Source organism: Myotis daubentonii, chromosome 2, assembly GCF_963259705.1.
Source record: "Myotis daubentonii chromosome 2, mMyoDau2.1, whole genome shotgun sequence".
Taxonomy (NCBI): Eukaryota; Metazoa; Chordata; class Mammalia; order Chiroptera; family Vespertilionidae; genus Myotis; species Myotis daubentonii.
In genome coordinates, this window is record NC_081841.1 from 1,544,905 (window position 1) to 1,669,198 (window position 124,294).

The 124,294-nt window shown below is 65.3% G+C and overlaps 2 protein-coding genes across 7 annotated transcripts; one reads left to right on the forward strand and one right to left on the reverse strand.

The window, feature by feature from the left end:
• The first annotated feature begins 738 nt into the window (after positions 1–738).
• On the forward strand, positions 739–45,930 carry CERK (ceramide kinase). The gene is made up of 18 exons (XM_059680866.1): positions 739–1,150; positions 3,181–3,423; positions 6,751–6,845; positions 10,262–10,384; positions 14,153–14,253; positions 17,366–17,934; positions 27,182–27,295; positions 30,025–30,147; positions 32,195–32,320; positions 33,570–33,633; positions 34,673–34,818; positions 37,440–37,514; positions 38,384–38,536; positions 39,360–39,465; positions 40,056–40,132; positions 40,666–40,871; positions 42,592–42,800; positions 45,027–45,930. Exons 1-18 carry the CDS (start codon positions 739–741, stop codon positions 45,079–45,081), a joined length of 2,997 nt encoding a protein of 998 aa, XP_059536849.1. The 3' UTR covers positions 45,082–45,930.
• Positions 45,931–49,010: 3,080 nt separating this feature from the next.
• Positions 49,011–104,249, reverse strand: GRAMD4 (GRAM domain containing 4). 6 transcript variants are annotated; one of them, XR_009451079.1, is made up of 20 exons: positions 102,843–102,975; positions 74,643–74,847; positions 72,267–72,387; positions 62,696–62,816; positions 61,958–62,019; positions 60,043–60,220; positions 59,911–59,936; positions 59,534–59,625; positions 58,899–58,990; positions 57,587–57,635; positions 56,427–56,498; positions 56,009–56,052; positions 55,817–55,926; positions 55,200–55,357; positions 53,789–53,933; positions 52,841–52,934; positions 52,212–52,296; positions 51,535–51,603; positions 49,603–51,101; positions 49,011–49,554 (listed from the first exon to the last, which is right to left on the reverse strand). XR_009451079.1 is itself a non-coding variant. In XM_059681377.1 (19 exons), exons 1-19 carry the CDS (start codon positions 104,051–104,053, stop codon positions 50,997–50,999), a joined length of 1,857 nt encoding a protein of 618 aa, XP_059537360.1. In that variant the 5' UTR covers positions 104,054–104,249; the 3' UTR covers positions 49,011–50,996. The 6 variants fall into 6 exon arrangements, 5 of the variants coding, with proteins under 5 accessions (XP_059537360.1, XP_059537358.1, XP_059537357.1 ...); XM_059681377.1 differs by lacking the exon at positions 102,843–102,975 and adding an exon at positions 104,025–104,249 and having other exon boundaries at positions 49,011–51,101; XM_059681375.1 differs by having other exon boundaries at positions 49,011–51,101; positions 53,789–53,927.
• Between the last annotated feature and the right edge of the window lie 20,045 nt (positions 104,250–124,294).

A 124,294-nucleotide genomic window follows, 5' to 3' on the forward strand; every position in this document is an offset into this window, starting at 1 on the left:
GGGATGTGGTCACAGCCCGAGGCCCACACATGCCCTCCTCAGAGGTCCCTCAGCCTCGGGGGCCGCAGACACGGTGATGGGAGCAGGTGCCGGAGGACGGCGGTGGCGGGAGGGGCCTCGGCCGGCAGGACAGGCGTGGAGCACATCTGCCCGCGCGGGGTGCCCCTCAGGGCTCCAGCCTCGACCGCCAGCGGGGAACCACGGCCACGAGCCCTCAGGCGTGGCTGGTCCTCGCCCAGCTCCTGGGTGACCTGCAGTGACCGTGAACTGTGTGGAGTCACGGACCCGAAGGCCGGCCCTGTCCCGGGGACCGAGCCCCGGCACAGCCGCTGGGATGTGACCCGAGGGCACCACCCGAGGGACGGCCGGCCCCCCATCAGCGCCCCGGGCGCGGATGGCAGGGTGCAGGCTGGACGGGGCGGACGGGAGCCTCAGGGGCAGCCCTGGGCAGCGCCTCCTGGCCGCTGCTGGTGCCTCCCCGTCGCCTCCTAGAGCAGGCTCAGCCTTCAGCTCTGTCCTCGCCGCCCAGGGCCCTCTCCGTCTCCCACGGGCGCCACGGCTCCTGTCCCTCAGCCCACAGCCACCCTGGTGACTGGATCCTTCCCAGACCTGGGGCTGGGGGCGGCCCTCCCTGCGGTGCTCACCGCCACCGCCAGGGGGCGCGCGGGGCAGCGGGAGGCGGCTGCCAGGTCAGCCACAGGGAAGTCGGGGACCCCAGGCTGCCTGGGGTGCGGGTCCATGCGAACGCACCTGTGTTTGAGCGAGACGCCTGGACAGAAGCCCGGGAGCCTGCGGGAGCCGGGCAGTGCCGCCTGCCCCGAGCGACCCAGGTCTACAGGCCCAGCAGCTGCCCTGCGCCCGGGCATAGGGCAGCCCGGACCCCCCGCCTTGAAGGTCAAGCAGTGCGGGGAGAGTGGCAGAGCCCAGGCAGCCCAGGCAGGGAGAGGTCTCTGCCAGGGCCCACGGTGCCAATGCCAGGCCCCCGCCGACCGCCGGCGGGCAGCGCCCGTGGGGCTCCGACGCTGCCTGCAGGGCCCCCCAACCCCACAGCCCCCCAACATCTGGGCTGGGATTTGCGAGTCCCAGCAGCAGACTGTGTGCTCACCAGCTCCCACTCTTGCCCCCACCACTCTGCCTGCAGGGGCTTCCGGTAGGCGACCACCTCCCCCCCACCCCGCCGCCTTCCCTGGCTCCTGGGTCGGAGCAGGCTGGGCACGCTCTGCAGCTGGGCTGGATGGAAGGGACCGGAAAGAAGTGGAGACGAGAGAGCTAGGGCCCCCTGTCCCGGCCCCAAGGCCTGGAACCCGGCACCTGTCCTGGGCCTCAGCCCAGCTCACTGCCCGGAGGACAAGCGGCCGCAGCAGGAGTTGCTGTCAGAGGGGGGGCTCCGCTCCCCACGGGCCACACGGGCATCAGGCCCAGGCGTGTCCCACAGAGAAGGGGCCCGGAGGGAGGGGAGGCAGCCTGGGCACGTCCGACCCTCAGGGCCTCACCGTCCACCTGTAACACCACCCGGGCCCTGGCCTGGCCCAGCGTGTTCTCTCCCCCGGGGCCTCCGGGGGCAGCGGGAGGGAGGGCCAGGCTCCTGTGCCCAGAGCAGGCTGTGCGTCCTGCGTGCACGCTGCAGACAAAACCCCTCACGCCCTCCTCCTCCCCCAGTGAGGACAGGCCGGAGCAGCCTGACCGGAGTCCCCGCGGGAATGGACGGGAGGAGGACATTTAGGAAGCGCCTGGGCCAGGCTGTCCCTGCCTCCACGCTGGGGGCAGGTCAGGCTGGGCCTGCGGGCAGCCTGGACCAGGCGACCCAGGGAGCCGCAGGCTGCAGGCTGTAGGCTGTCGCCGCCTGGAGCGGGGTGTAGTGTCAGCCCTTCCGCTGTGTCTCACTGGGGTCTTAGGGTCGAGGCAGAGAGGAGGGGGCAGGAGGGAAGGGGGAGGAAGAAGGGAGAGAGGAGGCGGGAGGACGGGGGAGGGGAGAGGGGGAGGAGGAGGGAGGGGGATGGAGGAGGCCTTCTCTTCTTTCAAGCCCAGATGAGCTGCTGACAGACTGCCTTCAGCCCGGGCTCGTTCCTGAAGCTCTCTGCGGCCTTGGCCCTGGGCCCTGGGCTCTGCCTGGGAGGATCCTGGGCGCCCGCCAAGGCCAGGGGCACTGCGCACCTGCTGCCCCCCTCCCCGCCCCGCCCCACCCGCCTCCTCTTTCCTCGGTCACTCCTGTCAGCCGCTGACCCCAGACGCCCCTTCACGGCTGCCCTCGGCCACACCCGGCGTCCGACCAGCCGGCAGCCTGCGGGGGCACAGTGCGGGCCTCGGGCTGCAAGAGGCGCTGAGTCATCACCCACAGGCCGCTGAGCAGGCATCTGGGGCTCGGGGAGCGTCTAGGACTGAAGGGTTCGGAGAAATCAGAAAAAGGAACTGGACGCTGTTTCCCTAGAGCCCGGTGCCGCGGCCCTAGCACCCTCCATGCTGGGCCCAGGACCCACAGCGGGGGCTCCCACAGCCTCTCTCCCCGCCCCGCCTGCACCCCCTGAGTCACGGGCATCGCCTCGCCCTGTAAGCCTGGGGCAATGCCGGGTGCAGCCAGACAGTTGGCCGGGGTCAGGTGGTCCCACTCGGTGTCACCTGGGCTCTGCACAGCCCCTCTCTGGGCCTCCCCCTCCCCGTCCCGTGTGCCCCACAGGCTCCCCCAGAGCTCAGAGCGGTGGCGTGGTGCCAGGCTTGGTGCCTGGTCTCGCCCAGGCATCCACTGGTCAGCCGGCCCCCAGGGAGGCGCAGTGAGCAGGTGGCCCAGGCCCAGGTGCAGCGAGGTGCAGGGCCTGGACCGGGCCTGGTGGACTCCGGGCGGGACAGCACCGAGCAGACCCACCACGTGTCTCTGGCACCGCAAGGACCACCTGTGCCCAGACCCCCTGGGGAGTTGGGAGCTGCGGCTCAGCCCCCGCCCAGTTCCTGAATCAGGGTCTGTGGGCTGTGCCTCCCCGCCTTCCTTGCTCTCGCCCTCGGCCAGCGGACAAGCAGGAGGGAGCGGGGGCAGGGCACCCTCTCAGCGCCTCCCACCGGGAGGCACTCGGCTGTGGAATTTTCCACGGCCCTCCAGGTCAGCCTGCGGGAGGCTGGCAGCGGGCTGGCCCCGCTCTGGCTCCCGGCAGCCACTCGTTGGCACTGCCTGTTCTGCTTGTGCCTCAGGCCTGAATGGGGCCACCCACCGGGGTCACTTGAAGCGAGCCCGCTGCCCAGCGCCGTGCCCAGAGAGGCTGCGAGACCGGGGGCGGGACCCCGAGGCGACCGCCGCTCGAAACGGAACGATCTGCCAGGCCGGGGACTTCAGATGCCAAGCTGGTCCCGGGCCGGCAGGAGGGCTGGTCACCGGGGCAGACAAGGCGATCCTGGGGGGCCTGCTCTGGGGCCAGCTCCTGGCTGAGCTGGCTGGTGGGAGAAAGGTGTGGCCTGTCCGTGCCGTGGCCTCTCCGTGCCATGGCCTCTCCGTGCGTGGCCTCTCCGTGAGTGGCCTCTCCGTGCCGTGGCCTGATCATGCCGTGGCCTCTCCGTGCGTGGCCTCTCCGTGCCGTGGTGCCAGACTGCGGTGCACGGTGGCAGCCCTACCTCCACGCCCACCAGCAGTGCCGGGCTCCGGCTGCCCACACCCACGCCACCGCTTCTCTCCCCGTGTTTTATGGTGGCGTCCGACTGGGAGTGAGGCGGCATTTTATTGTGGATTTGGCTTGCGTCTCCCTAAGAACTGATGTGCTGAGTGTCTTTTCATGCGCTTGTAAATCTTGGGGAAACGTCTCACAGGCCGGAAGCATAAAACAGTGTCGTGCGCGCTGCCTGGGTTCCCCGCCGGCTGTCGGGTCTCAGGCCTGCTTGTGAGTGTGGCCTTGTGAAGGCAGAGCTCCCCCTGACGCCGTGGACTCCGGACGGAGCCGGAGCTGTCGGGCATTGAGCCAACAGCCGCCCCGTGCTGCTGCCCCTCCCGACCAGGGCAGACATCACCCACCACCACGGAGCTGGGAGACAGGGGCAGGCGTCACCCACCCGCCACGGAGCTGGGAGACAGGGGCAGGCGTCACCCACCAGCCAACCACGGAGCTGGGAGACCCAGAGAGGAAGCCACTGGGCCCCCGGGCAGTTGGGTGGGGTGTCTACCCCAGGAGTTCACTCACAAAGAGAAGGGAAAGGAAAGGCCGGACCTAGGTTTGCAGGGGCGGAGTGGACGTCTGCCCTGGGGCAGTGGCCCCCGAGAGGGTGGGCTCATTGTACCCAAGGGGGACACAGAGGTGATGATGGGGGTTTGGGGGCCTCGAAATAGCACCCCTCCCACGTTCAGAGCCACGCGAAACACAAAGGGCAGATGTCAAATTGTCAGCTTCACTGCCGACGACACGAGGGTGGCCCGCCAGGAAGTGAGCCTCATGCCCCCAGGTGGCTGGATCAGGAAGACAGGGGAGCCCGGCTGGTATGCTCAGTGGTTAGAGTGGCGTACTGCTTCGTGCTACAACACGGGTGATTCTCGAACACATGATGCTCAAAGAAAAGTCAGATCTGTGTGACTCCGTCTACACGAAACACCCACCACAGGCAAAGTCACAGGCAGGGGTCGGTTAGGCGTTGCCTAGGCTGAGGGGATGGTGGGGTGGCTGCTAAGGTGTGAGGTTTCTTTATGGCGATGACATGTTCTCACAGTGATCACGGTAAACGCGCTAGCCCGGCGCTGCGTGCTCTAAGCGAGGGGAGGGTGTGGCGTGTGGACGACACCTCAGTACAGCGATGGTTAGAAAGCGAAGCCAGGGCTCTGGGCCTCGGCTGCCTGATCCTTGGCCAAGCCCAGACGCTCCTGGACCCCTGGCCCCGCCCAGGACTGGCCCGCGTGGTGACTGCGGCCCGTTCCCCAGGCGCTCGGCCCCCGGACTTGGAGCCTGGCTCTGGGCTGACCCCACGGCTCCCGTCTGGTGGGTCCCAGCCGAGCCCGCCTACATGTGGTGCGTTCACGTTCATTATCTTCTCCTTGAAGTTCTAGGAAGTTGTCCTTTGTGATTCTGTGCCGGTGCTGTTTGGGGCACTTACACACACACACACACACACACACACACACACACGCACGCAGGCACACACACAAACATACACACGCATACGCACACACACAAACATACACACACGCACACGGCATGGACACACACACGGCACACATACACACACAGGCACGCACGCATAACACACACAACGCACATGCGCGCGCACACATGCACGTGCGTGCACACACACGTACATACGCGCACACACATGCACACACGCGCGCGCACACACACACACACGGCTGCTGCGTGTTTTCCAGTCCCTGACCTTGGAGAACGACCTTGGCAGCCCAGCTGAACCGCATGAGGTTTGTTTTCCCGCCGGGGTCTAGTCCAGCTCTCCACGAGGGGCCGATGTTTAAGAGCACAAGGTTCCCCACATGCAGATGTGGGTTTCTTTATTGTTTTGCTTTTTGTTTTTGGTTAATTCTCAACCAAGGATATTTTTTTCATTGATTTTTTTTTTAGAGAGAGAGTGGAAGGGAGGGGGGCAAACAGAGGGAGGGGGGAGAGAGCAGGAGAGAGAAAGAGAGAGAGAGAGACGGGGCGGGGGAGAAGGGGGGAGGGAGGGAGAGGGAGAGAGAGGGGGAGAAAGAAACATTGATGTGAGACACATCAATTGGTTGCCTCCACGTGCTCCCGACAGGGACCAGGGATCGAAGCTGCAACCCAGGTAAGTGCCCTTGACCGGGAATTGAACCTGAGACCCTTCAGTGCACAGGCCAGCGCTCTAACCACTGAGAACACCAGCCAGGACCAAATGTGGGTTTCTGGCTTCTGTTAGAGTCTCCAACTGTCTGACAAGGGTCCAAGATTCTGCGTGGAGCTGAGGGGCTGGTCACCTTTGGACAGGCAGGTGCCAGCTGGTCTGCCCCAGGCCCCACCAGGCCCTACTACTGCCCCAGTCAGTGTCTCTGTATACAACCCTTGACTTAAACTCCACTTTGTCGCCAGTGAATATTGTCCCATTGACTTCCCTGCTTGCATTGTCCTCATCCACTCGCTCAGCGAATATTGACAGGAGACCTACGCTTTGCCAGGCCCTGTATTGGCTCCGGGGACACAAAAATGAAAAAACAAGGCCTCCCAGACCTCCCAGCCCTGGCGCCTCTCAGCCAATTCACAGCCTCAGGCCCAGCTTTCACTCCAGCAGCTGCACCCGCTGCCTCAGCAGTCTCTCTGCCCCCGCCCCCTTTGCTTTAACACCAGGCACCTGACATCTGCAAGACTGGAATTAACACCCTGTAGAGGGTGTGGGGGGGCGGGGGGAGGATGAACCTGGGGTGGCCAACCCTGAGGCTCATCCCACAGAGCTGGGGGTCCCGCAGGTGGCGCCCCAGCCACAGGAGGCCTGGCCTGCTCCTCGACTGACCAGGCTCTCAGGCCCCGGCTCCTGCCCCCAGGCCGCTCCCCCAGGACACCGCCTGCTGGAAAGCCGTGGCCTTAATCCAGGGGTGGGCAAACTTTTTGACTCGAGGGCCACAATGGGTTCTTAAACTGGACCAGAGGGCCGGAAAAAAGGCATGGATGGAGTGTTTGTGTGAACTAATATAAATTCAAAGTAAACATCATTACATAAAAGGGTACGGTCTTTTTGTTTTTTAGTTTTATTCATTTCAAACGGGCCGGATCCAGCGGGCCGTAGTTTGCCCACGGCTGCCTTAGGCTCTGCTTTCGCTTCCAGATACATCTGTGGCCGTGGGCGTGCGGGGAGGCAGCCGTCTGGGGAAGCACCTCCGAGACGTGATGGCGAAGAGGATGACGGGCAGGATCCGGCAGGTGTCCCCTCCCGCCGGGTCGCAGGCGGCAGGGCAGGCGGGCACCTGTGTCAGCGTACAACCACTCAAACCTGTAACGCATTTTGTGAGTTTATTTGAGCCAAACTGTCGACAATTGCCGGGAAGCAGAACCTCAGCGGGTTGGGATAGTGCTCCGGAGAAGGGCGGGTTGCATCCGTATTTATACGTTGCCGTCAAAGGAGGGACGCAGGTGGCACAGGAGACGCACTGGTGATAGAGCAGAGAGGTGGGAGCCAGCAAAGCGGGGAACCCCTGGGATTAAAGAAAAAGTAAAATGGGGAGACGCGCCTCTTTTACTCGGGTGGGTGCAGGGTAGTTAACAGTCAACAATAACATGATAACAGTAACAATGAAGGGATCTGTGGTCTCTGTGCTGGCGCCCAGCACATTACGCTGTGCCCCGAGGGCTCCAGAAAAAGAGAAGCTACCAGTCACCCAGACATGTCAAGGGCATGTTCTCATAGAGGCAAAAAGACAGACAGGCTCACTGAAGGTAAAGGTTGGCCTTGGCAGGGAAGATACCGGCCGAGGAGGTGACCACCCGCCGTCACTGCTTTAGTTACAGTTTAATGTCAGGCCATCCTTGGTGGTGACCTTAGGTCTCTGAGTCTGCAGGACCGCCACGCAGGCCGCCCCTGAGCTGTCAGGTCAGCACGTGGCCCCTCCGGTGCACAGAAGGGTTATTGATCGGGGAGGCACCAACCGAGAGGATGGGGGACCTAGTGATGCCTCGAATTCACGTTAAGAAAGCGCAGAATTCAGGCTTCTTTTCTGTGAAGGGAAGGGGAGGTGGGAGGGGCAAGAGGCGACTGACCCCAGACCTCTGGGCGCCAGAGGGGTTCGAGGAAGACTGTGCTTAGTCCGTTGACCCTCCTTGATGTGAGTCCGGCACAAGGTTCCTGCAAATCTTTGATCAATAATGCGTAGGTTCCCTCATCCGCTGGGAGAGGCGCTTCCTGGCAAGGGGCTGCTTTTGTGAAACTCCAGGGGCAAGGAGGGAACTCTAGGGATTAGAATGCCGATAGGTAAGAAGGGGTCCGCCTGCAGGGAGCATATGGACAGAGGGGTCACTTCCCTCTGTGGCAGCGCCCTGATCACCCAGCCCCCACGGGAGCCGGGAGTACACGCACGTGTGGTACAAACGCGGGATCCTGCGTGAAGCCCTGCCCTTGGGCCAGTGAGCCCTAAGCCAGCACAGGAACACCCAGGACAGCCTGGTGTAAACACGTTAGAAAAACAAAGGGCCCCCCCCCACCCCCGCGAGTGATTGGGGGGCGGCGAGTGATCAGGGGCGGGAGCAGAAACTGGAGTGACGGGAGAGCCGGCCAATAGGAGTCCAGGGTGGAAAACATGTTTGGGGAAGTGCAAAGGGGCTGAGGTGACAGGAGTCTTGGCTGCTGCAGAGCCGGGAGCAGGAGGAGGGAGGCTGGCGGGAAGGGCCCTGGGCGGGGGCCGGGGGGGTGCAGGGGGGGCGGGGCGGGGGGGCGGACTTGGATGGAACCTGGTTTTCCACTTTAACAGAATCCCTCCGGGGAGGGAGGCAGGAAGGCCCGCTGGTTCTGGGAGTTTGGTTGGGAGGCCTCTTCCTTCCTGGGGTGTGGAGTGACCCTCCTGACAGCCCAGGCCGATCAGGCTGGACATGCAGCGCAAGATGTGCGTTTTCCTCAGCCTGGTCGTCGGAGACGGTGCTGGCACCTTCCCCGGGGTGGGCAGCTGGAGTGGGCGAGGAGGGGCCACACGCCAAGCCCGGCTCGCTCAGGGGAGGCCTCTGGCGGCCGACCGCACTCAGACCGAGCAACCAACCGCACCGGATGGTCGGAAACGAAAGCTTTCTCGCTAGAAGCGAGCTGTGCGGGGAGCCGTGTCCTGGCCCCGTACCTTCCCTGACGGAGGCCAGTCTTTCGTGGACGGAGCCTGTCGGTGGCCTTTTGGCATCTGGGACCCCCAGGCCTTTGGAATGCGGGGTCGTTCCCTCTTTCCTCAGGCCCCAGCCCAGACCACCAGCCCCCTCCGTGTTCTTGTCATCCGGTTCGTTGTTCACTGCGAACTGCCCTGCGCCCACCACACCCACGCGGGAGAGAAGTCTGTGTCCATCCCTTCACTCTCCGTCCAGTCCCACAGGTTCCCCGCTGTGCTTGCTCCCGCCTCCCTACGCTGTCACCAGTGGATTTCCTGTCACCCCCTTGACTGTCATGTATAAAATAAGGTGCAAAACTGTCACCCTCTAGAGCAGGGGTCTCAACCTTCCTAATGCCGCGAAATACAGTTCCTCACGTGGTGGTGACCCCCAACCATAACATTATCTTCGTTGCTACTTCATCACTGTCATGTTGCTACTGTTATGAATCGTCATGTAAATATCTGATCTGCAGGATGTATTTTCATGGTTACAAATTGAACATGATTAAAGCGTAGTGATTAATCACAAAAACAATATGTAATGATATATGTGTTTTCCGATGGTCTTAGGCAGGGGTCCTCAAACTTTTTAAACAGGGGCCCAGTTCACTGTCCCTCAGACCGTTGAAGGGCCGGACTATAGTTTAAAAAAAAAAAACTATGAGCAAATTCCTATGCACACTGCACATATCTTATTTTGAAGTAAAAAAACCAAAACGGGAACAAATACAATATTTGTATTTGCATGTGGCCCGCGGGCCGTAGTTTGAGGACCCCTGGTCTTAGGCGACCCCTGTGAAAGGGTCGTTCGACCCCCAAAGGGGTCGCGACCCACAGGTTGAGAACCGCTGGTGTAGAGGATTATCCCAATCCCTTGAGATTTTGCTTCCCAGCAATTGTTGACAGTTGGGCTCAAATAAACGCAAAAAAAAAAAATTCTCTATGGATTTGGACGCTTCTCACGTTGACGTTGGGGAGAAATGACGCGCATGGGTGGGAGGGGGCGGGAACAGGATGTGGGGGAACCAGCTAGTGTTGCATGAACATGAATCACGCTCTGTGAACGGGGTGGTTATTCTGATGAAGGAAGGCACATTCCACCCCGGCTGCAGCTGACCCGGGGGGCGGCCCTTCCTCCCCGTGAGGAGCTGCCTGTTGTCAAGGGAAGATGAACAAAGATTAGTTACAGGAACCAGGGTCGCCAGCCCTTCGAGGTCCCCGGCCCTTTGTGCTACCGGCAGGCCTCTGCAGACCTCCAGCCGGCTCACCTGGTCATTGACCCCCTTTGGCCATTTCCCCATGAAGGCCCAGCCCTTGCATGTCACTCAGCCCTTTGAAGACCCCTAGCCCCTTTGCATATCTGTAAACTGCCCTTTTGCCTGCTTTCCTTTGTACTTACACCTATACTAGAGGCCCGGTGCACGGATTCGTGCACCGACGGGGTCCCTCGGCCTGGCCTGCGCCCTCTCGCAATCCGGGACCCCTCGGGGGATGTAGTACTGCACGAAGCGGCAGGCAGCCGGGGAGGAGCCCGGGCCGGGCGCCATGCAGCTCCTGCTCATCCCGGCCCCGCTGCGCCTGCCGCCGCCACTTGGTGGCGCTGCCGTGGAGGCGGGAGAGGCTCGTGCCACCGCAGCTGTGCTTGCCAGCCATGAGCCCGGTGTCTGGTGCCCATCGGTCAGCTGAGCGGCACTCCCGCTATAAAAGCGCACTGACCACCAGGGGACAGCTCCTGTGCTGAGTGTCTGCGCCCTGGTGGTCAGTGCATGTCATAGCGACCAGTCGACCGGTCCTCCGGTTGCTTAGGCTTTTATATATGTAGACTAGAGGCTCGAAATTCGGGTCCCTCGGCCTGGCTGGCGATCAGAGCCAATAGGGGCCTTCTGGCTGCCGGCCGGGACCTTCCTTTGTTCCGCACCAGCCCCCTGGTGGTCAGCGCACGTCATAGTGAGCAATCGAACTCCCGGTCTCCAGGTCAAACTCCCAAGGGGACACTTTGTATATCAGCCCTTTGTAATATAGATAAGCAGCCGGCGTACGATGGGCTGCAGAGCAGACTTCCGTGGATGCCCTGCTGCTCTCCCGTGCTGCCAGCAACGTTAGAATAAGCGCTCAGGTGTGACTCAACCCTGTCTCTGCTCAATTGGCTCAAGTAGTGACAGGCAGCGCGGACCCACTGTGTGTGGTTGCACGGGGACAGCTTCCTCCTCTCAACCCCACGGTGCACAAAGCCCGGGGGCCAGGGCCTCAGAGAAAGGGCTTCACAGGCTCCGGCTTCTCCTTTTGTTTGGTTGTTGGAGGTCTTACTGTCCCCTCCCCTGCAGACAAGGAAGCCTGCCTGTGAACACAGTGTCCGGCTCAGAGAGAGCAGGGCTCGCCTCTCCCCCCTCACCCTCCACCCCCTGCAGCAGACAGGCCTCAGAGCCTCTAGCCCATCTTCTGTAAAATGGGCACAGCCAGCGTGTTCCCAGGGAAGGCTGTGAGCGGCCCCGACCGACACAGAGCAGGGCGTGGGTCACGGAGGGCGTGGGGGCCGGGCAGGGGCCCCCGATTCCCTGCTTCCAGTTCTGCAAACTGTGACATGCCTTCTCCTGCGAGGACGGTAGCTTCTGCCTCGGGGCACCCACTCACCCCGCCCACAGGGCACCCAGTTCTTCCGGATGGAAACCTAACCCCCTTTTCCCAGGAGGCCTCCCGACCCTGGTCCCGGCCGGACCCTCTGCCGGGAGCTCTCAGAGCCAAGGCCCGGCCTGGGACTCCCTGTGCCCTGTGAGCTCTGCGGGGTCCTCGTCTGTCAGCCTCTGCGCGCGGGTGGGGCCCTCCCTGCCTGGCCTGGCACACGGGAGGGCCCCGTGGACGTGAGTTGCAGGACTGGCTGCATTCCTGTACTTCTCCGAGGCCGCTGCCCCTCTCTGGCCTCAGTTTCCCCATCTGTACGGGGGTGGAGCGAGCTGCTCCAGGTTCCGGGATCTCCCTGCCCCAAGTCCAAGTTCCCGCCCCGTCTCCCCCGCTGGCTCTCATGCTCTGTCCACACGTCTCCATTGTCCTGTATCGTCCTTGGAGTCTCCCCGCCTGTCCCCCCACGCAGGGTCCTCGGCCACCATCACGCCCAGCCGCCCGCTCAGCGTGGCTGGTGTCTGCCCCCAGGAGTGGACTTCGTGAATCGCTCGGATCGGCCTGTTTCCACCGACCTCCTCCCCTCCTCTTTGTATTTTCCTCTTTGGACTCGGTGTGACATCCCTTGTTTATGTTGCAAAACCTGTGAGCTGGACACCGACTGTCCTTCCTCGGGGTGTCTCCCCCGGGGGCGGCTGCTTGCACTGGGGCCTGTGGGAAGCAGGGTTTCTCCCCAGCAGCCCCTCCCTTGCCCCCGCATCCCCACGCACGCCTGACGCCCCTTAACCCAAGTCGCCGTGCCCCTCCCTGTCCCCCGCTGAGTCGGGCCACCTGGCTCCTGGGCCTTTGCCATGTCGCTCTCTGTTTTTATGGACTTTCCTTATAAAAAGGCAAATAAACAGGCTGGGCGAGCTGCCTTATCGGTCTGAACATCGCAGTTTACGGCCCTGCGAGTCCCATTCCCTTGCTCGGGCCATAGATGTGCGGCCGGGGGTGCGGCGGGGGTGCAGCCGAGCTAGACGCCAAGTCGCTTCCTCTCGGTGTTGGAGCCGGGTCGGGCCCAGCATCAGTCCGTGGTGGGGGTCCACGGCGTGGGCCACACAGAGGACGCCAGGAAGCCAAGGGGAGCCACGAGCCCAGCGTGCCGAGAGGAGCCACCTTCTTTGTTCAGAGGATTAATATCCCCCATTTCGCCCCACCTCCCCCCCCCCCCCCCCCGCCCCGGCCGTGGCCACGCCCACTCCGGCCAGTGACCTCTGTTCCCAGGTGTAGCTGACAGCAGGCACCTTCCCGTCTCCCGGCTTCACTGGGCGTCTGTCTGTCTTCACGCTGTGGTTCCCTCCCCCAGTGTTTTGCAGGGAACATGCCTGTAATGTCTGGCCTTCCCTTCGCTCCTGTCCTATTATTAATAACTGGAAGCCCAGCACGCGAAATCACGCGGCCCCGCCCACCCGTGAGCGCCCCGCCCACCTGCGCCGGTCTTTGGTCGTTAGGGCCACCGGCCTTTTATAATCTAGATTAGCTCATTATAAGGGCATCACACCCAACCAGGGGTACAAAGGCCTCTCGAAACTAGGGCTGGGCACAGGTGTTGCCAGGATGGGGGCCTCCCCAGCACCCCTCCCCTGACTCCTGAGGCTGGACCTTGCAGCAGCTCCCAGCCCCTACAGGAGTCAGACCACACTGCACTCCAAGCGGACCCTGTGCTGAGACCCGGGGAGGCACCCACAGCCCGCCCACCCGCCTGAGCTCTCCCTGCCCCTAAGGAGGCCCGCGCTCTGGTCTCCCACCCACCCCACTGCCCAGCCTCCTCCAGTTGCACGGGGGCCAAGGGGTGTCCCTCCCACCGGGAGCCGCCCCAGAGTTCACCCAACCGAACCGGCCTTTTCCCGGAGCACCTGCCTCTAGGCCAGCCCCCCAGGGAGGCAGGCGGGCCTGGTCCCCGCAGGAGGAAACCGGAATGCTGCCCACAGGTGGCCAGGTGGTGGGAGGGACCTCAAGTCCGCAGCCCTGCGCTCACCTCCAGGTCACCGTGACCCGGTCCCTAGGCTCCCCAGGACTGTCCGCCCCTGAGAGCATCACCTTGAGGATGGAGGAGGGTTGGTGCCGAGTACAGGGACAGGCATCCTGGCAGGGGCCTGGCAGGGGCCTGGCAGGGGCCCAACGGCCTGGGAGCCCAAGGGGGCCAGACCCAACCCCAACATGGCCTTTGGGGCCCTCCCCTTGGTGTGCTCCCCGCGGCTCCCGGGTGTGCCCGGAGCCCAGGTCCCTGGCCGCTTTGGGGGTTGTTTTCGGCTGCCCCGCCTCACGGACTGCGCCCCGAGGGCCGCCTCCACTCCAGCGGGGCCTGGCCCTCCCCAGGCGGGCAGGTGCGGCCTCTGACCTCCGGGAGTTGAGTCTGGGTGGGGGCAAGAGCAGGTCAGGCAGGACAGTCCTGCGTGTCCTGGAGGGTGGAACAGACCGGCCCTGCCCCAGTGCCCCGGGCAGTGCCTGCTGCGGGCGCAGGCCACAGCTCACACGGCTTCTGTTCTCATACTCCAGACTCCCCCACCAGTGCGGCCTGGGAGCACCCCCATCCAGTGACCTCTCTGTGTGAATTCTGTAGGTCAGGCTCCTCCCCTGGCCTCAGTCTTCCCGTCTGTAAGTGGGCAGACGCTCCCAGGCCCCGCGATGATCGTCCGGGTCACGGGTGCCACGGAGGGATGAGCGTTTTGTCAACCAGCAGCTCACGCTCCACGCTTGGGCCCCTGTGGGCCCAGATGTTTCTTCCAGGCAGCCAGCCTTGTTGCGCCGCAGCTGGACGGCTCCTCCTCCAGGGTGGAGGGCAGGGTGGAGGGCGGAGGGGGCATGCCTGGCAGCCTACGCGGCGGCTGGTGCGGTGTCCTCCTGCCCCACCCAGATGTTTGGGCATCAGGTCCTGTGGCTGCCTGACAGGGAGGATGTCTGGTCTATGCAGACAGCAGTCACCGTAAACCAGGCCAGGGCCTCCTGGGACAGAGGCCACGGAGGGGATGGTGCTGGCAGGTGCGGCGGGTGCCTGGCCCCGGTGGTGGCCAGGGCTCTGGGCAGGCGGGGCCAGCAGGTCTGGCATGGATGACCCAGGGGGTGTTGGGTGGCAATGCCGTGCGCCTAGGCAGGACCTCAGGGCCCAGGCAGCCAGTGTGCGAGGTCACCTGGCGATGCTGTGGGTGTTGCCTGGCGGGGCAGGATGTCTGGCTTCGACCAGCTGCCCAGACGTGGGCCGCAGCCCAGGCCCGCAGACCGGACAGGGACAGGTGGCCGCGGGCGGGTGTCAGGCTGATTGACGGAGGCTCCTGGCTGCGGGCTGAGCCCAGGCTCTCCGGCCCAGCTGGCAGCCCGGTCACCTCCACCGTGACAGGTGGGCGGGCACAGTCTGTAGCCCTGCACGTGGCAGCCGGGCGGGGAGCCCCGCGGGGTGGTGCCCACACTGTGGGCTGCCGAGCGCTCAGTGGGGGAGGGGAGGCTGAGGGGGCTTTCCCCGACAGGCATGTGGGAGGGGCCCTGTGCCAGGCAGAGGTGGGCCAGGGGGCGGGGACGCTGTCAGGGGAACTGGGTCGCGGGGCCTTTGAAGGCTGGTGTGGACGGATCTGGGAGCCTAGCCAGCCAGCTCCGGGCGCCGCAGGTCCGGCAGCGCCTCGGGCAAAGCTGCCTCCGTGGCCCAGGGCTGTGCTGAGCCCCGGCCTGGCCCCTGCCCAGCCCTCTCCCCATCAGCTTAACTGCAGGAATTGCATCTTCCAAACGCCTGGCCTCGTGCGGGACCTTCTCCCCGGGGGTCTTGTCTTGCGTGGGCCAGGCCCCTCCCGACTGAGCCCAGAATTACCCCCCGCCCCCCAGGGTGGACGGCCACCGTGTTACTTTGCTGGGGTGGCAAATACCACAGCCTGCGTGGCTCGACGGTCAGAAACGGTTTCCTCTCGGTTCCAGCTCCCGGAGGCTGGAGGCCCGAGGTCAGGGCCGGCAGGTCGGTTTCCGCTGAGGCCGCTTCTCTTCGCACGGCTCCCTCTGTGCTCGGGCGCCCTGGCCCTGCACGCCCCGAGTTCCTCGTGTAAGGACCCAGTCCAGTCGGATGGGGACCCACCCCACGACCTCGCTTTATTGTCACCACCTCTCTGAAGGCCTGGTCTCCAAATACAGTCACATTCTGAGGGCCCGGGGGTGAGGGTTTCAACAGGTGGATTTTAGGGGAAGCAACTCAGCCCATAAGAGCACTGAGAACCCGGGCCTGGCCTCTGAGCTGGGAGTGAGGAGGGTGAGGGTCCCGCCTCAGGCCCCCGGGCACCCCGGTGTTTTATCTCTCAGGCCCCCGGCTCGGACTCCAGGACTCCAGGGGCGGTAGCGGGCCTCCACTGAAGAACCCAGCGGGGGCTAGGAGCCCGGCCAGGGAGGCCGCAGAGGCCGGGGCAGGGAGGCGGGCGTCCCGGGCCCCTGCCCACCGCCCCTCCCTGCCATTGTCCTTCCCACGCAGCTCTGGCTTCCGGATACGTTTCCCGTCCACATTTCTGGAGCCGCGGAGCAGCAGCGTGGGAGGGAGGAGGCCGGCGGGCAGACCAGGCCCGCCTTGCCCAGGGGCGGGGCTGGGACGCACATCCTACCTTCTGCCCGGTGGCCGCCCTGCTCTGTGCTCCCAGCACCCGCCTGGAGCTGGGCCGGGCTCCCGGGGAAGCGTGAATCACTGGGTGCTGGCAGGATCAGACCCGTGCGGGTGGCTACGTGGTGCCAGGCACAGGCGGCCAGGATGTGGGCTCGCCCTCTGCTGGGCAGGCTCCCGTGGGAGGCACCCAGGGGACGCTGGGCTGAGAGCTGACAGGAGGCAGGTGGCTGGGGCCTTTGGAGCCAGACCTCTGCCACCTCTTCGCCCTGTGCCTTTAAGGCACGTTGCCTTCTCTCAGTGCAGCTTCCTCATTGATCAATCTGGGGCAGGTGCCCTGTGCGGACGGTGCCAGGGCTGCTCTTGGCACCAGGGCTCCAGGGGAAGACGAGTCGTGCCTCCTCGAGCCGAGGCGGGCAGACCTGCTCCCAGGGCAGCGATGGCTCAGTGGGGGGGTCAGGGAAGAACCCCGCGAAGAGGGGAGGGTTGAATCTGGGCTCAGACCAGCAGCTCCCTCTCCTGGGCCTGGTCCGGAGGGGAGGGCTTCGCTGCCTCACCCTCCCACCCCCCAGCGTCCCAGGAGAGAGGCCTCCTCCTCCAGCCGGCCTTCCCTGCCGGCAGCCTGCAGGCCCCCTTGGCTCTGGTGGCTCCCAGGGGCTCACACGCCCGCGTCCCCCTCGCAGGCTGGCCACAAGCACCCGGCCAGGGGCTGTGGGACCCCGGCTGCTCTCCGCAGCCCCAGCCTGGAGGGCCTCTGAGCCAGCCTCCTCGGGGGGCTCTGCCCTCAGCCTGGGTGCGCAGGCACCTGGGACCCCGGACCCAGGAGGAGGGGACCCGCAGCACCTGCCTCCCCAGGTGGCCTCAGGGTGGGCCACAAGCCAGGGAGAGGGTGGCCACGTCCACCTGGTCTCACAGGGCCCCCTCCCCCCCAGGCCGCCCGCCCTGCCTCCCAGCTTATTTCCCTGGACCGCAGGCCCGCCCAGCCCGGCAAGGAAGGGGTCCGAGAAGGGACCTGGGGCCCAAGCCACATGCCGCCCGGGGTGGCTGCACCCGGATGGCGTGGGCCCCTGCCACCCACTCCCAGGGCCGGGCCACTGGGCCCAGGCCTCCCCGCCCCACGGTGCCCGGGCGGCATTTCTTCGCGGGGACCCGCTGTCATCAGGACCTGCCCGGAGGGGGGGACCCGCTGTCATCAGGGCCTGCCTGGAGGGGGGGGGGAACCCGCTGTCATCAGGACCTGCCCGGAGGGGGGGAACCCCCTGTCATCAGGACCTGCCGGGAGGGGGGGACCCGCTGTCATCAGGACCTGCCCGGAGGGGGGGGGGGGACCCGCTGTCATCAGGACCTGCCCGGAGGGGGGTACCCGCTGTCATCAGGACCTGCCCGGAGGGGGGGAACCCCTGTCATCGGGACCTGCCGGGGGCGCTACTGAGCTCCCCGGCGGCCGGCCGCAGGAGGGACCCAGCCACCAGCCGCCAGCGGGGCGCCGCTCCCCAGCTCGGCCTCCGGACGCACCCGCCCCGCGCAAACCCGCCGGACCCGCTCCCTCCTCGGCCCCCACCGACCCCCTCGCACCCCACGCCCGGCCCCGCGGCTCCCCTCGCCCCGCCCGCCCCTCGGCCCCTCCTCGGCCCGCGGCCGGCGTACGGGGTGACGCAACGCCGCGCCCGCCCCGCCCGCCCCGCGCCGCCGCCGCCGCCGGCCGGGCTCCAGGGGCCGCTAACGGTCCCGCGCCCCTCGGCGTCCGCCCGCCCGTCGCCCCCCGCCCCCCGCCCCCCGCCCGGCCGAGGCGGCGCCCGCGGGGCCGGCGCGATGGGGGCGGCCGAGCCGCTGCGCTCGGTGCTGTGGGTGAAGCGGCAGCGCTGCGCCGTCAGCCTGGACCCCGCGCGGGCGCTGCTGCGCTGGTGGCCCAGCCCGGGGCCCGGAGCCGCCGTCCCCGGCGCGGGTGAGTGTCCGCGGGCCCGGGGGGCGGGGGGCGGGGGGCCGTGGGGGAAGGGAACGTGGGGCGGGGAGCGAAGGGGCCGGGAGGAGGGGCGCGGAGGGGGCGCTGGGCGCGGAGACCCATTCGCTCCGGACGGAGGGACCAGGGGGCGGAGGGACGGAGGGACCAGGGGGCGGAGGGACGGAGGGACGGAGGGACCAGGGGCGGGCAGGCGTGCGGGAAGGCGGCCGGAGGGTGCGGTCCTGGAGGCCGAGGGGAGGGGTCCCGGCCCCATCCCCCCTGGGGCGGCCCGCAGGGAGCCGAAGGGCACCGTGGGGACCAGTGTGATGAGCCACCCGAGGGGCGCCCGCAGCCCCAGGTGTGTCAAGGTCACCCCGGGGCAGATGCTCCTCTGAAAGGAACCCCGAGCCTGGGAGGCGGCCTCCGCGGGCAGGGGCTGGTTCTGGGGAAAAGCCAAGGGCGGCTGGGGACCCGCTGCCCGATCGAGGGGGTGGGGCTCGCGGGGGTCTGGCCGGCCACGTGGCCTCCGCGGGCCTCCCTGTTGAGGTGTAATTCAGAGAAGAAAGGAGAGGATGCGGGCCGGGAGGACGCCGGGAGGACGCCGGGTGGACGTGGACAAGGACAGGGCGCCCTGAGCTGAGCACTGAGATGTCATTTGATCCCGGGAAGGCGGGGCTTGCAGGAGACCAGGTGTGGACAGTGAGAAGGGGGTGGCCAGGTGGCGAGTGTGAGCAGGTGTGAGCGTGTCCCCAAGCTGCTGTTGGAGGCCTGCGGGGCAGGGCGGGGCAGGTCCCAGCCTGCGGAGAGGACAGACGAAGGGGCGCACGGGCATGTATGTGTGAGGAAGAGAGCCCCGCAGGGGGGCAGGTCACCGGGGCACAGGGGGTCCCTGCAGCCCTCGCTTCCCTCGCAGCATTGACCAGAGACCTGGAGAGACCAGAGCGCTTTGGGGAGAGATGCTCCAGGCAGGAGGAACAGCGAGTGCAAAGGCCCTGAGGCCAGCCAGGAGGCCAGCATGGATGGGGGGGAGGGAGGGATGGGGGAGCTGGGGGAGGGGGCCCGGGCCTTGTACTGGCACGGCTGAGGTGGGACTTGGCCTTTTACGGTGAGTGCCATGGAAGTCCCGGATGCCTCCTCCGGTCTCACCTTCATTCTTCAAGGCCCTGTGGCCCCTGTGGTGAGAGTGGACAGAGCAGGGTCAGGCGGCTGCTGGCCTGGTCCGGCTGGAGCAAGGGTAGCAGGGCTGGGTCTGCACCGTCTGGGTTTGTGGCCAACTGAAGTCACTGGGGGAGGAGCAGGGATTTATGGTTTCGGTGACTGGGTTGGGGGGTGGGGGTCAGAATTGGGGATGCCTTTTCCACACCTTGGGGCAGTAGGGGGCGCTGCGGCGGGTGCTGCGGGCGCTTTCTGACATCGAGGCTGTGGGGTCTGCAGGCGGGGCAGAGTTGGAATGTCGGTCAACCAAGGGCAAGGGTGGCCTTAGGCCCTGACCACCGTTTGGTTTCTGGCCTTGGAGTCACCAGAAGCCTGTGGCTGGGTGTCCGAGCGTCTGCTCCTGTAGGGTCGCTCCGGCGTCCCCCCTGGGAGCGATGTCACAGTCTGCCTCCTGGCGGCCCCGCCAGGGCCCTCCGTCTGATTCCTGCTCTGTGAAGCCCAGGCGAGCGGAGCCGGGCCGGCTCCCGTGGCTCTGGGCTTGAGGATGACCAGGCACCGCCTGCATCGTCCTGTTTGAGGGGTCCCTCCAGTGCCCGCCATGAGCGGCCCCTGCAAACAGCCCGCTCTGCTTTGCAAATGAAGGGACTGAGTCACGGAGACTTTAAGTCGCTGGCCCAGCCGGTGGCTGGAGCTGGAGGCTTGGTGGGTCCCAGTCCGGCTGCTGTGCTTGTGAGCAGCCGGCGGCGTGGCCACCCCCAGCCTGAGGGGCCCCCCTTCCCTGCGGGATGCTCCCTGCCTCTTGCCGCGTTGGCACCTCCGCAGGCTGCTATTATGGCTCCGGGTCAGCAGAGCCGGCTTGGTGCGGCCGCTTGCATTTGCAGGCTGCCCACTCCGCAGCGGACGCAGTCCTCCCAGGGGGACCCGCTGCTCCTCTTGTGAGCATTTTGGTGCGAGTGCACCCCAGCTTCCTGATGGGACCCCCTTCCTGGGAGGCTGGGCCTCCTGACCTCCTCCAGGGAACGGCCTGTGCTCATCCACTCTGCTCTCCACCGCGGTGGGGGAACACAGCTGCCAGCTCTGTGGGTTTCCTCATAACCGCACCCCCAAAAGGCCCCAGGCCCCCGGGCAGGAGGGCAGACACACACTGGACACTGGGTTCCGGGAGCAGAGTGCGCGCCCAGCTGGACGGACGGTGGCCCGGTGGGGACGTGGGGATGGAGGCTGTGCAAAAACAGGTTCTAGGAGGGCCCCGGAGGCCAGGCTGGGGGCCACCATGCAGCTCCGCGCACGGGCGGGGGCAGGGTGAATTGAGACCCCCTTCTCCTGTTCTCAGAGGAGAAAGCTGGAAGCCCGACCTGATGGCCCCCAGGCGCAGGCTGTGCCGAGGGAGCGGCTCTGGGTGCAGGCGCGCTCGTCCTCTGGCCGCTGCGCTGGGAGCGAGAGTCCAGGAGCAGACGGAACCGGGGGCCGGCCCTCCTGCACCCCGTGAGGCCGCTGCGAGGAAGCTGGGAGCCAGCATGTGCTCCCTGGCGGAAGTGGGGTGACTGCAAACAGGAAACCTGGCAAAGCGGTTGAACTTGAAACAGACTGAAACTGTGTCTGGGTTACACCCCTGGCAGTAAACGCACTCAGACTCCGAGTGGGGTCTCTTAGGGCTGGGAGCCGTGTGTGTGTGTGTGTGTGTGTGTGTGTGTGTGTGTGTGTTGGGGGGGGCATGGGCACTGCCCTGGCTCCGCCTGGGACGCCCCAGCAGGTGGCCAGCTCCTCGGGCAGGTTGTGGCTGTGTATAAAGTGTGTCCCCAGACGTGGGCAGCCGCAGAGCCCCGAGGGACGGCCAGGCTGGTGGGTTCCTGAGCTGCGTCCTGTCCTCCCGTGCTGTCCCTTCAGGCTCTGGCCTCGGGTCTCGTCAGGTCACATGACTTAGCAGCTGGCGGAGAAAGTGCCATTGTCCTGAGATTGCTCCAAGGTGAACTGCCATTTGTTGTTCTAAAATAGGTCAGCGGCACTGTCTTAAAGGGCCAGCCAGCAAAGCGTTCAGGGTTGTGGGTCACCGTTTCTCAGCTCTGCTGTTTTAGCAGGAAAAGGAGCTGCGGGCCGCGGGCCAATGAAGGTGTGCGGCTGCGCGCCAATAAAGCTTTATCGATGCGAGCAGGCGGCGGGCGGGAGCCAGCCTGACCCTCCGCGCAATCCCTGCTGCTGAGAGGAGTGACCGTGGGATGTGCAAGCAGCGTGTCCTCGCGGCTAAAACTCCTCTGACCTTCCCAACACCCAGTGCGTCTGGGAAAGCGCCGCCGCCGTTGGGGGCGCTCACTTGGTTCTGACCCCCCGCCACGTGCCCGGGGCCGCGAGGGCAGAGGGATCCTGTGGGCACAGCGTGTGCATGGCAGGCTGCCCCAGGGTGTCTCTCTAGTCTAACCAGTTGCACACAGACCTGCCCGCGGGGTCAGTGACTCCAGGACCAGAGGAGGGCCCGGGCCGGTGCCGAGGTTGGTCGGAGCATCATCCTGGACACCCAGAGGTGGGAGGTTCCTGGTGTCGACGTGTGTCACCGTAAAAACTCTCAAACCCGTAAGGAATTGTTGTGAGTGTATTGAGCCAAACTGTCGACAATTGCCGGGAAGCGGAACCTCGCGGGTCGAGATGCTGCTCCACAGAAGGGCATTTCTCATCCGCGTTTATACGTTGCAATCGAAGGAGGGACGCAGGTGGGCCACAGGAAATCCACTGGTGATAGACTAGAGGGGCGGGAGCAAGCAAAGCCGGGAAACCCCTGGGATTGGATGAAAAGTAAAATGATGGACACATGCTGAGGTGGGTGCGGGAACAATTAACGTGATAATCTGTGGTCTCTGTCCTGGCGCCCAGCCATTAGGCTGTGCCCCGAGGGGTCCAGAAAAGGGGAAGTTACCAGTCACCCAGACATGCCAAGGGCATGTTCTCATAGAGGCAAAAAGACAGACAGGCTCTTGGCAGGGAAGATACCGGCCGAGGAGGTGACCACCCGCCGTCACTGCTTTAGTTACAGTTTAGTGTCACCTGACACCGCCCTGTCCTGCAGCCAGTGGACCAGCAGGTGATTCCTAATTTCAAGCTCTTCACCGAGCACCTGTTCCGCCCCTGCCTTGAGGTGACGGAGAGCACAAACCTCCCCCTTCGCGAGTTCTGGAAGGACCGCTATTACATTGTGACATGCCTCAGAATTACCGACATGGCCTGGCGGGTGTTACAGAGAGGACCTGGACTTCTGCGTGGAGGAAGCTGTGGCCTGAGGTAGCGTCTGAAACGGAGTTCGGAAGACTCGACCCCGAAGCGGCAGCGGCGGAGGAGACTGTATCCCTCGGCAGGTCCCCGGGCCTGGACGTGGGTGGCGGTGACACCAACGAGCTCATCGAGGAGCACTCCGGGGCACTGACAGCGCAGGAGCTAAAGGAGCTGCAGACGCAGCAGCACACAGGGGTTTTGCAGGAAATAGATGACACGGAGGAGGAGGAGGAGGTTATCTCTGTAAGTGAGATAAAGGAAATGTTGGGAATGTGGGAGAAACTTTCAGACTTTATTCAAAAGAAACACCCAGAAAAAATTGCAACTGGGCGTGCGATGGAGCTATTCAATGACACTTGCCTAACTCCTTTCAGAAATATCCTGAAAGGGAGGATGAAGCAGATCTCATTGGACAGGTTTTTATCGAAAACGCCTGTAGATGAAAGTGATGAAAGCATGACGGAAAGGGCAACAATCAGCAAATAAGATTCAGTTATTCAGTTCAGCCTTTCTCCTCCAACTCCATCGGCATCTTTAAGTTGTTTGATTTCCAAGGTAAATGCTGTACATTAAACTTAATAAAATAAGTGTATTGCACTAAAAAAAAAAAAAAAGTTTAATGTCAGACCATCCCTGTGGTGACTTTAAGTCTCTGAGTCTGTAAGACCGCCACGCAGGCCTCCCCTGAGCTGTCAGGTCAGCACGTGGCCCCTCCCGTCCACAGGGCCCAGGTGGCAGGTTGGTCTCCGATGGTTGGAGGGGCCCCAGGACACGTGCGGGTCGCCCCACATTGTCTCATCTTCCCCCACGGCGGGCCGCCCCTGGGACCTGGGTGCTGGCTCGGGTGGCAGTGCAGCTCCCAAGGCCCCTCTGTGCCCCCCGCTGTTCTGCACGGGCGGCCGGGGGGAGTCGGTGCACACAGTCAAGGCCCTCCGGCCGCGCTGTGGCCCCACAGGCCGCGCTGTGGCCCCTCCGGCCGCGCTGTGACCCTATTGGCCCCTCCGGCCGCACTGTGGCCCCTCCGGCCGCGCTGTGACCCTATGGGTCCCTCCGGCCGCACTGTGGCCCCTCCGGCCGCGCTGTGGCCCCTCCGGCCGCGCTGTGACCCTATTGGCCTCTCCGGCCGCGCTGTGACCCTATTGGCCCCTCCGGCTGCGCTGTGGCCTCTCCGGCCGCGCTGTGGCCCCTCCGGCCGCGCCGTGACCCTATTGGCCCCTCCGGCCGCACTGTGGCCCCTCCGGCCGCCCTCTGGGATGGGTTTCCGGGTGCTGTTGTCTGCCTTCACCCGCTGTTCCGGATCGCAGGCTGCCCTGCGGTCACAGCTGGAGAGAGGAGGGAAGGGAAATGCGGGGACTCCCGCTCCACCCTGCGCCTCCCCCTCGGGCTGCTCTGGCCCGGCCTCTGCTGTTTGCTGCTGGAGCCCTCGGTTAATATCCGATCAGCGGAGGGGTGAGTGGTCCGCTCCCCCGCTTCCCCGCCACGTCCCCCCACGGGAGCTGGGGTCTTCGTGCTGCGTCTGTTTATGCTGACGCCCCAGCTGCAGCGCTCCGTGCTGCCTGGAGTCCTCACCTCACCTTGGATGATCCTAGTGTCACCCCCACTTCAGAGATGGGCCTTTGGGGCTCATGGTGGCACGTTCTAGCTCTGGGACAGCGAGACCCTGGGGCTCGCCCCGTCGAGGGTACGGGTGTGGGGTCATGTCTGTAGACCCCACGGGCCTTTCATAGCCGGCGGCGAGGGGGGAGCAGGACGCAGCCGGTCCCCAGCCCCAGCCTCTGAGGCTCACACAGGCCCCGCCGTCCAGACCTCGGGCCCTGGGATGGGGATGCTGGCACAGGGTGGCACGCGGTGTGGGGAGTGGGAGGCAGACGGGGTGTCCGCTGTGGCAGTGCGTGTGCCCTGGAGCTGGCTCTGTGGGTGCAGGGTCCGCAGTACAGGGTTCATGTGGCCCCTGAACCCTCAGACTGCGGGCCCAGAGGAGCCCGGCTCTGCCCCGCCCTCCAGAACCTCCCGTTCACAGGAAAAGCCTGGGTCTGGATCTGCCTGGGAGTGGACCTGGGCAGGGGCAGGGTGCTGGGCGGGCACCGGCCCAGACCTGCGTGAGGAGTGGGGGATGGGGGGGTGGGGGTGGGGAAGAAGCCGCGGCCACGGAAGGATCCGGCAGAGCGTGTCGGGCCCACATGGTGTCTCTGGGCCTCAGTGGGTGCACACACGCCTGGGGGTGGTCTGAGGGGCCGGGCAGGGAGGGAGTCAGAGGCTCTGGGGTTGCTGGGCAGTGAGCCCGCAGGCAGAGCGGTCTTGCCCAGGCTGGGGGTGCGGGGGAGGGGGAGGGGGGAGTAGGACAGATAGGGTTAGGTTCAGACGGTGGGTGCGAGGCCCTCGTGGTGTATACCAGGGCTGGCCCGTGTACTCGGGACCTCGGGGCAGGAGAGCACGGGTAACACCACAGCGGTGCCGCCTCCCACCGGGGCCCCAGCACCGGCCTTCCCTGGCTTGGAATTTTCTGCATCTCAGTTGCAGGCTTGATCCCTGGCCCCCATCAGGGCATGTGCTGAAGGCAACCAATCGATGTGTCTCTCTCAGATTGATGTATCTCCCCCCCCACCCGCTCTGCCCTCCCCTCCGCTCTCTCTAAAAAAAATCAATGGAAAAACCCTCAGGTGAGGATGAGGAAACCGGGGAGGGGTTGCTAAGCACATTGGTCCCATGAGGCCGTGGTTGTCACTCGGGCACGTTGCCCTGGGAGACACTGGCCAGCGTCTGGCCGAGGTGCCCGGGGTGCGGGCAGCCCTGTCTGGGGAGGCACCACGGGCTCTGCAGGCCCCAGTGTGCTCTTCCTTCAGGTGCCGTCCATTCCAGGAGATACTCACTCAGACGTTCCCTTAACAGAGGGCAGCAGTTGCTACTTTATACAGAGAAAGGCGACTCTGGGAGCCGTGACCAGTGCTCCGTCCACAGATGGGCCGTGATCAGCCCGGGACCAGCCCCGGGACCAGGCGGCGCTGACTGGGATCCCGGGCGCCATTCCACGTGGCTGAGGTGGCGAGTGTGGGCTCAGCAAGGGCACGGCAGGTGTTGTGGGTCCTGGCCTCGTGGCAGGGTCGCTGCTGCAGCCATGCCCGGGGACTGACGGACGGCCCGTGCTGGGACTGACGGACAGCTGTGCCCGGGGACTGACGGACGGCCCGTGCTGGGACTGACGGACAGCTGTGCCCGGGGACTGACGGACGGCCCGTGCTGGGACTGATGGACAGCTGTGCCCAGGGACTGACGGACGGCTGTGCTGGGGACTTACGGACAGCTGTGCCCGGGGACTGATGGACAGCTGTGCCCAGGGACTGACGGACAGCCCATTCCGGGGACTGATGGACAGCTGTGCCCGGGGACTGACAGACGGCTGTGCCTGGGGACTGACGGACGGCCCGTGCCGGGGACTGACGGACGGCTGTGCCCAGGGACTGACGGACAGCCCATTCCGGGGACTGACGGACAGCTGTGCCCGGGGACTGACGGACGGCTGTGCCCGGGGACTGACGGACGGCCCGTGCCGGGGACCCGTCTGTGTGGAGGGCGTTCTGTCCTGCTTGCTGCTGGCATCGCCTTGGCCTCCCCCAGGGTCAGTCTGGTCTGGGAGGGAACCTTCCAGGCGGTGCCGTGGCCTCTCGTCTCCTCGCCGCTCGCCCACAGACCTTCCCTTTCTTATCCAGCCTCGGGCAGTGCAAACTGCAAGCAGCCGCGGTGCTGGGGGGAAATGGCGGTGCCCACGCGCCCACCGCTGGCGTCTCCCATGCGCCCACTGATCCGTGGTCCCGGTTGGCATGAGCTGGGTGCACACGACAGGGACCACGGGGGTCTCGCCAGCACATGCAGGTGGCCCGTGAGGGCGAGTCGTCCGTCCTCAGGGCACAGGGTGGCCTCGCTGCTGTCCCCCTGGCCTGACCTGAGGGAGGCCCGCATCCTGTGTGACCTTGGGGTTCTGGCGGGGAGCCCTCCTCGGGCCGCCTCACCCGGGCCTCACCTGGAGGCGGCTGCAGTCCTGTGATCACAGCTGTCAAACCGCCCAGACAGCTCGGGCCGCCTCCTCCTGGGCTCCCCAGAGGATAGAAGGGCTGGGGCTCTCGCCGCCTCGGTCCAGCCAAGTCTCCCCGTCTCCCGCCGACGCTGATGGGACCAACCCCCTGCTCCGCCGTGGCCTCTGCCTCGGCGTGGCCCCGGGTCTGGCTGTCCGGCCGGGCTGTGCTGTGTGCCTCGGCCCCACCGGGGTTTCTGAGCCGCTGAGGACGCACTCCCCCGGGTTCTCCACTGTCTCGCCCCAGAGGGCGGGCCGTGGCGGCCGGACGGCAGCCCCTGCAGCTCGAGGGGCTGAGCGGGTCCTGGGAGTCTCCTCCTGCTTTTGGTGACTGTTGGGTGAAACGCGCCATCTCCTGGTGACGCCGAGCTCCCCGAACTTACTGAGCTCTGAGTTTAAATTACATGTGGCTTTTCCTCTGGCCTTTGGGTTTCTGAAGACGTGAAAGCAGCCAGCTGGTGCGGCTCAGTGGTTGAGGGTTGACCTGTGAACCAGGAGGTCAGGGTTCGATTCCCATCAGGGCACAGGCCCGGGTTGCGGGCTCGATCCCCAGTAGGGGGCGTGCAGGGCGCAGCCGATCATGATTCTCTCTCATCATGGATGTTTCTATCTCCCCCTTTCTCTTCCTCTCTGAAACCAATTAAAGTGTGTGTATATATTTTTTAAAAGAATAGGGGAGCAGTCGGTCCCGCACCGTGGAGCCGGGCCTCCTGTGTCCGTGCGCTGGGCGAGTCGCCCTGACGCGCGGCCGCGGTGTCGTTGCAGGCGCCTGCTCCGTGCCCGTGGCGGAGATCATCGCCGTGGAGGAGACGGAGGGTCACGGGAAGCCCCAGGGCAGCGGGAAGTGGCAGAAGATGGAGCCGCCCTTCGCTTTCACAGGTAACGGAGCCGCGCGGCCTCCCGCCCAGCGTCTCTCCAGCTCAGCGTCTCCTCGTTTTCTGCACACGGGCGCCCCGTGTCCTTCCCCGCCACCCGGCTCCGCTCATGTTCTGGTGTTGAGCACCTTTCCTTTCCTTTCCCGTTTTACCTGGTGAGGAGGCCGAGGAAGAGGGTTTCCCTGGTGGGTGTGGGGGTCCCCACTAGTCCGCGGGGACAAGCTCCGGGGCGTGTGGGGGCTCCGGGCTGCAGTGGGCAAGGCCGCCGTCCTGCGGGACCTCGCGGGGAGGGGTGGGGGTGCGGGCGGGAACGAGCACTCGTGTCCCCGCAGTGCACTGCGTGAGGAGGGCCCGTGGGGAGGGCTGGGGGTGCGGGCGGGAACCAGCGCTCCTGTCCCCGCAGTGCACTGTGTGAGGAGGTTCCATGGGGAGGGGGTGTGGGCAGGAACCAGTGCTCCTGTCCCCGCAGTGCACTGTGTGAGGAGGGCCCGTGGGGTGGGGGTGGGGGTGCGGGCGGGAACCAGCGCTCCTGTCCCCGCAGTGCACTGCGTGAGGAAGGCCCGTGGGGAGGGGGTGCGGGCAGGAACCAGTGCTCCTGTCCCTGCAGTGCACTGTGTGAGGAGGGCCCGTGGGGAGGGGGTGTGGGCAGGAACCAGTGCTCCTGTCCCCGCAGTGCACTGTGTGAGGAGGGCCCGTGGGGAGGGGGTGCGGGCAGGAAACAGTGCTCCTGTCCCCACAGTGCACTGCGTGAGGAGGGTCCGTGGGGAGGGGGTGCGGGCAGGAACCAGTGCTCCTGTCCCTGCAGTGCACTGTGTGAGGAGGGCCCGTGGGGAGGGGGTGCGGGCAGGAACCAGTGCTCCTGTCCCCGCAGTGCACTGCGTGAGGAGGGTCCATGGGGAGGGGGTGGGGGTGCGGGCAGGAACCAGTGCTCCTGTCCCCGCAGTGCACTGCGTGAGGAGGGCCCGTGGGGTGGGGGTGCGGGCGGGAACCAGTGCTCCTGTCCCTGCAGTGCACTGTGTGAGGAGGGCCCGTGGGGAGGGGGTGCGGGCAGGAACCAGTGCTCCTGTCCCCGCAGTGCACTGCGTGAGGAGGGTTCATGGGGAGGGGGTGGGGGTGCGGGCAGGAACCAGTGCTCCTGTCCCCGCAGTGCACTGCGTGAGGAGGGCCCGTGGGGTGGGGGTGCGGGCGGGAACCAGCGCTCCTGTCCCCGCAGTGCACTGTGTGAGGAGGGCCCGTGGGGAGGGGGTGCGGGCAGGAACCAGTGCTCCTGTCCCTGCAGTGCACTGTGTGAGGAGGGCCCGTGGGGAGGGGGTGCGGGCAGGAACCAGTGCTCCTGTCCCTGCAGTGCACTGTGTGAGGAGGGCCCGTGGGGAGGGGGTGCGGGCAGGAACCAGTGCTCCTGTCCCCGCAGTGCACTGCGTGAGGAGGGTCCATGGGGAGGGGGTGGGGGTGCGGGCAGGAACCAGTGCTCCTGTCCCCGCAGTGCACTGCGTGAGGAGGGCCCGTGGGGTGGGGGTGCGGGCGGGAACCAGTGCTCCTGTCCCTGCAGTGCACTGTGTGAGGAGGGCCCGTGGGGAGGGGGTGCGGGCAGGAACCAGTGCTCCTGTCCCCGCAGTGCACTGCGTGAGGAGGGTCCATGGGGAGGGGGTGGGGGTGCGGGCAGGAACCAGTGCTCCTGTCCCCGCAGTGCACTGCGTGAGGAGGGCCCGTGGGGTGGGGGTGCGGGCGGGAACCAGCGCTCCTGTCCCCGCAGTGCACTGTGTGAGGAGGGCCCGTGGGGTGGGGGTGCGGGCGGGAACCAGCGCTCCTGTCCCCGCAGTGCACTGTGTGAGGAGGGGGGGGTGCGGGCGGGAACCAGCGCTCCTGTCCCCGCAGTGCACTGCGTGAGGAGGGTCCGTGGGGAGGGGGTGTGGGCAGGAACCAGTGCTCCTGTCCCTGCAGTGCACTGTGTGAGGAAGGCCCGTGGGGAGGGGGTGCGGGCAGGAACCAGCGCTCCTGTCCCTGCAGTGCACTGTGTGAGGAGGGCCCGTGGGGAGGGGGTGCGGGCGGGAACCAGTGCTCCTGTCCCCGCAGTGCACTGTGTGAGGAAGGCCCGTGGGGAGGGGGTGCGGGCAGGAACCAGTGCTCCTGTCCCTGCAGTGCACTGTGTGAGGAAGGCCCGTGGGGTGGGGGTGCGGGCGGGAACCAGTGCTCCTGTCCCCACAGTGCACTGTGTGAGGAGGGCCCGTGGGGAGGGGGTGCGGGCAGGAACCAGCGCTCCTGTCCCTGCAGTGCACTGTGTGAGGAGGGCCCGTGGGGAGGGGGTGCGGGCAGGAACCAGCGCTCCTGTCCCCGCAGTGCACTGTGTGAGGAGGGCCCGTGGGGAGGGGGTGTGGGCAGGAAACAGTGCTCCTGTCCCCGCAGTGCACTGTGTGAGGAGGGCCCGTGGGGAGGGGGTGCGGGCGGGAACCAGTGCTCCTGTCCCCACAGTGCACTGTGTGAGGAGGGCCCGTGGGGAGGGGGTGCGGGCAGGAACCAGCGCTCCTGTCCCTGCAGTGCACTGTGTGAGGAGGGCCCGTGGGGAGGAGGTGCGGGCAGGAACCAGCGCTCCTGTCCCCGCAGTGCACTGTGTGAGGAGGGCCCGTGGGGAGGGGGTGCGGGCAGGAACCAGCGCTCCTGTCCCCGCAGTGCACTGTGTGAGGAGGGCCCGTGGGGAGGGGGTGCGGGCAGGAACCAGTGCTCCTGTCCCTGCAGTGCACTGCGTGAGGAGGGCCCGGCGCCGCCGCTGGAAGTGCGAGCAGGTGACGTTCTGCGGTGCCGACGAGCAGCTGTGCCACCTGTGGCTGCAGACGCTGCGGGAGCAGCTGGACAAGCTGAGTACGTACGGCCTGCGCGTGTGTTTTGTTGTTATTGTTACTTCTGTTCATCTTCTCCTGGGGACATCTTTCCCGTTGACTTTAGAGAGTGGAAGGGAGGGAGCGAGGGGCAGAGAGAGACATGGGTGGGCTGCCTCCTGCATGCACCCTGACCCGGCCAGGGCTCGAACCTGCCACCCAGGTAATGCAGCCTCTGTATTTAGAGAAAGACCAAGTGGCTGTGGTACCTGCCTGCACAAACGTGTGTGTACACGTATGAGATCATGTATGTGTGTGTGTGTGGAGGTGTGCCTACATGTGTGCGGCATGTGCACGTGTGAGTGTGTGCGTGCATGCGTGTGCTGCCGTGACCTCTGCTTCCCTCCTCCTCTCTCAGCCCCTGTAGCCGAGCTGGAGGTGAGGCACTGCTGAGCTTTTAAGCCTTTTCTAGTTGGAGGAGCAGCTGGGTGTGTGCCCGCAGCACCGGCTCTGCCTGCGGGTTCGGCTCCGTGTTGGGGACGTGCATCCCCGCCCTGGTGTGAGCCGGGGATCGCCCTGGTGTGAGCCGGGGGTCGCCCTGGTGTGAGCAGGGGGTCGCCCTGGTGTGAGCCGGAGGTCGCCCTGGTGTGAGCCGGAGGCCGCCCTGGTGTGAGCCGGGGGTCGCCCTGGTGTGAGCTGGAGGTCGCCCTGGCAGCCACGGGCCTCCGTGGTGTGATGCGTGTTCCTTCATCCGGTAGACAGTGACGGTCACTGGGGCAGCTCCCGTGTGGCTCTCACACGCATCCCAGCGCGTGTCTTCAGCTGAGCACGTGCGCACTTCCCTTGGGCGCCTGCCTGGGACTGGGATTGCTGGGCCGGACGGGGTGCATGTGTCCGGCCTCAGTGGGCACGGCCCGCCTGTCCCACAGTGGGGGTCCCGGAGGCTCCCTTCAGGGAACCGCCGAGTTCTGGCTGCCCCATTTCGACCGCGCCCCGAACATTTCAGCCTTTCTGGTGGGTGTAGTTTGCATTCCCTGACGCTGGCGAAGGAGGAACACGCCTCTGGGGGGCCACCCCGAAGCCCTCCGTGAGGTGTCTGTTCAGCTTCGGGTCCATCTTTCTGTGGGGCCGTCTTTCTCACTGACGTGCGGACGCCCCGTCCGTGCTGTGGGTCGGGAGCTCTTCCCGGACTTGGACGCACAGGTACCTTCTCCCATCGAGGGCTTGTATTTCACTGCCTTCACTCCATTTTTTTAAAAAATATATATATTTTTATTGGTTTCAGAGAGGAAGGGAGAGGGAGAGAGAGAGAGAGAGAAATACCAAAGATGGGAGAGAATCATTGACCAGCTGCTTCTTGCACGCCCCCGACTGTGCCCTTGACTAGCATCGAACCCTTCAGTCCGCAGGCCGACGCTCTGTCCACTGAGCCACACCGGCCAGGGCTTCTCTCTGTTCTCTTGATGGTGAACAGTCTTAACTGTGGCCTGGTCCCAGTGATCTTTTCTCAGACGCCGTGGCTGGGCTGTGTCCCGTTAGGGCCTCTTTGCGCTGAGGCCATGGGGGCCTCCTCGTCTCTAAGCGTGAGACCCATGACCCCCGGAGCTGACCTCCCACGTGGTGCGAGGTCCCGTCCTTTGGGTGTAGACACCGGCCTGACACCCCCTCCCCCGTCTGCGGGAAAGACTGTCCTCCCGGCTCTGTGCTGTGGCCCTTGTGTGTAGCTCGTGTGTAGCTTGTGTGTAGCTCGTGTGTAGCTCGTGTGTAGACGTTGAATGGAGTTTTGCGTTCGCCTCCCGCCCATGGCTTTGCTGAACTCACTCACTAAGGAGCCGTTTGACGACGTCCCCGCCGGCGGTGCAAACTCAGTTCTGTCTCCCGCCTCCGGCCTCGTGCCTCTTCCCGCTTCTCCTCCGCGTGGGCCTCGTCGGGCTGTCGCTGTCCTCTCCGCACGGACAGGAAGCCCCCAGCGCCGCCCTGACCTGTCAGCACCGTGCCCGAGGCTCCACGCGGAATCCCAACCCCTGCGCCTCCGTTCGCTCAGCGCGCACCCTGACCCGCGCACCCTGACCCCACGCTCTGCCTTGCAGCCTGCAGACCGAAGCGCCTGCTGGTGTTCATCAACCCGTTCGGAGGGAAGGGCCAGGGCCTGCGGATCTACGAGCGGAAGGTGGCGCCGCTGTTCGCGCTGGCCGCCATCTCCACCGAGGTCATCGGTAAGGCGGGAGCTGCGCGGCCGGGAGGCAGGGACCCGTTCGGATGTGGGCAGACGGAGATTTTTAAAAAATTGATGTCAGAGAGGAAGGGAGAGGGAGAGAGAGAGACATCAATAAGGAGAGAGAATCATGGATCGGCTGCATCTGCACGCCCCACACTGGGGATCCAGCCTGCAACCTGGGCCTGTGCCCCGACCGGGAATCGAACCCAGGACCCTTCAGCCACAGACCGATGCTCTAGCCACCGAGCCACACCGGCCGGGGCTCCTGTGAGATTTTAAACAAAATAGAATGTGGGTGGTTGTTCTCCCCCCACACACAAATCAGAAGGAGAAGACGACGATAAAGAACGTTGCGTTTCTAGCCAAGCCCTGCAACCCGCTCTCAAGAAGTGACTCTATGAAGATAAACGGATGAAGATCGCGGACAGAATTTCTTGCAAGAAAGCGATGCCGTTTTAGAAATAACATCACCAATAAGCGACATTGTGGGGAGCGAGTGCCACGCCACGTTGCTGACTCCGCGTTCCCTGAGCCGCTCTGGGTCCGGGGGCCCGGGAGGCGGGCGCTGTGAGCGGCCCGTGTAAACCTGTCCACAGGCCCCTGGCGAGGGGCCGCTGCGGTCCCGGCCTCCACCGGGAGGGTTTGCCCGGAGCGCCCGTTCCAAGTCCCTCCGAGGAAGACGGTGCCCGTTGCACGTTTTCTAGCAGCAAAACGTGGAAAACACTCGCTGTCCCCACGCGGGAAGCAGGCAGACCTGGTGACCCGGCAGGACGGGCATGTGGTCCTCACACGTGGGCGTGGCACACGGCGCCGGACGGGGAACGCGAGGGTCTGATGCGGGAGGGGAGGGGGTGCGGGCTGTGCGCGCAGCACAATCTCACGGCGTTGGTTCCTCACGCGGGGCGTCCGGGCTCTGGGCTGCTGCTGTGTTCTCTGCATCTTGGCTTTTCTAAGACTTTCAGAGTAACTTGGATAACAAGGAAGAACTATAAAGGAGGAGAGTGGATTCTTTCCCAACATCCGGTGTCCGCTGGCAATTACACGCCCGAAAGTGGTGTCTCCCGGGGCCGTGTCCCCCGAGGGCCGTGCTCCGTGGCGGGCGGTCTCCTCGGAGAGGGACGGTGGTGCTGTGGGAGCAGGGTGGCTGGCGGGGGCCTCCTGGGGATCACATCCTCGTTCTGACAGGACGGGCTGCTGCCTTTGGCTGTGGGGGGCCCACAGGTCTGATGTCATGTGTTTCTCCGCAGTCACGGAGCGAGCCAACCACGCCAAGGAGGCCTTGTATGAGATGAGCGTGGACAGCTACGACGGGTGAGTGCGCCGCTCGCTTCCTGCGGGCCGTGAGAAGCGTGTGCTCGCGTCCCCCCGCTGCCTGGGTTCGGTTCGCGCCCTTTCCGCACGCTTTTCCCGGCTGAAAGTGAGCGTGCTTCTCGTGGAAAGTGAGCCGAGGGCCCTGCAGAGCCCGCGTCTGTGACCCGGGGAGACCACCAGCTAGATGTGCGCTTCCCTCGTGGCCTTACCACCTACATGGGCGTGTGTGAACACACGTCACAGGCATGACCACACTGCCTTCATGGTGTGAATGCATGTTACAGGCATGACCACACTGCCTACATGGTGTGAACACATGTCACAGGCATGACCACACTGCCTTCATGGTGTGAATGCATGTTACAGGCATGACCACACTGCCTACATGGTGTGAATGCACGTTACAGGCATGACCACACTGCCTTCATGGTGTGAATGCATGTTACAGGCACGACCACACTGCCTACATGGTGTGAACGCATGTTACAAGCATGACCATACTGCCTACATGGTGTGAACGCATGTTACAAGCATGACCACACTGCCTGCATGATGTGAATGCACGTTACAGGCATGGCCATACTGCCTACATGATGTGAATGCATGTTACAGGCATGAGCATACTGCCCACATGATGTGAATGCATATTACAGGCATGACCACACTGCCTACATGATGTGAATGCATGTTACAGGCATGAGCATACTGCCCACATGATGTGGATGTGTGTTACAGGCATGAGCATCCTACCCACATGATGTGAGTGCATGTTACAGGCATGACCATACTGCCTGCATAATGTGAATGCATGTTACAGGCATGAGCATACTGCCCACATGATGTGTGAATGCATGTTACAGGCATGAGCATACTACCCACATAGGCCTGTGTGAGCGTGGCGGGCCACCCGGTTGTCCCAGGAATCGGGCCTGTGTTGCTCAGGGACAGGCTGCCCCCGCAGGAGCGCCAGGAGGAGCCTTGGAGGGGGGGGTGGGGGGCGGCCGTGCAGGGCCCTGACGAGCCCATGTTGTCCCTGCAGGGTCGTCTGCGTTGGCGGGGACGGCATGTTCAGCGAGGTCCTGCACGGGCTGATCGGCAGGACGCAGAGGATGGCCGGCGTGGACCAGAACGAGCCCCGGGCGGCGCTGGTGCCCTGCCCGCTGCGCATCGGCATCATCCCCGCAGGTAGGACCCGGCCGCCCTCCCGCGCCCAGTGCCCACGCCCACGCCACTCGGCGCCTGTGACACAGAGCGGTTAACTCCCAGCAGAGTCTTTTCAGAACACGGGGCCTGGCCGGTAGCTCAGGTGGTTAGAGCGCCTTCCGGATGCACCAGGTGAGGGTGCGATCACCTGTCAGGGCGCAGGTGGGACCCAGTGGAAGCAGGAAGCGCGGAACAGCAGACTCACGTTCCCCTCTCCCTCCCTCCCCCGCCCCCTTCACATCAGTGAGACCAGCCCTCCCAGTGGCTCAGTGGATAGAGCGTCGCCCGACTGAAGGGCCCAGTCAGATTCCGGTCGAAGGCACGTACCTCAGTTGCAGGCTCGTTCCCCTGCCCTGGGCGGAAGGCGACCGATCGGCATGTCTCTCTCGTCAGTGTCTCTCCCCTCCCTTCCACGCTCTCTAGAAATCTTTGGGGAAAATATCCTCGATAAGGATTAACAAAAAAAATGTTTTTTTAAATGTGGGTTTTTTTCTTCAGCAAAATACCCCTGAACCTATCAGAAACCCAGTTTACCCGCCTTGCTCGCTGCGAAGGACTCGATGTGGGGCGGGGGGTGCGTGTCCCCGTCCAGGGCCGGCCCGGCGAGCCCTCTGCGTCGTCTCTGGAACCCACTGCCTGTGGCTCCGCGCTGCCCCCGCTTTCGGCCGGCGGCTGGCGGCTGCTCCTACTGTGCGAACTGGGACGGGGGACACGTGGGCCCGTCCAGCCCAGCCCCGGGGGCCAGGCCTGCGCCACTGACCGGGGGGCCTCCCCGCCCGGCCACGCCTCCCACGAGAGGGAGCCCCGCTGAGATGGGCGGAAGGGCCTGTGTGTCGTGGGGTGAAGGGTGGTGTCCCGTGGTCCGGGGTTCCTGCTTTTCCCCAGAACAGAGCCCTCCTTGAAGATCCTTAGGGGACTTCCTACCCCCACCCCATTAATGTATTTTTATTGATTTCAGAGGAAGGGAGAGGGAGAGGGAGACGCGAAGTCTGAGCCCACAACCCGGGCATGCGCCCTGACCGGAATCGAACTCGGGACCCTTCAGTCCGCAGGCCCACGCTCCGCCCACTGAGCCGCACCTGCTGGGGCCCAGCTTCCTTATAATGGCTGCTTGATGTGAGCCGTTAGAGGCGAGGCAGCCCCAGAAATGTGGGGGGCCTTCAAGGTTTGGGGTCCTACGACCTGGGGCAGCGGAGAAAGCAGCGCCCGCCCGGCCATTTCATCTGACGAAGGAGGGAGGGCGGTCTGACGGGTTCCGTTGCGAAGGACGTTGGTGAAGGAAGCCAGCAGTGCAGCGGGCACGTGAGGGGGGCACGCGGCTCTGAGGACTTCCGGAAAGTTCCAGGGACGGCGGGACCCCACCTTGGGGCCTGGCTGCAGCAGGCTCAGCGGCTCCTTCCAGGCTGGTCGTCTCGGGCCTGTTGTGCTTGTTGTCTGGGCCCCTTGGTGTAACGAGGAGTGCGTGGGAGGCCGTCGGACCCCGTGCTGTGGCTCAGGGTGACGTTTTGAGAGTCAGTCACTCCTGTCGTCTTAAACGGCCGTTTAAAAACTTTTATTTTTTGGCTCATTTTTTGAATCAGCTGTCACTCCAGTCAAGATTGACAAAAACACGTACATGTTATGACGTAGGCGCCTGTGTGTGTGAGTGGCCGTCAGAGCCAGGGTAGCCGAGACGCAATGATTAAGACCCTCCGCTCCGGTCTCCCGCGGGACAGGCTCTGTGCCACCCGGGACCATGGGAGCCGCAGCTGCTGCTGGGACGGGGCTGGCAGGCCTCCCCCACGTCACTGGCGGCGAGAGACCTGTCGGGGCTCAGGGCCACCAGCCAGGACGTCCGTGCCTGCTGACCTGGGGCCACCCTGGCCGGCGTGGTCGGCGGCCGTGCTGTGCGATGGCAGATCCCGCCACATGGCTTATTCGTGGGGAACCCCGACTAGGGCTCCCAGCTCCTCAGCCGTCTCCTGAGATCCCGGCTGCCCAGCCCCGTCCCAAGCCGAGTCCGCTGGGCGTGGGGCTCAGGACTCGGGCATGAACTGTGCCCGGGGCTCCCTGCCCACACAGCCGAGAGCGCGACCTGGATTCTGACCCAGTTCAGAAGCAGGACACACCGGGAGGACCGGGCGTCCCTGCCACGCCCTCGGGGCCCGGGCACAGCTGGTGCTCTGAGGTCACCCCAGTACAGACCTCGGCACTCGCAGGGCTCGGCCAGGGCACGCGGAGGGGCCGGCGTGCGCCTCTGTGAGCGTGGCGCCTGCCTCGGGGTGCCCACCTCCCCGGCTCCCCTGTGACCTTGGCCAGCCGCCGCCCGCGCGGTCTGTGCACTTGCCCGGGGGCGGGGACCCAGCGGGCAGGGCACTGAGCTGCTGGGCCGGCTGCCGCAGGCGTTTCTCGGGGCTTCTCTCCCGCTGAGGAGCTCGGTGGTGTTGCAAGGCCACTCGGCATTTCTGAGAGCTCATCTCTGTCCCAGCATTCACTTTGTGGGTAAAGCGTATCGCTCCTTATGTACTCGGGGGCCCTGGAGGAAAAGGAGGCGCCACGCACTTAGCCATGAACTTAGTTTTCTAAAATCTTTGTGTGTTAAGGGCCTGCTTTTCCCTTCTTAGGGTCCACAGATTGTGTGTGTTACTCCACCGTCGGCATCAACGACCCAAAGACCTCGGCCCTGCACATCATCGTGGGTAGGTCCCGCCCAGCCCATGGACTGTGAGCAGCCCACGCTGGTGGGGGCTTGCGAGCCTCCCTACCCTCCGTGCCTGGCCATCTGCCAGCAGGGCTCTGTCCCTGAGGCTCCCCTCCACTGCCATCTGGCCCCATCTTCCCACACCGCCAGGGGGTCCTGCAAAGCACAGACCCTGCTCAGAACCCTTCCAGAGCCTTGGGGGGCCAGCACCCCGTGACCTGGCGGCTCTCCTCCTCGGTGTCCATGCGCTGGCCGGGCTGCCCCTCTATCTCAGGCTCTGTCCCAGGCTCTGCCCCAGGCTCTGTCCCAGGCTCTGCCCCAGGCTCTGCCCCAGGCTCTGCCCCAGGCTCTGTCCCAGGCTCTGCCCCAGGCTCTATCCCAGGCTCGGCTGGGGCCCTGCACTTGGCTTTCCCTCCACTCAGGGCCCAGCCCCTCGTCGCCGGGCGGGCCTTCCCGGAAGTTCCCTGGCCGCCCGCCCCTGTCCTGTCCTGTGTGCCCGCCTCGCGGCCCCTCCGGAGGGACCCCTGTGCTGCGTGCGGGTCAGGGGCCGAGAGGCGGGAGTGGCTGCGACCGCTCAGACGTGTGACTGCGCATTCTAAGGCGTGGTGCCTCTCCGCCGGCAAACCCCCCGTCCGCCGGGAACCCCGAGCGAGCTGCGTGCGCATGTCCTTGCTCGTCCCCACGCAGCAGCTCTCCGCTGTCATGTGCCTCGGGCAGGGCACCCACAGGACAGATGTCGCAGCGACGCCCTCTGCGTCGTCTGCATCTTAGTCTCGTCTCCTGAGAGCTTGCCTGGCGCCCGGGAAGGCGGGGAGGGGACAGGCTGGCGGCCGATGGAGGGCGCGGCCCCACCGTCCTCTCTCGCAGGGGACTCGCTGCCCATGGACGTGTCCTCTGTGCACCACCACGGCGCGCTGCTGCGCTACTCGGTGTCGCTGCTGGGCTACGGCTTCTACGGGGACATCGTCAAGGACAGCGAGAAGAAGCGCTGGATGGGGCTCATCAGATACGACTTCTCAGGTAACGGAGTGGCACGTCGGTGCCCTTGTCGGCACGGCGCTCCGAGAGGCGGGCGCCCTGAAACGAACAAACCCAGGCAGGCTCCCCGGTAGCTACAGACCCGGGCGCCCTGAAACCGCCCTCCTCTTATCTGCTCACGGAGCTGGGGCCACAGGAACCACGGTCACTCCCAGGCTACACGGAGCTGATGGTCTGTGTGGCTCGGGCCCCACTGCCCATGCCCTGCGGGGCGGCCTCCTCCAGACGCTGCTCAGATCCGTGCCGTGTGCTCGGGGTGGCGTGTGGGGGCCCAGCCAGCTCAGGCGGCTGCGCCCGGCCTCGGCGTGCTGCGGGCACAGGCGCTTTGCCAGAGCGGCCCTGGGTGGCATTGTCGCCCTGGTCTTCTTCGTCCCGAGTGCTGACAAGGCGCCAAAATTGCCGGGATGAGTTGGGGGCCAGGCCTGGGGCTGTGGGGGCAACACTGACAGCCTGGGAGGAGCAGAGGGACCCGGTGGGCTGCCCTGAACGTGGCTCAGCCACGCAGACATCCGGCTTCAGAGGCGCCCGCACCACCGCAAACCCCGGGCAGGACCAGCGGCGCACACAGCCCTGGCGGCCAGGCGCCCAGCGTGGCAGCTGTCACACAGGTCACACTCGGTCACGCTGGCCCTGCACCTCCGACGGGCCGCCCTCAATCGCCGGTGCTGGCCGAGCCTGTCCCTGGGGGCTCCCCCGGAAGGCCTCCAGGGGGACCCGCTCCCCGAGGCCCACCCTGACGATCACAGTGTTGGGAGGTGTGTCGGGCGCTGACCGTGGCTGCTCTCCTCCCTCGCGCCCGCCCCAGGCCTGAAGACCTTCCTGTCGCATCACTGCTACGAGGGCACCGTGTCCTTCCTCCCGGCGCAGCACACGGTGGGGTCTCCGCGGGACGGGAAGCCCTGCCGGGCCGGGTGAGTGCTCGCTGCGGGCCGGCCGGGCTCAGGCCGGGGGAGGCGGGGCGTCCGCTCCCGCTGGGAGTGACAGGCTGGTTCCCAGATGTGGGCCCGACGCTGGGTTTATGCTTTTGGTTCACGCGCGCCCTGACCAGAGGGTATCTCGTTACCCCTCCCGCCGGGTCCTATGCCCCGGGTGTTTTAAAGTAAATCTCGTTTTGAGAATTCAAGTTAGTATGCTGAAGAAGTGGGTTTTTTTAATCCTCACCTGAGGATATTCTTCCGTTGATTTTCTTAGAGTGGAAGAGAGAGGGAAAGAGAGAGAGAAACATCGATGTGAGAGAAACACTGATTGGTTGCCTCCTGCATGAGCCAGGGCCTGGGCTGGGGGAGCCTGCAACTGAGGTCCGTGCCCTTGACCGGAATCGAACCTGGGACCCTTTGGCCGACGCGCTGTCCACTGAGCAACACCGGCCGGGGCCAAAGAAGCCTTTTTAACTGAGCCTTGGACACCGCACCCCCCGCCGCGCGGGGAAGAACTGAGAGGCTGTGGGCACCACGCAGGTGCCCACTGCCCTGGCGGAAGCGAGCGGCCTCTTGTGTTCCAGGTGCTTCGTCTGCAGGCAGAGCAAGCAGCAGCTGGAGGAGGAGCAGAAGCGGTCGCTGTATGGCCTGGAGGGCTCGGGTACGTCGGGCGGCTCTGTCTTCTCGGGACACTTCCTGAGAAGTTCTCCCCCCCCCCCCCCCCGCACCACCACCCCCTCTCCCCCGTGCCGTCCGCTTCCTGTCACTCCGGCAGCTGCACGGGCTGCGGGCCAGGCCCCAGGGAAGAGAGGTTAGGAGCCGCTGGGCATCGCCGTGGCTGGCGCGCCTGGTCTTGGCCCCCGGAGTGGGCCCGCGGTGTCTCTGAGGGCTCGTGGGGACGTCTCGGGACAGAAGTGGGCGCGGCCCTGGCGGAGCGTTGAGTCGTGTGGGCTGCACAGTCACCGGCTGTTACCCTTGATCTCAATCGTGAGAAGATGTGGCTCGTCCTCGGCTCCCAGGCCAGAGTCCGAGGGCGGCCAGGTCAGGGCCCCGGGGGAGGGCCAGGAAGTGTCCCGGCGAGCACATGGCCTCCGTGGCGGTTTCCTTAGTGTCCACGCCAGACGTGGGCGCGTGGCCCGTCCTGGGCGTGGCCCGGATGGACCCTGAGCGTGGCCCCTGCTCCCTCTGCTGCAGAGGAGGTGGAGGAGTGGAAGGTCATCTGTGGGAAGTTCCTGGCCATCAACGCCGCCAACATGTCCTGCGCTTGTCCCCGGAGTCCCCGGGGCCTGTCCCCGGCTGCCCACCTGGGAGACGGGTCTTCTGACCTGATCCTCATCCGCAAATGCTCCCGGTTCAACTTCCTGCGGTTCCTCGTCCGGCACACCAACCAGGGCGACCAGGTGAGTGCGAGCGCGCCTCGGCCTGGGCGGGTCCTACTCGGTGCAGAGCTGGCTCCAGGGGCCCTGGGTGGGCCCTACTCAGTGCAGAGCTGGCTCCAGGGGCCCTGGGTGGGCCCTACTCGGTGCAGAGCTGGCTCCAGGGGCCCTGGGTGGGTCCTACTCGGTGCAGAGCTGGCTCCATGGGCCCCTGGGTGGGTCCCACTCGGTGCAGAGCTGGCTCCATGGGTCCCGGGCGGGTCCTACCCGGTGCAGAGCTGGCTCCATGGGCCCCGGGCGGGTCCTACCCGGTGCAGAGCTGGCTCCATGGGCCCCGGTGGGTCCTACCCGGTGCAGAGCTGGCTCCATGGGCCCCGGTGGGTCCTACCCGGTGCAGAGCTGGCTCCACGGGCCCTGGGCGGGTCCTACTCGGTGCAGAGCTGGCTCCACGGGCCCTGGGCGGGTCCTACTCGGTGCAGAGCTGGCTCCACGGGCCCTGGGCGGGTCCTACTCGGTGCAGAGCTGCTCCACGGGCCCTGGGCGGGTCCTACTCGGTGCAGAGCTGGCTCCAGGGGCCCTGGGCGGGTCCTACTCGGTGCAGAGCTGGCTCCATGGGCCCCTGGGCGGGTCCCACTCGGTGCAGAGCTGGCTCCATGGGTCCTGGGCGGGTCCTACTCGGTGCAGAGCTGCCTCCTGCAGACCGCTGGGCGGGTCCTAGTCAGGGTTCCTTCCGCGTGAACCCGTCACTGAGCTCGCTGGAAAGAAGGCCGATTTGTTTGTGTTTCGCCCCTTTCACTCTGTCACAGTGACTCCTGGTAAACCTCACTGAAAAGCACAAACTCTGAGCACAGAGACGAGGAGACGGGAACGTCTGTGTCATCCCGTCTCTGCTTCCTATTTAAACAGAACAAAGTGACCCACTGACATCTGTGTGGCCCTGCGGGTGGCTCACAGGCACCATTCGGCTCCTGAGCCGGGGCCGGGACACCCCCACTCCCCCCCCCCCCCACGCCGTGGCCCTGCCCGGCCACTGCCGTCCGTGCAGTTAGGACAGGGAGACCCCGAGCCTGCCTGGAACATGCAGAGAGCGGGCCAGTCATTTGCTTTTTTTTGGTTAATCTTCACCCGAGGATGTTTTCCCATTGATTTGTAGAGAGAGTGGAAGAGAGAGGGAAAGGCAGAGAGAAACATGGAGAGAGAAACACACAGACTGGTTGCCTCCTGCACAAGCCCCGACCAGGGACTGGGCCGGGAGGAGCCTGCAATCAAGGTACGTGCCCTTGATCGGAATTGAACCCGGGACCCTTAAGGTCCACAGGCTGACGCTCTATCCACTGAGCCACACCAGCCAGGGCGCAATTTGCTTTTTATTTTTTTAAACTTCAGTTATACTAGTGAAAATACTCCAATAGTGCCTTTCTGAGGCTCTTTAACTAGTTCTTGTGAAAAAGATAAAAGAATTCCACCAGGCCCTGCTCGGAGCTCCCGGGTTCGACAGGCGGTCATCGTGGCGGCCACGGCGGGTCCCGGGGCTCAGGGGTGAGCTAGGTGCCTGGAAAGGCAGGGCCCAGACTCCTGTCCACCTCAAGCCGCCCGCTCCCTGGGCAGCACGGCCGGCAGCACTAGCAGGGCCGCATCCTGGAGGGCGAGCGCACGCGGAGGGCAGGAGCTCGCTGGCCAGGGCCACCCCTCCCCCCCCCCGCCCCTCCCCGCACAGTGACGCAGGAGCACCCTCTCTTGCCAGTTCGACTTCACTTTCGTGGAAGTTTATCGCATCAAGAAGTTCCAGTTCGTGTCGAAGCAGGTGGAGGACGAGGACAGCGACCTGGGCGAGCGGGGGAAGCAGGGGCTGCGCCAGATCTGCAGCCAGCACCCCTCCTGCTGCTGCAGCGCGGCCAGCAGCTCCTGGAACTGCGACGGGGAGGTGCTGAGCGGCTCCGCCGTGGACGTCAGGTGGGTGAGCGGCCGTCACCATCGCCGTCACCGAGGGGGCCGGGGTGCCACGCTGCCGGGGCTCGCGGCCTTGAGCTGGGCGTCCTGCCCCTCGGAGCCCCGCCCGGAGCGCGAGTGGCCCAGGCGCCTACGCTGCCAGGTGTCCCACGCCCTGTGGGTGCCGCAGTCTTAACCCTGGGGACACCCCAGGTGTCCATCCATCACTGTCATGGGCCTTTGAAGCCCCTCGATTTAAAAAAGTATATTTTATTGATGTCAGAGAGGAAGGGAGAGGCAGCGAGGGAGAAACATCCATGATGAGAGAGAACTCTGGATCGGCCGCCTCCTGCACTCCTGCCACCCTGAATTGTGTGACGACCAGGCAGGCAGGCGCCCTGACCGGGAATCGAGCTGTGACCTCCTGGTTCATAGGTCGATGCTCAACTGTGAGCCACCCCGGCCGGGCGAGCCCCCCCCCCCCATGTTACCCTTTCTCTCCCGCACCCGCACGCCCGCGCTCTCGCTTCTCACTCTGCGAATGGCCTTCAGGGCGCTTTCTGAGCCCTGGGCTCACGGTGTCCACCGGAGGCGCCGCGCGGCCTCAGGGGCAGCCACTGTACGGGGAGGAGAGCCAGGCGGCCGGTGTACGGGGAGGAGAGCCAGGCGGCCACTGTACGGGGAGGAGAGCCAGGCGGCCGGTGTACGGGGAGGAGAGCCAGGCGGCCACTGTACGGGGAGGAGAGCCAGGCGGCCGGTGTACGGGGAGGAGAGCCAGGCGGCCACTGTACGGGGAGGAGAGCCAGGCGGCCACTGTACGGGGAGGAGAGCCAGGCGGCCACTGTACGGGGAGGAGAGCCTGCGGCCACTGTACGGGGAGGAGAGCCAGGCGGCCACTGTACGGGGAGGAGAGCCTGCGGCCACTGTACGGGGAGGAGAGCCAGGCGGCCACTGTACGGGGAGGAGAGCCAGGCGGCCACTGTACGGGGAGGAGAGCCTGCGGCCACTGTACGGGGAGGAGAGCCAGGCGGCCACTGTACGGGGAGGAGAGCCAGGCGGCCACTGTACGGGGAGGAGAGCCAGGCGGCCACTGTACGGGGAGGAGAGCCAGGCGGCCACTGTACGGGGAGGAGAGCCTGCGGCCACTGTACGGGGAGGAGAGCCAGGCGGCCGGTGTACGGGGAGGAGAGCCAGGCGGCCACTGTACGGGGAGGAGAGCCTGCGGCCACTGTACGGGGAGGAGAGCCAGGCGGCCACTGTACGGGGAGGAGAGCCAGGCGGCCACTGTACGGGGAGGAGAGCCAGGCGGCCACTGTACGGGGAGGAGAGCCAGGCGGCCACTGTATGGGGAGGAGAGCCAGGCGGCCACTGTACGGGGAGGAGAGCCAGGCGGCCGGTGTACGGGGAGGAGAGCCTGCGGCCACTGTACGGGGAGGAGAGCCAGGCGGCCGGTGTACGGGGAGGAGAGCCTGCGGCCACTGTACGGGGAGGAGAGCCAGGCGGCCGGTGTACGGGGAGGAGAGCCTGCGGCCACTGTACGGGGAGGAGAGCCAGGCGGCCGGTGTACGGGGAGGAGAGCCTGCGGCCACTGTACGGGGAGGAGAGCCAGGCGGCCGGTGTACGGGGAGGAGAGCCAGGCGGCCGGTGTACGGGGAGGAGAGCCAGGCGGCCGGTGTACGGGGAGGAGAGCCAGGCGGCCACTGTACGGGGAGGAGAGCCAGGCGGCCGGTGTACGGGGAGGAGAGCCAGGCGGCCGGTGTACGGGGAGGAGAGCCAGGCGGCCACTGTACGGGGAGGAGAGCCAGGCGGCCGGTGTACGGGGAGGAGAGCCAGGCGGCCACTGTACGGGGAGGAGAGCCAGGCGGCCGGTGTACGGGGAGGAGAGCCAGGCGGCCACTGTACGGGGAGGAGAGCCAGGCGGCCACTGTACGGGGAGGAGAGCCAGGCGGCCACTGTACGGGGAGGAGAGCCTGCGGCCACTGTACGGGGAGGAGAGCCAGGCGGCCGGTGTACGGGGAGGAGAGCCAGGCGGCCACTGTACGGGGAGGAGAGCCAGGCGGCCGGTGTACGGGGAGGAGAGCCTGCGGCCACTGTACGGGGAGGAGAGCCAGGCGGCCGGTGTCTGCGGCCTCCCTGTGGGCAGCTGCCGCTTTCCCACGGGGGTCCCTGCCGCCCCGACGGGACCCGCTGTCCGGGGGGAGCCGGCGTCTCGGGCAGGAGCCGGCCGGGTCAGCGCGGCCTGTCTTGCAGGGTGCACTGCCAGCTGGTCCAGCTCTTCGCACGCGGCATCGAGGACGGCCCGTAGGGAACCTGCGGCCGAGGCCCCATCGCGTCGCCGCCGCCTCGCTGCGCGTGGAAGCGTGAAAATGGGGAGAACGCAACCGACCGATGACGTGGCTACGTACATGCAGACTTAGAAGTTTATTTTTGATAGTTAAATCTCGGTTTTAGAAACAATACCTTTTGTCCACGGTTCTGTGGGCGCATCGGGCATTTCAGTTCCACGTGACTCTCTGGGTGGCATCTCACTAACGACCCTCCCCCAGCCTCGCTGTGGACTGGGCGCCGGCTTCTGAGACTTCATCCGCGCTGACGGCCGACTTAAAGACGGCCCGTTAGTGGCTCTGGTTCAGTCGCTTTACAGACAGCGTCGCAGGAGAGCCCTCCGTCGATGCCACCCGTCTGGACAGGAGGCGCCGCCATCACGCCGACCAGCTTTGCGAGACTTGCCTGGAGTTGTTCGTGGTCCCGTTCCAAACGCCGTGGGCTCCCGCCCCCGTCCCACTGGAGCTCGCCGTCCGGCACATTCCTGCTCCTCCGGCTGTGCCCCGCAGGCGCCGCGCGCGGGGGCCACGCTAGCGAGGCACGTGGAGTAGTCGCGCTCTCCCCGCAGCCTCAGCCTGGCCCGCCGTCCTCGGTCCCGGACCATCGCCGGCGGCCCTGGGCCCGCGGAGCCCTGCTGTGTAGTTAGAAACACCGATGCTTGCAGCCAGGAGGCGCCCTTTGTGACGTGTTAGCTTCAGACCCCGTGGGCGGGGGGCTTGGGGGGGCCCCACATTCCAGGGGCGCTTGGTGCCGCCTCCCGTCTGGGTTTGTTCTTTTCTGACCTTCCCTTTCATTTCTACATATTTATTGACCGTTTTGTCCTTTTAAACCAGAGGAGTCATTAGGTGTCTTCATGGTTGGTGCTCGAGTTTGCCGCGGCCACAGCCCCGGACTGACCCCCGGGGCCCGGTCTGTGCCGTGGCCTTGTGGTCTGCGCTCGGCTTGGGGACAGCCAGGGTGCCTGTGCCCCGGCTCTGTCTAAAGACAGGAAGGTGTGGCAGAGCTCTGGCCTGGACGGGGAAGGCTGGGCGTCCGGACGGCTCGGCGTGGGCTCTCACTCGGGCCCAGTGGCTCAGCGCGTGGCAGACAGCGGCGTCCTGAGTCCACGTGCCGGGGCGTGTGATGTGTGATGTGCATGTGAATCTCCTGTTCATCCTCCCTCCCCCAGCCCCCCGTCAGGCAAGAGCAGCTGTAACAGTGTTTTTTTTTGTGTTTTTTTTTCAAATAGACCGCGTTTAAGGCAATTGGATTGATGGTTGGTGGGTGGAGGAGGTTTGGGCATAAAGAACTGACAACACGCTGGCGCTTCTGTCCTGCCTGTTGTTCCTGGGAAAAAGCCAGAGACGCGGGACTAGCGGCTCCGTGTGGGGCGGTGGCCGCACCCACAGGGCCCGGTATCTCCGGCGGCGAAGCGCTCCTGAGGGTCCCCCCGCGGGACCCCTGCTGGGCCGCCCGCCTCGACGTCCCGTGGACTCCGCTGCTCACAGCCGTCACCGCCCTGGTCAGCGCTCCAGCCCCCAGGCGGCCCAGAGTCTGCGCCCAGGCCCGGCCTGAGAGGGAGCACGATGTCCAACAAGACGCCAGCCGCCCCGTGGCTCCCGGCTGCACGCTGACCTCCAACTGCAGACCTGGGAGCCCCTGGGGATGGCGCGACTGAACCCTGAGGCGCCCGGATCGGCTCACAGGACGGGAGTACCGCTCAGACACCCCACGCCGGGGCCTGGCCTCCGCGAAGGCTGGACGGAGCGACACAACCCGGCACGTGGGGACTCGGAGGAAAGAGCAGAGCTGCTGGTGACGTGACCCCAGGAGCTGCAGGGCCGGCCGGCCGCGCCCCCGGCTCCGCAGCGGAGACGAGACCGCCTGTGCCGCTGGCTGACCCATCGCTGCGGAGCGCCTGCCCCGACGGGCGCGACCCTGTCCTCCGGTCCTGTGGCCGGGAGGGGTGGCTCGGCGTCCGCTCTAGTCTTGCTGGTTTCAAGATTAGAAAGTGGCCGTGTGCTCTGATGTGTTGAGACGACGGTAATAAAGTGACTGGCAGAAGGCGGCTGTTGTGAAATTCATGGTGCATGGTGCAGGCGCGTGCAGGGGGCCCGACTCAGAACAGAACCATTTTCACTGATTTCATGTCCCGTGTTCCTGTCGGCCCCCACGTGCCCCCCTCTCCCCTCCCAGGTGACCCTTCTGAGCTGCAGCCAGGGCCATGGCCCCTGCGGGCGCCTGCGGGCCTCCACCCCCAGATCAAAGATGCCAGGACGACGGGTGAGGTGCCTGGTTTAGTTCCCCGGACCCTGGCGCCCCGCGGAAGGCAGGGCTCGGCTCCCACGGGCACAGCCCACCCCCAACCCGGAGCCCCACAGCCGCCCCGACGCGAATGCACTTTCATTAGCAAAAGCCCATCTCACGTCTCGCCAGCCGGGGAGGTCCAAGTTCAGGTGCTGAACGACGGTTCCCACTGAGCACGTGTGGCTTCCGCGCCACCGACAAGTCAACCCTATGCTGAGCCATCGCAGGTCAGGGCACAGGTTGAACTCCGCGGTGCAGGGGGCCGGGCCGCCAGCTCACCTCGTTTCTACCTGCTTATGTTTATTTTTAATGCGGCTCATTTTAAACAGTGACCAGGCACGTGTGCTCTTTGTGGATGGATTAGGCTCGGCTCACGCTCTGTGGGGCCTGGAGCCCCCCTTGCCTCCAGGGAGCGGGTGACCCGTGTGAAGGGGTCCGTGTCCGCTCCCCACGGAAGGCCAAGTGGGGGGGCCGACGTCAGGAGGCGGTGGGTGTGCTGCCAAGAGGGGCGGGGAGGGCGAGGGCGGGGAGCAGGAGCTGTGGGTTGGGGGTCAGGAAGTTTAATTTTGTGAGAAAACCAGACTCTGGTGTCTGGTCAGGAGAGTCGCCCGGGGCGGGGCCGGCTCCCCAGGGACGGGGTCTGGGTGCAGCTGCGTCCCAGCCCCGGGACAGCACGCAGGACAGATGTGCAAGGTGCAGGCCGCCCGCCATGAGGCGGAGCCAGCCCACAGGGCCCGCTTCCCCAGCGCTGGCGCCTCCTGAGCGAGCTGGGCAGGCATCTGCCTCGGGCTGGGGTGCGGGAGGCTGGCCCCTGGGTGCGCCCAGCACAGCTGCTTCAGGGCCGGCGGGCTCCGGTCCGGGCCTTCGTCGAACCAGCGTAAGCCGGGCTGGTCCGTACCGCGGTCCAAGGCACCGATGAAAGTGCCGGCCGGCAAAGGAAGCCGTCACCCCGAATCCCCGTCTCTGGCCGGCTGCACCGAGCGCCACGGGGACCCCTCCCCCCAGCCCAGACCTTGGGGGAGGCTGCAAGTAGCACCTGGTCCCAGAGGTGCCCGCGGCCCCCAGAAGGCATCTCTGGGGGGGCCAGGACCTGCACCCCAAGGCGCTTTGTCTCCCCATAACCCTTGGTGATGGCACCCCTGCCCGCCGCCACCAGTGCCAGGATGTGCAAACGCCTCCCTGCGAGCCACCGTCCTGCCTGTGGCTTCCCGAGCCCGGTCCCAGCCTCCTGCTGGACACGGCCCGCCACACCGCCCCTCCTCATCACCCCCTCCCCACCGCCCCTCCTCATCACACCCTTCCCACCGCCCCTCCTCATCACACCCTCCCCACCGCCCCTCCTCATCACACCCTTCCCACCTCATCACCCCCTCCCCACCACCCCTCATTGTTGCCCCCTCTCCCCCGCCCCTCATCGCCCCCTCCCCACCGCCCCTCCCCATCGCCCCCTCCCCACCGCCCCCTCCCCACCGCCCCCTCCCCACCGCCCCCTCCTCATCACCCCTTCCCCACCGCCCTCTCCCCCTTGCCCTCCCCCCAAGGGCCTCGTGCCGAAACCCCCCACCGCCCCCCAGCCCACCGGGGACAGTAGCCGCCGCCTGCCCGTAGTGCACGGGCCCCGCCTTAGCACAAAGCATTTCAGGTTTATTTAAATAAAAATTATAATTTATACAAGACTTCTTTAAACAAGGTCTCTTAAAAAATGTTACAGAGGGGTTTCATCGGTGCCTCGTACAGTACAATCCTTTCGTGAACAAAGTTGCACGTCGCGATATTTACAAACAGATAGAGGAGCTCCAGACCAGAAAGGTCAGCGTCCCCCTCGTCCAGGGATGAGTCGTAGAAATTAAACGCCTCCCAGGTTTACATTCAGTGAAGCCACAGGTCCCCGGGCGGGAGGGAGCCCGGGGCCTGCACAGGTCTGCGCTCTGCCCGCCGCCAGCCCACAGTGCAACTCGGGGACCCCACCCTGTACCCCAGCACCCCTCTGCCCTCCATGGGGGGGCTGGGCTGCCACACCCTGTCACGTGGTGAGTTTTCATCTCCCTTTCTTCTCAGAAGGGACTCCAACACCACCACCCCTGCAGGAGCGCGGAGCCCTCGCCCGCTGCAGGCCACCCCCCCCTCCCGACCGCAGGGCCCCCCCAGCCGGGGACAGTCCTCCCTGCTGGCCAAGAGGCACGCGCTGACCCATGGCCCCCTGGGGGCCACCCACGGCCAGCCCGGGGCAGCTCAGGCCCACGACGCCTCGCTGTGGACGCCACACGGGAAGCCCTCGGCGGTGCGCCCCTGGGTGTCCCCGAGGCTCAGCCCTCGAGAGCGGTCCACCCGCGACCACCGTGGGAGCAAAGCCAGGGTTCAGACGGTCCTGCCTTCACTTTCCAGTACCTGTGCCCGAGCCGGTGGGCGCTGCGGGCCCCGGCCTCACCGCGGGGGCGGCGTGTGCTTGTCTGGCTGGCGGGGCACCCCCAGTGCTCCAGGGCCCAGGAGCGATGCTACCAACCTCTCACCCAAACCAGCAAATGAGGATCGGAGCAAAGGTAAAAATCACATCTGAAAAATGATACAAAAATAAGAACAGCTTGCTCTCTGTAAAAAATAGAATCTGTTTCTTCAAAAAACGACAATCTCACCGACACCCAAGGGACTCGGGACGGGTGGAGCTGGAGTAATCCGTGTGGGACGTGCGCTGACCCCCGGGGGCCGTGTGACCCGCCCACTCCCACAGCGTGTTTTTGCAGCGGCCACAGGCCTATGGGGACACCGGGCTGGCGTCCAGGGCTGTCCCAGAATGCACTGAGCCTGGCCACCTCCACCAGGGCTGTGGTGTCCTCGGCAGGGTGGGCCCAGACCAGCGGGGAGGGCGGGGCTCGCTCCCATCCGTGCTCGCGTGGGTGTGCGTGTGGGCGCAGGACACAGCCAGGAACACTCGGACGCCAGGGGAGCAACTGCCCGGCCCACACCTCTAGGCTCTGCTCACGGTCACTTCCCCAAGTGTCTGCACGGCTGGGCCCACCACGGGCCTGGGCCACGCCTGTGCCCCCGCAGCCCCAGGCCCCTCCTCACCGGCCAGGAGGCTCATGGAGGCCCACGCCGGCCACGCAGGCGCCCACCTTCATCAGCCCCCTGGGCCTCCCAAGAGCAAAGTGTTAGGAAATGTGCTTCCAGCTCACAGCCTCCACCCCCACGTCGGGCGCGGACACAGGCCCTCGCGGCGCCCACACTAGCCCATGGCGCTCTGGGGCCACGCGGCAGGGGCCCGCCGTGTCATCGCCGTCCTGCAGCTGTGGCTTTGGTGGGAGCGCCCGGTCACGGAGCCGCTGCGGGCCGTGCCGGCCCTGCCCGGGGGACAGAGGAGCCGCTGTGCTTGGCGGACGGGACAGCGCGTCCTGTGTGTCTTCCTCCCGCGGCCTCGGAGGACCCTGCCCTGTGCCCGCAGTCGGGGACCTGCCTGGCCCGCCGGCGGCTGGCACCGTCCGAGCGCCCCCGCCCCCACGCGGGGTCTGTGAACGCAGGTCCGCACGACAGAAGCCGCAGGTCCAGGGTTATTGCCAAAGGTCAGGAGGGCGCCCGATGGTTCCCCTGTCAGTCACGCCCGTGCCCGGAGCGCTAGCTGTCGCTGCCCGAGGCTGCGCCCGCCGTGATCTTCAGGTACTGGCTGAAGATGGTATCGAAGGCCTCGTCCCTGTGCACCATGGCGCCGAACACCAGCGGCTGCGGGGGAAGCTGGCACTGAGCGGGGGGCCGGCTGGCAGGGCCTGGGGGGCCGGGCACGGGGACCCACGTGGGGTCTGGGGGCTCCCCTTGCCCAGAGGCCAGACTTCAGAGAAACGGAGCAAGAGGCAGGGGATGGGCCCCAGCACAACCCCCCGCCCCCCTTCCGCCCTCCCCAGGAACTGTGCTGGGTCATCCCTGCGGGCCTCAGCCTCCTGGCCACAAACTCAATGCAGCAGAGGTTCCTGTGGCCAGGAGGGAGGGAGGGAGGGAGGGAGGGAGGAGGGGGGGAGGGAGGGAGGAGGGAGGGGGGGAGAGGGGAGGAGGGAGGAGGGAGGAGGGGGGGGCAGGCTTCACAGGCCCCTGCCCAGCTGGAGCCTGGAGGTCAGTGGCTCTGCACTGGCCCCGGGGCCCCCGCCTGCCCAGCTCTTACCTTCTGGGTTGATGGCGTTGTCACGGCGATCCCCATGCCCGACCCCGGGAGGACAGAGAGGACCTTGTACTGGAAGACCAGCAGGAGGTCACCACAGGCCTCTCCCGGGGGACGGGGCCGTGCCGCCTCCCCAAACCCAGGGCCTGCTCCGTGGGGCCACGGGCCTGGCCTCCCAGCCACAGGGACAAAGACCGAGTCTGTGCCAGGAGCTGGCGGGCCCTGCCCCCGACGAGTGTGTGCGCCCCCCACCTCCCTGCGCCCACTCCATGTGACCACACGTGGGGAAACCGGCTAGAAAATGCCAGAGGAGGGGCAGCTGTCGGCTCTCACCTAAACCTGCCCTGAGGGGTGTGTGCGGGGGTGAGGGGGCTGCTCAGGGGCGAGGGGCTCAGGCCCTGCCCGCCTGGCCCACCTCGCGGTGCTGTCTCCCCATCTGTGTGAGGACGCCAGGCGCAACCCCAAGGGGGAAGGGGGCGAGGCCGGGTGCAGGGACACAGACAGGAGCTGAGGGCGCAGCACGGAGGCCTCGGGGGCGCTGACTGGGCAGGAGCTGCACCCGCTGCCGTCTCCAGGTGGCACCTGCCTCCTTGGACAGGAGTTCCAGGAACACGCGCCGGCCTGGCGCCCCTGTGCGTCCCCCGAGGGGGCGGGGAGGACGGCCCGCAGAGGGCACCCACCTTCTGGATGTCGGTGATGTCCGCCAGCCGGATGACCTTGTTCCTCTTGGAGGAGCCGGACTTGGAGCTCTCGAAGCACAAGTAGCTGCGGGGACAGAGAGCGAAGCCGGCGCTGACCCGGGGCCGCCGGCCGCCACCACCCCCAGGGGCACGGAGGGCGACCCGAACCGAGCCCTCTCACCGGCCAGGTGCCCGGCCTCTGACAAAGACTTTACATTTAGAAAGAGCCTCATAGCGTTAAAGACTAAAGGCCGTGGCTCAGCACCGAACCTGAGATTCGTCCCCAAGTTGTTAAAACTCCGGGTCGCCAACCTGCTCGGCACAGGAGCGCCCGGGGTCTGGTGGGGCCCCCTGGCAGCTCCCTCAGCGAGGGGCAGAGGGAAGCCGGGCCCGGGCCGCTGCCGAGTGTGGGGGCCGGCTGGCCAGGGCCCCGGCTGACAGCCCCGCCGTGGGCGGGCTCCCACCTCCCACACAGGACGGAGGCGGCCTGGGGATAAGCTCTCTGCAGCCTCCTCCAGGGGAACACGGCCAGGCCGTCCTGGTGCTGCGCCGGGGGAACACCGGGGGTGGGAGGGGGGCCGACACTGTCCCCGCAGTGACCCGTCCCCCGTGGGCCTGGCGCCACTCACTTCTCCGTCACGTACAGCACCCCGTTCCGGATGTAGTCCGTGGGCATCTTCCGGTCTCTGTTGATCAGGCAGCAGCGCCAGCCGTTCTCACACACTGAGGGGCACACGGACCGCGGTTCGCACCAAAACGCCCCCGCGGGACCCACAGCTACGGGTGCCCCACCTCCACGCCATCCACGCGGGGTGTGCGCTGAGAGTCCTTCCCCACGTGAGTACGCAGGGGGTTTGTTTTTTTAAAGGAAAAGAGCCGGCCAGCGTGGCTCAGTGGTTGAGCATCGACCCATGAACCAGGAGGTCACAGTCGGGGCACGTGCCCGGGTTGTGGGCTCCATCCCCAGTGTGGGGCGTGCAGGAGGCAGCCAATCAGCGGTTCTCTTATTGTTGACATTTCTCTCTCTCCCTCTCCCTCACCCTTCCTCTCTGAAATCAATAAACATTTTTTTTTTAAAGGAAAGGCGCTGGTTAAACAGCTAAATAAGCAAAATGAAACAGAGGCTCAGAGGCCCAGGTTCATGGTCAAGGTCAGCAGGACGAGGGTTCAGTCAATACTGACACCCTCCCAGGTCCCCTTTCCCAGTGGGGTCGCACCACCGATGCCAGACATGCGAGGAGCCCAGTCCCCCAAGCAGCCAGCAGTTTAGGGGTTTTATGGGAGACCATCCTGGGGGGCGGACAGGGATCTGGGCCTCCATATCAGATGGGCATGGCCTGCGCCAGGGAGCTGCCAGCAGTGCCCACCCTGTGGGACGTGGCTCGCAGCCGGCCCTGCCCAATTCCCGCTGGGCAACCGTTTACCGCACAGGGACCCCCGGCACTGGGCCTGGGCCGGGCCACCGGCTCCTCCCCCTGCGGCCCAGGAAGTCTGCATACGAGGGGGCAGCCCTCCATCGCCCCCCCCAGGGCGGGGCCCCCCACCGGCCAGCTGGTCCCGGCTCAGGGCGCACACACCCGCCAGCGGCCGCTCGTTTTCCGTCAGGTTGAAGATCTCGTGGAAATTGCCCTTCTTGGTGCTGTGGAGGCGCCCGGCGTCCTCGTCCCGGCCCAGGCCCGCGGGCGCACTGGCCACGTAGCTCCGCGCGGACGTCGTCTGCAGCTGCCAAGGGCACCGCCCCGTCAGCCATGCCCGCGCGGAGGGAGACAGGGCGGCACAGCCTCCCCCCGGCAGCTGCACACACAGTCCCGCTTCCCCTGGCGACGTCCACACCCCGGACGCCCCCAGGAGCCTGCACCCCGCACACGGCCCCTGAGCCACGCGGGGCTGGGGGAGGGGAGAGCTGGGCGCCGGGGCAGCTCAGGTGCAGTTTCAGACCCAGAGCTGGTGGCGGACAGGCCAGCGAAGCAACGTTAAACGTCAGTCACGACACAGCAACGCACAGCACCAGCCACAGCGGGGCTTCCACACGGACCCTACCTTGTCGTGCCCTGACAGCTGGCCCGGAGGAGACAAGACACACGTGTGACCGCGACAAGAGAGAAACGGGTCCACATGACACGAGGCCACACACAGCTCAGCAAGCTGCAAGCGCAGACCGGCCGTGCGACCGCGGCGGCCGCCTTCCACCCAGAGGCTACACCCTGCTCCCTGACTGTCCCTGAGCGTGGCCAGCGCGAGGAGGGGATCCTGATCCCCAACAGGGTCCCACAGGTCACCCCCCGGGCCCCCCATGCTGTCAGGGAGCTGGGCTGCCTGTCTCTGTGCCTCTCCTGAGTCCACCTCCGTCTGTGCCTAGAGCCCAGCCGCTGCCACACGCCTGCTGGCTACACACCCCACTGGTGAGCTCAGGCTCCCCACAAGCCTTCCTGTCCCAGAACTGGGGAGCACGGGCACCCCCTGACCCAGAGCTTTCCTCCCACCCACAGAAGCATCAACAGGTCACGGAACACCCTCTCCTCAGAGCTCACGCACACACACGACTCTGCAAGTCAGTGTCCCCTCCTCCAGGAAGGCCTCCTAGACCTGCCTGGGAGTTCTGCTAGGCCCAGAACCCCCTTGTCGGAGACCCCGAGGGCAGCAGTAGGCTGGCTCGGGACACAGTGTCGATGCCCAGGTGGCTTTGCACTGTGACTGAAAACAGGGACCAAGGAGGGCCCATCAGGTGCGGCCGGCCTTGCTGCCCGAGCCTCAGAGCTGGGGACAGCGCAACCTGCCACCCACCCAGAGCGGTCACTGCCAGGGCACCCTCCTCCCAAGGCCCCAGGCTCTCTGTAGCCATGACAACAGCCGGTCCTGGGCCTGGGGGCCGCCTGGCTCGGTAGGTCCCGCCTTCGACACAGCAGGGCCCGGGGAGCGGGAAGGACATGGGCCCAGCGACCACGCGTGAACGCAGGACGGCGGGCTCTGGCCCGGCCGGGCGCTCACCCTGCGGGACACGGCGGCGGCGCTGGAGCGCTCCTTGAGCTGCGGGTCGGTGGGCAGGCTCTTCCAGATGATGTAGGGGGTGTCGTACTTGGCTCGCAGCCGCGGGCAGCGTTTGAAGACGAAATCGATGAGGAAAAACTTGATCCCGGCATAGAGTCCTGCGAGGAGAACACAGCCCTTCACCCAGGACCCGCCACGGCGCCGCCTGCTCGGCATGGCGGTCCGCACCCCGTGGGGTCTGGCACGGTGCCCCCGGGAAGGGACGGGAGGAAAAGGCATGGTGACCCCGGCTAAGGGAGCGGCCACTTTCCTGTTTCTGCGAACCCAGTGGTGGCTCAGGACAAACAATAAAACTGCCCCCGCACCACACGTCCCCGTGCCCGTCCCCGAGGGTGACGTGAAGGTGAACTCCGGGGGACCGTCCCCAGCTGCCCTCTGATGCGGGCGGTTCTCACGGCGGGGGCTCCCCCAGGTGAGGGGGCTCGGGTGCTGCCCGGGTGCCAGGGACAGCAATGAAACTGCACAGCCCCCACCACCCCCAAGGCCTGGCCATCACCGACCCTGGCCACCCCCCTCCCGGCCCCCACCCCCCGCCACACCCGCCCGCGCCTGCTCACCCACGGCGAGCCCCACCAGGCGGTAGGGGAAGAAGCAGGAGGCCAGGAAGGCGGCCCACAGCGCGACGTACAGCTTCTGCGTGATCTCGGGCTGCACCCACATGAACAGGCTGCAAGGGAGACGGGGTCAGCCGGGCGCGGGTGGCGCCGGGCGCGGGTGGCGCCGGGCGCGGCGGGCGGGGCGGGACTTACTTCTTGATCTTCTCCAGGATGTCGGCCATCTTCCCGAACAGGTTCTGCGTGAGGAAGCGACTGTGGTTGGGACAGATTCGGGGCCGTGGGTCCCACAGCAGGTTCCCAGGCCGCCCCCCGAGACCACAGCCGGGGCCACAGCCTGCGGTCCCGCCCCGCCATCCAGGCTGAGCGCGGGCTGGCGGCCGGCTTGACTGGTGGGTTAACGCGGTGTCAGACCCGTCCTGCGTCCCTCCCAGAAGCCCCTGGCCGGGGGGGGGGGCTCCAGCCACCAGGTGCACCCTCAGTCCCAATGGGTGATGCCCCCACCGGGGCTGCCGGGGGTGGGGAGGGACCCCGTCAGGCCAACGGCAGGTCAGCTGAGCCGGAGGAGCCAGGGCAGACCTGGCGCTGGCCCCGGGCCGGCAGGAGCGCTCACCTGGGCCTTCTGGGCGACGTCCAGCACCAGCTGGAACTTCTCGGACACCGTCAGGTCCTCCTTCGGCGGCTCCTGGGCCACAGGGAAAGGAACGGCCGCCGAGGTTAACGCTCAGAGATGTCACTTACAAACCACACGAGGCCTCCCGCCTGGGGTCAGGCCCTCTGCTGCCCCCACTCAGCCCAGGGACGACGTCCCGGGGGACCTGGCCTCAGGGGCCAGCTTGGGGCACCCCCCTTGGCGCCTGAGAGGGCAGGAGGGCAGGCAATGGACACCCCCGTAGCCGGCGGGGCCGAGGCTCCCAATAACGGCTCCATTCGAAGGTGCATCTGAAACCATGCAGTGCCCCCAACTCACTTTACAGGCAGGGAAACTGAGGCAGAGGGGGCCGGACTCACCCTGCTTGTCTAAGTTCTTTCGACAAAACCCTCCAGAGGGACCCGGGCCTGCCCCAGACATCCTCTCTGACCTAAGGGAACCCTGCAGGCACCACCACAATCAGCACCCCTACTGCGTGCTCCATGCACACAGTAGGTGCTCAAACATCTGCTGAGGTCCATGGAAGCACTGAGGGCTCCCTCCTGCCCACACCAGTGGTTCTGCCCCAGGGGCTAGAGTCCCCTCTAGAGCGAGGGCAACATGTCTTTTCTGCCTGAGCCACACTGCAAACGGGGGGCTCTGAGGCCACTCGGTCCCCGACACAGCCACAGCAGCCACAGCGCGGGTGAGTGAGTGGCATGGCTGCGCCAACAGAACAGTATTCACAGGGCAGTTTGGAGGCGAGATGCCTAAGGAGCTTTTGCGAACGGGGCTGACCCTGCTCAACACATTGCTGGCCCAGCCCACTGTCCCCTCCCTGCCCAGGAGGCTGTGGGGGGCTACAGAGGCCCCCTTCGCTGCTCCCCGCCCCCCGATGTTCCATCCCAGCTGGGAAGGGTCAGTAGAACAGGCTGGGCAGGGCAACCTCTTCGGGAGCAGGCGAGCCTGGGCCTGCAGGGCACCGGGCACCAGCGGTCACGCGGTCAGGGTGCAGCTGCCCCGGGACCGGGCGCCTCCGGCCTCTGCCGGGCAGGCGGGGCTCCGGGCGGGCACCCATCGCTGCACCCGGCCTCGGGCGCCCTGCAGGGGACCCAGGGCGAGGCCCTCACCCCGGGACTTACCACCACTTCGGACACCTCGGGCACGATGCTCCACTGGATCCGCCAGCCCCTGGTGGGTGGGGACAGCGCACACGGTCACAGGGCGTCTCAGCGCCTCCCCCCCCAGTGCCCAGGGGCAGGAGCACCCCAGCCCTGGGCAGAGGGGCTGCGGGAGCCCCGCCTCTCACCTCCCCTGGGGCCCGCCTGGGGGACACATATAAAAGCCCCAGAGGTGATGGGACAAGAAACCTTTCAACACAAGTGGGTGAGGGCCCCGCCCTCATGGCTCACTGGTTGAGTGTCGACCTACGAACCAGGAGGTCAGGGTTCGATTCCCGGTCAGGGCACATGCAGGCTCAATCCCCAGTGTGGGGCATACAGGAGGCAGCCGGTCAATGATTCCCTCATCATTGATGTCTCTCTCCCTCTCTCCCCATCTCCCTTCCTCTCTGAAATGAATAAAATATATTTTTTTAAAAAAGGAAATGTGGGCGAGGCCGCTGCGAGGTCTGCCGCTGAGGGTGTCTGGCCTGGAGGGCGGCCCCCACCAGCACTGACTGAGGCGGCGCCTGGGAGAATGTGGGGTGAGCATGCTGAGCCGTGGGCCCAGTGCGGAGCGTGGGGCTCTCAGGCCCATGGAATTGGGGTTCACTGTGCTGGGGCAACTGTGAGTTCAGACAGGCCTGGTAGCATGGGACTGGCTCCCACAAAGCCCCCTAGAGAGCCCCCCACGGCCTTGCTCGGGGCTCAGAGACAGGAAGAGGAGACACGCAGACCAGGCGCTCAGGCGCTCGCTGGGGATCCGCCCGTCCCACATGCGGCAGGGCCTGCCCGGACACGGGGCCTTCGCAGCTCCGTGCCCCCCCTTTGTCCCTGAGATTTGGGGGAGCTTTCTTGCCCAACACAGAGGGGCTAGAGCCGCCTGCAGCCGGCGCCATGGCCGCCCCAGGACAGCGGGAGGCCCGGAGCCCACAGAGGACCCACCACGCAGTGCGCAGGCAGAGCCGGCGGGAGAGGACCCACAAGGCCAGAGCGCGGGCAGAGCCGGTGGCGGGAGAGGACCCACAAGGCCAGAGCGCGGGCAGGGCCGGCAGGGGAGGACCCAGAAGGCCAGAGCGCGGGCAGAGCCGGCGGGAGAGGACCCACAAGGCCAGAGCGCGGGCAGGGCCGGCAGGGGAGGACCCACAAGGCCAGAGTGCGGGCAGAGCGGGGGGGAGAGGACCCACGAGGCAGTGCGCGGGCAGAGCCCGCGGGGCTGTCAGGTGTGCATGACACGATGTGTGTGACACGGGGGACAGCCCAGCCCGTGCACACAACAAACCAGCTCACCCACCTGGCTATGAGGTAATTGAGGGACAGCCTCAGAATTGCCAGGAACAAGAACATGGGGATGGCCCAGCCGTGCCACACGGCGTTCATGTAGACCTGCGGGAGGAGGGCAGGAGGGCGGGCGACGGTCAGGGGCCCGGCAGGCAGGCCACATCCCCTCCCCCCTCCCCCTGCCGGCGGACGGCCCTGGGGCCCAGGGGATGCAGGCCTGCGGGTGGGGCAGCCACCAAAGACACGGCCCCTCGCAGAGGCAGCCCCTCAGCGCTGGGCCCCTCTGCCCTCCCCCAGGAGTGGTGCTCACAGGCCCGGCTCGGCCCAGGTCAACGCGTGCTTGCCCGGAGCCCTCCCAGGCCCCGGCACCCAGGGGAGGGACCCCAGACCCCACAGGCAGACAAGGCCACTGCCGTCTCCTCTGCCCACCGGGAAGCAGAGCGGAGCACAGCAGGTCCTTTGCAGGAGGCTCCGCGAGCGGCCGTGGGACACACCTTCCCTGATCCTCCCAGCCACCCTGCCGGGCGGCATCACCATGCCCACTTCACGGGTGGGCAAACCGAGGCTGAGCTGTCCCCGCGCTGCCCCCGCACAGCTGGGTCCCATGGAAGACCCGGGAGGGCGCCCCCGTCCGCGAGGAGCACTCACGGTGAAGGCGATGGCGGACGTGTAGACGGAGTGCCAGTCGGACAAGGCAGACAGGTTCTTCACGAAGCTGGTGACCGGCTTGGCGCCGCGCTCTGGGGACGGAGACGGCCCAGTCAGGCCAACGCTGGCCGGCCTCGCGGTGCTGCCTGGTGTCCCGTGGGGAAGCACCAGCCGTCTGCCCGCCGCCCCCACGCCTGGACTCGGGGCAGGAGAGGGGCTGGGGCTCGTTCTGCATCCCCGGGCCCTGGCAGGTGTCTGGGAAGGTGCCCGAGGGACAGACAGCGGGTGGGCCCGGGACACGCTCCCCACAGCTGGAGGACAAGGCTGGGGAGCGAGTGCCTGGCGAGACGGCAGAGCCCCCGGTGGCCGGCACTTACTCAGCCGCCGCATGTTCTCAGTCAGCCTGAAAGACAGGGAGGGAGGGGTGAGGGCCCACGGGCGGCACAGTGTCCGGAAACCCGCAGCCGTGGGCAGCCCCACCGCAGGCTGCGCCCGCCGCCGAGGCCCACCTGCGGGCGCTGAGGGGCTCCTCCGTCTCCACCGCACTCTCCTCGGGCTGGAACCGGAAGTCCTCCACGTACTCCCCGAACTTCTCGTAGAACCACTTCTGCACGCGGGGGCACAGCCCCTGGCCCCGCCGGTCTGCGGGCACAGGCGGGCGTCCGGTGAGGCTCGGGGCCAGGGGGCCTGTGGGGCGGGGGCTCGAGGAAGCCCCAGGGCGGATGCAGGTCCACACCAGGCTATGAAGGGCTCAGCCCCCCAAAACAGAGCCAGACCCGCTCCCGCCACAAAGTGCACGCCAGCCCACACGGGCCCCGGCTCGTGGAGGCCGCCCCCGGGCCAGGCGTGGTCCAGGCAGCTCGCAGCCCACATGGGTCTACATCCAGCCTGCCTCCTCCTTACTGGGCACACGGGTCTGTCCGGGAGCTGGCTGGGCGGGCTCACTCCCCGGGACCGCGCGCCCCAGCCAGTGGGCGTGTCGGGGACTGGCCTGTGGGGGGCGGGGTGTGCAGGGAACTAGTGGGCTCTGAGCACCCAGGGCCAAGGGCTTGGAAGCCACCCCACCAGCCTCAGAAACCCGGCCGGACTGCAGGATGCAAGCTCTGCACCAGCTGTCCCTTCAGGAGGCAGGTCTCGGGGCCGCCTGCAGGGGGCAGTGTCCGCCACCGCAAGAGGGAACAGGGAGGAGGTGGTCACGTCCTGTGGCTCCAGGGTGAGGGTGGGAGGGTTCTGCAGCGACCACCCCGGCACAGAGGGGGGTGCGGGCCTGGGGTGCTCACGGGACAGGGTGAGAGGCAGGGGCAGCCTTGTTCTCTAAAGCAGCTGGGACCGCACACACCAAGGGACACGGGTGTTTGAAATGCAGGTAACAGCCACGTGCCATGGGATGTTCTTTTGAGTTTTCAAAACTCAAAACATTAAAAATGTAGAAGCAGATGGGCTGGAGTCCCTACCCCCAGAGACAGGTCAGGCCCCCCAACACACACACACACACACACACACACACACACAGCACCTGTCCCCGCCCACCTCATGCTGGGGCTGTACTTGGTGGGGTCCCCCCCCCGGGTCCCCCCTCCCGCACCCCTCCCCCGCTCCAGTGGCCAAGCTATCACAATGGACTCGGCCTCGGGCCTGGATGGGAGGCCGGAGCCAGGGGCCCACGGAACTGGGGCCTTGCACCTTACACTTCTCTGGCACGGCCCACGCCCACAGGAGGGGTTCCTGGGGCCCCCTGTGCTCCTGGCCTGGAACCTGGGCTGCCGGCCGCGGAGCCCGAGAACACAAGGGGACCAGGGTCCTAAGGACATGCAGCCAGTCCTGCACCGAGGACCGGAGAGGAGCAGCCCAGCTGACCCGGGCAGGGAGGGGCGGGACCCCGCTGTGGACTAAGCTCAGCCTCGGCCAGGCGCCTGCCCTGAGAGAGGCCTCTTCTCCCCCCGCCCCCCCGGGCCTCAGTTTCCTCATCTGTATAGTGGGTGGTGTGTCACCCTAACCCTCCCAGTAACTCTCTGTGCTCCACCAGGCCAGGCTAGGCTTCCGGTGAACGGCCAGCCTGTGGGAGCGGGCTCTGGGTCTAGGGTCCCGGGTCCGAGTTCCAGGGGCCAGGGCCCACCACGGAGGCCCCTTGACAGCCAGAGGGAAACCCCGTGTCCTCCCACACCACCCTCCGCCGGGTGAGTTAGAAAGTGTGAAGTGCGCCGTGCACAACGGACATGCGCTGTGGCGGGAAGAAAAGGGCGAGAGTGGGTCTGAGTCCCGACCCCAGGAGCCGGGGCGGGGGGGGAGGGGCTGCAACGACTCACCGACTCGCAGTGAGACTCGAACCCAGTTCCGATGGAGGGGACCCGGCACGAGCACGTGGGCCCCGGGACAGGATCGCCCCCCAGCGCCAGCCCCCAGCCGGGAGCCCGCGGGACTCACCTGCTCCGTTAGCGACCGGGGCCTGGTTCCTCGGAGGCTGCTGAGCCGCCTGCTCCTCGGTCCTTGAAGAGGAAGAAGGGGTGAGGCCTCCATTGTCCAGACCTGGCGGGCGCCGGAGCCGGGCTGTCCCGCTCAGAGGGGACACGTGGGCGGCCCAGCGCCAGCGGAGCTGCCCCAGCAGGCGCGCCTTTTGTTCGTTAGGGGCCGGATAAGCAGGTGCAGGCTCAGTCTTTCCTTCCTGTTCGTTCTCACACTTTGCTTCCTTGTTCGCTGCTGAGCTCAGAATCGGCAGCTCTCACTGCTGGCTCACTGGCCGCTGTACGGACACCGACACCGGATGCCCAAGCACCAGGCGAGGCCGTGAGGCCGGTGCCAGCCACCTGCCTGGCTTCCTGTCCCTGCCGCCCAGCCACACCCCACCTGAGCGGTCCCCCAGCTTCGAACCCTCTCCCAGGGCAGCTGGATCCTGACTGTCCGCCTGCCTTTCGGCGAAGGTCCTGACAGAGCTGGGCTCCAGCAGCCGGCCAAGCGCCCGGCCCTCGGGCGGTGTCTGTCCCGGGCTCTGGCCCACACCCTCCTCCATGCCACAGCCACCCACCCGCTCTGTGCTGGCCTGGGCTACTGACCCTTGGTTCCCAGCGCCCCCAGTCCGGCGGGGACCCCAGGACGTGGGAAAGGTGTTGCTCCAGGCAAACCTCAGCGGGGCCTGGGGGTCCAGAGGAGCCCCCGCCCCCTCACCTGGCCTTCAGCACTTCCTGCACCTTCTGCTCCAGCTCGATCCGCCGCTGCCGCTCGCGGTCCAGCTCCTGCCGCAGCATCTCCGAGTTGGTTTCCTCCCGCAGCTTCCGGAGCTCCTCCTCTGTGGGGCGGGAAGCGCCAGGTGAGCCCCGCCCGGCCACTGCCTCCAGCGGCGTGGCGCCAGGTGAGCCGTCTGCGGGCACTCAGAGCTCCTGGCTGCCTGACAGGGACACAGCTGTGACCTCACGTGGACAAAGGGACTCCGCAAAGGCGATGACGTTAAGGATCTCAGGAGAGTGTCCTGGATTCTCTGGATCACGTGAATTCGTAAGAGGGAGGGGGGTCAGAGGTCAGAGGTCAGAGAGAGCCTGGAAGATGCCCCTGCTGACTCTGAGTCGGAAGGAGGGGGCAGGAGCCAAGGAATGCAGCTCCTCCCGAAGCTGGAAAAGTCAGGAATGAGCTCGCCCACAAGCACCTGACAGGCACACAGCGACTGAGAGGGCAGGACACTCGCCGCGCCAGGGTCACTGCACAGGCCGAGGCTCAGCTTAGTCCTGTTCCTGCCGGACAGCATCAGCTGAGCGTGGCCTGTGGTGGCCACGGTCCAGGCTATAATCACAGACACCCCGATAGTGTGCAGGTGACGGTCACAGACCACCCACATAGCGCGCGGGTGACGGTCACAGACCACCCCGATAGCGCGCGGGTGACGGTCACAGACCACCCCGATAGCGCGCGGGTGACGGTCACAGACCACCCACATAGTGCGCGGGTGACGGTCACAGACCACCCGGATAGCGCGCGGGTGACGGTCACAGACCACCCACATAGCGCGCGGGTGACGGTCACAGACCACCCACATAGCGCGCGGGTGACGGTCACAGACCACCCACATAGCGCGCGGGTGACGGTCACAGACCACCCGGATAGCGCTCGGGTGACGGTCACAGACCACCCACATAGCGCGCGGGTGACGGTCACAGACCACCCACATAGCGCGCGGGTGACGGTCACAGACCACCCGGATAGCGCGCGGGTGACGGTCACAGACCACCCACATAGCGCGCGGGTGACGGTCACAGACCACCCACATAGCGCGTGGGTGACGGTCACAGACCACCCACATAGCGCGCGGGTGACGGTCACAGACCACCCACACAGTGTGCGGGTGACGGTCACAGACCACCCACATAGTGCGCGGGTGACTGTCACAGTCACCTGGGTAGCGAGGTTGGCAGGCTGAGGCCTTGCAAACGGGAATTCCCACAGGAAAAGCCACATTTGCTCTTGTCCTGAAAGGCATTCCTGAGACCCAGAAACGTGACCAGTTTCACCGAATTCAGGTGACGAGGGCCCCCGGTGAGAGCCAGGACTTCGCCTCGAGGTCTGACCAGTGACCAGGGCTGCAGGCTGGCCTCCACTGCCCCTCACTGAGGTCAGTGACACCCTCGTTGGCCTGGGCAGGACGGCCAGATGCTCAGAGTATGCAGCAGCTTCTCTTCCTGGCCTGGCCACCTCACCAGACCTGGGGACACAAGGCCACGCCCAAGACCCTGACCTACAGCTCCAGGCCCTGACCTATAGCCCCAGGCCCTGACCTACAGCTCCAGACCCTGACCTACAGCCCAGGCCCTGGCACGGGCCAGTTTGCAGCAGCCGCTGTGCCTGAATGCAGGGCCCTGTCTGACGGACACAGACCGGGGCCAGACCAGAGAGGAGAGGCCTGCGGTCAGGAGACCCCGGCCTGGGCGGGTGCCCCGGGAGGAGGGAGGCACCTGGACATCCCTACCCCCTCCCCCATCTGGGGAGCCCGTGACTGGCTGGGTCTGGTCACTATCCAAGGGAAAGTGTTCAGATCTGCAGAGAGCCGGCCATCCCCTCAGTCAGTATTTGGAGTGCTCACTCCTCCTGTCCCCGCCTGCTGGGCTCGGCTGCTCCAGGCATCTGGGCCCAGGCCCCCCAGCGCCCCGCCGCGAGGAACAGGTCCTCCCGAACAGGCCCCGGGGACGCCACCCGCTCCCACGGGAAGCCGTCCCGTCTGAAGGTCACGCAGCCCCATGCCTCCTCCTTCCGGTCCTGCCGGCATCCCTGACAGGGAACCACGTGTTCCTGAACACGGCTGCCCCTGAACTCCCTGCCCAGGTCCCTCATCAGAGAAGCCAACGCGCAGCCACGTTCACCCGTGGCGGCCAGACCGGCCGAGGGCTGGGTGTGAACACGTGGACAGCGATCGGGCCCGACCCGGGGAAGGCACTGCGCCTGCCTCTGAGTGGGCAGACACGCCCACACCCGGGGCTGCGACGGGGGGGGGGGGGGGGGGGGGGGCGGGGCTCCCAGGCCTCCTCAGCCCCTCAGAGCTGCCCTGTCCCTTCCCTGGGTCTGCAGAGCTGAACCAACATGCTCCCCCCCAGGTCCCGCGGCCCCCTCCTCAGGCCATGCTCCCAGCCAGGAAGGGAGCAGTGGCCACTCCAGGCCGGCACTCCAGGGACAGCAGGCCCAGACGCAGCCTGGGAACCTGCTTATCCCAGTTCCGGCAAAGCTGCGAGAAGATGTGCCCCTGCCAAGCGCCCCTTCCCCGGGGCACAAACAGCTAAATCGGCCGCCCCTCCCACAGCTCCCCTGAGCGCGCTCCCTGCTCCTCTGGCTTCCGCAAGGACATGGCGGCGTGCTCCCTCCCGGCAGTGACACATTTAGGTCGGCTGCACAGACCACAGCCGGCGCTTCGCACAGGACAGGCGCTGCCAATGCCTGCGGCCGGCTTCCTCTCCTCTGCAGCGAGAAAGAAACAGGAGCCACTTTGCGGCCGCAGGCTGAGCTGTGGCTCAGAAGGCGGCTCCTCTCCCCAGCCTCCCGCCGGCCACCAGGTCCCTGGCCGCTGCCTCGGCCTCCAGGCCCCACGCAGGCCTTCCCGGCGCCACACACCTCCTTCTGCAGAGCGCGGGCCCCGCGGCCGCAGCACGGAACCACCGGCATCCTGAGCGTCTCGCAGATGCCACGACGGCCAGGCAGAGCAGCACCCACCCACCACGGGCAGCGCCCTGGACCAGACGCCCCGCTCCATCGGGGAGGGGCCAGAGGGTCTCCTGCAGGTGAGGGCTGGGGTGGCCCCACTCAGGGCAGTGGGAGCCCCTGTGAGCCCTGTGCCCGCTCCCGCTGCTGCTGTAACGGGCAGGTGATCCTGTCCCAGCTGAGAGGTCGGAGCCCAAAACGGGTCTCGGGGGCCACAGTCAGATGCCGGCAGGCTGCTCCTCCAGGGGCTCCAGGGAAATGCCTCCGGCTCATCCAGCCTCTCCAAGCCCCTGCATGCCTGCCTGGTGACCCCAGGCAGCGATGACCTCACTCTGACCTCTGACCCATCGTCACATCTCCTCCCTCTCACAAGGACCCCCCCATAACCAGGATGATCCCCCCCCCAGGTCCCTCTGCCATGGAGGTGACACCACAGGACCTGGTGACCAGCACGGGGACTCCTGGGAAGAGCACAGGGTTCTGGCCACCACACTCCCCCCGAGCCCGAACTCTGGGTCCCAGGAGCCCGAGGGGCCCGGGGAGGGATGGCCCCCTTGCACCTGGCCCAGGATCTACAGAGAAGGGACCCTTTATCGGATCAAATGGCCCTCACAACCCCACCTCCAGCTGTGCCCCCAACACCCCCAGTGCTGCCCCGTGACACGCCCTGGCAGACTTCAGCTCTCATTGGGACAGGGGCGGGTGGAGAAGCCGCCTTGAGCGTGCGCCTCCGGGGAACATCCTTACGGCAGCCGACTGGCTGCTCCCCTGAGCCCCTGCCCCACATCCCGGGACACCCTGTGCTGGGCCCACCTCCTGTGCAGGTGGCCAGGACGCACGTTATTTCACAGCTGCCGTGGCTCAGTCACAAGTGGGCCCAGGAGGAGGCGCCACACCCCTGTGCCTCAGACCACAGGTCCCAGCCCTGAGGGGCGGGAGGCGCCGTGGCCTGGGGCTGAGGGCTGAGGGCTGGGGCTGAGGGCTGAGGGCTGGGGCTGAGGGCTGGCCTGGGGGCTGAGGGCTGGCCTGGGGGCTGAGGGCTGGCCTGGTCCCTCCGCACAGTGCCGGGTGCCTGGCCATTTTTCAATGTCTGGTGTTGGCCACCAGGGACTCAGGGCTCCGCAACAGCTGCTGACCTGGCACAGACAACAGGGCCAGCCGGCGGGGAGGTGGAGGGAAGCCTGGGGGAGGCCAGGAGAGCCACAATGCCGGCCCCGGAATGAGTCAGGACCCCAACACCTTCCAGGACCAGAGGGTGTCCCCGGAGGGAGAAGCTGGTACCGTAAGAGATGAGTCCCTCACTGCGCTCCCCCTCGACGGGGCACCCATGGGAGCAGAGCGAGCCGCCAGCTTTGCGGCATCCAAGGGAAGCCAGGATGGCCCCCGGGGCACCGGCCTGCGCCTGCCCACTCCCCACCCCCCACCTCCCAGGAGAGCAGCTGGGCAGCAGCACGTGGTGGGGAGATGGGAGCCCAGAGAACCCACAGAGATGTCCGCCCGGCACCTACAGCTTGGTTTCCTCACCTGAAAGCCCCCTGCACCCCGGCCCAGCAGGCCAGGCCCCGCCCTGGCTGGAGCCTGAGGGGCCCCGAGGAGAGGACGTGAGTCCTACCTCAGCCCCACGCTTGTGGAGACCGCCGGCCACGGCTCTCAAAGGACGGGGCACAGTGAGCCCTGGCATGGAGCCCCCAAAGCAGGAACCCAGCTCCGGAGGGCAGAGCACGTCGGGGGCGCTCCCCACGAGGGGCCCACCCACCTGCTCCAGCCTTGGGTGGGGAGGAGGGCGGGTCGGCAAGCTGGCCCGGGTCTCCAGAACCCCCCTCCCCAGCCCCCAGCACCCGGACTCGGAGGGAGGCAGGCCTCAGCTCACGCGACGGCAGCCGGCCGGCCAGCCCCGCCAGCTCCCAGGAGGCACAGGAAGGAACACGGCTTCCAGGCGTTTTCAACCTGGGAACACAGAGCCTCCAGCAGGAGCCTGCCTGGCGCACACCCCGACCGGCCAGCGCCGCCAGAAACAACATCAGTGACTGATGTTCCTTAAAACTCCTCCCGCCAGCACTGCACGCAGGCCCTGCCCTCAAAGGCGGTTCCGCCGCCTGGCCAGGTGAGAGGCCTGCACATTAATTCATTAATCCATCCATCCATCCATCCATCCACTCACCTACTCACTGATTGATCCATCCATCCACTTACCCATGGTCCCACCTACCATTGACCCATCCATCCATCCATCCATCCATCCACCCGGATGTGCACTGAGCGCCCCCAGGTGCCAGGCCCTGGGCCCAAGCTGTGGGAATTCCTAGGTTGGGCAGCAGCTACTTTCACTCCTTCTCACAGGGGTCCAATGGGAGATACAATGTGGATGGAGCTGGAATGTCAGGGCACTCCCCATGTGGCACTAGAGAGCCCGCCCCTGGCCATGAAGGTGAGGGTTTCGGCAGGAGGGGACACCCCGGGCGGTGGCAGAGGATGGGGAGGGCATGCTGGCCTGGCAGCTTTTCTGCCTGCTGCCCGCACGCACGGGAGCTCAGGGGCGCCCCCAGGGAGTGGGGACCACACCCACCTTTCCCACAGCCCGGGGAGCTGGTGAGGTGTTGAGTGGGGTGGGGCCCAGGGGGAGGCCATGAGAGGTCGCAGAGCTCCGACTTCACTCTCCCCCAGACTGGGTTCTGTCATCCTCCGAAGACCTGGCCCTGGGCGGAGCCGGAAAACACTCTCTGCAGGACACTACAAAACAGTGGCCTGTGCTCTTCAGAACATCAGACAGCCCTGGCCGGTGGCTCCGTGGTTAGAGCGTCGCCCCACGGTCTGAAGGGTCTCGGGTTCGACTCACGGCCAAGGGCATGTAACTGAATTATAGGCTCAATCCCCAGCCCCAGTCTGGGTGCATTCGGGAGGCAACCAATCAATGTGTCTCTCACACTGATGCTTCTCTCTCTCCCCCACCTCCTTTACATCGCTCTAAAAACGCCAATGGGAAATATATCCATTTCGGGCTACAGGAGAGAAGAGGCAAGGCCGCCGTGTGCCACGGGGTCCGGCTCTCTTTTGCCATAAAGGACACGATGGGAACAAGCTGGGAGTTAGAGTAAGAGCTCAGGTTAGACAACTGCACCCTATAAACCTTCGTTTCCCGACGCTGATGACCGCACTATCTAGACAAGAGGACATGCGTGTGTTTAGGAAACACACGTGAAGTAGTTGGAACTCCGGGGACCTCGTGCCTGCGCGGGGCCACCCAGTGGCACGGGAAATGAAATACACGCTGGAAGGAAGGAGGCAGAGTCGAAATCACTGTTTCGCAACCTCTCATGAGGTGATGGCACGAAGCCATAACGATAGAGGTGGGGACCCCAAGGAAGGGTTCCCCCCAAGGTCACTCCTCCCATCAGCCCAGAGGGACGGGGACATGACAGGTCACGTGTGGAATCCATGGGACACGCTGAGCAAAGCCACAGAGGGCCCGGCCCCCACAGACAGCCTGGCCCCCCACAAAGGGCCGAAAGAGAACCAGCGGGTGAGCCCCTGAAGGGACGCAGCTGCCCGTCCGGCGCGGAGGCTGCTGACGGAGGATGTGGAGGAGGCTGGGAGATGTGAGCTTACGTGGGAAGCCGAGGACATTAAGAAAAACTTGTGGTGTTTTCCGTGGTAATGTTAGACGTGCGGCTTTCATTCCTAAAACACAGCGAGCTGCCTAATGAAATATTTACAGATGACACGACAGGGTGTGCAGGGATTCCTGGGGGCGGGGCCGTGGGGTGCAGGGGACAGAGGGGCCTGGCCCGGCTCACACTCCGGCGGAAGCTGGGGGTGGTGCGTGGGGGAGAACACGACTCGCTCTTGGTGTCTCTCTCTGAAATTTTCCATCAATCAAAAGGAATTCCTGGCCCGGCCAGCGAGGCTCAGTGGGTTGGAGCCGGAAGTCTGCAGGTTCGATCCCCGGTCGGGGCACACACCCAGGTTGTGGGTTCGACCCCCGGTCGGGGCACACACCCAGGTTGTGGGTTCGACCCCTGGTCGGGGCACACACCCAGGTTGTGGGTTCGACCCCCGGTCAGGGCACACACCCAGGTTGAGGGTTCGACCCAGGGTCAGGGCACACACCCAGGCTGTGGGTTCGACTCCCAGTCAGGGCACACACAGAGGCAGTCGACTGACGTCTCTCTCTTACATTGGTGTTTCCCTCTCTCCTCCTCTCTCTGAAATCGGTGTAAAACACCCTCGGGTAAGGATGAAAAACCAGAAAGCCCGTCAGTGCCCCCCGAGCCTGTGCACGAAGCTCTCCACGGTCACGCACGCTCCCGGGGCCGCGGGATGGACTCGCCGACCGAACACGGAGCGGGGACCACAGGGCTGGCCCAAGGGCACCAGCGACGCAGCTCCGTGGCCAGGAGCCTCTTCTCCTTTCCTCACGGATCCAGGCGGCCCCACACGGGGTCCCCGTGGGTCGCGGCGGTCCTGCCCACCTGGTGGACACTCTCTCCCCACTGCCCTGCCTGGTAACCCCCCAGTTAGAGGCTTTCACAGACCCTGCCCCACTTGCTGACGGCCTTTGGCTGTGCTGGCTCACGGAGACTTGTGCCATGGCCAGTATCTGGCCACTGGACCCGCAACAGCCACGTTCACGAGGCTCACTGCCAAGCTCGGCGACTCTGCCGGCTGCGCCGCACACGGGCTCCCATCAGCACTGGCCGAGCGGCCTGTGCTCCGTGCACACGGGTCCCCCTGCGGGCCCGGCACAAGCAAGGTCACAGGCAGAGGAGAGAGGACTGGCCAGGCAGGCCCAGCACCGACTGCAGCTCAGGCAGACCGGCTGCGCCCGCCCCCCAGCAGTTTGCCAACAACCTCAGGCGCGTGGGAGACACCTGCACACGTGCACACACGCAGAGTTAACAGCACAAACACGTGCACACACGCGGAGTTAACAGCACACACACGTGCACACACGCGGGGTTAACAGCACACATACGTGCACACATGCAGAGTGCACACAGTCATTCATGCACAGTTAACTGTGCACACACGTGTACATATGCGGAGTTAACACACATACACACACACAGAGTTAATAGCACACATGCAGCGTTAACTGCACACACGCGGAGTTAACACACATGCACATACATGGAGTTAACTGCACACATGTAGATTTAACAATGCATATACACATAGAGAGCTGACTGCACACACGTGTGCACACACTGAGTTAAACACACACACACTCACACATGTGCGCACATGCCTGCAGAGGGGAGTGCTGACCAGGAAAGGGGTTGGGGGGAAGACAGGCCTGCAGGCCTGCGGGGGGACAACGTGCAGAAATGCAGTGACACACGGCACCCGCTTCCCGGGAGAAGGCGGCCGCACACCCGAGGCTTCCCGCCTTCACCTGCAGGCCCGGGCCCGTGTGGCTGGGAGCAGGGTGCCCACGGCTGCGGCTCAGACCACACTCAGTGCGCGAACAACCAGGGACACACAGGACAGGAGGGAGACCATCCCAGTGGGGACAGAGGGTGCCCGTGGACAGGCAGGGAGGGAGACCCAGCCGGGCATGACCCCCGCAGGAGGTGGCCTGCCTGAGGCCCTTCCCCTGGGCCTGGGCAGCCCTGCGTGGCTCGCACGTGACTAGTTCAGGGTGCTCAGGGGCGGTGCTGCCTGTCCCCCGGCATGTCCCTGACAGGGTCGCTCACACCCCGAGTCGCTGTGTTGTGCAGGGGCCACGTGCGTGGCTTCAGGGCTCGTCTGCCTGGCTGAGGGCATCACCTAAGGGCTATTTCCTTAGCCCTCTGTGCCTGGGTCTCCTCACCTATAAAGCTGGGGGCCGGGAGGCATGGCTCGGGTTGAGCGTCAACTTATGAACCAGGAGGTCACAGTTCGATTCCCGGTTGGGGCACAGGCCCGGATTGCAGGCTCGATCCCCAGTGTGGGGCGTGCAGGAGGCAGCTGATCCATGATTCTCTCTCATCATTGATGTTTCTATCTCTCTCTCCCTTGCCCTAACTCTCTGAAACCAATAAAAACATAAGTAAAAATAAGTAAGTAAAGGAGTGACACAGGGGCAGCGAGCGATCAAAGGCAGCACGTGGAACGAGACCGTGTCTGTGGGACCCGCGGGCCCTTCAAAACGCTCAGCGTCACCACCCAAGGCCCAGGGCAGGAGCCACTGGGTGAGCAGCGCCAGCAGCCCAGCCCCGACTCCAACACGGCCCACACACACACACACACACACACACACACACACACACACACGTCCCTGCTGTGCCTCGCGATTCGCGGCGGACACTGAACAGAACACACGGTGCGACAGGCTGGAGACACAGGCGCCGGTTCACTGGGATGATCCGATTCCCCGGACGCTGCATTCCCTCTGCCCCAGGGAGCAGCCGTCGCCGCCAGAGCTGGGTTTAGCGGGCAGCAGAGGGCCACGCGGACTCGGGAGGCGAGAGGCGTGTAGGGGTGGCCACACGGGGCCACAGCTGTCCACAGGAGTCCAGGGGAGCTGTCCCGACCGGCTGGACGGAGGCTGGCATCCCGCCCCCCCGCCCCCCGCGGTACTCACGCAGGAAGTGCTTCTCCAGCAAGGCGATTTCCAGGTGACCTTTGATTTCATTCAGCCGATCAGACTCCGTCCGGTTAAAGTCCTGGGCTCCCGCGGCCATGATGAGGGTCCCCGGACCGGCCTGGAGGAAAGCACCGAGAGAGAGCGCTCGGGGAGCCGCCTCGAAGCCTCCTGCGTCCACCCAGCATCCCAGAGCCCCTGCTGGACCCCGCAGACAAGGCACGGATTCAGCCTTAAAACCGCATCAGGTCGTCTCGGCCTCGCCCCGTGCCGGCCGGGGTGGTGGAAGGCACAGTGGCTCCCCTGCCCCACCCCGGGGAGACAAGTATGCCCACCAGCAAACCAGTCTGTCCCCCCTGCCCACCCTCCCTTGGTGGCTAAGAGGTGGCCACATAACCACGTGATTATACGTAAATACCACTGAACCGCACACTTAAAAATGGCTCAAGTGGCAGGTTTTATGTCATGTATATTTCACCACAATAAAGGGATGCAGTGAAGAGAAAGGACCTAAACACACACAGGTCACCAACCTCCCTCATAATGAGGCGTCACAAACAACCATCGGAGCTCCCGCCCCCCACCTCCCGCCCCCCATCTCCTGCCCCCGCCGGGCGGGAGCCAGCAGGGCCAGAGCACAGCTGAGCGACTGAGGATGGGCGTGGGGCACACAGCCAGGAGGGCGGCCTGGTAACGGCCACCGGGATGACACACACCAGCCACCTGGTGGCACGAAGCTCTCGGGAGTGGCAGATGCCCGGAGGCGCCGAGTGTCCTGGGGGGAGAGGCTCCTGCAGCGAGGGCAGCCCGCCCCCCCATGGGATCCTGAGACCGACCAGCCACCCCCACCTGCAGAAAGGGCCCCCGAGAAATACATGGAGAAAGTGGATGGGGCCTGGCTCACACAGCCCTGGGCGCCACCCCCATCCCCGCTCCGTCCCGAAGCCTCGCGGGGCACCGCACTCTTAGGACAGCGCCGTGGCCTCCATGGCCCCCGGACGGGAGCACTGTCGCCAGCCCCAGCCTCAGCCTCGTGGCCGTGATGGACCTGTCCCAGCCTGCTGACCCTTTGTGCTGTTAACTGCCACATGCACTCAGACATGCATGTGCATGCGTACACACACATACGTGCACGCACACGCACATGCACATGGGAGGGCCGGGCTCCGGGTGAAGTCAGGGTCTCCATCAAGACAGTTCCTGGACACAGGCAGCTGCCACTGGCCTGGCTGGACAGACGGACAGAGCGCGGAGAACAGTCAGACCGTGGACGCTGCGGGATCCCGCCTCTCCCCCTCTCTCTCTCTCACATACAGCCTGGAGCCACATGTGGGGATTCTTGCTTCTGAGAGGACCACCCTCGGCCCCAACAACATCCGGAACCACAGCCCCAGCTCCAGGCTGATGCCGGCCAAGCAACACAGCGCTGTCCTTGCAGACAAGCGTGCTGCACCAGGGGCACGGCGAGCCGCCTGGCCTGGCCTGGCCCACACCGCCTCTGCCGGGGCCGGGGAGTGGCTGCCGGGGAGTGGCTGCTGGGAGCGGCTCTCAGGAGGCAGTGCCAGTGAATTATTCATCCGTCAGGCGCGCAGGCCTGCTCCCTGACGGAGCATCAATAATACACGGAGCGGGAGGCAGGCGCACAGGCCGCGTCCGCACCGAACACCTGGCTCAGGTCCGCGGGGAGGAAACCCATGGGCCCCGAAGGTGGTGCCCACGCTGGGAGGTCACCCAGGGCGGCGTGAGATGGCTCTGGGCGTCTTCACTGCCGTGGGGAGGGCCGGGCGGTTGTCACAAGGATGCGCCCAGTGATCGTACCCGGCCAGAGAGGGGGGGCCACAGAGATCCCCCACCCCGCTGATCAAATGCAAGCTCCAGATGCGGGGCCCACAGGGCTGTGCCCACAGAGCTGCTGCGCCGTGTGGGGGTGCCCTGGGACAGTCGCTGCCCCGACGAAGAGCCCCACCAACTGGCCCACGGGGACCATGTCTCTGAGAGGGTTGACGAGGGCACCCGGCAGCAGGCCAGGCCGGGGGCGGAAGCTTCCAGAGTGCCCTGTCCGTGCCCCTCCCGCGTTACCGCTCCCAGGGGGCCAGCCTGTGCTGAGGAGCCTGCCCCCACCCCCCACTGGGAGGGAGGACCAGCTGCTGCGCCAGCGCTTGGCAGAGGAAAGGCTGCTACCGGGCTGGGACTAGGGACCCCCCCCCCCCGCAGCCGCCAGCAACACGCAGGGTGAGGGGCAGGGCCAGTGACGGGCGGGCGGGGCGAGGACCAGGAGGTGAGCTGGCAGGTCACGCTCTGCCACGTCCACACTCAGCCTGGTGCCCGGGCCTGAGGCGGGCGGAGGGGCCGTTCGGCCCCAGGCGGGGTACTCACAGGGTCCCTCAGCTCCTCGCTGTCCCGGGCCCGAGGCACTCTCAGGGGCACGTCGTCGCCACATTCGTTGTCCGAGGCGTTGGGAGACTCCGCCAGGTCGAGGAAGTCGTCTCGCTTGTGACCTCTGAACCTGATCTTGTCCAGCCTCCTGAGCATGTTCAGCACTGAGCCCCGCTGCTTCACCCTGACATGCCGCTCGGGGTCCCTGCGGAGCAGATAGAGGCGCGGCGCTGGTCACTCGCCTGGGGGCCACCTGCCCGGCCTGGAGGACACGTCCTCCCGCACACCCGGCCCCGGGCCCCGGCTGTGGTGCCCCAGCCCTACCCGCAGGGAGCAGCCAGGCCCCGGCACGGCTCCCACCATGAACCCACCCGCTGGGCGGCGGCGGCTCCCTGCCGGGGCTGTGGACAAAAGTGGGTCCACTGAGCCCAGCAGGACAGGAGGGGACAAGGGTCTCAAGGGACCTTCCAACCTGAAAGACGGGCCAGCCCTGTGCACAGGGCAGCTGGCGGGGGGGCAGCTGGGCGGGGGGTGGGGGGAGCAGCTGAGGAGGGGAGGACAGGGGCGGCCTGATACTCCTCACAAGTTCTCTGAGCATCAAGAATGAGGCCAGCCCTGGCCGGTGTGGCTCCATGGACAGAGCGTCGGCCTGCGGACCAAAGGGTCCTGAATTCGATTCCAGCCAAGGGCACCGGCCCGGGTTGCGGTCTCAATCCCCAGTGGGGGCCGTGCAGGAGGCACCGATCCATGATTCTCATCACTGATGTTTCTCTCTCTCTCCCCCTCTCCCTTCCTCTCTGAAATCAATAAATATATGTTTTTAAAAAATGAATGAGGTCAGAGCTATGGCTCCGTGCACTGCCTGGGGCAGCCACAAACCCCCGGAAACCGCCAGACACCAGGCACCGGGTGCTCAGTGGCCAGGCTGCGAGACGGCCGAGCCTCCTGCTCTGAGGTCTCCACTCGCCTGGCGGGCCAGCAGCAGCCGGCCTCCCCGGGCCCGAGACTGCAGTGTGGTGGGCTGCTGGCCGCGTGGAAACACACGTTTAAACACACGTGCACACCCAGGGACAGACACGCCACGGAGTGCCCAGTCCCCTCCTCTCGGCCGAACTCCGCCCGGAAACCCCAGGTGCCCCCGAGTCCCAGGGGCCAGGGTGTGCGTGATCCTCCCTGCACGGCCAGCCGCCTCCCTCAAGCCGACCCCCGTGCCACACACAGCTCCCCGCTTGGCTACGGGCCTGACTTCCCACACCCAGCCCCGACTTCCCCAGGAGCCCTAGGCGCTCGCAGCAGTGGGGGCCCGGACACCCCGAGGCTCAGAGCCCCTGCCCCACCCCCGCCTCTGAAGCGGGAAGAACACGGTGAGACGGATGCGCCCGGGAGCTCCCATGACGCACACGAGGCCACCCGGGCCCGCACCCAACACACGGGACGACGATCCCCACGCGAGCGGCAGGAAGCGGGGGCACGGGATGGGACCGTGCACAGCCCCCCGCCCCGCTGGGGGTTTCATGAACAGGAAGGGGGACAGATGCGCTTCCTGTTTCCGACCGCTGCCGCTGCTGCCGGGAGGCTCCTGGGAACCTTCACCACGCCCGGGGTGTCTGCAGCACGTGCCTGCCCCGCCCTCCAGAGGCCTCGCCCCCCTCGGCATCGCTGCTCGGGCAAGGCCCCCACTCGGAAGGCACCAGAACTCGCTCTGGTCTGTGAGGGCCGGTGAGGGCAGGGGAGGGGCCGCCGGGCTCCTGCGACAGTGCCTCTCAGAACTCTGGGGACATGCAAGGGGCCGACGTGGCCCCGGAGCGAACACCACGGGAACCCAAGGCCCCTGGGACTCGGGGAGAGCGGGGTGCGTGCGGGAGGGGGAGGGGGAAAGCGGGGGGGCAGGGGGGGCAGCCGTCGGAACATGTGTGTGAAGGAGCCGTGAACGCCCATGGACTGGAAGGTTACATAAACTTGGAAAAAAAAAAAAACCAACCACAAAAACCAAAAGAAAAGAGAACTTGGTGCTATCGCGTCCCCAGGGAGGGTAACGGTCTGTTTGAGACAGCAGGAATCAGCGCAGAGGGCCAGCTCTAACGGTCCCTGGACAGAGCAAACGGCCGGCTGCGTGTTTAAAAAATGCAGCGGAACTGGTTCCACACGCAGCGTCCGGGAGCGATTCGATTCGCATCTGGGTCATAAAACAGACTGAACACACCCGACCCGGCAGAGCTACGGGCCTCGGTGCCGGCGGGCAGGCGCCCCAGCAGGAGGAACTCCCCCACGGCTCCGCAAAAGCCTCTGACAAGGACAGGAGGCCGACGTGGTGGCAGGGCGCGGAGCCGGAGCCTCGGCTAAGGGAGGCAGCCCGGGAGCACGTCCCCCGGGGGGGTGGGGGGGGCCCTGGCGCCCACCGCGAGGCGGCACGGCCCCCCCCCACCCCCCCGTCCACTCTCCACAGGGCGGGGGAGGGAGCCCTGGGGGACCAGGCGGGACTCGTCCCAGGAGTGACAGGCAGTTATAAAACGTCGCCGACCCCAACCGCTGTGACAGCAGACGCATCTACAGGGGCCAAAGGTGACACGGGACGCGTGAGGCGCAGGCTCAGGGCGCTGGCAACGTTTCTCTCTCCCGCCTCCCGCCAGGCCTTCTGACGGCCTTTTAAATGAAAAGAAGCTAAAAGGCGCTGGTGGGTAGATGCAGCTGTAAAACCCACTTCCTTTCATTTCACAAAGACCGGGCGGTTCCTCACCACCCAGCATCAGACAGGCCCCGAGGCTCGGACCGGGAGCTGACGGCCGAGGAGTGGTCAGCGCCCGTCTGGCCCCCATGGCTCCCCTCCCGCAGGGCTCGGTTAGGGGTTCCCACGGCCGGCGGGGTTCTCACACTCCCCAGCTGGGGCCGCCTTCCTGCCCGTCGCCGCTCCTGCAAGCAAATGAGGCCCTGCAGACAGGGACAAAGCGCGAGCGTCTGCCCTGCGCCGTCAGAATGCAGCGCACGCCCCAGCCTCGGCGCCCAGCCTGGGCCCGCGTGCGCTTGGCTACCAGCGGGCGCGTCCTTCCAGCCACCCAGCCTCAGGCTCCTGCTGGCTACTCGCATCAGCCCACATCCCGGGGTCCAGACAGCCTGCCCGAGCCAGGGGCTCCCGGGGGGCCAGGCCCATCCCCGCCACCCTGCGCCCCCAACTCCTAGGCTCCTCACACATGAGCAGCGGGACCAGACCCTACGGCACCCCAGCACCCAGCACCCACTGGGTCGGCCCCGGCTGCCCGGAAGCCCTCAGGCCACCTCCAGGATGACCCGTCAGAATCACGCCTGCAAAGCCGTTTCCACATAGGTCAGTGTCACAGGTTCCAGCGACACACGGATGTGGGGGACACCATCCAACACAGGACACCCCCACCTTTCAGATGAAGATGGAGGGAGGGAACGGAGGGAAGGGCCGGTCACAGACACCGACTGAGACCCAGAGAGAAGCCCCCACAGGGCCAGTGTGGAGGGGGTGCTGCCTCGACAGCTCACCTGCACCCCCTCTGGTGGTGGCTGCCACCTGTCCCCCATCGAGCCCTCCCTTAGCCAACCAGCCCTACCATGCACCCCCTCACTCCCCAAGGCCATGGGGGGAAGCCCACCTTCGAGGGCCCCTCCCCCGACTGGCCCTCCTGCACCCCCACAAGCCCACCTCCTCAGACACCCCCTCCCCGACCGCGGTCCTTCCACCCACCAGCTCCTCCCCACGCCCGCCTGGGCAGCTCCCTGCATGCCCACCGTCAGGGTGAGCAGCCCTCAGCGGGTGGGACAGCTGCCCGGGCCGCAGCCCCCACCCTACCTCCAGGGGGAAGCAGACGCACTGGTCAGTGCTCCCAGGCTGAGGCCGCGCCAGACCCGGGCCCCTGCTCAGAGCGAGGGCATCCGCAGGGACCCGAGACCATGGCCAGCGGGGACACGACAGGCCCGTGCCCGGTGAGGCGCCGGGGCTGCGCCCGGGTCAGGGGCCCCAGCTCCAGGGGCGGCCGCAGGGCCCTCCGCAGCGGGACCGAGTCCAGCAGGCGGGACAAAAGCTCCTGCAGCCCAGCTGACGGCGCGGGCACAAAGCGGCCGTGTCTGGGGACGGGACCCGGAGCCACAGCGGCTTCTCTCCCCTCCCAGCCGGAGTCTCGGAAAAAGTGGCTCCTGGTGTCCGCCGGCCTCCGTGGCAGCGCGGCGCCCGCCCGCTCTCCGGCCGCTCCAGGCTCCCGGCCGCGCTCCGCAGCCTGGCTTCCCCTCGGGGAGCCCGTCTCTCCCGCGGACCAGGACCAACTGCGTCTGTCCTCCCACAGGAAGCACCCTCGTCACAGACCACGTTCCCGGGAGTCACGGATGTGGGAGCACCGAGCGCCTCCCTACCCCGCCCCCGAAGCTGGTCCCAGCTGACCGCAGGGCCGGCTGCCAGGCCTGTCCTCGGGGAGACGGCCTGAACCCTGAGGTCCGAGCAGGGTGGGACGGCGGCTGCGGATTCCGGCTGCGGATTCCCAGGCTTTGCCGGGGGAACACGGGGGCCGGGGAAGAGGCGCTAAGACCCATCCTGCTCAGCACCCCAGCGGCCTCCGCCCCTGCCAGCAGCTCCCCTGTGCTCAGGGGCAGAGGTCAAAGGGCAGAATGCGAGTCCCTGAAAGGACCAAAGGGGCCGAGCCAGCCCTGGGAGGCGGGACCCAGAAAACCACGCTCATGAGGCCGGCCGGGAGGACAGGGCGCACGGAGGGAATGCCATCCCTATGCCTCTGGGCTGCACCCCCCACCCCGAGGCCAGCAGGAAGGAGGTCAGACCCCGACTGCCATCGGCACATCTTGCCCGTCACCTTCGGGCCGTGGGTCCCCATGTGAGGCCCAGAAGCTCCCTGGCCTCCGGGACCCTGCCTGGGCCGTGCACTGCCCGAGGCCTTCGCTGCCACGGTAACCACCGCTTCTTCCGCCTCTGGGTCAGCACCTGCTGCCCGCCTGCCACGCTGCCCGCTCCGCCACGCTGCCCCCAGCCCGTCGCTGCCGGGCACCAGGGTCACAGTGATGAAACTCAGAGCGCGAGGGTCCAGCCAACGCCGCCTTCCCCGCGTCACCGGCCTTCCCTGCGGCGCCGTTGTCACCTCACCTTCGGGGCCTGCTTGACGGGCGAGGGAAGCGGGGTAAGAGGCTCCGGGCATCCCAACAAACCCAGCCGTTGCCAGCTCCAAGCAGGGAGGGGCCTGAACAAACCCAGGGTCCGAGGGCCGGGCAGGAGGGGACCACGGTTCACAGCCCCCAGACCTCTCGTGAGCCCCAAAGCCTACGTGGGGCCCCAGATCTCAGGCAAGAGTGACAAGTTCCGGCAACCACTCATCTCCCCACCCCAGGTGTCCTAGGTGCTGGTCACAGCCCCGGGAGCAGAACTTCCGCGACACCAGCGGGCCCGTGGGGAAACGGAGGCCGGGAGGCAGGAATGTAAACCAATCTCACTGCGCCCCAGGGCCTCGTCATGCCCCCCCCAGGCAGGCAGCTGGCTCCCCGGCGCAGGCCTCTAGCTATACATCCATCCCACCGCCTGACGCCCGGAGGCGGAGCGGGGAGTCCGGCAGGGTGGCCGCGCAGACGTTACTGAGAACAAAGCGAGCAGGAAACCCTACAGGTTCCGAGCAGGCGGACAGCCTCCGCGAGATAAGCGGACGGAACCGCACGCAGGGGTGCGTTACTTTCCAACTCTCTCCGTCCCTCTTCGCAACGGGGCCCGGAAGGCCCACCAATGAGACAGCTGGTAGGAAACCCCTCCTCCCGCCGGCTCCCGAGCAGAGAGAACGGCCGGCCCGAACGCGCCTCGGCCTCCGATGCGCAGGCTGCCGGGCAGGGTGCAGCCGGGGGCTGGAGGGCCGGTCCCGCCAAGGGCAGGTCGGGATGTCTCGAGCCGGTCGCCATCCCTGTCGTGAGGCAATAAATACCGAACAACACGGATTCCCAGCGGGGCCAGGACTACCTGGCCCACTCGGGGAGCCGGGCAGGTGGCAGGGACCTGGGCCCCCAGGAGCATGCAGGTCCCTGATCGTGCACACTCGAGCCCGGGCCTCGCACCACCCCATCTTCTAGAGGAAAAGGGGAGGGGCAAGGTGCCGTTGGCGGTGAGGCCGGGGCAGCCGGGCACCTTCCGGGCCCCGGTCAGAAGCATCTGGGTGAGGATCCACCAGGGCGTATGCCAGGGGCTGCCCCCCCCCCACCCCGCCGCGTCCTGCCTGAAGCAGAGGGGCCAGCTCTGAACAGCACTGCCCACCCTGCTCACCCGGCAGCCCGTCCACACTGACTGCAGCAGGGCCACCCCTCGGCCTCAGGACCCGGTCATGCCAAACCACCAGCACAGTGCAAAGCCTACCTCCTCCGGGAGCCCACCCCCAGTCAGGGCTGCCCGCCCTCCCCATGAAGGCTGCCCCACTCAGCCCGCCATGCCCCTCCTCTGCCCTCCGTGCAGTCCTGGCCCTGCCCCCGCCCCCTGCCCCCTGCCGGGGGTGAGGTGAGCCAGGTGTGCATTTAGCCCTCCCAGCCCGTGACAGCCCTCAGGTGAGAGGGTCCTGTCCTCCCAGCTCCTTTCTTTCTTCCCCTGGCCCAGCTGAGCCCGGGATCCCACGGGGCAGCCCCGATGTTCACACCCCACCCACAGCTCTCCGTATAAGAGGGGGAGCCCACACCCCATCTCCTGCCAACTGGCCAGGAAAAGACCAGGGCCCAGGGCAGGGCCTGACAGCGGGGGGCCTAGCCCTCGATTTCATCCTCTGTGACAGAACTCCATCCAGTGAAATGAAACATTAAAAATAACCCCAAAGCCTCAAAGTCCTCTTTGCACCTGTTGCCCAGGTCCCTGTCAGGCCCCGGGGTGGTGACTGGAGAGTCCTACACAGTCTCTGACTGGGCGACAGCACAGCGGGCTCTGCAGGCAGAAGGGGCCAGGCCGAGTCCGAGCCCCATCTGTCCGAGCCCTGTCCGTAGCACGTGGCCCTGTCCCCTGGCGCTCAGACTGCCCCGCACGGCTCAGGTCCGGCCGGGACTGAGTCACAGAATAATTTGGGGACCGTGAACGTCTTTCACCCGGGAGTCCTGGACATGCAGGAGGAACAAGTATTCAATGAGCACCTACTACGTTCCAGACGCCGTCTCCTGCTGGGATGCGGAGGAGGTGCCGCCCTGGCCTCCCCTGACAGCGGAGGGCGAGGAAGGCCCCCGAGGAGGCGACGGGCACAGAGGAGGGCACTCCAGCCGGGGCACCCACTGAACCTGCCGGAGGGAGAGGGTGGAGCCGGGTGGGAGCAGATGAGACCCCGCGAGGTGCGGTCCATGCCGGGTCACAGTGTGGGGCGCGGGGCCGGCAGGGGAAGGAGGCCGGGGGCCCCCCGGGGTAACTGGCACGGTGACGGGAGGAGCGAGGGTGGGGAGCAGCTGGATAAGGCCGCGTCCGCGCCTGCAGTGAGTTCAGTAACGGGCAGGCGCCTCTCCTCGCTCGGTCCTCACACACCTGCCCAGGGAGGCTGGGTCCCAGGCCCCACCTCTCTCGCCCCAGGCCTGGCTTTTACTAAGAACTTAGTAAATATTAGGGTACTTATGATGCCCCTCCCCTTTTAAAGAGAAGGAAACCGGTTCAGAGGGGAAGTCGTAGCCACCACCACTGGAAGATGGGGTCCGGGGCCCTGTCACTCCCGCCCCGGGAGCCGGCTCTGGGAGGCCCAGCGTGGCCGCAGCAAAGCAGGGGAGGCCCGGGCTCTCGAGCGCGCCCTCGGGCCTGCCCACAGCCAGAGCGGAAACCGCGGCCATGGCCCTGGGCAGCAGCTCCGCTCCCTCAGCAGATAAAGATAGGATCACACGTGACTCAGCACCCCACCTCCGCACGCCGGAGCCCTGAAGGTCGCACACAGACTAGTACCTGTGCACACAGGTTCCTTCCTCACAGCAGCCAGGAGGCGGAAGCAAACCGAGTGCCTACCGGCAGGTGGCGGATGTGTAGGACGTGGTCCTGCCCCTGGGTGAGCGACGGCCTGTGAACCAGGTCACGGTTCAGTCCCGGGCAGGGCGCACGCCCGGGTTGCGGGCTCCATCCCCAGTGAGGGGCGTGAGGAGGCAGCCAATCAACGGTTCTCTCTCATCACTGATGTTTGTGTCTCTCTCTCCCTCTCCCTTCCTCTCTGACATCAATAGAAATATTTTAGAATGTGAATAGAGCGTGGCCTATGCTGCCACGGAGCACGGCTCAGCCTTAGAAAGGCGATCCCACACCTGCCCAGCAGGTGAGCCCCGAGCACAGGACGCTCCGTGACACGGGCAGCGCAGGACCAACACTGCCGCCCGCACGTCCATCACAGACGCAGGGGCGGACGGGCGGAGGCTGGGGGCGGGGGCTGCATGGGGACAGTTTCCGTCTGGGAAGGTGAGAGTTCTGGAGATGGATGGGGATGGGGGCTGCACAACTACGTGAGGGTCCTCAATGCTGGGGCCCGGGGGCCGTGTGGGGAGCTGTGGGGGGAGCTCGGGCCTGGGGCTGTGGGGGGAGCTGTGGGGGGAGCTGTGGGGGGAGCTCGGGTCTGGGGCCATGGGGGAGCTCGGGCCTGGGGCCGTGGGGGGAGCTGTGGGGGGAGCTCGGGCCTGGGGCTGTGGGGGGAGCTGTGGGGGGAGCTGTGGGGGGAGCTCGGGTCTGGGGCCATGGGGGAGCTCGGGCCTGGGGCCGTGGGGGGAGCTGTGGGGGGGAGCTCGGGCCTGGGGCCATGAGGGAGCTCGGGTCTGGGGCCATGGGGGAGCTCGGGCCTGGGGCCATGAGGGAGCTCGGGTCTGGGGCCATGAGGGAGCTCGGGTCTGGGGCCATGAGGGAGCTCGGGTCTGGGGCCATGGGGGAGCTCGGGCCCGGGGGCCATGGGGGAGCTGTGGGGGGAGCTTGGGCCCGGGGGCCATGGGGGAGCTGTGGGGGGAGCTTGGGCCCGGGGGCCATGGGGGAGCTGTGGGGGGAGCTTGGGCCCGGGGGCCATGGGGGAGCTGTGGGGGGAGCTTGGGCCCGGGGGCCATGGGGGAGCTGTGGGGGGAGCTTGGGCCCGGGGGCCATGGGGGAGCTGTGGGGGGAGCTTGGGCCCGGGGGCCATGGGGGAGCTGTGGGGGGAGCTTGGGCCCGGGGGCCATGGGGGAGCTGTGGGGGAAGCTCGGGCCCGGGGGCCGTGGGGGGACGCCGAACCCAGGGCTGACAGGGCCTCTCCAAGCAGGAATGACGCACAATAAATAAAGGAGAAGACAGAGGCCCCGCTGCTGCAAAGCAAGGGCCTCCCACAGGGGTCGGAGGTAAACATCTGTAACACGTGTCCCGATGACTCATGTGCCGACACTGGTCAACAGCCCGGGAGAGGGGGGCCAGGGACAGGAGAACAAGCAGTTCTCGGACGGACGACAGGAACCGTCACTGCAGAGAGAAACACAGTGGACGCTGCACCGAGAACCCCGCTCCTGCTCCTGGCAGATGGCAGGCCCGGTGTGTGGGTGCCGGACGGGCGCAGCGCAGCGTGGAGCAGAGGGCGATTTTGCAACGTCCGGTGGAGTGACGATTCCTTTCCAGGAATCTCTCCCACTCACACTTGCAAATGACAGCGCTGGTTTTATAACAGAAAAAAAGCGGCTGAATGCCCCTTCGTGTCCACCCGTGGGCGACAGCCCCACAGGGAGCCCCGGGAAGGGGTGCAGGCACAGGCCCCCTGGCCCTGGCCCAGGCCTCAGCTCCTGCAGCTGAGCTGTGTCCACACACACCTGGGAGCCCAGTGGGGAGCCGTGGGCCTGCAGCAGGGCCGACAGCCTGTCCCCCCACCCCACCTCCTGGCGCACTCGCCAGGCACGGCACCCGGCACGTGGGGAACAGCCCAGGGCCCCCGTGCGCACACGCGGCACACCCTGGCACACCCTCTGGTGGGTGGGGGACGGAGGCAGCAGGTGGAGGAGCAGCCCAGGGCCCGTGGGCTATGGGACTGGGGAGGGTGGGGCCTCCTCCTCAGGGTCCGTCCATGGCCGTCTCCCAGGCACCCACTGTTTCCCCGCCCAGTCTGTTCAGAAACACCCTCCCTGCCTTCAGATCTTAGGCACCTTTCCATGGTCGTCTCCTCCTCCAGGAAGCCCTCCCAGACACCCCTTCACCAGGAATCCCTCCACCCATGAGCATCCCTGCACGAGGGCACCTGGGCTCACACCTGTGTGCGTGGACACACGTGACACCGTGTACCACTGCCTCTATGTGCACGAGGACCGCGGTCTGTTGTCCAGCAGCTCACGGTGAGGGCTGTCAGTCACACGCCCTGCCTCACGGGGAGGCGCAGCAAATCTAAGCCTTTTTGGTAAAGGGACCGCATGAGCCGGGAGCCCATAGGTGCCTGAGAATGAATGAACACAGGGAAAGCCAAAGAGAAGCAATCGGGAAAGGGGAACCAGAGACAGCAGCCTGGGCGCCCATGCAGGCAGCCCCACGCCCCCACACCGCCACGCCCCCACGCTTCCACGTCCAGGACCTGAACCCACACAGGCCTCTGCCTGAGAGCCTGCAGTCCCTGTGGGCGCTGGGCGGACGAGGTGAGCCTGCGCCGTGGGAGACCCTGGACGGTGACCCACCCCCTCCTCTGCAGGAGGCAGGGGGAGGGGACAGCCCCAGGGATACTGCGGGAGTCGGGGACGAGCCGGCGGCATTCCCAGGAGAGCCCGGGCACCGTCGGCCTCAAGTAACCGGTGGCACAGCCCATTTCCAGAGCAGGTGCTCGGGAAGAGGGGTGACAGCCAGCGGAGCCCTCGCGCAGGCCCCGCGACAGGCGCGGCGAGCAGGGGCGCCGTCCTGCAGGGACCAGGCCGGCCGCACCAGTGTCTCCTCACGCGTCCCAGGGGAGGTCCCCGCGGACCTGCGAGGTCACCCTCCCGCACAGGACGACACAGGCTTCGCCGCAGCCAGAACTCGAGGGCAGAGCCCACCGGGAGGTGCCGGTCCGGGGCTGGCGTGGGAACGCTTCATCACCTTCCACAGAGAACAGCCCGACGGCGAAGTGCGGGCCACGGCACAGGGGTATCGACTCTCAACCAAAGTTAATACCGAAAGCGCAGCCTGAAGACACAACGCGGCTACTGACAGGCACAGGCCCCACCGCCCGGGAGCTGCACGCACTGTCCAGGTCCCCAGAGCCCGCCTCCTGTGTCCTAGGGATCCTCCCAAGTCTCATGATGCCCCAATTGACCCCACGTCTCAGGCGGCTTCGTTCCCACCCGTCCTGGGACAGTCCCCCGGGAGCCTGCTCTGGCCCTCCTCCTCACCGGGCCGTCCAGGGAGGCCGAGCCTGATGTGTGTGGCGGTCACCACGCGGGTGCACACGCCCTGCACCCGGGTCTCGGCCCGGCCGCTCCTCTTCCCTTGGGGCCTGGAATGGCTGGTGCGCTGACCAAGGCGCGGGTCCCCAGCGGGCCCAGCCCATCCTCGCCTCCTGTGCCGGCTCGGGTGGGCCAGGACCTAGCTCTGAACAGCTCCTGGTTCTGGAATCAGGTCCACCTGCCCCAGGGGAGCGGCTCGCACCCCACAGCTGAGGGCACAGCCTTCCCAACACACCCTGCCCCAGTGCCCCCTGGGCCCCAGAGGCCAGATCCAGCCTCAGCGCATCACACAAATCAGAGCACTACCAGGCACGCCCCCCTGGAGAAGTGGGGGGCCACGGAGAGGCCGTCAGGGTGGGTGGAGAGTGTCCATGTCAGGATGCTCGGCTCCGACCCCAGCGGTCAGGGGCGGCCCTCCCTCCCTCCCTCCGACCGCCACCACCAAACCCTCAGGACCGAAAAGCCCCACCACCCAGCACGTGCCGCCTCCCCCCGCCCCACAGGCAGGTGTGCGACCAGGCGGTGGGCAGACCTGCATCTCATGCAAACTTGGCCCCAGAACAGCCGCCTGCGCACAAAGTGGCCCTTGTTCCACTCCGTCCCGATGAAACCCGCCGTAGTCACCTGCCGCCGGGGAGAGACATGGCTCAGGGGGTCCTCGGATCCGAGGCGGACGCCGCACCATCGCAGGCCCCCCTCGGGCCTCAGGTCCTCTTCCCGAGGAAGTCCCAACACGGAGCGGAGCAGCTCTCCAACGTGGCCGTTCGGGGCGCGGGCCTCCTGCCAGGACCCACGCACAGCCCAGGGAGGCCGGCCACGAGGCTGCCGGGACCCCGCACCGGGCCAGGCCTGGGCGGCTCTGCTCCGGCCTCAGCCCCAAGGTCTGCGGTGCTTCCCCTCCGCCCGGGCTCAGGTCTGGCCCGGCTTCCAGGGGAGGGCAGGGCCGGCTTAACCAGCCCAGCAGGTTGGCAGGCTGAGGAGGGAGGTTTCCCATCCCGCCTGGAGGGGGCAGCAGAGCCGATCCGCGCCCAGGACACCCCTCCAGGCGGCCACATGAAAAACCTGTCCCCACGGCCAGCTTCCCACATCACCTCCCAGGTCACCCTGGAAACCCGAGCCCGGCTGCCCGTGGGTGCGCGCTCCGCCTCCGGCTGGTTTCCCAATATCCTCCCTGGGCACCTGCCGCCTCCTCACCTCCAGGTGCCCTGCAAGCGCCATGGCTCTGGGCCGAAGGGCACCTTTGTCTGGGCCTGGCCTGTGGGCCCCGCGCAGAAGGGCATGGAACCGCTGCCCTCGCTGCTTTGCCTCACGCGGCCCCTCCCAGCCTCCCGGACGCTCCAGGCCGCCCCTCGCACCGCCCCCTCCAGTCCCTGGGAGCTGCCCTCACTCACGGCCAGGTCGGCCCCAGCCCCCACCTCCAGCACTGACCTCGTCCCAGCACCTCCCTGCCAGGGCCATTTCCACACCTGAAACTTCTGGAAAGACCTGACTCCCCCCCCCCAACCTCCCCCCCGTTTCCTCATCACCCATGGGAGCCTCCGCCCAGGGCTCCTCGGCCACCCCTGGTCTCTCCGGAACACCCTCCCATCCCAGGACACACCTGGTCCCTCGCCTGTCAGCGTTCCGACCTGCCCTGGCCTAGAATGTTCCTTATCATCTCTGGCCCCCGACCCTGCCCACTTCGACCAGTCCTTCAAGATTCAATCACACGGAGGGGTCAGGGTGGGGGACCCCCCCCCCCAGCAGATGCATGACGCCATGGCAGCACCACAGTGCGGTGTGGGCTGGAGAACGGCACGCAGGAGGAGACACGGGGCCAGGCCACGCCACAGGCAGCGGGACGTGGGAGCTCAGGGGGCTGGTCATTAAAAATCACTCGGGGCCCTAGCCGGCTTGTCTCAGTGGATAGAGCATCGGCCTGCGGACTGAAGGGCCCAGGTTCGATTCTGGCCAAGGGCACATGCCTGGGTTGCGGGCTCGATCCCCAGTTGGGGATGTGCAGGAGGCAGCCGATCCATGATTCTCTCTCACCATTGTTGTTTCTCTCTCTCTCTCCCTCTCCCTTCCTCTCTGAAATCAATAAAAACTTATTTTTTAAAAAAGAAAAAGACTCAGGCCCTGGCTGGAGGGGTCAGTTGGTTGGAGCGGCGCCCCATACATGAAAAGGCTGGGGTTCGATCCCCACCCAGGGCGCGTACGGGAGGCAACTGGTGGATGCTTCTCTCTAAACATAACCTCGGGTGGGGATTTAAGAAAAAGAAAAAGAAAAAGATTCGGCCCACAATTCCCCTCCCTCAAAGTCCCCCAACCCACTACTGCTGCTATGGCAACTCAGCCACTATGGCAACGCTGCACCACACCCCGCTCGCCACGCCTGCCCTGAAGGGCGGCGGGCCACGGCTAACAGGTGCTCGCAGAACATGTGCACAGTGGACAGAGCAACGAGCCCGTCCTCCCCGCCCGAGGCATCCCTGTGCGTGCCTCACCTCAAGACCCAGGCCACCTGCCCCCAGGCCCGCTTCCGGCTGAGCCCCGGGTCGAGGGAGAAAGCGCTGGGCGGGGGTGCCCATGGCCTCCCAGGAAGAATCCGAGAAAGGTCAGCAGGTCACATGGTCAGCAGGTCCCATGTGGTACGGACACATCCCCGCCAGGCGTTTGAGAACACTGCAGGCAAGTCAACTCCTTTCACCTTTTTGTTTAAACGGTTTCTTTTTTTTAAAAAATATATATATTTTATTGATTTTTTTACAGAGAGGAAGAGCGAGGGATAGAGAATTAGAAACATCAGTGAGAGAGAAACATCGATCAGCTGCCTCCTGCACACCCCCCACTGGGGATGTGCCCACAACCAAGGTACATGCCCTTGACCAGAATCGAACCTGGGACCCTTCAGTCCGCAGGCCGACGCTCTATCCACTGAGCCAAACCGGTCAGGACTAAAACGGTTTCTTTTTAAAAACATACAAGGAGAGTCTGGCCGGTGTAGCTCAGTGGTTGAGCATCGACCCAGGAACCAAGAGGTCACCAGTTCGATTCCCAGTCAGGGCATACGCCCGGGTTGTGGGCTCGATCTCCAGTGTGGCGTGTGCGGGAGGCAGCCGATCTGATTCTCTCTCATCACTGATGTTTCTCTCTCTCTTTTCGACTCTCCCTTCCTCTCTACCTAAAAAACAATAAAAACATGACAAACAAAAACCGTACAAGCAGAGAGTTCTGATTGGGTTATGCTGTGCACAAAAATAATCCGGAGTAGGCCTCCTCTCCTCTAATTACAGAATTTAGGACAACATCCATGTGCTTCTGGAATACTTTATAAATAGGTCATCACAGGCTCTTCTTATTGCCAAGACTTGAAAGCGCCACCACAGGCAGGAGCCGGCGTGGCCCCCGCGACGCCCCACACCCTGGAAGCTGGAAGCGTGGGATGGGTACGGCCGAGACGCCTTCGTGACACGGCGAGCCTGCAAAGCCCATCGCGGGTCCCACGGACGGAGCCACAGAACTCCGTTCCGGACGGACACCCCTGCTCTGAGCTCTAGTCTCCTGCGGTGGAGACGTGGCTGCTCCCAGATCTGATGGAACAGTGAGAACATTCCGGAGACACCGAGCCCAGCCCGTCCCGGCATGTGACCGAGTTAGCGAGGCCGTGCTGAGCTCTTCCTCTGTGACTCAGGGCAAACAACTCACTCAACTCGTTCTAATCACACAATTAAGCAGCCAATTGCCAAACACACTCGCCTAACTTCAGAGGCTGATCTGTGAGCCAAGTCGGCTGGGTGGGGCCTCACGTGCCGGGCACCCTGGGGGGACGGTGGGGGACAGGCATCAACGCCCTCGCCTCCGGGAGCCGTGGTGCCCTGGGCCCAGCGCGGACGGGGCGAGTGAGGTCCCTGCCGGCCATCCTGCGGGAGCGGGAGTGCCCAGAGTCCCATCAGTGCACCGAATGCTTCCGTGCCTCCTGGCCGTGGCCGGAGGGAGTGCAGGGGAGGAGCTAGGCCTTCCGGGGGACGGACCCCGGGACCCAGGCAGTCGAGTCAGCCTTGTTCAGCTCTGGGAAACACAGGGCCCAAACCACAATCGTTTTCGGATGCGGCAGCAAAGTTTGCTTTTTGAGGCCGGATGAGAGGATGTGAGATGGACAAGTGGGGGGGAGCAGTTACCTGCCTCACCGGTCCCCCGAGATGGACAGCGAGCCTGTTACCTGCCTCAGGGACCCGTCACCTGCCTCGGCTGTCAGCTCAAGCACCTGGCTCCCGCCCCAGCCTCCAGCAGCTCTTTCACACCAGGAACCTCGCCCCCCTCAGCTGTCCTCAGGCCTGGGCTCTCCCACCCGGGACATAGCACATGGTTCTGAGCCCTGGGTCCCCGCACCCCACAAGCCACCCAAGCCCGGCCGGTCACCAGCAACCAGACACCCACTGACCCAGTGCACGTGGCGGCAACCCCTGCCCGGGGTTAAGGGGTCCTCTCCCTGCCACCCATCACCTTCTCAGCTGTCAGAGACGAGGGGCCGCAGATCCTGGGGACACAGAGACAGCGGCAAGCAAGGCCTGGGACAGGCCCCATGGCTCAGGGCAGGGGCGACGGTGTGCCCCAGAGCTGTGTGGGCCGGCTCCAGCCTGAACCCCTGCCTCGGGGGAGAACCGAGGCCGGAGGCCTGTCCGGGCCACCAAAGTGATGTGGCCATGCTGACCGCCAGTGGCTCAGCCACCCAGGCCGACGGGGGCGGGGGAGCTGGGGGTGACCTGTGGAATCTCCCAGCCTCACAGGCCCAGGCTGCCCTCAGGGAGCTCAGTCTAGTGGGGAGACCGTCCCTGGGGGATGGCGAAGGGTCAGCTGCAGTGGGTGAGGTCCAGGCTGGCCTCTCTGAGAGGATGGGGGTGGGGAGGACTGTGACCCACGCAGACTGTGGGCCAGGAGAGAGGTGTCCACACATGGGTAAGAGGACAGGGCCCATCTGTTAAAACCCTAAGGAGTGGGCGGTGGGACAGGGCCAAGGGCTGAGCCTTCCAGGCAACAGGGCTGTTTCACCACTTACCACACCCTCTGCGGCCACCACATACTCATCTGCAACGTGGGAACAATGTGGCCCCTTCCGGGGGGGAGGGGCAGCCACCCACACGGTCCCCTGGCACGCAGGTGTTCAGACACCCACAATGCGCCATCACCCTCTCCCTGGGCAGCCTCAGCACCCTAATCAGCCTCGCCCCCACCGTGCTGTCCACCCCTGGACCATGTTAGACGGGGTCCCCAACACCCAGGGCTTGCCTCCCCCCAACACCCAGGGCTCATCTTAAGATGGTCCGTTCTCCCAGTGCAGGGCCATGTGCCTGCCAGGGAGCAGGGGGGCTGCTCAAGGCTGGCAGCGTCCCTCCAGCCAGGGCCCTGCCTCCCTCTTCCTGCCTCCACTCGGCCCAGACCCTCCTCCGAGAACCAGTCAGGCCTGCCTCTCCTCTCGCGGAGGCAGAGCAGGCCAACCTGCAGGCGCCTGGCACCTCCCTGGATGCTGCCCGTCCTGTCCTGTGACTTCCCAGCGGCCCGCCCTCCTCGTGCTGTCGCCGGTCAGGTGCGGGTGGTTCCGGGCCTGCTCCCTGCCTCCTCACTGGGCACCCTGTCCTGGCAGCAGATGGGGCTGCGGGCTCCTCGCCAGGGCCTGGCCACTCTGAGAGCCACAGTTCCAGATGTTCCGCTCAGAAGGCGGCACTCGGGCAGCCCGGGTAGAGCCGCCTCGGCCCTCAGCCCCCCGGGCCACCTAGGCCCCTCCAGATGGGCCCTCCCAGCAGGCGCGACTCCCAGACACAGGGTGCCAGCCCCCCTCGGTCCCTCGCTGTCCGCACTCCCATCCTGCCCGCAGCTCCGCCCACCGGGCGTGCCTGGGCTTTCTGACAGCTGACTCATAGTTCACTTCCTCTCTGCCCGGCCAGGCCCACCTGCAGCCCGCAGGCCGGCTCCAAGCACCAGGACGGCCACGGGCACCTCACTCCCTCAAGTCCTGCCTCCAGGTCCAGCTCCTTCGGGTCCCCACCCACCCACACCCACCCACCCACTCTCACCCACCCATCCACTCTCACCCACCCCCACCCACACCCACAGAGGCTCACACCTCATCTCAACCCGCCCTCGGGCATGATCCACATTATCTCCCTGCATTCTTTAGTTTTTTTTAATCCTCACCCGAGGATATTTTTTCAATTGATATTTTTAAAGACTGGAAGGAAAGGAGTGAGTGGGGAGGGGAGAGAAACATCAATGAGAGACACATCAGTTGGATGCCTCCCACACACACCCAGATGGGGGGCCAGGGATCGAGCCTACAACCCAGGTTTCATGCCCTTGACCGGGAATCGAACCTGTGACCACTGGGTGCCAGGTCCGCTGCGCTAACCACTGAGCCCCGGCCAGGGCTCTCCCTCCGTCCTTAAGCAGTGGCTGGTGAACAAAATATGGCTTTTCCCTGGTCCAGAAGGGCTCAGCAGGCCTGCTGTGCGCACCCAACAGGACAGGGCCGGGCAGGGCGGCCACCACGGACAGCTCCCCAGCCAGCAGGCAGCACAGGCCACAGCCTCTCTGAGTGGCCGCCTGTCCGGCCCCCCTGTCTGTCTCTGACCCTCTCTCTGGGTGGAATAGAAGGCAGCCCTAGGCGCCGGAGCCAGCACGGGGCGAGACATGCCCAGAGCAGTCCACACACGGGCAGGGCCCCCCTCCTCCTGCCCCGCCCCACCCACACCCGTGAACCCAGTCCCACTGCCAGGACGCAGCACCCCACCGCCTTCTCGGCAGCACCCGGGGCGCAGGGACAGCGCTCGGACCATGGACTGCGCGGCAGCCCCAGGCCAATCACTTCCCAAGTGAGATTGGGCTTGTGACAGAGGGTTCGAGTGTTTTTGTAACGATGCAAGTTGCTTCGGAACCAACTGCCCAGCGGGGGGAACTCTGGCGCATGTCTGCCCGTCTCTGCCACCCCGAGTGCCCTCCGAGCCGTGTGCCCTCTGTCAGGCCAGGCTCACCCTAGAGGTGCAGGGAGCCCAAGCAGCCGCCCGGGTGTCTGGGACCCCAGAAACGATCCGTCACCCCGGAGGAGACACCGAGAAGGGACGTGGCTCAGGCCAGCATCGCCTGCAGCCGCCCGTGCCCATCACGTGGGACCTACCGGGCGTACACACCCACCCCAGAGGCAGCAGGATGGCGGCGTGGCCGGGCAAGGTCGTGGGGCCGGCGCCCAGCGGGGAGGGGACAGGGTGACCGCAGCAGGCTGGCCCCACATCGGCCGTGGCCTCGCTCCCAGGGACGCGGCTGCTAGTCCAGCACAGCCCACTCTCCGGCGCCGCCCGCTTCCTCAGACCCTCCTCAGGCCCCGGCCCCACAGCAGAGAGAAAGGGCAGCCACACGCCCCGGGGGACCCCGCATGGCCGGAGCCTGCTCAGGCCGCAGCAGAGGTGTGGGCGCACGCGGGCTGGGCCTCCAGGAGCCATGGGGAGGAGCAGACCCCCACCAGCCAGGACTGTGTGTGGGCAGGGGATGGGGGTGGGGGGGAGGGCTGAGAGCTCTCTGGGCCTGGCTGCCCTCCCCTCGCCCCTGCTCAGAGTCTGCGCAGCTCCCACTGCGGCCTCTCCCTGCCAACAGGGCCCGCGCGGTGCCGGGGTCCAACCCCAGCAGGTCCAGGGTTTCCCAAAGGTGTGGACGGAGTCGGCGAAGAAGGAATGACACGGAGACAGTGTTCAGTTGATCAGCAGCCTAGCCAGGATCTCTAGCCAGGATCTCCAGCCAAGTTCTGCTCTGGATCTCCAGAGAGGTTCTGTCCAGGTTCTCCAGTCAGGTTCAGTCACCAGGTTCTAGTCAGGCTCTCCTGCCAATCTCCGCAGTCAGGTTCAGTCCAGGATCCCCTGCCATGCTCTCTTGCCAGGCTCCGCCTCCAGGCTCCGATGCCAGTCCCTGTCCAGGATCCTCCGGCATGCTCTCTCCAGCGAAGTTCTTCTGTCTCTAGAGAACGTTCTGTGTAGGTTCTGTGCCTAGGCTCTGTCTCTCTTGGTCCTGTCTTCCAAGCCCGGTGTTCTCAGTTCTGTCTCTTTCTGTCTTGTTACATCTGTATTTATACCAGTTCATTTTAATCCTGTCAATCTCTATTACAAAGGTTAGGGCGTTTCTTATCTCCATTCCAGGGAGTAAAGATTATGTAGCTTAAGCATGATTGTTCGTAGTTAAAGGGATTAATTACTGGCCTGGCACTTAGTTGAGGGGTTTTATTCCCTCCCTAACTTCAGGGGAAAATCCCTACTTGGGGATTCAACCTTTCTCGGAGAGGTGACCTTGGTTAAAATACAGTGCCAAGAAGGTGAGCAAACATATTAAGAACCGTATGCCATATATGCCAGGTCCCTTGAAACAGCAAGGATGGACTGGCTCCCGGCAGCGCGGCAGGCAGGCCCCGCAGAAAGCGGGAGCCCACGCGGAGACGTACAGAGAATGCAGGACTCGCCGGCTCTCCCCGCCCCAGAACGCAAGGCGGACTGGGTGCTTGGCTGCTCTGCACGGCCACGCGCAGGTGGGCGCTCTTCCTTCCAAGGCCACACCACCCAACGGTGCAAATTCAGGGGCGGCGGAGGGAGGCCCCACCAGGACCCGAGTCTGTGGAGAGTCGGCTCCCGAGGGCCCCTGCAGCCTGTCTCTCTCGGGCCCAGCCCGGCCTCCAGGGTGCTCCAAGTCAGCACCCCTTTCAGATTTGAAAGGAGGCCACGCGTGTGCCCCGCAGACCCGGCTGCCAGGCTCACAGGAACCGTTATCCTCTGCCTCTCCGTGTAGGTCGGGCTGCTCAGGAAGGCGATGGCCCGGCCCCTGCAGGGCCGTGCAGGGGACCCCGCCACTCCCCTCCCTGCCCCTCCCCTGCGCTCGCGAAGGGGAAGAGGAACTGCCCGTGGGCGCCGCGCTCTGGCCCACGCAGCCACTTCCCCTGCCGGGACATCTACCTGACCCCGGGCGGCGGCCACTGGAACTGAGCAAAGAAGGGGATGCAAATGGGGGGCCGGTCTCCCCGCAGTCGGGGCCGTGACTGATCAGGAAGGAGGGGGGCCGAGGACCCACGTGGTAAAGATCCGACTGTGACCACATCCCCAGGACGAGCACGCTCTCACGGAAGCAGCCACAGACGTGTGTGTCCCGGAGCAAGAACACACCCCGCACCCAGATCGTGGCTCCTGAAACCGCTCGCCCAGCGAAGGAGCCGGCTCCCGGGACACCGGGCTGGTTGTGGGCGGGCAGCAGACGCACAGGTGAGCCGGGCACTGCAGGGCCTCGATGGCCACAGCTGGGACGAGGTGACAACAAACGCCGTGGGCCGCATCACAGCCCGAAGCTCGAGTCCACACTGATGTACGCAGGCAGTGAGTGAGTGCAGGGGAAAGAGACAAGTCTCCATGCAGAAGAATTCCCAGTTATTTTGAGGGCTACTCCCCCTCAGGAGGCGGAATGTAGCTCCCACCCCTGTCATTTGGCCTTTTTTATGGTGTTTGGTTTTGTGTGTTTTTTCCAGAAAGGAAGGGAAAGGAAGAGAGAAATAGGAACATCAATGATGAAAGAGAATCATGGATCAGCTGCCTCCTGCACGCCCCACGCTGGGGATCGAGCCCGCAACCCGGGCCTGTGCCCGGACCGGGAATCCAACCGTGACCTCCTGGTTCATAGGTTGACGCTCAACCACTGAGCCGCGCCGATCGGGGCTCCCCCGCCTTTACTAGTACGCTGGGCCCCGCATGCTGACATTCTTCCAAACAGGACGCTGTGGTCGGAGGGAGGCCCCCAGTGCAGAAGCCTGCCGGACGGGCCTCAGCCAGGAGGCAAGGTCACAGTCAGGCATGTTGACGGGATGTGATGAGAAGGGACTTCACCTCTGTGTTCTCCCGAAACCCACGACCCCAGTGCAACCCTGAGAAAAACATCCAAATTCCAACCGACGAATTCCCATCGTCCAAACCCATTCCCCCGGAGAGGGACCCGCGCTGTGCCTAGAACCAAGGGCATCAAAACAGAAAAGCCCGGAAACTGCCCCACTCAGAAGCACCCACGGAGACCCACCGTTCCTGGGAAAGAAAAAGGGCGCATCGGGTATAAAGTAAGAAAACCTAAGTGAGCCCTGACCGGTTTGGCTCAGTGGATAGAGCGTCGGCCTGCGGACTGAAAGGTCCCAGGTTCGATTCCGGTCAAGAGCATGTACCTTGGTTGCGGGCACATCCCCAGTAGGGAGTGTGCAAGAGGCAGCTGATCCATGTTTCTCTCTCATCAATGTTTCTAACTCTCTATCCCTCTCCCTTTCTCTCTGTAAAAAATCAATAAAATATATTTTTTTAAAAAAAGAAAGAAAACCTAAGTGAATGTCATACTGCTTCATTCTCTGTGACAATGCTCCACACTAAGGGAAATGTTAATAACAGGAGAACAGGGGGGGGGGGGGGGGGCGGAGGGGGAAGGTGTATGGAAACTACTGCATTTGTATTTTTTCTGTAAATTGAGTCATTGTTCTAAAAAGTAGCTTAATTGTCTATTTAAAAAAAACAACCAGCATTGCCCAGCCAATGGGAAGCAGCCGATCAATGATTCTCTCTCATCATTGATGTTCCTTTTTAAAAAATATATATTTTATTGATTTTAGAGAGGAAGGGAGGGGGGAGAGAGATAGAAACATCAATGATGAGAGAGAATCAGTCATTGGCTGCCTCCTGCACGCCCCCTACTGGGGATCAAGCCTGCAACCCAGGCATGTGCCCTGACTGGAAATCGAACCTGGGACCCTTCAGTCTGCAGGCCGTCGATCTATCCATTGAGCCAAACCAGCCAGGGCATCATCCATATTTCTCTCTCCTTCCCTCTTCCTCTCTGACATCAATAAAAATACATTTACACAAATAAATAAGCAAACCAGCAAGCTACCCAGCAAGGGGGGGGCGGGGCCGGCAGGAGGGGCTCAGGCTCCCGCAACAGCTCTGCCCACATGAGCATCCAGGGCGCCCACAGACACCCGGGCCTGCCCTGGAGGCACTCAGAGGACACAGGGCAGGAATGGTGGGGCGGTCAGTGAGGGAGGGGCTCCCCCCCCCCCGGAACAATCCATTCCCCACACATTTGCACTGTCCTCATGAGGCCAGCCAGGGGTCAGGTGAAAGCAGGGCCCCTGCCCGCCAGGAGCTCAGAAGACAGGCAGACAAACAGACAGCCACGCACAGGGAGACCGGCCCAGGCGCCCCTGTGGGAGGGGAAAGGCCAGGAAGGCTCCCTGGAGGAGGTGGCTGAGCACAGCTCATGCCAACGGCCACTGACAGTGAGATGGGACCCGTGCAGGGCTCGGGGGTCCCTGTACACAGCGGGCAAACCCCCGAGTCCTTGGACGGCATGTAGCAACAGAAGGGGCTTATGAACTCTGACCTCTGGTGCAGGTGAGGCCAAGCACGCCTACCCGGACATACAGAAGGTGGTTTAGGCCACCGGGTACCGGGGGAGGGCCAGACTTCTGAAGAGGCTCAAAGCACAACTCTGCCACCGCACATGCCGCGCGGAGGACAGCGCACACGCTGAATGTGTGACTCATTCACATGAACCGTCCAGAAGCGCGGGTCCAGAGAGACAGGAAGTGGATCAGTGGCTGCCAGGGGCCGGGTGGGGGCGAGAGTGAGGAGCGACGCTAAAGGGCATGGGTGTCTATTGGGGGTGATGGAAACGTGCTAAAATTAGACAGTGGCGATGTCTGCACGATTTGGAGAATACGGGTCAGCGAGTTGCACAATTTCGATGAGTAGGTTGTACGGTGGATGAACTACAGCTCAATCAAGATGCTGAAACACAAACACACACACACACACACACACACACACACACACTCTCTCACTCTCTCTCTCTCTCTCTCTCTCTCTCTCTCTCTCTCTCTCAGGGCCCAGCCTCGGCCTCTCCCCACCCACAGCCCAGCTCAGCTGCCATGGGCTCCCCCAGCCGGGCTCCCAGGGCCTGAAGCTGCTGGTCCCAGGCCTGGCCGGCTGCAGAGGGGCCCAGGGCAGGGCGAGGGGCCCACTGCGTGGCTGCTGCTGCGGGTCTGTTTCCGGGGCTCCTGCTCTGGACACACGGGGAGAAGCGCCCCATAGGACAGGAGGGGCCCTGCCTCCGGGGAGGGCACGGGGGGGGGGGGGGCTGGGAACAAAGCGGGAGGGCACAGCCAGCGAGGAGGTACTTCTCTAAACGGGGTGCTCCCCGGAGGCCGCCCTGCCACGGGAAGGAGCAGAGACGTGGCAGGCACAGGGGTGCAGGCACCCGTAGGGGGCAGAGGGCAGGGCGGGCGGGGCTGGGAAAGGAAGCCGCACCTCTGTCCTGGGCGGGTCTGGGAACAGGCTAGTCACACGCCACGTCCCACGTGCTCAGACAGCTCGGACCCCCTCCAGCGAACATGGGAACCCGCTGGGGGGGCGAGCGTCTCCCCAGGCCCCCCGCCCCTGCGACCCTCCGTGGCGCCCCGGCGTTTGGTTTCTCCCACTTGAGTTTGGTGGCCTCAAGGGGCTCGGGGAGAGCTGCCCTCCCCCCGTTTCTGAGGGACCGGTGTCCCCCCTCCACAGAGGAGGGCAACGTGGCGAGGCCTACTGCCAGGGATCTTCCCAGAAGCCCTCACCCCTCGACCATCCGGCCACTCCACCCAACACCAGCCAGTGCCGGGAATGGGGGAACCCCCACTGCCACCTCCTTCCTCACCTCCCTCCTGGGGAAGCGCAGGGCCACCGTCCAGCCCCCCGGCTCTGTGTTCCAGACCAGGACCCTGTTTACAGGGGCCGAGCTACAGGAGGGACCAGCCAGTGAGGAGGCACCCCCTCAGCCTCGCGGAGCGGTGAGGCATCCATGGCGCCCAGGAACAGCAGCACCACACATTTCCTCCACCGAGCCCCCTGCACACCGACCCCCCTGTGCCTGAGCCCCCAGCACACCGACACCCCTGTGCCTGAGCCCCCTGCACACCGACCCCCCTGTGCCTGAGCCCCCCACACACCGACACCCCTGTGCCTGAGCCCCCTGCACACAGACCCCCCCCCGTGCCTGAGCCCCCCCGCACACCGACACCCCTGTGCCTGAGCCCCCTGCACACCGACCCCCCTGTGCCTGAGCCCCCCACACACCGACACCCCTGTGCCTGAGCCCCCTGCACACAGACCCCCCCCGTGCCTGAGCCCCCCCGCACACCGACACCCCTGTGCCTGAGCCCCCTGCACACCGACCCCCCTGCACAACGACCCCCCTGTGCCTGAGCCCCCTGCACACCGACCCCCCTGCACACCGACCCCCCTGTGCCTGAGCCCCCTGCACACCGACCCCCCTGTGCCTGAGCCCCCCGCACACCGACCCCCCTGTGCCTGAGCCCCCTGCACACCGACCCCCCTGTGCCTGAGCCCCCTGCACACCGACCCCCCCGCACTCCGACCCCCCCGCACACCGACCCCCCTGTACCTGAGCCCCCTGCACACAGACCCCCCTGCACACCGGCCCCCGCACACCGACCCCCCTGTACCTGAGCCCCCTGCACACCGACCCCCCTGCACACCGGCCCCCGCACACCGACCCCCCTGTACCTGAGCCCCCTGCACACCGACCCCCCTGCACACCGGCCCCCGCACACCGACCCCCCTGTACCTGAGCCCCCTGCACACCGACCCCCCTGCACACCGGCCCCCGCACACCGACCCCCCTGTACCTGAGCCCCCTGCACACCGACCCCCCTGCACACCGGCCCCTGCACACCGACCCCCCTGTACCTGAGCCCCCTGCACACCGACCCCCCTGTACCTGAGCCCCCTGCACACCGACCCCCCTGTACCTGAGCCCCCTGCACACCGACCCCCCTGTACCTGAGCCCCCTGCACACCGACCCCCCTGCACACCGGCCCCTGCACACCGACCCCCCTGCACACCGACCCCCCTGTACCTGAGCCCCCTGCACACCGACCCCCCTGCACACCGACCCCCCTGCACACCGGCCCCCCTGCACACCGGCCCCCGCACACAGCACTGCGTTCAGACGGAGACCACGGGGTTCTAACCTGGCCCTGCCTCTCGCCAGCTCGTTACTCCATGTCTCTGGGCCAGGGCCTCCCCATCTGGGGGCGAAGCTAGAACAGCGCCCCCTCCGGCTGCTACACACGCGGTCACATCAGGGGCGGGCTGCAGTGGCCCTGCTGGCCCCCTGGCTTCACTGAGTGTGGCTTTTTGTCGGTTTTAAATATGTTTTTATTCATTTCAGAGAGAGGGAGTGGGGGAGAGAGAGAAACATCAATGATGAGAGAGGATCATGGATCGGCTGCCTCCTGCACGCCCCCCACTGGGGATCGAGCCCGAAACCCGGGCCTGTGCCCTGACCGGGCATCAAACCCTGACCTCCTGGTTCCTAGGTCAACAACACTCAGCCCCGAGCCAGGCCGTGCGTGTGGAAAAGCAGAGACTTTTGATTCGCTCAGACGTCTTCTCACGAACCCCAGAAACTCAACTCCGCTGGGGATTCCTGGGAGGGGCCCAGCCTTCGAGCAAACAACCCACGCTCCAGCCGGCTCTGCCGCAGGCCGCCGGCTCCCTGCGCCTCAGTTTCTCCAGCTGCAGAACGGGGTGCAGGGCTGTGTCAGGAGGACCACAGAGGACAATGTCGGGGACCCGCAGCACGGCGTCGGCGGCCGCGGCATGGCTTCTGGGGCCGCTCCTAGGTTTTTCAGGAGGCCAGCAGCACCTCCTGCCTCCCGCGCGCCCCAGCGCTTTAATCACAGGGCCAAGCACAATCCCAGCCCCGGTTATAACTCCAACGCCACACACAGCCCTCAGAGCGACTGTCACTGGGGGAGTTACGGCCCCGCCAGCCCCTGCGCACCGGCCACGGCCACGTGCAGACACCCAAGGTCTCTGATTAGGGAACCTCGCTCCCCCCACTGCCTCCCCCACCCCGTCCCTGTCCGCAGGAGCCCACGGTCGGAGCGGCCAGCCTGGGTGGCCTGCCTGGACGTTCTCAAGTTCACCGGCTCCAAGCAGGGATGGGGCTGCCCACACTGGGCGTGGGTGGTGCCTTAGCCACTCCATTCACCTTCAGGGACCCAGGCCGCCGCCCACGCCCATGCCCACGCCCACGCCCACAGGCCGGCCTGCGAGGCCCTGAACTCAGCTCCTCCTCAAGCCTGTTCCCTGGCCTCTGCCCAGGATCCAGACCCCAGGAGAGTTCCCACGGCCATCCCCCGACCCCGCAGCACCCAAGGGCCCAGCCAGCTCTCAGCCGCCCCCACACAGAGGCCTTCGGAGCGCCACCTGAGTCGCATTCGCCTGGCGGCTTCCCGCAGACGCCGCGTCCGGCCCGGCTGGCGGGCACGCTTCCCCGACAAGGACCTGCCCTCCCCTCACTCCTCAGGCCAACGTCTTCCTCCTCGACTGGCTTTCCCTTCTCTCCACGCGGGGGGCTCTGCCACCCCGCCGCGCTGCAGCAGCCCAGCAGGGCGGGCGGGAGGGCACACGGTCGGTCGGCTGCTGACACAGTGGCCTCCGGTACTCTGACAGAGGGCGGCAGCCTGGGCCCCGCCTGGAGGGAAAGATCAGACACTGAGGGGGTTCCCTGGGCCTGGGCTGCCACCAGCGTCTTCCTGCCCCCCCAGCACTGACGAATGCTCCAGGAATGCGCAGGTCTCCACAGCAGCCACTGGGCAGGAGCCCCCTCCTGACACACAGAGATGGGGGGCCAGAGGCCACAGATGGGGAAACTGGCCTAGCTCCCCAAGGATGGTAGCTCCCCCCCCCCCCCCGCCCGGGCCCCTGCCAAACAGCAGCTGGCCGGAGCCAGCCACTCCAGGACGGGAACCCCTTCCCTGAGAGCTCGGGGGGATGGGCATCCACATGGAGCATGGGGAGCTGGGAGGGGGTCACTGGGGCCCATGAGATGCCAGGCGCCCGGAAACGCCAGGGAGCCCCGCCTTTCTCCAATGACACGGGTCCCATGCAGGCGCGCTCTGGGTCGGGAGCGGCCGTCCGTCACAGGGCGGCCTCGCTCAGATGCTCCGTTACCGCGAGAGAAGGGGCTTCCGGCCACAGCCCCCTGGCCACTGGCATGGGATCTAATAACACCTCCCTTCCAGAGCCCCAGCCACTCTCCCCTCCCATCCTATCACCCACATACACCTGACTCGGGGGGCCCTCCCGCCTCCTCCTGGCATCTGGCTGGTGAAGCGAGGCCCAGGGAGAGGGAGGAAGGTGGAGGTCCCCGAGCGGCCCCGATTCATCTCCCAACACCCACTGGGGGACTGACTCGCAGGTGAGCGGAGGGCGGGCGGGGGCCTGGCAGGGCAGCCGTGGGGAGACAGAGCGCCTGGTTCTTCCCTCAGGAAGGGCCCCCGCCCGCCCGCCCAGCTGCCACGCTGGTGAGACTGACCACACCACTGCGGGGGGCGGCCAACCACAGCCCGGCGAGCTCCCCTGCCTCTCCAGGACCGATTTCCTGCGCGTGAGCAGGCAGACGCGGGCCAGGCCTGCCCGTGCCCAGGCCGCACCGCTGGGACTCCTCCCCTCAGAGGAAAGACGGCAGAGGAGGGGGCACTACCTCCCAGTCTCCAAGTCCAAGCCAGCAACCCCCCACCATGAGTCCAGCACTGTCCAGACTGGGGGGGCGGGGAGGGGAGGGGAGGCAGGGGGTACGCGGCCCTGGCCCCAGCTCACACCTGCTGCATGAGGATCAGCTTCGCGTCCTAGACAGGGAGGCCTCGGCTGGGCCAGGCAAAGGGCGTTGGGGGGGGGGGGGGGAGGCTGCAGCAGGAAGGGGGGCAGGTTTAGGGAGGCCCCCGATCCAAGGTGTCCCCGCAGGGGCGTAGCTGGAACACTCACCCGCCGGCTGCGTGTCCCCAGACGGGCCTAGGACACAGGAGCAGAGCCAGGGAGAGAATGGCTGCCGGGGGCAAAGGGCATTGCAGCCTGGCCAGGGTGTCTGACCTCTGCCCCGGGTGTGCCCGGTCCATGGGAGCCGGCATTGCCCAAGCTCATCCTCTCATCAGCCCGCTTCCTGTGTGCAGGGGAAACTGAGGCACAGGAGATTCCATGCCTTCCTGCCCAAGGTCAGAGCAGGTGCGCGATGGAGGCAGCCTCAGATTCCTCCCTTAGCTGCGGCCGGGCCCTGCCCTGCCCCTGCCCTGCCCCTTGCCGCCCGCCAGGCCCAGCTGGACCACAGCCCCAGGCTGGGCTGATGGGGTGCAGAAGAGGCTCAGGCTCTGGATTTCCTCTCCACCCACACGAGGAAGGCCAGGAGGGAACCCCATGCTGCAAAAGATGTCCCCCAAATGCCATCGCCCTCCCCCTCGCCTCTGGAAATGTAGGGCTGCTGACCAATCCAGCTTCCAGAGGGGCTCCCCCCACCAGGTCTCTAGCCCTGCGGGGGGGTGGGGGGTGGGGGGTGGTGTGCTCCTCCTCCTGCAGGGGTGCAGGGCCGGCTCCGGGCAGGGAGGGCCCAGGCTGGGGGTGCCACAGGACACCCCACCTCCTCTCCTGCACATGGGCTGGGCCCAGCAGAGCCCACTGACAAAACATCCCAAACAAAGGGAGGGGCAGGGGCAGAGGAGGGGCGCAGGGAGTGGGCGAAGGCCCGAAACTTCTGGCGGGGTCGTCTCAGAGGTCGCAGGGCGGGGGGGGGGGTGCGGGGGGGCTCCCTCCTCCTCTCCTGCGCCCTAAAGGGTGGCCTGGGTCCGGAAGGCGACATTCGCCGCGCCCACGCCCCCGTCTGGCCTCGGTGACGCGGCCCCTCCAGCACCACCCAGCCCGGACCCCGCGCCCGCAGCGCCGGTCTTCCCCCGGTGGGCCTGGCGGGGCGCAGACCGGGGGACACCGGGCGCAGGACCCGCGGGGCTGGGGGCGTGTGCGCGGGGCGCGCCGCGGGGGGCCCTGCTCCGAGGGCCGCGGGCTCCGGGCGCGGGGAGGACGTGGCCGAGCGCGTCAGGACGCGGCCGCGCCGGCAGTGCCGGGAGCGTGTCCGTGGGTCTGTCCGGGGCTGCGTGGGCGTCCGCGCGCGCCACTTACCCTGAGCGGAGGTCGGGGCCAACTCTCATCCACCCGCCGTCGCGGCGACCTCCTCGCCGGCCGCCCGGCCGCGCTGCACCTGCCGCCCGCCCTGGAGCCCAGCGGCGCCGGGGAGCGCGGAGGAGGCGGCCCCGCGGGTCCCGGCCACGAGCGCGGAGGCGGCGGCGGCGGCGGCGGCGCCAGGTCGCGCGCTCGCGTCCCGCTGCGCGGAGTCTGCGCGCCCCCGGCCCGGCCTGCGCAGCCGCCGCCCCGCCCCGCGCCGCACAGCCCCGCCCCGCGCCGCGCCTTAAAGGGGCCGCCCCACCCCGCGCGCCGCCACCTGCCCCTGAGAGCCGCACAGCCCACCCCGCGCCGCGCCTTAAAGGGGCCGCCCCACCCCGCGGGCCGCCACCTGCCTCGAGCGCGCACAGCCCGGCTCCGCCCCGCGCCGCGCCTTAAAGGAGCCGCCCCACCCCGCGCGCCGCCCCACCCGCTCCTCCCCGCGCATCAGGCTGAGGACAACGGGAGCGCGCTTGCCCTAGCGGTTCCGTGCGCGCGCGCGAGTTCGGTCACGCGGGGCAGCCTTTGTTTGGGTGGCCCACGTGCGTCCGGGCCAACAGCACCCACGTGCACGCGCGGCGGCCCCAGCCTGTCCGCCGGCCATTCGCGGTCACCGCCACGCGATCTCGCGCGTCTGGCTCCGCAGAGGGTGGCCTCGCGCACAGCCAGGCGCACAGCCACGCACGCACCAGCACTCACGCGCTGTCACCTCGCCCGAGGCCCGCCCGCTGAACGCCCATCAGGGACTGCATTTATTCTGCAGATGCAGGAAGGAGCTCAGTGCTCACCAGTGGGGGTCAGTGATCTCAGGGGTCACGGAGACCCCTGCGCAGAGAACGCCCCTGCCCAGGCCTGCTACCCTCCCCCCCCCCCCCCCCCCGCGCCCCTATCGCACCTCTGGGGCCCGGGGGTGGAGCCCTTCACACAGCCCCAGCTCCTTGCTCCTCCCACTGTACCCAGAGCAGGATCTCCAGGGGGACTTGCTGGTCCTGAGCCCCGCTCACCCCTGGCCTGCAAGGGAGCAGGGTTCGCACAGACCCGCCTCGCCCACCCCTCCTCAACGGGGAAGCAGGTGGGACCTGCACGGTCCTCGCCAGCCCACCTGCCCCGCTTCTCTGATTGCAGGTCCCGCTGCCCTCCTCCTGCTGGGCCACCCCAGGCACCCCGGCCTGCTCTCCAGCTCCAGGATCTGCACCGCCGCCCCCTCCTCCTCCTCCTCCTCCTCCTCCTCCTCCTCCTCCTCCTCCTCAGGTCTTTGCTCAGGGCTGCTTTCCCTTGAGGTCCACCCTGACCATCCCCTTAAAACTGCTCCATCCCCCTCCTCTCCTCCTCTCTGGCTTTGTCCCTTGCCCTTTCTTTTTTATTTTATTGTATTGTATTTTTAAAATATATTTTATTGATTTTTTACAGAGAGGCAGGGAGAGGGATCGAGAGTGAGAAACATCGATGAAAGAGAAACATCCATCATCTGCCTCCTGCACACCCCCCACTGGGGATGTGCCTGCAACCAAGGTACATGCCCTTGACCGGAATCGAACCCGGGACCCTTTAGTCCGCAGGCTGACGCTCTATCCACTGAGCCACACCGGTCAGGGCCCTCTTCCTTTCTAAGACGCCGTGGCAGGTGGAATGAAGTCCCCTAACGTCCGTGCCCAGCTCACCAGCCCCTGGGACTGTTACCTTGCCCGGCAGCAGGGACCTTGCAGATGGGGTGATGTTAAGGGTCCAGAGATGGAGAGGGTTCCTAGGTATCCAGGGGGGGTCCATCGGCATTGTCGTCGTAAAGATCCCCCTGGAATTACAAGAGGGAGGCAGGTGGGTCAGGATTTGAGGAGATGCAACCGTGGAACCGGAGGTCACGGAGAGCTAGAGCTGGAGCCGAAGATGCTGGCCTGCTGGCCGGAAGGTGGAGGAGGGGGTACGGCCAACGATCCCGCCGCCTCTAGAAGCTGGAGGAGATGGGAAATGGGTGCCCCGGTGCCCCCGAGAGTGTCCCGAAGGAACTAGCCCTGCGGACCCCACTCAGGACTCCGACCTGCGGGACTGGAAGGGAGGAAACGCGTGTTATTTCACGCCACTCCGTGTGTGGCAATATATGATAGCGGCCGGAGGAAACTCCCCATACCCTCCTTCATGCCCAGGTGTATTCTGTGCATTTTCCGTCCCCCAACTGGCATGTCAGCTCCACGGGCAGGACACCCCCTGTTTCCATCCTGCGGGCTCCTCAGCACCTAGAGCAGGGCCGGCCTGGGCTGCATACGGACGCGTCCAATGCCCATCTCCAACCTCAGGGCCTTTGCACAGGCGCGGACCCTGCCTGGCGTGCTCTCCTCCCCTCCCCCCTTCGCTGGCTCCAGCTGGGCACCTTCTGACTAGCCAGCCAGGCTTGGGCTCTCGGCTCCTCCCATCCCAGCACCAAGGCCATGGGTGGCTTTGCCTGTAGGCCTGTCTCTCCCGCCAACCGTGCTCTGCCTGATCGACGTTGGACCCGGCCCCACTGGACTCAGCCTCCGAGCCCAGGGCCACAGCAGGTGCTCAGTGTGCTGTCCTGTCTGTAAACCCAGGGACGCGGGTTCTGCCCTGGCCATCTCACCACTTCCTCCTTTTCCTTCTTTTAATATATTTTTACTGATTTCAGAGAGGAAAGGAGAGAGAGAGAGAGAGAGAGAGAGAGAGAGAGAGAGAGAGAGACATCAATGAGAGAGAATCATGGATCAGCTACCTCCTGCACACCCCCACCAGGATCGAGCCCACAACCTGGGCATATGCCCTGATTGGAATCGAACCCAGGACCCTTCAGTCCGCAGGCCGATGCACTATCCACTGAGACAAACCATCTCACCACTTTCTGCTCTTTTCAGGCACGCCTCGTCCAGGAAGCCTGCCCAGACTGCCCCTTTCCTCTGAGCTCCCACGGGGCCATTCTGTCCATCCTGGACTGTTTCAGAGGAGCCAGCCTGCCCCCAGGCCCCTCCCAGCCAGGCCCCACTGCCAGTGGGGCCTCCTCGTTCAGCCTGGCCCTGAGCCACAGCCTCTCCTTGTCCCTCCTCTTGTCCCTGCCCCCCCAGCCATCCCACCCTTTGGACTTGGACACTGGCCTCGGAGCGGTGGCCCCACCTTGGATTCTGCGCCAGCCACAGCCCTCAGCCACCTCAGGGACCTGCTGCCTCCCCACAGCCGCTGGCCCAGGCTCCTTCCACCTTTGGCCACCCCACCTGACCCTCTGAGCCTTGGTTTCCTATAAAGTGAAGAAGTGAGGTGCCCACCGCTGGGCTGGGGCTGTGGTCTCTACCAACGCCCGCGTGGTTCCCACCGAGGAGGTGGGCACAGCTGGGAGGGGAGGCCGAGGGCGACAGGCTCAGGGTCAGGGCTGCCTGCGGCCCGGGGGCTGGGGGCTGCTGGTCCTCCATTCTGCGTGAATCAGCACGTTTGCACTCCAGCACCTGGGAGTGCCTTGCACATAGTAGACACTCAGCAAACGTCTACTGAGTGGCCAGAGGACCCCAGAAACATCATTCCCGTGTTGCCTTCACTTTAAATTGCCATCAGGCCCGGCCGGCGTGGCTCAGCGGTCGAGCATGGGCCTGTGAACCAGGAGGAAATGGTTCGATTCCCGGTCAGGGCACAGGCCCGGGGCTGCGGGCTCGGTCCCCAGTGGGGGGCGTGCAGGAGGCGGCCGATCCATGGTTCTCTCATCACTGACGTTTCTCTCTCTCTCCCGCTCCCTTCCTCTGACATCAATACACCTATTTTAAAAAATAAATTCATAAAATGCCACCGGTAAGTTCCCCAACCTCATCCCAGCTTTCCAGGTTCCGCTCCTCAGAAAGGCTGAGGTGGAGCCGCGAGCGCCCCCCGGTGGAGGAAGCACGGCGAGCAGGGCTTTCCCTCTGTGGCCGGAGGGAGGCTGTGCTCCCTGCCCTGCGGAGTGGGGGCTCCTGGGCTGGGCTCCAGGCCCCAGGGAGGCCGAGGCGGCAGAGCGCCCCCCAGCCTGCAGGCCTGGCCAGGGGGTGCCGCACAAACTCTCTGTTCTGGCTTCTGAGCCTAACGGGGTGCGCCCCCTGGTGGCGACAGGCTGAAGTGCAGGGCCCGGCGCCATGCCCTGGGCCAGCCGGTTGGCCCAATCCTCCTGCCGCCACCGCTGGGCAGGTGCGGGCACCACTTAGGCCACGTGGGCAGGGCCCCCTCCTTAGACGTCCTGCCTCTGCTCCCCTGGGGAGGGCACAGGGACCCGGCCACCGCTAGCCTGGATGTAGGCTCTGGGTCTTATCTGCTGTGTGACCTTGCTGAGCCCGCCCACGGCTCTGAGCCTCAGTTTCCCTACTTTGCAGGCCTCCTTCCTTCTCGCCCCTCACCCGGGCCACAACCACGCAGAGGCGGCCGCAGTCAGACCTGGCCCTCACTGACCGCACTGTGGGGCAGAAGCTGCGTGTGACTCGCCTGCCCAAGTGGTCTGTGGGGCTGGGGGAGGGGGGGATGTGCCCCAGTCTGGGGGCGGGGCTGTGGGAGGAGAGCGGGCCTGGCCCAGGCCAGAGGGAGAAGGTGGTGGAAACAGCCCTCTGTGTCTTTGGGCCCCTGAGACTGGGTGGGCGTGGGGGGTTAGGGATGGGGGGGGCTGTGAGCAGAGGTGGCCAGTGTGCGTGGGGGGGGGGGGGCGGCCCCAAGGGATTGTAGCAGACAGGCTGGAGGACTCTATACACAAGTTATAACAGAAAAAGAGTAAGCCCTGGCCGGTGTGGCTCAGTGGGTAGAGCGTCGGCCTGCAGACTGAAGGGTCCCAGGTTTGATTCCCTGTCAGGGCACATGCCCAGGTTGCAGGCTCGATCCCCAGTTGAGGGTGTGCAGGAGGCAGCTGATCCATGATTCTCTCTCCTCATTGATGTTTCTATTTCTCTCTTCCTCTCCGTTCTTCTCTGAAATCAATAAAAATATATATTTAAAAGAGAGAGAGAGAGTAAGATAGAATTATGACCCATGGACCAGCTCTGTCCACTAGAACTTTTGAGAATGATGGACATACCCTCTATCTGCACATCCCAATGCAGTAGCCACACGTGGTTGTTGAGCACGTGAAATGTGGTTGGTGGGATGAGACACTGAGCTTGTGATTGTTCCGTTTTATTTTATTTATTTAAAAAATGTTTTTATTGATTTCAGAGAGGAAGGGAGAGGGAGAAACTGAAACATCAATGATGAGAGAGAATCACGGGTCGGCAGCCTCCAGCACGCCCCCTACTGGGGATCGAGCCCACAGCCTGTGCCCTGACCCGGAATCAAACCCGGGACCCTTCAGTCCGCAGCCGACGCTCTATCCACTGAGCCACACCGGCGAGGGCTGATTCTTCCACTGTAATTAATTCAGACGTAAGCAGCCACACGTGGCGGTGGCCCGAGGAGGGGGACAGCCCGCCACGGGATGCGACAGTGCATCAGACAGACTTGCCCACCAAACGCGTGAACACGGAGGCCAAAGCATTAAGACCGTGATGGGAATCATGAAAGAACACCATCGTTCAGAATTAGCAACGCCCAGGACATAGGTGCTGGGAGGAAAAGAGCATGTGCGCGTGGCGGGATGGGGAAGAGCTGGAGATGAAAGCAAAGCCAATGAAACCGAAGGGCACCGCAGGAAGAGACACACAGATGAGGCCTCCAGACGAGTGGAGCGAGGACGCGGGAGGCTCTTTCATCCAAAAGGACTGAGATCAAAGGGTCCGCGGTGGGACGGAGGTGTGGGAGCCCAGGCAGAGCCTCCCCACGGGGACACGCACCCGGCTGTCCTTCCCGGCCTGCTCCCGGGTTTTAAAACAAAATTTCAGAACAACCTGGAAGCCACTTAATGAAAGAGCACGCCCCACAGGAGGGAAACTGACCCGGCTGGCACCCGCCGAGACGGAGGCGGGGAGACGGCGGAACTTTGAAGGGAGAGAAGTGAATGTCCTTTGGACACCCTGGTTAAAAACAAAAACCCTGTCACTCACAGGGAAAAGGACCAGACCGCCACTGGAGTGTCGACAGCTGTGCTTCACACCAGAAGACGGATTCCACACGGCCGAGGAGAGAGCATGCGAGCCCGGGGGGCCTACAAAATACGGCCCCCACCCCCACCCCTCACCCTCACCCCCCACCCCCCACTGAAGGCTGCAGAGAGGCGGTTCCTGCCCAGGGTTAGTGCTCCCAAAGCCTTTCCTGAACGAAGCCGACAAGAGAACAGGACGGGATGAGCAGTGACGGCATTTCATCCTTCGAGGTGACCATCCCTGGGATGATGCGGACGCGGGAAGCATGTGGAGGGTGCGAGAAGGGGGACCCGGGGGTTCACTGGACATAGAAACATGGCTTCACATCAGAAGCTGGGCCCTGGCGGGTGTGGCTCAGCTATTGGGTGTGTCCCTGGTTGATTCCGGCTCAGGGCACACGCCTGGGTTGTGGGCTCCATCCCCTGTAGGGGGCGTGCAGGAGGCAGTCGACCGATGTTCCTCTCTCATCAGTGTTTCTATCTCTCCCGGCCTCTCCCTTTCTTTCTAGATAGATAGATAGATAGATAGATAGATAGATAGATAGATATAGATATAGATATAGATATAGATATAGATATAGATATAGATATAGATATAGATATAGATACAGATGATACAGATACAGATATAGATATATTTAATCTTTCAAGGAAGATAAGCCCGGAACATCTTATCACACCAAACACCCAAGAAGCTGCCCAAGACCACTGGGGCCGGGCCAAAATGACCCAGAGGCCACGGAGCAGCCTCCGCTGGGCAGGGAAGGGACCCCTGGGGCCCCGAGCAGGACGGTCGATGCCGGGGAGGAAACACATCGAGGAGCTGGGGTCCACGGGCCCTGAATGAGGCCAGCGGTTCGCATTCACAGGGTCCCAGGAAGCAGCCGTCACGCTGACACGCATACAAAACGGAGAGGAACCAGCACTTCCCTTCTCTCCCCTGCGTGTCACCTTAGTGACGCGCAGCTGATGAGGGCAGCTCTCTCTAGGGCAGCAGTTCTCAACCTGTGGGTCGCGACCCCTTTGGGGGTCGAAGGACCCTTTCACAGGGGTCACCTAAGACCATCCTGCATATCAGATATTTACATGACGATTCATAACAGTAGCAACATGACAGTTATGAAGTAGCAACGAGAATAATGTTATGGTTGGGGGTCACCACCACATGAGGAACTGTATGAAAGGGTCGCGGCATTAGGAAGGTTGAGAACCGCTGCTCTAGGGAATTCCAGCGACAGCCGACAGACGAGGAAGCAACGATGGGGTCTGAGTAGCATCCAGGGCTCAGGGCGAGGGCGGGCAGCACCCACCAGCGGCCCGAGGCGACTCTGAGTGGGGCCCACTGCGCCCAGGGAGCCGCCTGCCCAGACACACTGAGCCTGACCGATCCCGCCACCACCTCTGCCCCGTATGGCGGCCACTGCCCCACCCCAGCTGCACGTTTCCATTGAAATTAATTTAAATTAAACGAAAGGAAGAATCCAGTCCCTCCGCTGACCTAGCCCCGTTCCAAGGACTCTGGCCACGTGGCCCGTGCCCGCGGGATCAGCCCCAGCCATCACTCAGGGTTCGCTGGGCACCGCCACCTCCCGCAGAGCCACCACTCACCGAACCTGGAGCCTTCACTCCATCGCGGGCCTGGGCTGGCAGAAGCACACAGCGGGGACCTGTCGGGACCTGGGGCCCCGTTTCTGAAACACAAACAAACAGGCTAGAAAGCAGGTAGAGATGAAAGTGCTAGGAGCCCATGTAGGCCCCCAACTTCCCCAGGCCTCCCCAGACCCAAACATTTCCCCCAAGGCCCCTCGAGGGCCCCCATCCCCCAAGGCCCCCATGACCCTTCAAGGCCTCTAAAGGCCCCCCAAGATTCCTCAAGGTCTCCCAAGATCCCAGACTCCCCAAGGTTTCCTAGACCCCCATCATGTCCCCCACAGGCCTCTACGCCCTCCCAGGCCCCCGAGACTCCAGGACCCCAGGCCCCAGGCCCCAGGCCCCCCTCTGCCTCCTCACCCCCCTCCACCCGCCTCGCTTCCTGGGAGGCTAATCCAGTTGCTCTGGGCCTCATGTCCTGCGGCAGCTACCGTCCTGGCTGATCCTGCAGTGCCGCCATCAGTGGGTCATGCGACTGACCGCCCAGCCCAGTCACGCCTGTCAGACGTGGCTGCCCCCAGCGCCACCATCAGTGAGGCCCGGCGCCAGCTCTCCCCCGAGGAGGCCTGGCAGTCAGGGAGCCGCCTGCTGCCCCGGGCACCCAGGGCCCCCCAGCCAGAGCCACATTCAAGGGCCGGGGCTGGGACTGGATCCCTGAGCAGGTCCTGGGCCCCCCAGCGCCCGCCGTCAGTGGGGAAGCTGCAGGCCCAGGGCACTGCCCAGCCGGCCTCCCCCCACTGAGGCTGGGCCCTGCAGCCCACAGCCTGGCACAGCCACAGCCCACAGCTCAGCCTCCCCTCCAGGCGGGCGGGGGCCGGGCGGCTGCCTCCCAGGAAGGAGGTGCCTGCAGCTCCAGGAGCCTGGGGAACGATGAGCCCTTCGAGACCCGAGGCCCTGGCTCCTGGCTTCAGGGGGGAAGGGACAGACCAGGAGGGAGGAGGGCTTGGCCTCCGGCTGCTTGGCCTCCGGGGCCCTTGGTGCCCGCCCTGCCCGTGTGGGGGCTGACGTGGGGGCCCTGGGGCCTGCCTGGGCGTGCCCCCAGCTCTGCTGCACACAGGCTGTGTGACTCTGGCCAGGTTATTGAGCCTTTCTGTGCCCGCGTCCTCGCCTGGGAAGCAGAGATGGAGCAGACCATGCCACCCGGGGTCATGAGGAGCAGCCGGTGAGGGAGTGCTTCCAGCATTTGAGCCAGTGCCGGGCCGTGGTGAATGGGGTGTAACTGGAGCCGGGACACCACATCTGACCTCATTACTCATTTACGCCAGCGCTCAGGCAGGTCCCGGCGGCGGCCGGGCTGACAGGTGAACAGAGGGACATGCCACACACACACAAGTCACCGCGTCCCATGACAGCCTGGGACCTGCGATCTGTGCGGGGTCCTGGGTTCCAAGGACCCAGAGAAGCAGGAAGGAGCATCCTGCCTGGTGGTCAGGGAAGGCTTCCTGGAGGAGGCACATGTGGGCTGGGTCGGGAGGCGCGGGCTGGCAGTGACAGGCTGGAGGCTGGAGGAACGGGTGGGCTGCACGCTCCCCTCACGCCCTTCAGCTGAACCCCGAGCTTGGGGCCTAACACCAGCATGACCTGCCCACCCCGTGCAGTTCTTGTGAGTGTCACTCCCTCCAGGCCTCCAGCCCCTGCCAGGGCCCAAGGCCATCACCGGGGCTGCTGAGAGCCGGCCGAGGAGCCCCGGCCTGCCTGGGCAGAGCCCGCGCCCCGTGAGCTGCACCGACTGCCGGGAAGACAGCCAGTGCCCGCCCCAGCCTGCCCGGCACGCCCTCTCCCCCGGCTAACCACGACGTGCCGTCCAGGCCTAGCCCAGCTGTCACCTCCCCGGGGAAGCATCCCTGGCCCCCAGGCCGGGCCAGGGGTCTCCGTGGGGTCTCTGGCCTTGGGGCTCCCCATGTGACATGGATGCAGCGCGAAGTTACATGGGACAGGAGCGCCCACTCAGAGAGCCTCTAGCAGAAGAGGAAACCTATTAACACGTGTCCGTGCCAAGTCCCGGGCAGCTTCAGGCACGGCTGGATCCAGGACCAAAGGGTCTGCCTCTTTCCACGTCGGCAGCCCTGGCAGAACCGGAGCTTTCCGCTGCCCGGCTGCTCTACAAACAGCGTCAGAAGGGGGCCTCCCTGGCTGTAGCCGACCTGGCTGAGTCATCCACCAACACCCCAGACATGAAGGACTGGGGTGAGCTCTACCTGGACCACATGGCCTGGGAGTGGGAGCGGAGAAGGGGGTGCAGATAGCCGTCGAAGGGGACGTGAGCTGGCCCGCTGGCTCCCCACCGACCACCTGCTGCTCAGGCAGGAACAGTGTCTGAAACATTCGGGCCCCGGCCTCGCCCTGCACCAGGCTGGCAACAGAGCCAGGGCTCTACCCACTGGCTTTCGGTGGGCTCCCCAGGGCCTGGCACGTGCTGCTCCCTCTGCCTGGAACAGCCCAGTCCCTCCCTCCTCCAGGTCTGCACTTCCAATCGGGTGCACGTCCTTCGGCCTCCTGACCTCTCGTCACATTTCCTGCCTTCTTACCGTTGTACGCTGCTTCCTGGAAAATTTCCCCAGCTCCATCCTCCCACTCACTGATTCTCTCTTCAGCTGTTTAATTCATGGAGTTTAGAGTTTCAACATTTACAGTTTCATTTGTAAAAGTGCTACTTGGTTGTTTTCTAAATCGGTCTGGTCTTCTCTAATAGTCTCCTTTCCCTTTTTTAACAATTTCCTGCCTGTTCCATCTTTTATTGCTTCTTCTATTTCAACCGTTCACATATCTGAAGTCTGGGAACAGCTAAGTCTTCATTGTTTCCTGCGCTTCGTCATTTTTCCCCGAGTTTGGCGTTGGTCGAGTGTCACCGCAGGAACCCGGAGGTCTCCATGGGGCGCTCTCCTCCCGAAAGGAGTTGTTTGGCCCTGACAGTCCTCACGGGGCACCCCCAGCCCGGGCTGCTCACGTACCTCCCTGGCCGGGGGGGTCCCGTCTATGCGGCGACCTCACTCCAGCGCTGCATGGTGTTGTCCTCCAGGGACATGAGTGTTCTGCTCCTACCTGGGCCCTGAGGCAGGCCCCACGTTCCGGTCCCGCCTTGGGCTGCAGGCAGCTTTCCTCGGGACCACGCCCCCCTAAAGAGGGCGCCCTCCTCTGAGGACCTCAGCCTGAGGTGGGAGTCCTGGGTCCCCCCTCTCCGCCCTGCAGCCTTTCTCAGGAGCATCCAGGGAAAGGCTGTGTCCACCTCTCTGGTCCCAGCTGTTCTTTCGTTTGTCCCTTTTGTGGGTGGGGTGGGGTGGGTTATGAGCTTGCCCAGGCCATGACCTACGTGTAGACAGAGCCCGGAATCTGGAAACATTCTGCATTTCAGGGGATCTGATCACCTTGCTGCCAGAAGTGGAGGCATCCGCTCATTCTGGGTGTTGTGCCCAGGCTGTCACCTTGCTTCCTCTGTTTGAACTAGAGGCCCGGTGCACGAATTCATGCACCAGTGGGGTCCCTCGGCCTGGCCTGTGGGATCAGGCTGAAATCAGCTCTCCGACATCCCCCAAGGGGTCCCGGGTTGCAAGAGGGCACAGGCCAGGCTGAGGGACCCCACTGGTGCACCAGGCCAGGGAGGGATGCGGGAGGTTGGCCGGCTGGGGAGGGACTGCAGGAGGGCTCCAGGGTGTGTACGGCCCGTCTTGCTCAGTCCCCATTGGCAGGACCCCATCAGCAAGCTCACCTACCAGTCAGAGCATCTGCCCCCTGGTGGTCAGTGCATGTATAGCGAGCAGTTGAGCAGCCTTAGCATATCATTAGCATATTATGCTTTGATTGGTTGAATAGACGACCAGACGACTGGACACTTAGCATATTAGGCTTTTATTATATAGGACATACTAGAGGCCCGGTGCATGAAATTCATGCACGGGGGTGGGGGGGTGGAAGGGGTCCCTCAGCCTGGCCTGCAAGGACGCCAGGGTCCCGCGTCCCGGCCTCTGGCCAGGGGCCCCTCCCTCCCTCCGCAAGGCGTCTAAATACTCCAGTGTGCATTTCCTTTGAATGAGGCTAGAACCTGATCAGCATCCTCAACAGGGCCTTTCTTCCCTGTGGCTAATTTGGGCTTCCTCGTACTGTGGTCTCAGGAAAGTTGAACTATTTTTGTAGCTTTTAAGAGGCAGCATTCCAAGCAGCCAGGTGTCCTGCCCCAGGCCTGCTCACGCTGCCCGCGCTGCCCTCAGGCCCTCTGCGGGCGGGCAGAACAGAACGCTGGCCCGGCTGCCGCCATCTTTGTCGCGTAGTGATGGTCAATTTGCATATTATGTCTTTATTAGATAGGATTCTTATTGATGTTAGAGAGGAAGAGAGAGGGAGAGAGATAGAAACATCAATGATGAGAGATAATCATGGATTGGCTGCCTCTTGCACATCCTACACTGGGGATCAAATCCACATTGCGGGCTTGTGTCCTAACCAGGAATTGAACTGTGACCTCCTGGTTCATAGGTCGACACTCAACCACTGAGCCACGCCGGCCGGGCTGGCTTCTTACCACTCAGCCAGGGCCATTTGCAAAACCCTCTGAGGTGTCCTGGTCTTTACCTCTAATAGTCTCTTTCTCCTTTTTTAAAAATTTTCTTCCTATTCCATCTTTTATCACTTCTTCTCTTTCAAACATTTTTTAAATATCTGGAGTGGGAGGAGAGGGGGCATTGAGCAGCCCCTGCTATGTGACCTCGGCATGCCGTCCCCCCGCCATTGTGACCTTGGCACGCACCCCACCCCTGGCCACTCTGAGCCCCATTTCCACATGGCAAAACTCTGCACCAGGCGGTCACCTTCGCGGGAACAGAGCGGGCCGAGGTGAGTTTGCAGGAGGGTCAGCAACGCCAAGCCAGATGCCTTTCCGGCCTCTAAGGAGGAAGATGCGCAGGTCAGCTGTCCCGGGCACACAGCTGGAGAGGGTGGCGAACAAGCCAGACCCACCTTCCTGGGCACCAGCCAATGAGGGGGCTGGTGGACGGGGAGCACACGGACCTGAGTCACGGCAAACATCCAATTAGCCAGCGTGGGCAGAAGTTGGAACTCGCAGGAACCGAACGCTCTGCCAACTGCCCCTCCTTGCCCTCCTCCCCTGATGCGGGTGGCAGCGTGTCACATGGGCAACTGCACCGGGGGGTTCTCAGCTCCACGGGCCCCCAGCTCCTGCGCCCAAGGCCAGCAGGTGGCACGGCCGGTTCCAGCCTCATCCATCTTCTTCCCTTTGATCAGGGCAGGGCCTGCAGCCCCAGAGGGAGGGAGCGCATAGCTCAGCAGCTCCGGGTTCCAGCAGGCGTGGCTCGGCACCCTGCCCAGAGCCCTCCTCCCTGCAGGGTGGGGGCCGGGGCCAGTGCTGGTCTGCACCCCTAGATGACGCCAAGAGCCCCCCAACATCAGGCCAGCTGTCCCCCTGGGGTCTCCGCTGACCCCCAAGAAAGAGGCCTCTTTGAAGAGCAGGTTCCCTTTGCTCGCCTTCCTCCCGGGAGGGCTGGCCACCAGCGCCCGGCACTGGGGCTCCTCAGGCAGAACCTCTTGCTCGAAGCCGCACGGTCTCAGACCTGCCCCAACTCAGGCACCCGAGGGCCAAAGCTCCCACGCTCCGGAATGTGGGGTTCCCTGCGAGGTCAGCCCCAGGCTCTGGCTCCAGCTCGGAGGTGGCAGGGTCCTCGGGCTCAGCGTCAGGCGTCCCCTGGCGACGGGCACCCCCGCGCCCTGTCCTGGCCCAGCAGCCTGACTAGCCACCTCCCTCCCTGGTTGTCAGGGCAGCTGCCCCTCCCCCTGCCCCTGGCACCAGAGCCCAGGCCTGTGCTCTGTTTCCAACACATCCAGGCAGCGGACCGAGTGTTGAGTGTTGCTAAGGGGCCGGGCAGGACATTCCATCGCCCCCAGCAAAAATAGCGCCAATCCCTCAGCCTCTGCTCTCCGAGCAGGCCTTCCCGCGGCATTGCCCCTCCTGCGGCACCCTCTGTCCCCTGATGGGGGCGCCCTCCCAGCACGCGCTCTCACTGCCTGCCTCCCGGGGCGGCAGGGTGGTGGCCAGGCCGTAGATGGACAGGCTTCAGGAGGGAGGCGCCGTGTGAGGGCCCCACGGGGGTCAGAGGAGGCCGGGGCGGGGCGCCTGGGTCACCATCACTCATCACCGAGCTCAGACCTTGGGAACCTTGGTTTCTCTGTTTCTTTTTTTAAATATATTTTTATTGATTTCAGAGAGGAAGGGAGAGGGAGAGAGAGAGGAACATCAATGATGAGAGAGAATCATGGATCGGCTGCCTCCTGCACGCCCCTTACCGGGGATCGAACCCGCAACCCGGACATGTGCTCTGACCGGGAATTGAACTGTGACCTCCTGGTTCGTGAGCTGACCACTGAGCAACACCGGCTGAGCGGTTTCTCTATTTCTTGCCCAACCCACTTCCACTCCGTGGGCGGGTCCCCCTGACTCCTCTCAGAACCCTGCCCACGCTCCGACATGCCTCCCCTCCACGGACACCTGCCCCTCCACAGGGTAAGTCCCCGTCAGGGTGCCCAGGCGTGTGGCCTCCGGACCCTCTGCGGCGCCTCCACCAGCAGCAGTGATGGTTCGGAAGATAAGACCTCCCTGCACCGCCCCCTCAGGTGCCCAAGAGAAACCCAATCCCTGCCGTGTCCCCATGACCCTCCCCACCCCCTGCCCCCACGCCTGCCTCGGGGCTTCTGCGCTGGCTCTTCCTGCTCCCCAAGGTGTCCCCAGGGCCGCTCCGCACCCTCCCATCCTGCCCCTCTGTCACCAGACACCTCACCCGCTGGCCGCCCACCACTCTCTCCTTTACTCCCTCCTCCTGCAGCAACATTCCCCAGGTTTACGGTCTGTTCTCCCAGGAGAATCATCTCTCGGCGAGGACAGGGCATTGGCTGTTGTGTTCACCAGGGTATTGGATGGATAGTGAATGAATGAATGAGTGAATGAATGAATGAATGAACACAAGGAGAAATCCAAGGGCAGGTGCCAAGCAGCTGGAGTGACCCTGCCAAATGGCTTCCGGAGGCAGAGGCCCTGTGGTCCAGCCACAGCATCAGGGGGCTGGGGGTCAGGGGACTGTGGGGGTCAGAGAGCTGGGGGTCAGGGGACTGGGGGTCAGAGGGCTGGGAAACAGGGGACTGGGGGGGTCAGAGAGCTGGGGGTTAGGGGGTTGGGGGTCAGGGAACCAGGGGTCAGGGGGCTGGGGGTCAGAGGGCTAGGGGTCGTGTCCAGACAGGGGAAGGAGAGCGGAGGCCTCAGGTTCCCCCTCATTCTGCCAATCCTGGCCCCAGCAGGCTAGGGGCCCTCTGTAGCCTATAGGGACCAAGGAAAGTCCCCTGTGAGCTATTGATGACAGCACAGTTGTGGTCACAATGTCAAAATCCTATATAAGAAAGAGCCAATATGCTAATTAGACCAGACAGTGGAACGACCTTCTGGAACCACCTTCCTGTGGGCGGGGCCATGGGCTTCGGGGCTGCGAGGGCCAAGCCCTTTGCACAAATTTCGTGCACTGGGCCTCTAGTCTATAATAATAAAAGATACTAATTAGACCAGACAGCCGAAAGACCTTCTGGACATCATTCCGGATGTCCTTCTGGACAAAGCTGCAGTGGCAGCGGCCGAGGCAGTTAGGGGGATCAGGCAGGCAGGTGAGCAGTTAGGGGCGACCAGGCAGGCAGAGTGGTTAGGGGTGATGGGGCAGGCAGGAAGGCAGGCTAGTGGTAGGAACCAGCGATCCTGGATTGTGAGAGGGTGCAGGCCGGGCTGAGGGATACACCCCGCGGTCCCCTGCATGAATTTCGTGCACCAGGCCTCCAGTCTAGAAATAAAGAATAATTTCGAAGCCATTTTGTGTTCAATTTTGAAGAGAGAAGTGCTTTGCCTTTTTTTTCTCCCCTTGAAAGTAAAGGTTATTAAAAATAGTCAAAGAGTGGCAACAGCCCAGCCAGTGTAGCACATTTGGTTGAGTGTTGACCTATGAACCAGCGGGTCACTGGTTCGATTCCTGGTCAGGCCACATGCCTGGGTTGCAGGCTTGGTCCCCAGTGTGGGGCGTGCAGGAGGCAGCAGATCGATGATGTTTCTCCCATCAATGATGTCTCTCTCTCTCTCTCCTTCTCCCCCTTCCTTTCTCTCTAAAAAAAATCAATAAAAACATTAAAATGTAAAAAAAGTGGAAACAACCCCAATATCCGTCGGCACAAGACTGGACACACACGACAGATCCATGTGGGGGCACGTTAGGCAGCTGTGAACAGAGCGCAGCGCCCACACACACTACAACCTGCGGGTCTTGGGTGCTGTGCTGAGTGAAGGGCGGGGACCAAAGGCCACCCGGAGAGGACGTATCCGAACAGGCACCGCCATCGATGCGGGGGGTGGAGGGAGGAGGCGGACGTGCCTGCTGATGGTTCAGGGTTTTTCAGGTGGTGAAAATGTTCTGGACCTAGATGGTGGTGGCGGTTGTACACCTTGTGAATAGACTAAGAAACATGGGAGTGTGCAGTTTAAAAGGGTGAAACTGCCCGGCCGGCGTGGCTCAGTGCGTGAGCGTCGACCTATGAACCAGGAGGTCACGGATCGATTCCCGGTCAGGACACATGCTCGGGTTGCGGACTCAATCCCTAGTGTGGGGCATGTAGGGGGCAGTCGATCGATGATTCTCTCTCATCATTTATGTTTCTATCTCTCTCCCTCTCCCTTCCTCCTCTCTGAAATAAAAAAATATATTAAAAATAAAAAATAAATAAAAAGGGTGAATGTTACCGCTTGTGAAATGTATCTCTAAAGAGGAAGAAGGGAGACCTGGGGAGAAATGAGGCCGTGAGGCAGCAGTGCCCCACCACACTGGCTTCATGATAATGTGTGTGCCTGTGTGTGTGCATGCGTGCATGTGTGTGTATGTGTGCGCGTGCATGTGTCTGTGTGTGCTCATGTGTGCATGCATGTGTGCATGCTTGTGTGTGCATGTGCATGCATGCATGTGCACGTGCATGTGTGTGTGGAGGGAATAATGTCGGCCACAGCAGCGGTGCCTGTAATGACAGACCAGGTACTTTCCACTGTGGACCCAGCAGAGCTGAGTCTGCCTGGTGGCACCTGGTCCCCCTTCCTGTCCCAGCACAGACGCCGCCCCCCGCCTGGCTCTCCTGCCATGGGTGACCTTCCTTGGTCCTTGGGAGCCCCCTGGCCCAGCTGCCTCCCCAAGAGCAGCCCCTGTGGCCTCCAGGAGCACGGGGACTGGAGCTGGCCCCTCCTTGTCCGCCCGTTCAGGCCATTCTCCAGGGGTGGGTGGCCCAGCTCCTGTCGGCCATGCGTGCAGGGGCACTGGGCCCCTCACCCTGCAGAGCCCAGTGTGGCAGAGCGGTCGCAGGGCCGGCGGCCTGAGCTCACACACACCAGGGCTGGGCCCTGCTGCTGTGGGCCACCTGCTCAGGGGCAGGGACTGTGCTCGGCCACTAGAGGCCACTGCAGCCCCGGTTGGAACCGGGAGGCCTGCCTGGGACTGGCTGGGTGCTTCTGGGTGGGGGGACGAGTTTTGGTGCTTTGTCCTGCCACCCCCACGGCTCCCCAGAAACGAATGGCAGCACCAGGCTCGGGACCTGTGCCCATCACCCCGTGTCCACAGTACTCCGTCCGTCAGGAGATTGGGGATCCAGCCCGGCACATACCAGCTTCCAGAACCTTCCTGGAGCTGATGCCCATCCAGGGGCGGTGGGCGCAGGTTGCTCAGGGGCAGGCCCTTGGGAGCACCTGAGGGCGGGGAGCACTTCCCCCAGGGCCCCGCGGCCACACCTCAGCCGGAGAAACCGGAGAAACCGCCGCGTTTGCCACGGGAAGGCTCTGCCAACCTCCAGCAGAGAACAGTTTTCCGTGGGGTCCTCCCGGGAAGGGCAGGCACAGGAGGCGCGTGCCGGGCTCATCCCCGCGGGCCTGCTTCTGTGGACGACCCGGTGAAGTCAGGCCCCGCTTGGGCTCCGTGCTCGAACTTCCCCAATTTTCCCACCGAGCGGGGGCCTGGGGAGGGGGGCGGCCTGCCCAGCTGTGTCCCTCTGAATTCCAAAAAGAGGGCGACGGGAGGCCGGGAGGCCGGGCGGGCTTGCTTCCCGCGTGCGCTGTGTGCTCCCTTCGCTCGGCTGCTCAGGACGGGCCGGAAGGTGCCGTGGGAGCAACAGACTCCAGGATTCCCGTGGGTTCTGGTCCGCGCCCCTGGCAGCGAGGTCCTGGGCTGCTGTCTGGAGGGTGTACAACCCCAGACACTCTCGGCTCTCGTCTCCTTGTCAGTTTTCTTCCTTTTAAAGTGCTCCCTTCCCGCAGACAGCCCGGTGTGTGAAGGACAACAGCGGCTCTGAGGGCCCAGGAGCCGAACCCCGAGCCCCCGGTGTAACCCCTGAGAGCCGGCAGGTGGGAGGAGAGGCCACTCCGTTGCTTCTAGTCACCCCACGGGGGAGGGCAGGGGTGCTGGCCAGGCCGCCCACAGCCCTGCTCACCGGGGCCTCAGCCCCTCTGTCGACACCCTGGTGGGCTGGATCGGGGGGAGCCCAGGTGCCCCCGGGGGTGGGACGAAGGGTCCCTGCCTCTCCGTGAGCGTGGACACGTGCACGCACCGTTTAACCCACAGCACCAACCACGGAGCCGGAGACAGCGATGGGCCTGCACTCAGTGACAATGACGGGACATAAGGCTCAGCCCCCGTGAGTCCGCACCTGAGCCAGGCCTGTGCCGGCCGCCCCCAGGGACACCAGGACGCTAGACTCCCCAGTTACCCCAGCTGGACAGGAGGGAGGTAGGGTCTGGCGAAGGTCACGTGACCACTTCGTGGCAGAATGGAACTTGCCTGTGAGGCACCAGCCGCCTCAGAGTCTCATGACTGTTCCCTGAGGCAGGGGGCGGCCTGCAGCTGCCTCTCAACCCCGCGCCCCTTCACATGGTGCGTGCCTGCAGGAGCGTGCACAGAGCACTATGCAGAGGTCAGTGTAGCGTCACTCCCTCGGGTCACGGATGGACAGTCCAGCTCGAGCAGCGTGGCTCAGTGGTTGAACGTCGACCTAGGAACCAGGAGGTCACAGTTCGATTCCCGGTTGGGGCCCAGGCCCAGGTTGCGGGCTCCATCCCCAGTGCGGGGCGTGCAGGAGGCAGCTGATCCACGATTCCCTCTCATCGTGGATGTTTCTCTCTCTCCTTCTCCCTTCCTCTCTGAAAGCAATAAAAATATATTTTAAAACAAACAAAAAAACCCTTGGATTTCTTAAAAAAAAAAAATGAGTGGACAGCTCCCTGTTCCCACACTCTCACCTTTCTGACTGCCCTCACACCCCTGCTGGCCTGTCCTTCCCTCCGGGCGCTTCTCCCAGAGCCTGGGGCTGGGCCTGCTCTGACTGACGGCGAATGGAGCCATCCTTGCCTGCGGGCTGAGCTGGACATCCTGCAGGGACAGCTGCCCGGTCCCCTCGGGGCCCTGGGGCCAGGAAGTGCCGGGCATGTTCTGTGGTTATCTCCCAGCCCAGGTGTCTTATTCCGGAAAGTGAAAGCTGCCCACACCCAGCTCCCTCCCTGCATGTGAGTTTTCAGACAGCAGCAGCGCTTGCAACAGGAGCTTTTGTTTATTTAAACCCAACCCACCCGATGTCAAGTCCTAGCGCAAAACAGGCCGGCAGGCCGGGACCCCCAGGTGGGCCCGCTGCCCTTCACCCCACAGGGAGCTTCCCACTGGGGCTGGGGGTCCTCTGGGCGGCCCCCCTGCGCCTCCCCAGGAAGAGGCAGGGCAGGCGGAGGTCCTGAGGGTCGCAGGGAGGGCGGGACTCTCCCTCCTCCCCTTCCTCCAGCCGCTCCTCTCCTCGGCACTCAGTGGAAAGTCCCCGAGTACAAGCTTCCAGAGCAAACCCGTCTTTTGGTCAATAATGTCCTCCAAGTGTGGCTAATGGGACGCAAAGCTCATATTTGGCTTCAGCCCAAAGGCTGTTTTTGGCGACTTGGAGCGATATTGGGTCAGGCTATTTATTCCTCTATTTGTTTCCATGCCGGCTCCGCACCTGCCTCCTCTCAGCAGGACATGCAGCGGCCCCAGCGGCCCCTCCCTCTCCAGAAACCCGCTCTCTGAGGAGTCAGCACCTGCCCCCCTCCTCACCGCTTCCCCGGGGCGACCCTGTCCCTGCTGCCCCACTTCCCTGACCACTGCAAAGCCCGGGCCAGTCGGCTCTGGCACCCGCACCAGGGGCGGCACCGGAGAGGGGAGCTCCCCACATTCCTCACCCCCGGGCAGTGCCTGCAGGAGGCAGTGGCGGGCCGGGGTGCTGCCGCAAGGTTCTAAACACCCCCAGGCAGTCCCCATCCCAGGCCACCTCCCCGGCCCCGCGCCCTGCGGTCGGTCGTGATTCGTTGGGAAGTAGCCGGAGCCTCTGGGACCGGACGATGGGTTCGCGAACGCTCGGCCCTTCGCACGCGCCGGACGTGAGCTCCCCGCTGTCCCCGCTGCAAATACCAAATGTCAACCGGGCGGTTTTGCTTTTCGCTTAAAAGTGCTTCCAACCAAGTGGCATCTGAATGCAGTTAGTGGCC

Excerpts from the sequence above, each read along its gene's own strand:
- CERK (XM_059680866.1), top strand. The coding sequence starts at position 739 with ATGCGAACGCACCTGTGTTTGAGCGAGACGCCTGGACAGAAGCCCGGG. Across the intron at positions 40,133-40,665 it reads GTATGGCCTGGAGGGCTCGG|AGGAGGTGGAGGAGTGGAAG; the intron begins GTACGTCGGGCG and ends CCTCTGCTGCAG. Across the intron at positions 40,872-42,591 it reads ACACCAACCAGGGCGACCAG|TTCGACTTCACTTTCGTGGA; the intron begins GTGAGTGCGAGC and ends CTCTCTTGCCAG.
- GRAMD4 (XM_059681374.1), bottom strand. The coding sequence starts at position 102,973 with ATGGACCGGGCACACCCGGGGCAGAGGTCAGACACCCTGGCCAGGCTG. Across the intron at positions 56,499-57,586 it reads CCGAGGTGTCCGAAGTGGTG|GAGCCGCCGAAGGAGGACCT; the intron begins GTAAGTCCCGGG and ends CCTGTGGCCCAG. Across the intron at positions 52,297-52,840 it reads GTGCTGTACGTGACGGAGAA|CTACTTGTGCTTCGAGAGCT; the intron begins GTGAGTGGCGCC and ends CTGTCCCCGCAG.